The sequence below is a fragment of the Coregonus clupeaformis genome, unplaced genomic scaffold (assembly GCF_020615455.1).
Source record: "Coregonus clupeaformis isolate EN_2021a unplaced genomic scaffold, ASM2061545v1 scaf0031, whole genome shotgun sequence".
Classification (NCBI taxonomy): Eukaryota; Metazoa; Chordata; class Actinopteri; order Salmoniformes; family Salmonidae; genus Coregonus; species Coregonus clupeaformis.
This window is the reverse complement of record NW_025533486.1, coordinates 532,501-665,962: the sequence shown is the minus strand read 5'-3', so window position 1 is coordinate 665,962 and position 133,462 is coordinate 532,501. Positions and strand designations below refer to the sequence as shown.

Below are 133,462 nucleotides of genomic sequence, written 5' to 3'. Positions count from 1 at the left end.
TGTACTGCGTTTCCTCCAGCATCTTCACAAAGTCCTTTGCTGTTGTTCTGGGATTGATTTTCACTTTTCGCACCAAAGTACGTTCATCTCTAGGAGACAGGACGCGTCTCCCTTCCTGAGCGGTATGACAGCTGCATGGTCCCATGGTGTTTATACTTGCGTACGATTGTTTGTACAGATGAACGTGGTACCTTCAGGCGTTTGGAAATTGCTCAAGATTGTGCAAAGCTGTCATCAAGGCAAAGGGTGGCTATTTGAAGAATCTCAAATATAAAATATTTTTTGATTTGTTTAATACTTTTTTGGTTACTACATGATTCCATGTGTGTTATTTCATAGTTTTGATGTCATCACTATTATTCTACAATGTAGAAAATAGTAAAAATTAAGAAAAACCCTTAAATGAGTAGCTGTGTCCAAACCTTTGACTGGTACTGTATATATGTATTTATTTTTACACATACACTATATATACAAAAGTATGTGGACACCCCATCAAATTAGTGGATTCGGCTATTTCAGTCGCACCCGTTGCTGACAGGTGTATAAAATCGAGCACACCGCCATGCAATCTCCATAGACAAACATTAGTAGTAGAATAGCTTTACTGAAGAGCTCAGTGACTTTCAACGTGGCACGGTCATAGGATGCAACATTTCCAACAAGCTCGCCGCCATTGGACTCTGGAGCAGTGGAAACACGATCACACTTGATCACGCTTCACCATCTGGCAGTCCGACGGACCAATCTGGGTTTGGCGGATGCCAGGAGAACGCTACCTGCCCTAATGCATAGTGACAACTGTAAAGTTTGGTGGAGGAGGAATAATGGTCTGGGGCTGTTTTTCGTGGTTCGGGCTAGGCCCCTTAGTTCCAGTGAAGGAAAATCTTAACGCTACCCCATACAATGACATTCTAGACGATTCTGTGCACAAAGCAAGGTCCATACAGAAATGGTTTGAACTGGAAGAACTTGACTGGCCTGCACAGAGCCCTGACCTCAACCCCATCGAACACCTTTGGAATGCCTACTGCGAGCCAGGCCTAATCGCCCAACATCAGTGCCCGACCTCACTAATTATCTTATAATAATAATAATATGCCATTTAGCAGACGCTTTTATCCAAAGCGACTTACAGTCATGCGTGCATACATTTTTGTGTATGGGTGGTCCCGGGGATCGAACCCACTACCTTGGCGTTACAAGCGCCGTGCTCTACCAGTTGAGCTACAGAGGACCACGGAATGGAAGCAAGTCCCCGCACAATGTTCCAACATCTAGTGGAAATCCTTCCCAGAAGAGTGGAGGCTGGTATAGCAGCAAAGGGGGAACCAACTCCATATTAATGGCCATGATTTTGGAATGAGATGTTGGACCAGGAGGTGTAATGAGAAGTTGGACCAGCAGGTGTAATGAGATGTTGGACCAGCAGGTGTAATGAGATGTTGGACCAGTAGGTGTAATGAGATGTTGGACCAGGAGGTGTAATGAGATGTTGGACCAGCAGGTGTAATGAGATGTTGGACCAGCAGGTGTAATGAGATGTTGGACCAGGAGGTGTAATGAGATGTTGGACCAGCAGGTGTAATGAGATGTTGGAGCAGCAGGTGTAATGAGATGTTGGAGCATCAAGTGTAATGAGATGTTGGACCAGCAGGTGTAATGAGATGTTGGCCAGCAGGTTTAATGAGATGTTGGACCAGCAGGTGTAATGAGATGTTGGACCAGTAGGTGTAATGAGATGTTGGACCAGCAGGTGTAATGAGATGTTGGACCAGCAGGTGTAATGAAATGTTGGCCAGCAGGTGTAATGAGATGTTGGAGCAGCAGGTGTAATGAGATGTTGGACCAGCAGGTGTAATGAGATGTTGGACCAGCAGGTGTAATGAGATGTTGGAGTAGCAGGTGTAATGAGATGTTGGCCAGCAGGTGTAATGAGATGTTGGAGCAGCAGGTGTAATGAGATGTTGGCCAGCAGGTGTAATGAGATGTTGGACCAGCAGGTGTAATGAGATGTTGGACCAGCAGGTGTAATGAGATGTTGGAGCAGCAGGTGTAATGAGATGTTGGCCAGCAGGTGTAATGAGATGTTGGACCAGCAGGTGTAATGAGATGTTGGACCAGCAGGTGTAATGAGATGTTGGAGCAGCAGGTGTAATGAGATGTTGGAGCAGCAGGTGTAATGAGATGTTGGCCAGCAGGTGTAATGAGATGTTGGACCAGCAGGTGTAATGAGATGTTGGCCAGCAGGTGTAATGAGATGTTGGACCAGCAGGTGTAATGAGATGTTGGACCAGCAGGTGTAATGAGATGTTGGAGCAGCAGGTGTAATGAGATGTTGGAGCAGCAGGTGTAATGAGATGTTGGACCAGCAGGTGTAATGAGATGTTGGACCAGCAGGTGTAATGAGATGTTTCATCAGGAGGTGTAATGAGATGTTGGACCAGCAGGTGTAATGAGATGTTGGCCAGCAGGTGTAATGAGATGTTGGAGCAGCAGGTGTAATGAGATGTTGGACCAGCAGGTGTAATGAGATGTTGGAGCAGCAGGTGTAATGAGATGTTGGACCAGCAGGTGTAATGAGATGTTGGAGCAGCAGGTGTAATGAGATGTTGGACCAGCAGGTGTAATGAGATGTTGGCCAGCAGGTGTAATGAGATGTTGGAGCATCAGGTGTAATGAGATGTTGGACCAGCAGGTGTAATGAGATGTTGGACCAGCAGGTGTAATGAGATGTTGGACCATCAGGTGTAATGAGATGTTGGACCAGCAGGTGTAATGAGATGTTGGCCAGCAGGTGTAATGAGATGTTGGAGCATCAGGTGTAATGAGATGTTGGACCAGCAGGTGTAATGAGATGTTGGACCAGCAGGTGTAATGAGATGTTGGACCATCAGGTGTAATGAGATGTTGGACCATCAGGTGTAATGAGATGTTGGACCAGCAGGTGTAATGAGATGTTGGCCAGCAGTTGTAATGAGATGTTGGACCAGCAGGTGTAATGAGATGTTGGACCAGCAGGTGTAATGAGATGTTGGACCATCAGGTGTAATGAGATGTTGGACCATCAGGTGTAATGAGATGTTGGACCAGCAGCAACGCTGCTGGGTTTTTCACTCTCAACAGTTTCCCGTGTGTATCAAGAATGGTCCACCACCTAAAGGATATCCAGCCAACTTGACACAACTGTGGGAAGCATTGGAGTCAACATGGGCCAGCAAGGACAGTGTAGAGAATAATTTAATAATCTAAACCGATGTGAAATATCTTTTCCATAACCAAAAATATTGTATTCATTAAAAAAGGGCTTTGTAATTTAACAGAATGCAATGTTTCGACCTACACGAAACACAATATATAAAACATATAGTAACATTTTATGACAACAGCGTTGATATTTGCAGTTTGTTTGTAACACCAAATCATTTTCCTTTAATGCATTTAGTGGTTACACACTAAAAACTAAAGGTTCTACATAGTGCCAAAAAAGGGTTCGCTATGGTTACAGCCCTTTTTTTGGCTATAAAGAACCCTTTGTTATGGTTCTTTATAGAACCTTTATAGAGAATGGTTCTATAAAGAACCTTCCTCAATATCAAAGGTTCTTCGTAGATCCTTTTGAAGAACATTACATTTCTTTGGTATTCTGGTTAGCCATATACTATATTGTTAAAATTCCATAGGTGTTATATTTAACAGTTTAGTCATTTAGCAGACGCTCTCATCCAGAGCAACATACAAGCACAATTAGGGCTAAGTGCCTTGCTCAAGGGCACATCGGCATATTTTTCAGCTAGTCGGCTTTGGGATTCAAACCAGCGACCTTTCAGTTACTGACTCTTAATGCTAGGCTACCTGCCGTGACAAGTTGCTCTCAACTAGCTCTCAAACTGCTGCGGGTCACTGTAGTGATGGAAAAACAAAGCTTCCTGATGCAATGAGGCTTTCCAACCAATTGTGTCAAATAGGTTAATTGCTCTGAGCTTCTTTATTCATTCACAATGCACATTAGTGAAATCTGCTGGTCAGCAATAAATAGCAATGTGTGATTATCAGATAAAGGTCTTTTTTTCTCCACTGATTTTATCAAAACTCTGTGGTGGTAAGTCATTGGCTTTAATAGCCTCCAGTCAGATCACATCTTACATCATGCTTCGTTTTCTGCCTTCAAGTGGACTATTTTTCTAAAATGGAATCTATGGCATTATTGAGGATGTTTAAGAGAGAAGCTTATACTATACTAAATAAAACAAATTATTTGAACAACAGTGCAGAAAGTGTGGTTTCACAAAACTATTTTCAAAATAGTGTCCATTCAACGGGATTCAAACTCATACTCCCACGTCCTGGAATGTTCCATAGTTCCCTACTCTACCAGCTAAGACACCAGTCAGGTGAAATTACTTGTAAAAAATCCTAACTAAATGTATAAGTATGGTATCCAGTAGCGGTCGGTGTTTGAAAGCAGCTTAATCGAAGAAAGCACCGGAACCACGGTGAAATCAGTGGGATCTCGCATTTTGCAACACATGGTTTGAAAAAGCATGTGATCAAACTATGCTTCGGACATCATTGATGACGTACTTCTGATAAAGTGATACACGCATCGGCACATTGATTCGAAGTTAGCTGATTAGCGATTTCAACACATGTCTTGGAGCTTCAGTATGAAACATAACATCACTGGGTCACTGAGGAGAGAATTGAGAACCACTGACTTAGTCAACCGTTCTCAATTGACACAAGGCCATACGTGAGTCGTTCACAAGACACCGCCACTGGCCATAGTCCTACATAACTGTGTGTATTAACAGTCATTGCATAACACAACACATTAGATAAACGTCAATGGCACTCACTCACTGTTACACAAAAAGAGCTTTGAACAAACCACTCCGCAAAATATTCGAATGAGAAACTGCTCCTACATTTTAATTATCACTAAAACGCAAATAACCTTTTTTTGTGAACTGCAAAGAACCATTGAATGGCTTGAAGGGTTCTTTGAGTCATTATGGTTCCACATAGAACCATCACCCTTCCGAAAGAACCCTTGCGGAACCCTCTTTTCTTAGTGTGTACATTCTATACTTTTGAAGATTTCTACAACCTGAGTTCATATAGTTTAGTAATACCACTGTGGACATGTTTCTACAACCTTCAGAGTTCATATAGTTTAGTAATACCACTGTGGACATGTTTCTACAACCTTCTGAGTTCATATTGTTTAGTAATACCACTGTGGACATGTTTCTACAACCTTCTGAGTTCATATAGTTTAGTAATACCACTGTGGACATGTTTCTACAACCTGAGTTCATATAGTTTAGTAATACCACTGTGGAAATGTTTCTACAACCTTCTGAGTTCATATAGTTTAGTAATACCACTGTGGACATGTTTCTACAACCTTCTGAGTTCATATAGTTTAGTAATACCACTGTGGACATGTTTCTACAACCTTCTGAGTTCATATAGTTTAGTAATACCACTGTGGACATGTTTCTACAACCTTCTGAGTTCATATTGTTTAGTAATACCACTGTGGACATGTTTCTACAACCTTCTGAGTTCATATAGTTTAGTAATACCACTGTGGACATGTTTCTACAACCTGAGTTCATATAGTTTAGTACTACCACTGTGGACATGTTTCTACAACCTTCTGAGTTCATATAGTTTAGTAATACCACTGTGGACATGTTTCTACAACCTTCTGAGTTCATATAGTTTAGTAATACCACTGTGGACATGTTTCTACAACCTGAGTTCATATAGTTTAGTAATACCACTGTGGACATGTTTCTACAACCTTCTGAGTTCATATAGTTTAGTAATACCACTGTGGACATGTTTCTACAACCTTCTGAGTTCATATAGTTTAGTAATACCACTGTGGACATGTTTCTACAACCTTCTGAGTTCATATAGTTTAGTAATACCACTGTGGACATGTTTCTACAACCTTCTGAGTTCATATAGTTTAGTAATACCACTGTGGACATGTTTCTACAACCTTCTGAGTTCATATAGTTTAGTAATACCACTGTGGACATGTTTCTACAACCTTCTGAGTTCATATAGTTTAGTAATACCACTGTGGACATGTTTCTACAACCTGAGTTCATATAGTTTAGTAATACCACTGTGGACATGTTTCTACAACCTTCTGAGTTCATATAGTTTAGTAATACCACTGTGGACATGTTTCTACAACCTTCTGAGTTCATATAGTTTAGTAATACCACTGTGGACATGTTTCTACAACCTTCTGAGTTCATATAGTTTAGTAATACCACTGTGGACATGTTTCTACAACCTTCTGAGTTCATATAGTTTAGTAATACCACTGTGGACATGTTTCTACAACCTTCTGAGTTCATATAGTTTAGTAATACCACTGTGGACATGTTTTTACAACCGAGTTCATATAGTTTAGTAATACCACTGTGGACATGTTTCTACAACCTTCTGAGTTCATATAGTTTAGTAATACCACTGTGGACATGTTTCTACAACCTGAGTTCATATAGTTTAGTAATACCACTGTGGACATGTTTCTACAACCTGAGTTCATATAGTTTAGTAATACCACTGTGGACATGTTACTACAACCTTCTGAGTTCATATAGTTTAGTAATACCACTGTGGACATGTTTCTACAACCTTCTGAGTTCATATTGTTTAGTAATACCACTGTGGACATGTTTTTACAACCTGAGTTCATATAGTTTAGTAATACCACTGTGGACATGTTTCTACAACCTTCTGAGTTCATATTGTTTAGTAATACCACTGTGGACATGTTTCTACAACCTGAGTTCATATAGTTTAGTAATACCACTGTGGACATGTTTCTACCAACCTTCTGAGTTCATATTGTTTAGTAATACCACTGTGGACATGTTTCTACAACCTTCTGAGTTCATATAGTTTAGTAATACCACTGTGGACATGTTTCTACAACCTGAGTTCATATAGTTTAGTAATACCACTGTGGACATGTTTCTACAACCTTCAGAGTTCATATAGTTTAGTAATACCACTGTGGACATGTTTCTACAACCTTCTGAGTTCATATAGTTTAGTAATACCACTGTGGACATGTTTCTACAACCTTCTGAGTTCATATTGTTTAGTAATACCACTGTGGACATGTTTCTACAACCTGAGTTCATATAGTTTAGTAACACCACTGTGGACATGTTTCTACAACCTTCTGAGTTCATATAGTTTAGTAATACCACTGTGGACATGTTTCTACAACCTGAGTTCATATAGTTTAGTAATACCACTGTGGACATGTTTCTACAACCTTCTGAGTTCATATTGTTTAGTAATACCACTGTGGACATGTTTCTACAACCTGAGTTCATATAGTTTAGTAATACCACTGTGGACATGTTTCTACAACCTTCTGAGTTCATATTGTTTAGTAATACCACTGTGGACATGTTTCTACAACCTGAGTTCATATAGTTTAGTAATACCACTGTGGACATGTTTCTACAACCTTCTGAGTTCATATTGTTTAGTAATACCACTGTGGACATGTTTCTACAACCTTCTGAGTTCATATAGTTTAGTAATACCACTGTGGACATGTTTCTACAACCTGAGTTCATATAGTTTAGTAATACCACTGTGGACATGTTTCTACAACCTGAGTTCATATAGTTTAGTAATACCACTGTGGACATGTTACTACAACCTTCTGAGTTCATATAGTTTAGTAATACCACTGTGGACATGTTTCTACAACCTTCTGAGTTCATATTGTTTAGTAATACCACTGTGGACATGTTTCTACAACCTGAGTTCATATAGTTTAGTAATACCACTGTGGACATGTTTCTACAACCTTCTGAGTTCATATTGTTTAGTAATACCACTGTGGACATGTTTCTACAACCTGAGTTCATATAGTTTAGTAATACCACTGTGGACATGTTTCTACAACCTTCTGAGTTCATATTGTTTAGTAATACCACTGTGGACATGTTTCTACAACCTTCTGAGTTCATATAGTTTAGTAATACCACTGTGGACATGTTTCTACAACCTGAGTTCATATAGTTTAGTAATACCACTGTGGACATGTTTCTACAACCTTCAGAGTTCATATAGTTTAGTAATACCACTGTGGACATGTTTCTACAACCTTCTGAGTTCATATAGTTTAGTAATACCACTGTGGACATGTTTCTACAACCTTCTGAGTTCATATTGTTTAGTAATACCACTGTGGACATGTTTCTACAACCTGAGTTCATATAGTTTAGTAACACCACTGTGGACATGTTTCTACAACCTTCTGAGTTCATATAGTTTAGTAATACCACTGTGGACATGTTTCTACAACCTGAGTTCATATAGTTTAGTAATACCACTGTGGACATGTTTCTACAACCTTCTGAGTTCATATTGTTTAGTAATACCACTGTGGACATGTTTCTACAACCTGAGTTCATATAGTTTAGTAATACCACTGTGGACATGTTTCTACAACCTTCTGAGTTCATATTGTTTAGTAATACCACTGTGGACATGTTTCTACAACCTGAGTTCATATAGTTTAGTAATACCACTGTGGACATGTTTCTACAACCTTCTGAGTTCATATTGTTTAGTAATACCACTGTGGACATGTTTCTACAACCTTCTGAGTTCATATAGTTTAGTAATACCACTGTGGACATGTTTCTACAACCTGAGTTCATATAGTTTAGTAATACCACTGTGGACATGTTTCTACAACCTTCAGAGTTCATATAGTTTAGTAATACCACTGTGGACATGTTTCTACAACCTTCTGAGCTCATATAGTTTAGTAATGGCACTGTGGACATGTTTCTACAACCTTCTGAGTTCATATAGTTTAGTAATACCACTGTGGACATGTTTCTACAACCTTCTGAGTTCATATTGTTTAGTAATACCACTGTGGACATGTTTCTACAACCTTCTGAGTTCATATAGTTTAGTAATACCACTGGGGGCATGTTTCTACAACCTGAGTTCATATAGTTTAGTAATACCACTGTGGACATGTTTCTACAACCTTCTGAGTTCATATAGTTTAGTAATACCACTGTGGACATGTTTCTACAACCTTCTGAGTTCATATAGTTTAGTAATACCACTGTGGACATGTTTCTACAACCTTCTGAGTTCATATAGTTTAGTAATACCACTGTGGACATGTTTCTACAACCTGAGTTCATATAGTTTAGTAATACCACTGTGGACATGTTTCTACAAACTTCTGAGTTCATATAGTTTAGTAATACCACTGTGGACATGTTTCTACAACCTGAGTTCATATAGTTTAGTAAAACCACTGTGGACATGTTTCTACAACCTTCTGAGTTCATATAGTTTAGTAATACCACTGTGGACATGTTTCTACAACCTTCTGAGTTCATATAGTTTAGTAATGAGACTGTGGACATTTTTCTACAACCTGAGTTCATATAGTTTAGTAATACCACTGTGGACATGTTTCTACAACCTGAGATCATATAGTTTAGTAATACCACTGTGGACATGTTTCTACAACCTTCTGAGTTCATATAGTTTAGTAATACCACTGTGGACATGTTTCTACAACCTTCTGAGTTTACATAGTTTAGTAATACCACTGTGGACATGTTTCACAACCTTCTGAGTTCATATAGTTTAGTAATACCACTGTGGACATGTTTCTACAACCTTCTGAGTTCATATAGTTTAGTAATACCACTGTGGACATGTTTCTACAACCTTCTTAGTTCATATTGTTTAGTAATACCACTGTGGACATGTTTCTACAACCTTCTGAGTTCATATAGTTTAGTAATACCACTGGGGACATGTTTCTACAACCTTCTGAGTTCATATAGTTTAGTAATACCACTGTGGACATGTTTCTACAACCTTCTAAGTTCATATAGTTTAGTAATACCACTGTGGACATGTTTCTACAACCTTCTGAGTTCATATAGCGGGTAGCTACTGGTAACGATTAGCGGTTTCCAATGTTAATGTGCTGCTAGCCAACGTTTAATTTTTGCTGCGTTATGCGTTATGAAAGGAACTAGACACGGACATGAATTATCTGTTTAGTGTGCTAACACACTCTTGGCAGTTTGTTGTAACCAAGTATTGGTGCTAATTGTGTGTTAATGGATGCTAGCTTGCTAGTTAGCTACGGCGTCATAGCTAGGTATCGTGGGTAGTTACTGTGTCTTGGCAGTGTCTTCCCGCCGTGCCGGCTGTAGCACGCTGAGCTAACTAGCCGTTTTTCGAACAGAGTCAGCGTCAACACAGTAGCCATTGTGTGCCGGTGTAGCACGGAAGCTAGCTAGCTAGCCGTTCTTCAAACAAAGTCAACACAGTGGCCATTGCTAGCTACCCAACACGACCAGCTGAACTGTACGGTAGTAGCTAATTACAATATACTTGTCCTAGCTAGCCAACGTTGAATCATTGCTGCGTCATGAAAGGAACTTGACACAGACACGAATGATCTGTTTAGTGTGTTATCACACTATTGGTGGTTTGCTGTGACCAAGTGTTTGTGCTAAACTGTGTGTTACTGGATGCTAGCATGCTAGTTAGCTAGTTAACACACTATTGGTGGTTTGTTGTGACCAAGTATTGGTGCTTAACTGTGTGTTAAACTGTGTGTTATTGGATGCTAGCATGCTAGTCAGCTATGGTGTCATAGTTAGCTAGCTGAATAAAGTGGGTTGAGTCTATTCCTTTAAACATTGAACAACTGTGGTTCACAACAATTCTGATTTCTAAAGGTGGAAGTTGGGAGAGTTTTTGTTCGGGTGGTTCAGTGAAACAATTTTAGTTTCTGAGGTAGAAGTTTTTTGGTGAGGGAGGCCCCCCTCTCTCCTCTCCCAGATGCTTAGCTCATTTCATTCCGATCTCCTCTGCATTTTTGTAGCCATTTGCTACAGCCTGTCAACTATGCCTCTGCCTATCCCTGTTCTCTCCTCTCTGCACAGGCTACACAAACAACGCACCACACCGCGCGGCTGCTGCCTCTCTAACCTGGTGGTCCCTGCACGCACCCCTCACCTGGAGTTCCAGGTCGCAGGCAGCCTCTGGAACTGCCGTTCTGCTGCCAACAAAGCTGACTTCATCCCAGCCTATGCCAACCTCCAGTCCCTCGACTTCCTGGGCGCTGACGGAAACATGGATCACCACTGAAAACACGGCTACTCCTACTGCTCTCTCCTCGTCTGACCATGTGTTCTCGCATACCCGAGAGCATCTGGTCAGAGGGGTGGTGGTACAGGAATCCTCATCTCTCCCAAGTGGACATTCTCAATTTTTCCCCTAACCCATCTGTCTATCTCCTCATTTGAATTCCATGCTGTCACAGTCACTAGCCCATTTAAGCTTAATATCCTTGTCATCTATCGCCCTCAGGTTCCCTTTGGAGAGATCATCAACGAGCTTGACGCCTTGATAAGTTCCTTTCCTGAGGATGGCTCACCCCTCACAGTTTTGGGGGATTTCAACCTCCCTATGTCCACGTTTGACTCATTTCTCTCTGCCTCCTTCTTTCCACTCCTCTCCTCTTTTGACCTCACCCTCTCACCGTCCCCCCTACTCACAAGGCAGGCAATACGCTTGACCTCATCTTCACTAGATGCTGCTCCTCTACTAATCTCACTGCAACTCCCCTCCAAGTCTCCGACCACTACTTTGTTTCCTTTTCTCTCTCGGCTCTCCTCCCACACTACTCACTCTGCCCCCTACACAGATGGTAATGCGCCGCCGCAACCTTCGCTCTCTCTCTCCCACTACTCTCTCCTCTTCCATCCTATCATCTCTTCCCTCTGCTCAATCCTTCTCCCTCCAATCTCCTGATTCTGCCTCCTCAACCCTCCTCTCCTCCCTTTCTGCATCCTTTGACTCTCTGTGTCCCCTATCCTCCCGGCCGGCTCGGTCCTCCCCTCCAGCTCCGTGGCTTGATGACTCACTGCGAGCTCACAGAACAGAGCTCCGGGCAGCGGAGCGGAAATGGAAGAAAACTAAACTCCCTACCGACCTGGCATCTTTTCACTCCCTCCTCTCTACATTTTCTTCATCTGTTTCTGCTGCTAAGGCCACCTTCTACCACTCTAAATTCCAAGCATCTGCCTCTAACCCTAGGAAGCTCTTTGCCACATTTTCCTCCCTCCTGAATCCCCCCTCCCCTCCCTCTCTCTCTGTGGATGACTCGTCAACCACTTTGAAAAGAAGGTTGACGACATCCGATCCTCGTTTTGTTAAGTCTAATGACACTGCTGGTCCTGCTCACACTGCCCTACCCTATGCTTTGACTTCTTTCTCCCTCTCTCTCCAGATAAAACCCTGCAACTTGTGACTGCGGGCCGCCCCAACAACCTGCCCGCTTGACCCCATCCCCTCCTCCCTTCTCCAGACCATCTCCGGTGACCTTCTCCCCTACCTCACCTCGCTGATCAACTCATCCTTGACCGCCGGCCATGTCCCTTCCGTCTTCAAGAGAGCGAGAGTTGCTCCCCTTCTCAAAAAAACCAACACTCGACCCCACTGATGTCAACAACTACAGACCAGTATCCCTTCTCTCTTTTCTTTCCAAAACTATTGAGCGTGCCGTCTTTAGCCAACTCTCTTGCTATCTCTCTCAGAATGACCTTCTTGATCCAAACCAATCAGGTTTCCAGGACTGGTCATTCAACTGAGACTCTCTCCTCTGTGTCACGGAGACTCTCCGCACTGCTAAAGCTAACTCTCTCTCCTCTGCTCTTATCCTTCTAGACCTGTCTGCTGCCTTTGATACTGTGAACCATCAGATCCTCCCTCTCTACCCTCTCCGAGCTGGGCATCTCCGGCGCGGCTCACTCCTGGATTGCGTCCTACCTGACCGGTCGCTCCCTACCAAGTGGCGTGGCGAGAAGCTGTCTCCGACCACGTGCTCTACCACTGGTGTCCCCCAAGGCTCAGTTCTAGGCCCTCTCCTTTTCTCCCTATACACCAAGTCACTTGGCTCTGTCATATCCTCACATGGTCTCTCCTATCATTGCTACGCTGACGATACACAACTAATCTTCTCCTTTCCCCCTTCTGATAACCAGGTGGCGAATCGCATCTCTGCATGTCTGGCAGACATATCAGTATGGATGACGGATCACCACCTCAAGCTGAACCCTGGCAAGACGGAGCTGCTCTTCCTCCCGGGGAAGGACTGCCCGTTCCATGATCTCGCCATCACGGTTGACAACTCCGCTGTGTCCTCCTCCCAGAGTGCGAAGAGCCTAGGCGTGACCCTGGACAACACCCTGTCGTTCTCCGCCAACATCAAGGCGGTGACCCGCTCCTGCAGGTTCATGCTCTACAACATTCGAGAGTAACGACCCTGCCTTACACAGGAAGCGGCACAGGTCCTAATCCAGGCACTTGTCATCTCCCCGTCTGGACTACTGCAACCTCGCTGTTGGCTGGCCTCCCTGCCTGTGCCATTAAACCCCTACAACTCATCCAGAATGCCGCAGCCCGTCTGGTGTTCAACCTTCCCAAGTTCTCTCACGTCACCCCCCTCCCTCCGCACACTCCACTGGCTTCCAGTTGAAGCTCGCATCCGCTACAAGACCATGGTGCTTGCCTATGGAGCAGTGAGGGGAACGGCACCTCTGTACCTTCAGGCTCTGATCAGTCCCTTACACCCAAACGAGGGCATTGCGCTCATCCACCTCTGGGCCTGCTGGCTCCCTTCCTCTGCGGAAGCATAGTTCCCGCTCAGCCCAGTCAAAACTGTTCGCTGCTCTGGCACCCCAATGGTGGAACAAGCTCCCTCACGACGCCAGGACAGCGGAGTCACTCACCACCTTCCGGAGACATTTGAAATCCCACCTCTTTAAGGGAATACCTGGGATAGGATAAAGGAATCCTTCTACCTCCCCCAATTGTAAAGTGGTTATCCCACTGGCTATAGGGTGAACGCACCAATTTGTGAGTCGCTCTGGCTAAGAGCGTCTGCTAAATGACGTTAATGTGCCCTTGAGCAAGGCACTTAACCCTAATTGCTCCTGTAAGTCGCTCTGGATAAGAGCGTCTGCTAAATGACTAAAATGTAAATGTAAATGTAAATGTAATATAGTTTAGTAATACCACTGTGGACATGTTTCTACAACCTGAGTTCATATAGTTTAGTAACACCACTGTGGACATGTTTCTACAACCTTCTGAGTTCATATAGTTTAGTAATACCACTGTGGACATGTTTCTACAACCTGAGTTCATATAGTTTAGTAACACCACTGTGGACATGTTTCTACAACCTTCTGAGTTCATATAGTTTAGTAATACCACTGTGGACATGTTTCTCACAACCTGAGTTCATATAGTTTAGTAATACCACTGTGGACATGTTTCTACAACCTGAGTTCATATAGTTTAGTAATACCACTGTGGACATGTTTCTACAACCTTCTGAGTTCATATAGTTTAGTAATACCACTGTGGACATGTTTCTACAACCTGAGTTCATATAGTTTAGTAACACCACTGTGGACATGTTTCTACCAACCTTCTGAGTTCATATAGTTTAGTAATACCACTGTGGACATGTTTCTACAACCTGAGTTCATATAGTTTAGTAATACCACTGTGGACATGTTTCTACAACCTGAGTTCATATAGTTTAGTAATACCACTGTGGACATGTTACTACAACCTTCTGAGTTCATATAGTTTAGTAATACCACTGTGGACATGTTTCTACAACCTGAGTTCATATAGTTTAGTAATACCACTGTGGACATGTTTCTACAACCTTCTGAGTTCATATTGTTTAGTAATACCACTGTGGACATGTTTCTACAACCTGAGTTCATATAGTTTAGTAATACCACTGGGGGCATGTTTCTACAACCTGAGTTCATATAGTTTAGTAATACCACTGTGGACATGTTTCTACAACCTTCTGAGTTCATATAGTTTAGTAATACCACTGTGGACATGTTTCTACAACCTTCTGAGTTCATATAGTTTAGTAATACCACTGTGGACATGTTTCTACAACCTTCTGAGTTCATATAGTTTAGTAATACCACTGTGGACATGTTTCTACAACCTGAGTTCATATAGTTTAGTAATACCACTGTGGACATGTTTCTACAAACTTCTGAGTTCATATAGTTTAGTAATACCACTGTGGACATGTTTCTACAACCTGAGTTCATATAGTTTAGTAAAACCACTGTGGACATGTTTCTACAACCTTCTGAGTTCATATAGTTTAGTCAATACCACTGTGGACATGTTTCTGCCCAACCTTCTGAGTTCATATAGTTTAGTAATGAGACTGTGGACATTTTTCTACAACCTGAGTTCATATAGTTTAGTAATACCACTGTGGACATGTTTCTACAACCTGAGATCATATAGTTTAGTAATACCACTGTGACATGTTTCTACAACCTTCTGAGTTCATATAGTTTAGTAATACCACTGTGGACATGTTTCTACAACCTTCTGAGTTTATATAGTTTAGTAATACCACTGTGGACATGTTTCTACAACCTTCTGAGTTCATATAGTTTAGTAATACCACTGTGGACATGTTTCTACAACCTTCTGAGTTCATATAGTTTAGTAATACCACTGTGGACATGTTTCTACAACCTTCTGAGTTCATATTGTTTAGTAATACCACTGTGGACATGTTTCTACAACCTTCTGAGTTCATATAGTTTAGTAATACCACTGGGGACATGTTTCTACAACCTTCTGAGTTCATATAGTTTAGTAATACCACTGTGGACATGTTTCTACAACCTTCTAAGTTCATATAGTTTAGTAATACCACTGTGGACATGTTTCTACAACCTTCTGAGTTCATATAGCGGGTAGCTACTGGTAACGATTAGCGGTTTCCAATGTTAATGTGCTGCTAGCCAACGTTTAATTTTTTTGCTGCGTTATGCGTTATGAAAGGAACTAGACACGGACATGAATTATCTGTTTAGTGTGCTAACACACTCTTGGCAGTTTGTTGTAACCAAGTATTGGTGCTAATTGTGTGTTAATGGATGCTAGCTTGCTAGTTAGCTACGGCGTCATAGCTAGGTATCGTGGGTAGTTACTGTGTCTTGGCAGTGTCTTCCGCCGTGCCGGCTGTAGCACGGCGAGCTAACCAGCCGCTTTTTTTCGAACAGAGTCAGCAGTCAACACAGTAGCCATTGTGTGCCGGGTGTAGCACGAAGCTAGCTAGCTAGCCGTTCTTCAAACAAAGTCAACACAGTGGCCATTGCTAGCTACCCAACACGACCAGCGAACTGTACGGTAGTAGCTAATTACAATATACTTGTCCTAGCTAGCCAACGTTGAATCATTGCTGCGTCATGAAAGGAACTTGACACAGACACGAATGATCTGTTTAGTGTGTTATCACACTATTGGTGGTTTGCTGTGACCAAGTGTTTGTGCTAAACTGTGTGTTACTGGATGCTAGCATGCTAGTTAGCTAGTTAACACACTATTGGTGGTTTGTTGTGACCAAGTATTGGTGCTTAACTGTGTGTTAAACTGTGTGTTATTGGATGCTAGCATGCTAGTCAGCTATGGTGTCATAGTTAGCTAGCTGAATAAAGTGGGTTGAGTCTATTCCTTTAAACATTGAACAACTGTGGTTCACAACAATTCTGATTTCTAAAGGTGGAAGTTGGGAGAGTTTTTGTTCGGTGGTTCAGTGAAACAATTTTAGTTTCTGAGGTAGAAGTTTTTGGTGAGGGAGGCCCCCTCTCTCCTCTCCCAGATGCTTAGCTCATTTCATTCCGATCTCCTCTGCATTTTTGTAGCCATTTGCTACAGCCTGTCAACTATGCCTCTGCCTATCCCTGTTCTCTCCTCTCTGCACAGGCTACACAAACAACGCACCACACCGCGCGGCTGCTGCCTCTCTAACCTGGTGGTCCCTGCAACGCACCCCTCACCTGGAGTTCCAGGTCGAGGCAGCCTCTGGAACTGCCGTTCTGCTGCCAACAAAGCTGACTTCATCCCAGCCTATGCCAACCTCCAGTCCTCGACTTCCTGGCGCTGACGGAAACATGGATCACCACTGAAAACACGGCTACTCCTACTGCTCTCTCCTCGTCTGACCATGTGTTCTCGCATACCCCGAGAGCATCTGGTCAGAGGGGTGGTGGTACAGGAATCCTCATCTCTCCCAAGTGGACATTCTCAATTTTTCCCCTAACCCATCTGTCTATCTCCTCATTTGAATTCCATGCTGTCACAGTCACTAGCCCATTTAAGCTTAATATCCTTGTCATCTATCGCCCTCCAGGTTCCCTTTGGAGAGATCATCAACGAGCTTGACGCCTTGATAAGTTCCTTTCCTGAGGATGGCTCACCCTCACAGTTTTGGGGGATTTCAACCTCCCCTATGTCCACGTTTGACTCATTTCTCTCTGCCTCCTTCTTTCCACTCCTCCTCTTTTGACCTCACCCTCTCACCGTCCCCCCTACTCACAAGGCAGGCAATACGCTTGACCTCATCTTCACTAGATGCTGCTCTCTACTAATCTCACTGCAACTCCCCTCCAAGTCTCCGACCACTACTTTGTTTCCTTTTCTCTCTGGCTCTCCTCCCACACTACTCACTCTGCCCCCTACACAGATGGTAATGCGCCGCCGCAACCTCGCTCCTCTCTCTCCCACTACTCTCTCCTCTTCCATCCTATCATCTCTTCCCTCTGCTCAATCCTTCTCCCTCCAATCTCCTGATTCTGCCTCCTCAACCCTCCTCTCCTCCCTTTCTGCATCCTTTGACTCTCTGTGTCCCCTATCCTCCCGGCCGGCCTCGGTCCTCCCCTCCAGCTCCGTGGCTTGATGACTCACTGCGAGCTCACAGAACAGAGCTCCGGCAGCGGAGCGGAAATGGAAGAAAACTAAACTCCCTACCGACCTGGCATCTTTTCACTCCCTCCTCTCTACATTTTCTTCATCTGTTTCTGCTGCTAAGGCCACCTTCTACCACTCTAAATTCCAAGCATCTGCCTCTAACCCTAGGAAGCTCTTTGCCACATTTTCCTCCCTCCTGAATCCCCCCCCCCCTCCTCTCTCTCTGTGGATGACTTCGTCAACCACTTTGAAAAGAAGGTTTACGACATCCGATCCTCGTTTGTTAAGTCTAATGACACTGCTGGTCCTGCTCACACTGCCCTACCCTATGCTTTGACTTCTTTCTCCCTCTCTCTCTCTCCAGATAAAATCCTGCACTTGTGACTGCGGGCCGCCCAACAACCTGCCCGCTTGACCCCATCCCCTCCTCCCTTCTCCAGACCATCTCCGGTGACCTTCTCCCCCTACCTCACCTCGCTGATCAACTCATCCCTTGACCGCCGGCCATGTCCCTTCCGTCTTCAAGAGAGCGAGAGTTGCTCCCCTTCTCAAAAAACCAACACTCGACCCCACTGATGTCAACAACTACAGACCAGTATCCCTTCTCTCTTTTTCTTTCCAAAACTATTGAGCGTGCCGTCTTAGCCAACTCTCTTGCTATCTCTCTCAGAATGACCTTCTTGATCCAAACCAATCAGGTTTCAGGACTGGTCATTCAACTGAGACTGCTCTCCTCTGTGTCACGGAGACTCTCCGCACTGCTAAAGCTAACTCTCTCTCCTCTGCTCTTATCCTTCTAGACCTGTCTGCTGCCTTTGATACTGTGAACCATCAGATCCTCCTCTCTACCCTCTCCGAGCTGGGCATCTCCGGCGCGGCTCACTCCTGGATTGCGTCCTACCTGACCGGTCGCTCCTACCAAGTGGCGTGGCGAGAAGCTGTCTCCGCACCACGTGCTCTCACCACTGGTGTCCCCCAAGGCTCAGTTCTAGGCCCTCTCCTTTTCTCCCTATACACCAAGTCACTTGGCTCTGTCATATCCCTCACATGGTCTCTCCTATCATTGCTACGCTGACGATACACAACTAATCTTCTCCTTTCCCCCTTCTGATAACCAGGTGGCGAATCGCATCTCTGCATGTCTGGCAGACATATCAGTATGGATGACGGATCACCACCTCAAGCTGAACCCTGGCAAGACGGAGCTGCTCTTCCTCCCGGGAAGGACTGCCCGTTCCATGATCTCGCCATCACGGTTGACAACTCCGCTGTGTCCTCCTCCCAGAGTGCGAAGAGCCTAGGCGTGACCCTGGACAACACCCTGTCGTTCTCCGCCAACATCAAGGCGGTGACCCGCTCCTGCAGGTTCATGCTCTACAACATTCGGAGAGGTACGACCCTGCCTTACAGGAAGCGGCACAGGTCCTAATCCAGGCACTTGTCATCTCCCCGTCTGGACTACTGCAACTCGCTGTTGGCTGGCCTCCCTGCCTGTGCCATTGGAAACCCTTACAACTCATCCAGAATGCCGCAGCCCGTCTGGTGTTCAACCTTCCCAAGTTCTCTCACGTCACCCCCCTCCTCCGCACACTCCACTGGCTTCCAGTTGAAGCTGGCATCCGCTACAAGACCATGGTGCTTGCCTATGGAGCAGTGAGGGGAACGGCACCTCTGTACCTTCAGGCTCTGATCAGTCCCTACACCCAAACGAGGGCATTGCGCTCATCCACCTCTGGCCTGCTGGCTCCCCCTTCCTCTACGGAAGCATAGTTCCCGCTCAGCCCAGTCAAAACTGTTCGCTGCTCTGGCACCCCAATGGTGGAACAAGCTCCCTCCGACGCCAGGACAGCGGAGTCACTCACCACCTCCGGAGACATTTGAAATCCCACCTCTTTAAGGAATACCTGGGATAGGATAAAGGAATCCTTCTACCTCCCCCAATTGTAAAGTGGTTATCCCACTGGCTATAGGGTGAACGCACCAATTTGTGAGTCGCTCTGGCTAAGAGCGTCTGCTAAATGACGTTAATGTGCCCTTGAGCAAGGCACTTAACCCTAATTGCTCCTGTAAGTCGCTCTGGATAAGAGCGTCTGCTAAATGACTAAAATGTAAATGTAAATGTAAATGTAATATAGTTTAGTAATACCACTGTGGACATGTTTCACAACCTGAGTTCATATAGTTTAGTAACACCACTGTGGACATGTTTCTACAACCTTCTGAGTTCATATAGTTTAGTAATACCACTGTGGACATGTTTCTACAACCTGAGTTCATATAGTTTAGTAACACCACTGTGGACATGTTTCTACAACCTTCTGAGTTCATATAGTTTAGTAATACCACTGTGGACATGTTTCTACAACCTGAGTTCATATAGTTTAGTAATACCACTGTGGACATGTTTCTACAACCTGAGTTCATATACTTTAGTAATACCACTGTGGACATGTTTCTACAACCTTCTGAGTTCATATAGTTTAGTAATACCACTGTGGACATGTTTCTACAACCTGAGTTCATATAGTTTAGTAACACCACTGTGGACATGTTTCTACAACCTTCTGAGTTCATATAGTTTAGTAATACCACTGTGGACATGTTTCTACAACCTGAGTTCATATAGTTTAGTAATACCACTGTGGACATGTTTCTACAACCTGAGTTCATATAGTTTAGTAATACCACTGTGGACATGTTACTACAACCTTCTGAGTTCATATAGTTTAGTAATACCACTGTGGACATGTTTCTACAACCTGAGTTCATATAGTTTAGTAATACCACTGTGGACATGTTTCTACAACCTTCTGAGTTCATATTGTTTAGTAATACCACTGTGGACATGTTTCTACAACCTGAGTTCATATAGTTTAGTAATACCACTGTGGACATGTTTCTACAACCTTCTGAGTTCATATTGTTTAGTAATACCACTGTGGACATGTTTCTACAACCTGAGTTCATATAGTTTAGTAATACCACTGTGGACATGTTTCTACAACCTTATGAGTTCATATTGTTTAGTAATACCACTGTGGACATGTTTCTACAACCTTCAGAGTTCATATAGTTTAGTAATACCACTGTGGACATGTTTCTACAACCTTCTGAGCTCATATAGTTTAGTAATGGCACTCTGGACATGTTTCTACAACCTTCTGAGTTCATATAGTTTAGTAATACCACTGTGGACATGTTTCTACAACCTTCTGAGTTCATATTGTTTAGTAATACCACTGTGGACATGTTTCTACAACCTTCTGAGTTCATATAGTTTAGTAATACCACTGGGGACATGTTTCTACAACCTGAGTTCATATAGTTTAGTAATACCACTGTGGACATGTTTCTACAACCTTCTGAGTTCATATAGTTTAGTAATACCACTGTGGACATGTTTCTACAACCTTCTGAGTTCATATAGTTTAGTAATACCACTGTGGACATGTTTCTACAACCTTCTGAGTTCATATAGTTTAGTAATACCACTGTGGACATGTTTCTACAACCTGAGTTCATATAGTTTAGTAATACCACTGTGGACATGTTTCTACAAACTTCTGAGTTCATATAGTTTAGTAATACCACTGTGGACATGTTTCTACAACCTGAGTTCATATAGTTTAGTAATACCACTGTGGACATGTTTCTACAACCTTCTGAGTTCATATAGTTTAGTAATACCACTGTGGACATGTTTCTACAACCTTCTGAGTTCATATAGTTTAGTAATGAGACTGTGGACATTTTTCTACAACCTGAGTTCATATAGTTTAGTAATACCACTGTGGACATGTTTCTACAACCTGAGATCATATAGTTTAGTAATACCACTGTGGACATGTTTCTACAACCTTCTGAGTTCATATAGTTTAGTAATACCACTGTGGACATGTTTCTACAACCTTCTGAGTTTATATAGTTTAGTAATACCACTGTGGACATGTTTCTACAACCTTCTGAGTTCATATAGTTTAGTAATACCACTGTGGACATGTTTCCACAACCTTCTGAGTTCATATAGTTTAGTAATACCACTGTGGACATGTTTCTACAACCTTCTGAGTTCATATTGTTTAGTAATACCACTGTGGACATGTTTCTACAACCTTCTGAGTTCATATAGTTTACGTAATACCACTGTGGACATGTTTCTACAACCTTCTGAGTTCATATAGTTTAGTAATACCACTGTGGACATGTTTCTACAACCTTCTGAGTTCATATAGTTTAGTAATACCACTGTGGACATGTTTCTACAACCTTCTGAGTTCATATAGTTTAGTAATACCACTGTGGACATGTTTTCTACAACCTGAGATCATATAGTTTAGTAATACCAGTGTGGACATGTTTCTACAACCTTCTGAGTTCATATAGTTTAGTAATACCACTGTGGACATGTTTCTACAACCTTCTGAGTTCATATTGTTTAGTAATACCACTGTGGACATGTTTCTACAACCTTCTGAGTTCATATAGTTTAGTAATACCACTGTGGACATGTTTCTACAACCTTCCGAGTTCATATAGTTTAGTAATACCACTGTGGACATGTTTCTACAACCTTCTGAGTTCATATAGTTTAGTAATACCACTGTGGACATGTTTCTACAGCCTTCTGAGTTCATATAGTTTAGTAATACCACTGTGGACATGTTTTTACAACCTTCTGAGTTCAGTTTGTTTAGTAATACCACTGTGGACATGGTTCTACAACCTTCTGAGTTCATATAGTTTAGTAATACCACTGTGGACATGTTTCTACAACCTGAGTTCATATAGTTTAGTAACACCACTGTGGACATGTTTCTACAACCTTCTGAGTTCATATAGTTTAGTAATACCACTGTGGACATGTTTCTACAACCTGAGTTCATATAGTTTAGTAATACCACTGTGGACATGTTTCTACAACCTGAGTTCATATAGTTTAGTAATACCACTGTGGACATGTTACTACAACCTTCTGAGTTCATATAGTTTAGTAATACCACTGTGGACATGTTTCTACAACCTGAGTTCATATAGTTTAGTAATACCACTGTGGACATGTTTCTACAACCTTCTGAGTTCATATTGTTTAGTAATACCACTGTGGACATGTTTCTGCAACCTGAGTTCATATAGTTTAGTAATACCACTGTGGACATGTTTCTACAACCTTCTGAGTTCATATTGTTTAGTAATACCACTGTGGACATGTTTCACAACCTGGAGTTCATATAGTTTAGTAATACCACTGTGGACATGTTTCTACAACCTTATGAGTTCATATTGTTTAGTAATACCACTGTGGACATGTTTCTACCAACCTTCAGAGTTCATATAGTTTAGTAATACCACTGTGGACATGTTTCTACAACCTTCTGAGCTCATATAGTTTAGTAATGGCACTCTGGACATGTTTCTACAACCTTCTGAGTTCATATAGTTTAGTAATACCACTGTGGACATGTTTCTACAACCTTCTGAGTTCATATTGTTTAGTAATACCACTGTGGACATGTTTCCACAACCTTCTGAGTTCATATAGTTTAGTAATACCACTGGGGACATGTTTCCTACAACCTGAGTTCATATAGTTTAGTAATACCACTGTGGACATGTTTCTACAACCTTCTGAGTTCATATAGTTTAGTAATACCACTGTGGACATGTTTCTACAACCTTCTGAGTTCATATAGTTTAGTAATACCACTGTGGACATGTTTCTACAACCTTCTGAGTTCATATAGTTTAGTAATACCACTGTGGACATGTTTCTACAACCTGAGTTCATATAGTTTAGTAATACCACTGTGGACATGTTTCTACAAACTTCTGAGTTCATATAGTTTAGTAATACCACTGTGGACATGTTTCTACAACCTGAGTTCATATAGTTTAGTAATACCACTGTGGACATGTTTCTACAACCTTCTGAGTTCATATAGTTTAGTAATACCACTGTGGACATGTTTCTACAACCTTCTGAGTTCATAGTTTAGTAATGAGACTGTGGACATTTTTCTACAACCTGAGTTCATATAGTTTAGTAATACCACTGTGGACATGTTTCTACAACCTGAGATCATATAGTTTAGTAATACCACTGTGGACATGTTTCTACAACCTTCTGAGTTCATATAGTTTAGTAATACCACTGTGGACATGTTTCTACAACCTTCTGAGTTTATATAGTTTAGTAATACCACTGTGGACATGTTTCTACAACCTTCTGAGTTCATATAGTTTAGTAATACCACTGTGGACATGTTTCTACAACCTTCTGAGTTCATATAGTTTAGTAATACCACTGTGGACATGTTTCTACAACCTTCTGAGTTCATATTGTTTAGTAATACCACTGTGGACATGTTTCTACAACCTTCTGAGTTCATATAGTTTAGTAATACCACTGTGGACATGTTTCTACAACCTTCTGAGTTCATATAGTTTAGTAATACCACTGTGGACATGTTTCTACAACCTTCTGAGTTCATATAGTTTAGTAATACCACTGTGGACATGTTTCTACAACCTTCTGAGTTCATATAGTTTAGTAATACCACTGTGGACATGTTTCTACAACCTGAGATCATATAGTTTAGTAATACCAGTGTGGACATGTTTCTACAACCTTCTGAGTTCATATAGTTTAGTAATACCACTGTGGACATGTTTCTACAACCTTCTGAGTTCATATTGTTTAGTAATACCACTGTGGACATGTTTCTACAACCTTCTGAGTTCATATAGTTTAGTAATACCACTGTGGACATGTTTCTACAACCTTCAGAGTTCATATAGTTTAGTAATACCACTGTGGACATGTTTCTACAACCTTCTGAGTTCATATAGTTTAGTAATACCACTGTGGACATGTTTCTACAACCTTCTGAGTTCATATAGTTTAGTAATACCACTGTGGACATGTTTTTACAACCTTCTGAGTTCAGTTTGTTTAGTAATACCACTGTGGACATGGTTCTACAACCTTCTGAGTTCATATAGTTTAGTAATACCACTGTGGACATGTTTCTACAACCTGAGTTCATATAGTTTAGTAATACCACTGTGGACATGTTTCTACAACCTGAGTTCATATAGTTTAGTAATACCACTGTGGACATGTTACTACAACCTTCTGAGTTCATATAGTTTAGTAATACCACTGTGGACATGTTTCTACAACCTTCTGAGTTTATATAGTTGAGTAATACCACTGTGGACATGTTTCTACAACCTTCTGAGTTCATATAGTTTAGTAATACCACTGTGGACATGTTTCTACAACCTTCTGAGTTCATATAGTTTAGTAATACCACTGTGGACATGTTTCTACAACCTTCTGAGTTCATATTGTTTAGTAATACCACTGTGGACATGTTTCTACAACCTTCTGAGTTCACATAGTTTAGTAATACCACTGTGGATATGTTTCTACAACCTTCTGAGTTCATATAGTTTAGTAATACCACTGTGGACATGTTTCTACAACCTTCTGAGTTCATATTGTTTAGTAATACCACTGTGGACATGTTTCTACAACCTGAGTTCATATAGTTTAGTAATACCACTGTGGACATGTTTCTACAACCTTCTGAGTTCATATAGTTTAGTAATACCACTGTGGACATGTTTCTACAACCTTCTGAGTTCATATAGTTTAGTAATACCACTGTGGACATGTTTCTACAACCTTCTGAGTTCATATAGTTTAGTAATACCACTGTGGACATGTTTCTACAACCTCAGATCATATAGTTTAGTAATACCACTGTGGACATGTTTCTACAACCTGAGTTCATATAGTTTAGTAATACCACTGTGGACATGTTACTACAACCTTCTGAGTTCTTATAGTTTAGTAATACCACTGTGGACATGTTTCTACAACCTTCTGAGTTCATATTGTTTAGTAATACCACTGTGGACATGTTTCTACAACTCTGAGTTCATATAGTTTAGGAATACCACTGTGACATGTTTCTACAACCTTCTGAGTTCATATTGTTTAGTAATACCACTGTGGACATGTTTCTACAACCTGAGTTCATATAGTTTAGTAATACCACTGTGGACATGTTTCTACAACCTTCTGAGTTCATATTGTTTAGTAATACCACTGTGGACATGTTTCTACAACCTTCTGAGTTCATATAGTTTAGTAATACCACTGTGGACATGTTTCTACAACCTGAGTTCATATAGTTTAGTAATACCACTGTGGACATGTTTCTACAACCTTCAGAGTTCATATAGTTTAGTAATACCACTGTGGACATGTTTCTACAACCTTCTGAGTTCATATAGTTTAGTAATGGCACTGTGGACATGTTTCTACAACCTTCTGAGTTCATATAGTTTAGTAATACCACTGTGGACATGTTTCTACAACCTTCTGAGTTCATATTGTTTAGTAATACCACTGTGGACATGTTTCTACAACCTGAGTTCATATAGTTTAGTAATACCACTGTGGACATGTTTCTACAACCTGAGATCATATAGTTTAGTAATACCACTGTGGACATGTTTCTACAACCTTCTGAGTTCATATAGTTCAGTAATACCACTGTGGACATGTTTCTTCAACCTTCTGAGTTCATATAGTTTAGTAATACCACTGTGGACATGTTTCTACAACCTGAGTTCATATAGTTTAGTAATACAACTGTGGACATGTTTCTACAACCTGAGTTCATATAGTTTAGTAATACCATTGTGGACATGTTTCTACAACCTTCTGAGTTCATATAGTTTAGTAATACCACTGTGGACATGTTTCTACAACCTTCTGAGTTCATATTGTTTAGTAATACCACTGTGGACATGTTTCTACATCCTGAGTTCATATAGTTTAGTAATACCACTGTGGACATGTTTCTACAACCTGAGATCATATTGTTTAGTAATACCACTGTGGACATGTTTCTACAACCTTCTGAGTTCATATAGTTCAGTAATACCACTGTGGACATGTTTCTTCAACCTTCTGAGTTCATATAGTTTAGTAATACCACTGTGGACATGTTTCTACAACCTGAGTTCATATAGTTTAGTAATACAACTGTGGACATGTTTCTACAACCTGAGTTCATATAGTTTAGTAATACCACTGTGGACATGTTTCTACAACCTTCTGAGTTCATATAGTTTAGTAATACCACTGTGGACATGTTATTCATTCCAGAGGCTACTACCACACTCAGAGAGCAGAGTATTCTGTTCCCAGCTGTCTGTCTATGAACAGTATTAACATCTACAATCTCTCTCTCTCCTTTATCTCTGTAGTGGAAGGTCTACTCTGTTAGAGGATCAGTATTAACATCTACAATCTCTCTCTCCTTTATCTCTGTAGTGGAAGGTCTACTCTGTTAAAGGATCAGTATTAACATCTACAATCTCTCTCTCCTTTATCTCTGTAGTGGATGGTCTACTCTGTTAAAGGATCAGTATTAACATCTACAATCTCTCTCTCTCCTTTATCTCTGTAGTGGAAGGTCTACTCTGTTAAAGGACCAGTATTAACATCTACAATATCTCTCTCTCCTTTATCTCTGTAGTGGATGGTCTACTCTGTTAAAGGATCAGTATTAACATCTACAATCTCACTCTCTCCTTTATCTCTGTAGTGGAAGGTCTACTCTGTTAAATGATCAGTATTAACATCTACAATCTCTCTCTCCTTTATCTCTGTAGTGGATGGTCTACTCTGTTAGAGGATCAGTATTAACATCTACAATCAATCTCTCCTTTATCTCTGTAGTGGAAGGTCTACTCTGCCAGAGGATCAGTCCAGGTGTGCAGTGTGTCAGCAGGTGCTGAGGGATCCAGTCTCTATCACCTGTGGACACGGGTTCTGCAGACAGTGCATCACAAGATACTGGGAGAAACCTGCTCCTTCAGGAGACTATGACTGTCCTCAGTGTAGAAAGAGATCCAGAACACGGCCTGTACTACAGCAGCTGAGTCAACCCAATAAAACAAGAGGCTCTGAAAACAGTAAGACCACTTGCACACGTGGGCCAAGTCAATACCTTAATATGATTTACAGTAGTTAACTACAATATTATGAGATAATAGAAGTTACTGTAGTTGTGGAAGGCCCACTTTTCATCCTGTCAATGAATGTTTCTGATACACATCATTTTCCCTCTTCCCTTGTAGTGGATGACAGCCTGCAGAGAGCTACAGTAAACCATAAAGACAGTCTGAAAAGGAGGTATGAATGTGTGATAGAAGGCATGGAAAAAGCAGGGAACCAAACTCCCCCTCAACAGGATTTACACAGAGCTCTACATCACAGAAGGAGAGAGTGAAGGGGTTAACAATGAACATGAGGTGTGGCAGCTAGAGACAGCATCCAGGACACCAACCTCACATGACACAGCAATCCACTGCAATGACATCTTTAAACCCTTACCAGGCCAAGAGAGAAGCATCAGAACTGTGCTGACGAAGGGCATCGCTGGCATCGGAAAAACAGTCTCTGTGCAGAAGTTCATCCTAGACTGGGCTGAAGAGAAGGCGAACCAAGATGTGGAGATCATATTTGTGCTTCCTTTCCGGGAGCTGAACTTGATTAAAGATCTCAAGTACAGTCTTCTTGGACTTTTAAATGGCTTCCACACAGAACTAGACATAGGCAATGCAAAGAAACTCACTGCCTGTAAAGCTATGTTCATCTTTGATGGTTTGGATGAAAGCAGACTTCCATTGGATTTCCAGCACAATTTAAAGGTGTCTGATGTCACCCAGACATCGTCTGTCGATGTTCTGCTGACAAACCTCATCAAGGGGAATCTGCTTCCCTCTGCTCTCCTATGGATAACCTCCCCGACCAGCAGCAACCAATCAGATCCCCCTAAGTGTGTTGACCAGGTGACAGAGGTACGAGGGTTCAATGACCCACAGAAGGAGGAGTACTTCAGGAAGAGATTCAGTGATGAGGACCTGGCCAGCAGAATCATCTCACACATAAAGACATCAAGGAGCCTCCACATCATGTGCCACATGCCAGTCTTCTGTTGGATTTCTGCAACAGTCCTTGAACACATTTTGAGTACAGACAAGAGGAGAGAGATGCCCACGACTCTGACTGAGATGTCAATACACTTCCTGCTCATTCAGACCAGCCTGAAGAGCCAGAAATATCATGGAAGAGATGAGATGGATCAACAGGAGCTCATGGAGTCAGATAAGGAAATTATTCTGAAGCTGGGGAAGCTGGCGTTTGAAAATCTGGAGAAGGGTAATCTCATGTTCTATGAAGAAGACCTGAAAGAGTGTGGCATTGATGTCAAAGAAGCCTCAGTGTACTCAGGAGTGTGCACACAAATCTTTAAAGAAGAGTCTGTGTTATTTCAGAGAGTGGTGTACTGCTTTGTTCATCTGAGCATTCAGGAGTTTCTCTCAGCTGTCTACATGTACCATTGTTACACAACCAAGAACATGGATGCACTGAAGCCCTTCCTCAAGAGAAAGTCTAGAGCTGCATCTGAAGAGCTAACCTTGCATGAGCTGCTGAAGAGTACCGTGGATAAAGCCTTGGAGAGCAAGAACGGACACCTGGACCTCTTTGTCCGCTTCCTTCATGGCATGTCACTGGAGTCCAATCAGAAACTCCTACGAGGTCTGGTGACACTGACAGAAAGCAGTCCAGAGAGCGTCCAGAAAACAATCCGATCCCTTAAGGTGATGCAGAGGAAGAACATCTCCCCTGAGAGGTGCATCAATCTCTTCCACTGTCTGATAGAGATGAAAGACCATTCAGTACAGGAGGAAATCCAAGCGTACTTGAGGTCAGAGAAGAGATCCAAAAATCTCACACTTTCTCAGTGTTCAGCGCTGGCCTACATGCTACAGATATCAGAGGAGGTTCTGGATGTGTTTGACCTGAAGGTATACAAGACATCAGAGGAGGGTCGTAGGAGACTGCTCCCAGCTGTGAGAGGCTGCAGGAAAGCTCTGTAAGTATTCATGGAAATATCCCACACCAAAATACATTGTAGTTACAGCAGCATTTTTATTGGCTGACTGGCTCTGTAAGTACTCATGTGACTATCCCTCAGACCAAACTTTACTGTATGTAAGAACAACAATATTTTCATTGGCTGACTAAACTTTCTATCAGCTGAAAAGTCTTAAACAAACGGATCAGAAAAGTTGTAGCATTGAGACATCTATACACAGTGTTCACATTATTAGTGCAGAGTTAACTGTAAGCAGGGAAGCTAAATGTAACATTTTAATACAACCTGTCCCTCATGGTATTTACTCTGTTGACAGACTCACTGGCTGTAAACTCACAGACACATCCTGTGAAGTGTTGGCCTCAGCTCTCAGTTCAAACCCCTCACACCTGAGAGAGCTGGATCTGAGTAACAATGACCTGAAGGATTCAGGAGTGAAGCTGCTCTCTGCTGGACTGGGGAATCCCCACTGTAAACTGGAGACTCTGAGGTCAGTATTCCTGTAGTTGGTCAACAAGTGATAACTGTTCACCAGATCCACATGTATTTACCAGGCACACATAGTCCACACCATATGTGTTTGGACAGTGAAGCTTACAGTTTTACATTTGGCGCTATGCTCCATCATTTTGGATTTGAAATTGTTTCATATTAGGCGACCGTACAGAATGTCACTTTTTATTTGAGGGTATTCATACATACCTGTTTTACCGTTTGGATATGAAAGCACTTAATGTATGTAGTTCTCTAGTTCTACCATTTGAAAAAGTCATAAGTATTTGGACAATTTAATTTAGTCCAAAGTTTAGTGTTTGGTCTTTGAATATTCTTTGCCTGCATTGATTACATCAATCTTGTAATTCTACAAACTTGTTGAATAGATTTGCAGTTTGTCTTGGTTGTGTTTTGGATTATGTTTTTCCCAATAGAAACTGAATGGTGAATAATGTCCTGTCATTTTGGAGTCACTTCACTTGTATTGTCAGTAAGAATAGAAGATGTTTCTGAACACTTCTACATTCATGTGGATGCTACCATGATTATGAATAATCATGAATGAATCGTGAATGATGATGAATGAGAAAGTTACAGAGGAACAAGGATCATACCCCCTCTGTTATTGGTAATGGTGAGAGGTTAGCATGTTTTGTTGTAGCCTCTGTAACTTTCTCATTCATAATTGTTCATGATTCATTCATAATTTGTATTAATCATGGCATTATCAGGATTAATTTAGTAGTGTTTAGAAACATGTTATCTACTCACTTAAACAGAATATTAATCCAGTCGTCATCCACCATTCAGTTACTATTGGGCAAAACATAACCCAAAACACAACCAAAACAAAACTGCAAATGCAACCAACGAGTTTGGGACCAAATACTAAACCTTTGACTACTTTAATACACTTGAAGTGAATTGGTCAGAATACTTTTGACTTCTTCAAATGGGGGGACTAGATACATAAAGTGCTTTCATTTGAAATGTTAGCTTCTCTGTCAAAATAGATATGGTGTGGACTGTATACTCAATACAATCTAAATCTGATACCTCACCGTCTGTCTTTTGACTGATACTGCTTTTTAAACTGCTCTGGTCAGTCTACTCAAATATTTGTACTATACAGTGAGGGAAAAAAGTATTTGATCCCCTGCTGATTTTGTACGTTTGCCCACTGACAAAGACATGATCAGTCCATAATTTTAATGATAGGTTTATTTGAACAGTGAGAGACAGAATAACAATAAAGAAATCCAGAAAAACGCATGTCAAAAATGTTATACATTGGCTAGGCCACTCCAGGACCTTAATATGCTTCTTCTTGAGCCACTCCTTTGTTGCCTTGGCCGTGTGTTTTGGGTCATTGTCATGCTGGAATACCCATCCACGACCCATTTTCAATGCCCTGACTGAGGGAAGGAGGTTCTCATCCAAGATTTGACGGTACATGGCCCCGTCCATCGTCCCTTTGATGCGGTGAAGTTGTCCTGTCCCCTTAGCAGAAAAACACCCCCAAAGCATAATGTTTCCACCTCCATGTTTGACGGTGGGGATGGTGTTCTTGGGGTCATAGGCAGCATTCCTCCTCCAAACACGGCGAGTTGAGTTGATGCCAAAGACCTAGTTTTTGGTCTCATCTGACCACAATACTTTCACCCAGTTCTCCTCTGAATCATTCAGATGTTCATTGGCAAACTTCAGACGGGCCTGTATAAGTGCTTTCTTGAGCAGGGGGACCTTGCGGGCGCTGCAGGATTTCAGTCCTTTCACGGCATAGTGCAGGGGTTCTTCAATTCCGGTCCTGGAGTGCCGAAACACTTGTGTTTTTTTTCATTTCTACCTGGTAGTTAATTGCACTCACCTGGTGTCCCAGGTCTGAATTAGCCCCTGATTATAAGGAGAGGATGAAAAACAGAGGTGTTTCGGCCCTCCAGGACCGGAATTGAAGAACCCTGGCATAGTGTGTTACCAATTGTTTTCTTGGTGACTATGGTCCCAGCTGCCTTGGGATCATTGACAAGATCCTCCCGTGTAGTTCTGGGCTGATTCCTCACTGTTCTCATAATTCCTGTAGTTCCTGTAGATCCTGTAATTCCTGTAATTCTCCTGAGTGGCGCAGTGGTCTGTGCCACTAGAGATCCTGGTTCAAATCCAGGCTCTGTCGTAGCCGGCCGCGACCGGGAGACCCATGGGGCGGCGCATAATTGGCCCAGCGTCGTCCAGGGTAGGGGAGGGAATGGCCGGCAGGGATCTAGCTCAGTTGGTAGAGCATGGCATTTGCAATGCCAGGGTTGTGGGTTCGATTCCCACAGGGGGCCAGTATGAAAAAAATAAAAATAAGTATTGCATGCACTAAATGTAAGTTGCTCTGGATAAGAGCGTCTGTTAAAATGTAAATAATCATTGCAACTCCACAAGGTGATATCTTGCATGGAGCCCCAGGCCGAGGGAGATTGACAGTTATTTTGTGTTTCTTCCATTTGCGAATAATCGCACCAACTGTTGTCACCTTCTCACCAATTGTTTGGCGATGGTCTTGTATCCCATTCCAGCCTTGTGTAGGTCTACAATCTTGTCCCTGACATCCTTGGAGAGCTCTTTGGTCTTGGCCATGGTGGAGAGTTTGGAATCTGATTGATTGATTGCTTCTGTGGACAGGTGTCTTTTATACAGGTAACAAACTGAGATTAGGAGCACTCCCTTTAAGAGTGTGCTCCTAATCTCAGCTCGTTACCTGTATAAAAGACACCTGGGAGCCAGAAACCTTTCTGATTGAGAGGGGGTCAAATAATTATTTCCCTCATTAAAATGCAAATCAATTTATAACATTTTTGACATGCGTTTTTCTGGATTTTGTTGTTGTTATTCTGTCTCTCACTGTTCAAATAAACCTACCATTAAAATGATAGACTGATAATTTCTTTGTCAGTGGGCAAACGTACAAAATCAGCAGGGGATCAAATATTTTTTTCCCTCACTGTACATGTTCTATCTAGAAGCAATAATCTGATCATTTCTAATAATGATACATTAATTTATGAATAGATATGGCAGGTTTCAGGACACTGATGTATCTGAATATGTTGAAAAAATATACTGCCACTATTTTCACCGCCAAAGAATAGCAGTGTGGTTTTAATATGATTTGACTCTTTGCAGGCTGTCACACTGTTTAGTCACAGAGGAAGGCTGTGATTCTCTGGTCTCAGCTCTGAGGTCAAACCCCTCACACCTGAGAGAGCTGGACCTGAGCTACAATGACCTGAAGGATTCAGGAGTGAATCTGCTCTCTGCTGGACTGGGGAATCCCCACTGTAAACTGGAGACTCTGAGGTCAGTAATCCTGTAGTTGGTCAACAAGTGATAACTGTTCACCAGATCCACGTGTGTTTACCAGGCACACATTGTCCATACCATATGTGTTTGGACAGTGAAGCTAACAGTTTTTAATTTGGCGCTATGCTCCAGCATTTTGGATTTGAGATAAAATGTTTCATATTAGGTGGAATTACAGAATGTCACCTTTTATTTTATGTTAATGGTGAGAGGTTAGTATGTTTTGTTGTAGCCTCTGGAACTCTCTCACTCATTATTATTAATGATTAATTCATAATTTTTCTTAATCATAGCATCATCAGGATTCATTTAGTAATGTTTAGAAACATGTTATCTACTCACTTAGACAGAAAATTAATCCAGTCATCATCCACCATTCAGTTACTATTGGGGAAAATCATAACCCAAAAACACAACCAAAACAAACTGCAAATGCAACCAACGAGTTTGGGACCAAATACTAAACCTTTGACTACTTTAATACACTTGAAGTGAATTGGTCAGAATACTTTTGACTTCTTCAAATGGGGGGACTAGATACATAAAGTGCTTTCATTTGAAATGTTAGCTTCTCTGTCAAAATAGATATGGTGTGGACTGTATACTCAATACAATCTAAATCTGATACCTCACCGTCTGTCTTTTGACTGATACTGCTTTTTAAACTGCTCTGGTCAGTCTACTCAAATATTTGTACTATACAGTGAGGGAAAAAAGTATTTGATCCCCTGCTAATTTTGTACGTTTGCCCACTGACAAAGACATGATCAGTCCATAATTTTAATGATAGGTTTATTTGAACAGTGAGAGACAGAATAACAATAAAGAAATCCAGAAAAACGCATGTCAAAAATGTTATAAATTGATTTGCATTTTTAATGAGGGAAATAAGTATTTGACCCCTCTGCAAAACATGACTTAGTACTTGGTGGCAAAACCCTTGTTGGCAATCAGAGGTCAGACGTTTCTTGTAGTTGGCCACCAGGTTTTGCACACATCTCAGGAGGGATTTTGTCCCACTCCTCTTTGCAGATCTTCTCCAAGTCATTAAGGTTTTGAGGCTGACGTTTGGCAACTCGAACCTTCAGCTCCCTCCACAGATTTTCTATGGGATTAAGGTCTGGAGACTGGCTAGGCCACTCCAGGACCTTAATGTGCTTCTTCTTGAGCCACTCCTTTGTTGCCTTGGCCGTGTGTTTTGGGTCATTGTCATGCTGGAATACCCATCCACGACCCATTTTCAATGCCCTGACTGAGGGAAGGAGGTTCTCATCCAAGATTTGACGGTACATGGCCCGTCCATCGTCCCTTTGATGCGGTGAAGTTGTCCTGTCCCCTTAGCAGAAAAACACCCCCCAAAGCATAATGTTTCCAACTCCATGTTTGACGGTGGGGATGGTGTTCTTGGGGTCATAGGCAGCATTCCTCCTCCTCCAAACACGGCGAGTTGAGTTGATGCCAAAGACCTAGTTTTTGGTCTCATCTGACCACAATACTTTCACCCAGTTCTCCTCTGAATCATTCAGATGTTCATTGGCAAACTTCAGACGGGCCTGTATAAGTGCTTTCTTGAGCAGGGGGACCTTGCGGGCGCTGCAGGATTTCAGTCCTTTCACGGCATAGTGCAGGGTTCTTCAATTCCGGTCCTGGAGTGCCGAAACACTTGTGTTTTTTTATTTCTACCTGGTAGTTAATTGCACTCACCTGGTGTCCCAGGTCTGAATTAGCCCCTGATTATAAGGAGAGGATGAAAAACAGAGGTGTTTCGGCACTCCAGGACCGGAATGTGAAGAACCCTGGCATAGTGTGTTACCAATTGTTTTCTTGGTGACTATGGTCCCAGCTGCCTTGGGATCATTGACAAGATCCTCCCGTGTAGTTCTGGGCTGATTCCTCACTGTTCTCATAATTCCTGTAGTTCCTGTAGTTCCTGTAATTCCTGTAATTCTCCTGAGTGGCGCAGTGGTCTAAGGCACTGCATCGCAGTGCTAGCTGTGCCACAAGAGATCCTGGTTCAAATCCAGGCTCTGTCGTAGCTGGCCGCGACCGGGAGACCCATGGGGCGGCGCACAATTGGTCCAGGTAGGGGAGGGAATGGCTGGCAGTGATGTAGCTCAGTTGGTAGAGCATGGCATTTGCAATGCCAGAGTTGTGGGTTCGATTCCCACAGGGGGCCAGTATGAAAAAAATAAAAAATATATTGCATGCACTAAATGTAAGTCGCTCTGGATAAGAGCGTCTGCTAAAATGTAAATAATCATTGCAACTCCACGAGGTGATATCTTGCATGGAGCCCCAGGCCGAGGGAGATTGACCGTTATTTAGTGTTTCTTCCATTTGCGAATAATCGCACCAACTGTTGTCACCTTCTCACCAATTGTTTGGCGATGGTCTTGTAGCCCATTCCAGCCTTGTGTAGGTCTACAATCTTGTCCCTGACATCCTTGGAGAGCTCTTTGGTCTTGGCCATGGTGGAGAGTTTGGAATCTGATTGATTGATTGCTTCTGTGGACAGGTGTCTTTTATACAGGTAACAAGCTGAGATTAGGAGCACTCCCCTTTAAGAGTGTGCTCCTAATCTCAGCTCGTTACCTGTATAAAAAATCGACACCTGGGAGCCAGAAACCTTTCTGATTGAGAGGGGGTCAAATAATTATTTCCCTCATTAAAATGCAAATCAATTTATAACATTTTTGACATGCGTTTTTCTGGATTTTGTTGTTGTTATTCTGTCTCTCACTGTTCAAATAAACCTACCATTAAAATGATAGACTGATCATTTCTTTGTCAGTGGGCAAACGTACAAAATCAGCAGGGGATCAAATACTTTTTTCCCTCACTGTACATGTTCTATCTAGAAGCAATAATCTGATCATTTCTAATAATGATACATTAATTTATGAATAGATATGGCAGGTTTCAGGACACTGATGTATCTGAATATGTTGAAAAAATATACTGCCACTATTTTCACCGCCAAAGAATAGCAGTGTGGTTTTAATATGATTTGACTCTTTGCAGGCTGTCACACTGTCTAGTCACAGAGGAAGGCTGTGCTTCTCTGGTCTCAGCTCTGAAGTCAAACCCCTCACACCTGAGAGAGCTGGACCTGAGCTACAATGACCTAAAGGATTCAGGAGTGAAGCTGCTCTCTGCTGGACTGGGGAATCCCCACTGTAAACTGGAGACTCTGAGGTCAGTATTCCTGTAGTTGGTCAACAAGTGATAACTGTTCACCAGATCCACATGTGTTTACCAGGCACACATAGTCCACACCATATGTGTTTGGACAGTGAAGCTTACAGTTTTTAATTTGGCGCTATGCTCCAGCATTTTGGATTTGAGATAAAATGTTTCATTTTAGGTGGAATTACAGAATGTCACCCTTTATTTTATGTTAATGGTGAGAGGTTAGTATGTTTTGTTGTAGCCTCTGGAACTCTCTCACTCATTATTATTAATGATTAATTCATAATTTTTCTTAATCATGGCATCATCAGGATTCATTTAGTAATGTTTAGAAACATGTTATGTACTCACTTAGATAGAAAATGTATGCAGTCATCATCCACCATTCAGTTACTATTGGGCAAAACATAACCCAAAACACAACCAAAACAAACTGCAAATGCAACCAACGAGTTTGGGACCAAATACTAAACCTTTGACTACTTTACAGTTTTTTTCAATTGTTTACACGCGATTTTGAAAACAGAGTTATTTTTGTCAAAATATAATCACAATTATCCAAACACCACAATCAATTAGCAAAATTCCTAGATTGTTTTGCAAAATGACACACTTCAGTCAAAACATACACACTTCAGTCAAAACATATACACATATTTGTGAAAATGCTATTTGTTTTCATTTAACCAACACAGTCATCAATGATCATACACTATTGCAGCCAGTTTCACACTGCTGTGATAAATAAAAAACACATTTGTAAAAAATATATATATATATTTTTGGCCAGACATTCTTACTGTATGTGAGAGATAATTTAGGTGACAAAAAATAGTGAGAAACTCACAACATTATTCATGATTTGTTTTGAGATATAAGGAGAATGTAGACAAATACTGTAGGCCTACTATAACCTTACCAAGCACTGCACAACACTTGATGCTGCAGACTGAATATTTCAAGTATTTATTTCAATACTTACAGTATTTCTTACCATAATCAGTTACAGTAATCAACCAACAATGATATCAATGACTGTAAACAAATAAAATCCGCAGACAAATAAAAATTACTGCATGAATTACAGTACATACACTTTGACTCTGAAGAAAAGTTAAGTAAAAGTAAACAGAAATGAAAGAAAACTACTGTAAAAGCAACAAGAATACTGTAACTATCCGTCTCTCCGTCTGGCTGGATCAGGCCATAACATTTCATCCACATCACAGGCTATGTCTTCATTGGCAAGGCACCGTTGGAAGTATCGCCTTGTGTGACGAATCCACCCCTGCACTGAAGCTGCTTCAATAAGATCACATGCCTGTTCCATGGCCTGAATGAGGGGGCAAACGGTCATAAGGCCGCAGGTCATATACCTTCCACCGCCACGCTGAAAAAAATTATTCTATAGGATTCAGGAAGGGGGAGTATGGGGGGAAGGTATAAAACTTCAAAATCAGGGTGATCATGGAACCAGTTCTGGACTAGAGCAGCCCGATGAAATGAGACATTGTCCCAAACGACAATGTACCGCATCTGGTCCACTTGGTGTAATGCTGTGACAATCTCATGCAATCGGTCAAGAAATGCAAGTATCAGATTTGCATTATAGGGTCCCAGATTTACATGGTGGTGGAGGACCCCATTTTGTGTGATAGCAGCGCAAAGGGTGATGTTACCCCTCGCTGCCCTGGCACATTGGTGATTGCCCTGTGCCCAATTACATTTCTCCCTCTTCTTCTTGTTTTTGCAAGGTTAAATCCAGCCTCATCCACATATATAAATTCATGTTGAATTTCAGCAGCATCCATTTGCAAGACTCTCTGAAACACATTAAAGAAAATAGGATGCTATTCAATATCTATAGCACAGTATTTTTTTGTGACAGAACATTATGAGCAGTGCATGATACCACACCATAGTCAGATGAACAATGCATACCTCCACATACTCATTGCGCAGATGTTTCACTCTCTCTGAATTTCTGTCAAATGGTACCCGATACAGTTGCTTCATGTATATTTGATTTTTCTTTAGGATTCGACCTAATGTTGACAGAGAGACTCGTTGGATGTTATTGAAAATATTGTCATCATTGATGATATTGGCTTGGATTTCTCGTAGCCTGATACAATTATTGGCCAAAACCATGTTCACAATGGCGGCCTCTTGTGCACGACTAAACATAGGGCCCCTTCCACCTTGGTGTCCTCGACCCTCAATCCTATGTAAAAACAAAATAAGATAAAAATAAATAAATATATATATATATATATGCAGCCTACTGTCAAATGTCACAGTAAACAATATTGATTATACAAGCTTCAGTTTCAATGTATACTGTGTGGTTAGCTTACCTGTTTTCTCGATGAAATGTCCGAATTACTGACGCAACAGTATTTCTGCTGAGATTTGGTTGAACTCTTTGTCCAGCTTCCATCAGTGTCAGTCCATGGTTGATAACATGGTCAATAAGTGTTGCACGGATTTCTCGAGTCAAATTTGGTCCTCGTCTTCTTTGTTCAGGTTCTATCAACTCTTCAAGTCCTTCTCTACCTCTTCCTCTACCTAGGTGTCTTCCTCTACCTCCTTCTCTTCCTCTACCTTCTCCTCTACCTATGCCTCTTCTTCTACCTCCTTCTCCTCTTCCTCTACCGCCTTCATCTCCTCTTTGAGCTCCCCCTCTCATTCTCACTCTTCTTCTTCTTCTTCTAACTCCTTCGATTTTTGTTGAAGACAAGTGAACTCACCTGCTGCCTTTTATAGCACACCTGAGTGCTGCGTTTTCAAATTAGCACATGTGTGCTTCCACACCTGGTAGATGTGTTTATCCAATTCGTTCATTAGTGTGGTAATTGGCAATCCGGTGCTTTGTAATTACAAGAAAGTAACCTCACGATCCTTATCTGTGTCTAAGGTGTGAAAATGTGTGTAGAGTTTTACAAATCACTGTGTGTAATGTTTTTCAAAAAGGGTGAGGCGGACATTGTGTGTAATGTTGTGTAAATCTGTGGAGGTGTTTTGCTCATTGGAGTCCAATTTTGCTAATTGTGTGGAAATTTTAATTTTAGTGTGTAAACAATCGTAAAAAACTGTAATACACTTGAAGTGAATTGGTCAGAATACTTTTGACTTCTTCAAATGGGGGGACTAGATACATAAAGTGCTTTCATTTGAAATGTTAGCTTCTCTGTCAAAATAGATATGGTGTGGACTGTATACTCATACAATCTAAATCTGATACCTCACCGTCTGTCTTTTGACTGATACTGCTTTTTAAACTGCTCTGGTCAGTCTACTCAAATATTTGTACTATACAGTGAGGGAAAAAAGTATTTCATCCCCTGCTGATTTTGTACGTTTGCCCACTGACAAAGAGATGATCAGTCCATAATTTTAATGATAGGTTTATTTGAACAGTGAGAGACAGAATAACAATAAAGAAATCCAGAAAAACGCATGTCAAAAATGTTATAAATTGATTTGCATTTTAATGAGGGAAATAAGTATTTGACCCCTCTGCAAAACATGACTTAGTACTTGGTGGCAAAACCCTTGTTGGCAATCAGAGGTCAGACGTTTCTTGTAGTTGGCCACCAGGTTTGCACACATCTCAGGAGGGATTTTGTCCCACTCCTCTTTGCAGATCTTCTCCAAGTCATTAGGTTTTGAGGCTGACGTTTGGCAACTCGAACCTTCAGCTCCCTCCACAGATTTTCTATGGGATTAAGGTCTGGAGACTGGCTAGGCCACTCCAGGACCTTAATGTGCTTCTTCTTGAGCCACTCCTTTGTTGCCTTGGCCGTGTGTTTTGAGTCATTGTCATGCTGGAATACCCATCCACGACCCATTTTCAATGCCCTGACTGAGGGAAGGAGGTTCTCATCCAAGATTTGACGGTACATGGCCCCGTCCATCATCCCTTTGATGCGGTGAAGTTGTCCTGTCCCCTTAGCAGAAAAACACCCCCAAAGCATAATGTTTCCAACTCCATGTTTGACGGTGGGGATGGTGTTCTTGGGGTCATAGGCAGCATTCCTCCTCCTCCAAACACGGTGAGTTGAGTTGATGCCAAAGACCTAGTTGTTGGTCTCATCTGACCACAATACTTTCACCCAGTTCTCCTCTGAATCATTCAGATGTTCATTGGCAAACTTCAGACGGGCCTGTATAAGTGCTTTCTTGAGCAGGGGGACCTTGCGGGCGCTGCAGGATTTCAGTCCTTTCACGGCATAGTGCAGGGTTCTTCAATTCCGGTCCTGGAGGGCCGAAACACTTGTGTTTTTTTTTATTTCTACCTGGTAGTTAATTGCACTCACCTGGTGTCCCAGGTCTGAATTAGCCCCTGATTAGAAGGAGAGGATGAAAAACAGAGGTGTTTCGGCCCTCCAGGACCGGAATTGAAGAACCCTGGCATAGTGTGTTACCAATTGTTTTCTTGGTGACTATGGTCCCAGCTGCCTTGGGATCATTGACAAGATCCTCCCGTGTAGTTCTGGGCTGATTCCTCACTGTTCTCATAATTCCTGTAGTTCCTGTAGTTCCTGTAATTCCTGTAATTCTCCTGAGTGGCGCAGTGGTCTAAGGCACTGCATCGCAGTGCTAGCTGTGCCACTAGAGATCCTGGTTCAAATCCAGATTCTGTCGTAGCCGGCCGCGACCGGGAGACCCATGGGGCGGCGCTCAATTGGCCTAGGGTAGGGGAGGGAATGGCCGGCAGGGATGTAGTTTGGTTGGTATGGCATTTGCAATGCCAGGGTTGTGGGTTCGATTCCCACAGGGGGCCAGTATGAAAAAATATTATGTATGCACTAAATGTAAGTCGCTCTGGATAAGAGCGTCTGCTAAAATGTAAATAATCATTGCAACTCCACGAGGTGATATCTTGCATGGAGCCCCAGGCCGAGGGAGATTGACAGTTATTTAGTGTTTCTTCCATTTGCGAATAATCGCACCAACTGTTGTCACCTTCTCACCAATTGTTTGGCGATGGTCTTGTAGCCCATTCCAGCCTTGTGTAGGTCTACAATCTTGTCCCTGACATCCTTGGAGAGCTCTTTGGTCTTGGCCATGGTGGAGAGTTTGGAATCTGATTGATTGATTGCTTCTGTGGACAGGTGTCTTTTATACAGGTAACAAACTGAGATTAGGAGCACTCCCTTTAAGAGTGTGCTCCTAATCTCAGCTCGTTACCTGTATAAAAGACACCTGGGAGCCAGAAACCTTTCTGATTGAGAGGGGGTCAAATAATTATTTCCCTCATTAAAATGCAAATCAATTTATAACATTTTTGACATGCGTTTTCTGGATTTTGTTGTTGTTATTCTGTCTCTCACTGTTCAAATAAACCTACCATTAAAATGATAGACTGATAATTTCTTTGTCATTGGGCAAACGTACAAAATCAGCAGGGGATCAAATACTTTTTTCCCTCACTGTACATGTTCTATCTAGAAGCAATAATCTGATCATTTCTAATAATGATACATTAATTTATGAATGGATATGGTGGGTTTCAGGACACTGATGTATCTGAATAGGTTGTAAAAATATACTGCCACTATTTTCACCACCAAAGAATAGCAGTGTGGTTTTAATATGATTTGACTCTTTGCAGGCTGTCACGCTGTCTAGTCACAGAGGAAGGCTGTGCTTCTCTGGTCTCAGCTCTGAAGTCAAACCCCTCACACCTGAGAGAGCTGGACCTGAGCTACAATCACCCAGGAGACTCAGGAGTCAGACTGCTCTCTGCTGGACTGGAGGATCCACACTGCAGACTGGAGAAACTCAAGTATGTAGAGGGTTTATGTCAATGTTCATATCAGACATGTTGGAGTTATCAGGCTAGTTAAGACAAACATTCTGACCACCACTTGGACTAAGTTATATAAAGACTGTGTGTGTGTGTGTGTGTGTGTGTGTGTGTGTGTGTGTGTCCGGTGTGTGTGTGTGTTTGTCCTGTGTGTGTTTGTCCTGTGTGTGTGTGTGTCTGTGTGTGTCCAGTATGTGTGTGTGTGTGTGTGAGTGTCCAGTATGTGTGTGTGTGTGTGTGAGTGTCCAGTGTGTGTGTGTGTTACGTGTATCAGTACACACACTGGACACACCCACACTGTAAACACACACACTGGACACATACACACAAAGGACGCGCACACACACACACACACACACTGGACAAACACACACACTGGACAAACACACACTCACACTGGACACACACACACACTAGACACACACACACACACACACTAGACATACACACACACATTGGACACACACACACAATGGACACACACACACACTGGACACACACACACACACACACACACACACACATGGCCACACATGCACACACACACACACTGGACACACACGCACACACACACACTGGACGCACACACACACACACTGGACACACACACACACACACACACACTGGACCCACACACACACAAACACAAAAACATACTGGACACACACACAAACACACACACACTGGACACACACACACACACTTGGACAAATGTATATACTTACTGTTTGTGTGTGTGTGTGTGTGTGAGTGTGTGTGTGTGTGTGTGTAGAGTTCAGGTGTATCCCACAATGACTGTCTGTTCTTCTGCTTACCGCTACAGTGTGGAACATGGTGGAGAGAACAGAATGAAACCTGGACTTAGAAAATGTGAGTGTTGACTGCTGTGAAGAATATGACTAAGAATAAGTCTTAATTCAAGTGAAGTCAAAGTCAAAGACCACCATCATTACTTACTTGGTCATATTAAATATCAGCTGTAGTTCTACAGAAGCACAAATCAGGGACACCAAAGTTTACAAAGAGTTGCTTTGACAATGTGTGTGTCTGTGTGTGTGGCGTGTTCCTGTTACATTAGAAATGTGTTTGTGTGTGTTTATCCAGTGTGTGTTCAGGATGTGTGTGTGTGTGTGTGTGTGTTCAGGATGTTTGTGTGTTTGTTCAGGTTGTGTGTGTGTGTGTGTGTGTGTGTGTGTATGTGTGTAATTAATGGGAATAAGTGTGTTTTATATTACCATACAGTATAACATATGATCATTCAACAAGTCTAAAGTTACCTTAACTTCTCCTTTTGATACCTAGAAACATCTACATGAAATGAATTAGTGAAAAGTGAGTTAACATTCTAATGTGAATGATGATGATTTCTAATATTGTGTCTGGTTTCATCCATCAGATGTCTGTGATCTCACACTGGACCTAAACACAGTAAACAGATTCCTCTCTCTGTCTGAGGAGAACAGAAAGGTGACATGGAGGAGAGAGGAGCAGCCGTATCCTGATCACCCAGAGAGATTTGAGGACTGTGAACAGGTGCTGTGTAGAGAGGGTCTGACTGGGCGCTGTTACTGGGAGGTAGAGTGGAGTGGGAGAGGGGCTGATATAGGAGTGGCATATAAAGGAATCAGCAGGAGAGGATGGGGTGATGACTGTGGGATTGGATACAATGACAAGTCCTGGAGTCTGATCTGCTCTGACAACAGTTACTCTGCCTGTCACAATAATAAGTCCACTACCATAGACGTCCCCTCCTCCAGCTCCCACAGAGTAGGAGTGTATCTGGACTGGCCAGCCGGCACTCTGTCCTTCTACAGAGTCTCCTCTGACACACTGACCCACCTGTACACATTCCACTCCACATTCACTGAGCCCCTCTATCCAGGGTTTAGGGTTTGGGATGATGGCGCCTCAGTGACCCTGTGTCAAACACAACACACACACAAACACACTGTGAACACACACACACAAACACACTAAACACACACACACACACTGGACACAAACACTGGATACACACACACTGGAGACACACACACACACACACACACACACACTGGAAACACACACATACACACACAAACACACACACACACACACACACACACTGGAAATACACACACACACACACACACACACACTGGACAAACGCAAACAATGGACAAACTCACACTGGACATACACACACACACACACACACACTGGACACACACACACTGTACACACACACACACTGAACACACACACACACTGGACACACACACACACACACTGAACACACACACACACTGGACACACACACACACTGGACACACACACACACACACTGAACACACACACACACTGGACACACACACACACTGGACACACACACACACACACACACACACACACACACACACTGGACAAACACACACACACACACATACACACACTAGACACACACACACACACACACACACATGAACACACACACTGGACACACACACACACTGGACACACACACACACTGGACACACACACACACACACACACACACACACACACTGGACACACACACAAACACACACACACACAATGGACACACACAAACACACACACTGGACACACACACACTGGACACACACACACACACTGTACAAATACACACACACACACACACACTGGACACACACACACACACTGTACAAATACACACACACACACTGGACACACTCACACTGGACACACACTCTGGACACACACACACACACACACACAAACACACACACACATACATACACTGGACACACACACACACTAGAAACACACACAAACACACTGGACAAACACACACACTGGACACACTCACACTGGACATACACACACACACACACACTGGATACACTCACACTGTACACACACACACACTGGACACACACACATTGGACACACACACACACTGGACACACAAACACTGGACACACACACACACTGGACACACTCACACACTGGACACACACACACCGGGGACACACACACACACCTGGACACACTGGACACACACACACACACACACTGGACAAACACACACACACACACACACTGGACAAACACACACACTGGACACACACACACTGGACACACTCACACTGGACACACACACACACACACCAGACACATACACACACACACACACTGGACACACACAAACACACACACACACACACACACACACACACACACACACACACACACACTGGACACACACACACTGGACACACACACTGGATACACACACACACTAGACACACACACACACACTGGACACACACACACACACTGGACACACACACCGGACACACACACACACACATATACACTGGACACACACACACACACTGGACACAAACACACACTGGACACACACAAACACACACACACTGGACAAACACACACACACACACACACACACACACACTGGACACACGCACGCAGGACAAACACACACACACACACACACACTCACACCGGACACACACACACACACACACATACACTGGACACACACACACACACACACAAACACACTTGGGACACACATACACACTAGACACACACACACACACCTGGACACACACACACACACACACACTGGACACACACACACACTGGACACACCCACACACTGAACACACACACACACACACACACACACACACACACACACACACACACACACTGGACACACACACACTGCACACACACTGGACACACACACACTGGACACACACTGGACACACACACACACTGGACATACACACACACACACACTGGACACACACACACACACTGGACACACACACACTGAACACACACACACTGGACACACACACACACTAGACACACACACACACACACACTGGACACACACACAAAAATACAATTGATACACACACTGGACAAACACACACACACTGGACACACACACACTGGACACACACACACACACACACTGGACACATTTCCATGTGTTGTATTTTGATGAAAGGAAATCCCATATAGCCTACTGGACAGGACTTTGCTATGGCATCTTCTGTTTGGGTGTCTCAGGTCAGGTCTGAGCCATGATCAGAATGTGTCTCTGTGTCTATTTCCAGCCCTGCCATTTCTACCTGTCCTGATCTAGTGTTTCACCCCTGACCTCCTCACACCGTCTCACTGTCCATATCTGCTTTTAGCTCCCACCTCTACTTCACTGTGTTATAATGGACCTTATGCTTGTTATGTCACCTCTGGAACCAGTTATCAAACATACTGACCTTTCTGACCCTATCCCATGGCCCTACTTTCTACAACTGAACATTTAAATTCCTCTATGAGTTTTGTTTAGTGTCCATTTACTTATCTATGTATTTGTTGTATATTGGGGTTGTGCTGCAGAGCATCATGGGGGTTTGTATGTGTTGAGATGTTCACATTCCAGATAAATGGTTGAACTGTCTCCTGTCTCATCATTATTGAATTGTTATACAGACGTGGTTATGAAACCCACGAGACATAACAAAAGATTGGTGATGAGTAAGTCTGAATCTACAGGAACTATTCTGTCTGGAAGAAGTGGGTTTTTTACAACTGTTTAAAACTGTTATTTTCTGTGGTCCAGTCTAGGCTAATGTTAGCACAGTGTATTGCTAGCAGAGGCAAGTGCATAGTCTAGCTAGCTAAGAAAGAGCGTTAAGCAGTGGTTTAAAGTACTTAAGTAAAAATACTTTAAAGTACTATTTAAGTAGTTTTTTGGGGGTATCTGTACTTGACTTTAATATTTATATTTTTGACTACTTTTACTTTTACTTCACTACATTCCTAAAGAAAATAATGTACTTTTTACTCCATACATTTTCCCTGACACCCAAAAGTACGTGTTACATTTTGAATGCTTAGCAGGACAGAAAATGGTCCAATTCACACACTTATCAAGAGAACATCCCTACTGCCTCTGATCTGGCAGACTCACTAAACACAAATGCTTTGTTTGTAAATTGTCTGAGTGTTGGAGTTTGCCTCTGGCTGAATGTAAATTTAAAAAACAAGAAAATCGTCTGGTTTGCTTTATGTAAGGAATTTGAAATGATTTATACTTGTACTTTTACTTTTGATACTTAAGTATATTTGAGCAATTACATTTACTTTTGATACTTAAGTATATAAGTATACCTCTGGCTGAATATAAGTATGCCTCTGGCTGAATGTACATTTAAAAAAGTTCGTCAGGAACTTAGTGGGTTCATCTAACAATCCTAATCATCAGCTGATACATTTTAATCTCATACACAGGGTAAACCGTCCACCTAGAAAACATCATTTAATAGAAATCACAACCGCTCCTCTGTGTGATCTATGTAATCAAGGTGCCTTGGACTCCTTTAATCATATGTACTGGGAGTGACCAGGGGACATGTTTTGGAAAGAGGTATCCTCATACCTTGTTCCCCCAAACTATTATTACTGAATGATAATTCACCACTGTCATTACAGCAAAGACGTATAATGTTGTCAGGTTGGACAGCAACTAAAAAGATGTTGGAACTAAGATGGCAACCACCACACCTCATTGGATCAGCACTTTTATAGATATCATTTATTTAGAACTATCCACTGCTAGGATCCATGGGGCTAGCCAAACAACAAATGCAGCTGAATCCATAAAATAACTCCTGTAGTGGGTTTTACCCAACAGATTGACCGTTAATTATCATTTTTGTGCAAATGTGTACCTTGATTTAGTATTTCATTTAATGGAGATCAGGTTGGGTGTGTTGGGGTGGTCCCAGGAGGGGTTGGAGGGTGGGTTGGGGTGGTCCCAGGAGGGGTTGGAGGGTGGGTTGGGGTGGTCCCAGGAGGGTTGGAGGGTGTGTTGGGGTGGTCCCAGGAGGGGTTGGAGGGTGGGTTGGGGTGGTCCCAGGAGGGGTTGGAGGGTGGGTTGGGGGTGGTCCCAGGAGGGGTTGGAGGGTGGGTTGGGGGTGGTCCCAGGAGGGTTGGAGGGTGGGTTGGGGTGGTCCCAGGAGGTTGGAGGGTGGGTTGGGGGTGGTCCCAGGAGGGGTTGGAGGGTGGGTTGGGTTGGTCCCAGGAGGGGTTGGAGGGTGGGTTGGGGTGGTCCCAGGAGGGGTTGGAGGGTGGGTTGGGGTGGTCCCAGGAGGGGTTGGAGGGTGGGTTGGGGTGGTCCCAGGAGGGGTTGGAGGGTGGGTTGGGGGTGGTCCCAGGAGCGTTGGAGGGTGGGTTGGGGTGGTCCCAGGAGGGGTTGGAGGGTGGGTTGATGCAGCTGAGGTGGGTGATTGTATATGTGGTTTATTATAATTGTATTTATCTGCAATAACTAGTTTCCATAATATACTGATATATATTTTAACAGTATTGTGTCTCTAGCTGTATAACCATTCCTGCTGCTATTTGTTCTTGTCTGTGTTCCTTTAAAATAAATAAAACGTTTCAACAGAGTTTCAACTGAAAATCAGAGACTGGGAATTCAAGTCACATGCTTCCACTGTGGCAAGGTGGGACATCAGGCTTCTACATGCTGGTGTAAGGACATGGATTGTCCAGCCTGTGGTAAAAAGGGCAACATCGGACAAGTCTCCAGAAACAAAAAAGAGAACAGAGAAATCACAAAAATGGGAAACAAGAAACAGGCATTCCAACAAAAGACACATAGACATGTTCACACTGTTGAGTAAGAGAACACTGAGGTGAGTGACTCATCAGACCAGGAAGTCACACTGAAAATCCTGACTTTTTCCTGGCGGGTCGCACGGCTACTATGTCTCCCCCTTGCTAGAGGAACAGCCAGTGGGTATGGAGATTGACACAGGGGCAGCTGTATCTCTTGTGTCCGAAAAAGACACTGAAACACCTTCCACTTCAACCAGCGCACCTCGTGTTAAAGACTTACACAGGTGAATCTGTCGCTGTGAGAGACATCACTGATGTCACAGTTCAGGTAAACAGACAAACTGGAAAAGCTGCCACTCTATGTTGTGAAAGGAGACTATGCATCACTACTGGGATGTTCATAGATGGAGAAAATCACACTGGACTGGCCATCAGGGCATACAATGACACATGGAGACACAGACCTACCTGCCATCTTAAAGAAACATGGAGAAGTCTTTAATGGACAGCTGGGTAGTATGAACGACATTACAGGGAAGCTTAGCATTAAGCCAGACAGCAAACCAAAGTTTCTGAAAGCAGGACCTGTACATTATGCTATCAGACCATAAGTCAAGGCTGACTTGGATGCTTTAGTCAAGAACAAAGTACTGGAGCCGGTCAGCATGAGTGAATGCATGAGCAACACCCATCTACCAGTCCTTAACACTAGAACCGCCTGTTCTTTCAGCATATAAGAACCCGCTAGAGAAAGTTACCAGGCGTCCACTTTAGCATATGCATCAGATGCATATCAACCAGCAAGGTGCAAGGTGTGCAAACATGGTTGATAAATAAACGCTTGATAAATAGTGCATAAACTGTTGTAAATTATTAATTGCATGAAGAAATATTAGTGGAAATATATCAATAAAATAACAACAATAGTTAATTCTACAAAGTAAAAATAAAATAGGCCTAAAGCCTATTTCTGTTTCCCTTACAATAAAAACATTACAGTGTAAACCATTTAATCAACTGTATTTGTAGATTCAATTAGTAATAGAGTTAATAAAGTCAATTTACAGTTTATTTTGACAAAGTACAAATGAAAAAGTATTATAATAATAATATAACCAGCCAGGTGTTCAGGTGAAATGATTTGCTGTGTTCCTAAACAAAAGCACCAGTGCATGAACAATTGTAAAGGATGAATTGCATAAATACATTTTTGTGGAAATATATTCATGACAAGTTGTAAAAACAATAATGTGTTGATTGTATCAGACACTGTACTCGAGCCTTTACACATGAACCAATCATGTCTTCTCTTTATGCTTCAGGTCCACAAGCAAATCAAATCGGTTGCCCTGCACACAGTTTCCATGGGCCTTGTTCGGTGTGCACCTGCCGACTTGACATTGTGTATTTTTCCCCAGTGGGAGCTGTGGTGCTTGGGGGAAGAGGGAGAACAGGACCTGCTGTCTTGGCATTGTGTATTTTTCCCCAGTGGGAGCTGTGGTGCTTGGGGAAGAGGGAGAGCAGGACCTGCTGTCTTGACATTGTGTATTTTTCCCCAGTGGGAGCTGTGGTGCTTGGGGAAGGGGGAGAACAGGACCTGCTGTCTTGACATTGTGTATTTTTCCCCAGTGGGAGCTGTGGTGCTTGGGGAAGAGGGAGAGCAGGACCTGCTGTCTTGACATTGTGTATTTTTCCCCAGTGGGAGCTGTGGTGCTTGGGAAGAGGAAGAGCAGGACCTGCTGTCTTGGCGGCCTGCTTGGTGACTGTAGCTTCTTTCTCTGCATTCATGTGGTTCTCACCAAGCTCACATGCCAGATCCATGATGAAATGTCTCCTGCTGACTGTCTTGTCAAGGCATTGCTTGTACAACACGTGTTGATAGCAGTCATGTCGAGCACATTGTAGAACACCTCAACAGGCCAGCGGAGAGTACCCCCTTTTTACAGAGTACAGCCTGGACATCTGTTCTAGCATCCACAAAATAAAATAGAATAGAAAAGGTTATAATTATATAGAATGATAATACTAATAGTAATAATATGAATGTAATATAATAAAAGGTGATCCTATTTGGTGTTTGGCAGATGGGAAGGCTATCTGTATATGGTAGAGATACTGTATATACCTTTGTGTGATTGTAGTCTGTCACTGTCTCCGGTTTCTTCTTCTGGTCACTGCCGGTGGCAACAGTGGGGTGCATGGTGCTGAGGAAGCTAACACTTATTTATTTTACATCTGTACACCGTTGCTTTACCACTCTCCATCACACCGTGAGTGTTGCTTTACCACTCTCCATCACACCGTGAGTGTTGCTTTCACCACTCTCCATCACACCGTGAGTGTTGCTTTACCACTCTCCATCACACCGTGAGTGTTGCTTTACCACTCTCCATCACACTGTGAGTGTTGCTTTACCACTCTCCATCACACCGTGAGTGTTGCTTTACCACTCTCCATCACACCGTGAGTGTTGCTTTACCACTCTCCATCACACCGTGAGTGTTGCTTTACCACTCTCCATCACACTGTGAGTGTTGCTTCACCACTCTCCATCACACCGTGAGTGTTGCTTTACCACTCTCCATCACACCATGAGTGTTGCTTACCACTCTCCATCACACTGTGAGTGTTGCTTTACCACACTCCATCACACCGTGAGTGTTGCTTTACCACTCTCCATCACACCGTGAGTGTTGCTTTACCACTCTCCATCACACCGTGAGTGTTGCTTACCAGCAGCTTCTGCCTTTGTGTGTTCACTGTTCTGAGCAGGATAGTCTTCTTTACAATCAACTAAATAGAATAGCATATTTTAACTGGATTATGTTACTAGTTTCTGCTTAGTTGCCAGAGCAATGCTACTGCTGGAGTGGTCATGTGCTAAATACATTGACAGCACAGATATTGTTAAGAAAAGTTAACTTTGGAAATAGAGCTTCACCTCTTGAATTTTGAGAGTTATTTGATAAAGGTAAGTGTCATAGAAACTGCAGAATATGCTCTTTCAGATACAGCACTATATAGAAATCACAATGTTTTACCTGCATGTGACTCTGAAGGAGGATTTGATAAAGAGATGCTCCTTTCCCTGCGTCTTTTCGTTCAGCTCAGTCGTCTCCCCACCCTGATAATAAAGTGGTTTATTGGTATCTTCCACTAGATGGCAGTAAACACCTGCTGTAGCTAGACTTTACAACTGTATGTGTCCGGTTTCTTGGTCCTGGTGACTCCTGGGACCTTATTCATAAAGGCAGTGTCTCAGAGGAGGAGTGCTGATCTAGGATCAGGTCCCCCCTGTCCATCTAATCTGTTTCATTATGATCTAAAAGGAAAAACTGATCCCAGATCAGTACTCCTACTCTTTATGAATACTGTCACAGGTGACTCCTCAAGATGAGGCTCATGATTTTTAAGTTATATTCTTTAAGAATCAATTAATATCATTAACTGAACTGCTTTGCCATGAACAGATCTTTGAGGTCTTAACTTAAAGGTGCTATATATACTTTATGGTCATTTAAATGGGGTTGAACATTCATCCCATCAGATTGTATAAAGGATTTTATGAGTTCAGAAAAATACTGACTTGGAAGCATCTCTCTGACCTCACCCTGCTGAAACACACTCAAGTAAAGACCACATAGCTACAGTTATATGCTTTTCTGTTTTTACCCACTTTTACAGCCAATGAATGGACTGGTATCAATATGAATCAGTGGAATAAACAGACTAGTTAACCATGAATAATGTTTCCATATCTTGCACTACTCATCTCATATGTACTGTATATACTGCATTCTATTCTATAATATTCTACTGTATCTTAGTCCATGCCGCTCTGTCATTGCTTGTCCATATATGTATATATTCTTAAATCCCATTCCTTACTAGTTTTGTGTGTATTGGGTATATGTTGTGAAATTGTTAGATATTACTGCACTGTCGGAGCTAGAAGCACAAGCATTTCGCTACACCCGCTATAACATCTGCTAAACACGTGTATGTGACAAATAAAATTTGATTTGATTTGATGAGGGCTGTTATTTATTTAATCAATTGTAGAATGCTGTAACGTAACAAAATGTGGAAAAAGGTCAAGGGGTCAGAATCCTTTCTGAATGCCCTGTATCCTCCTCTTTCTACCTGGTTTCCTTTTCCTCTGTCAACCACCATCCTCTCATCTCCAAGACAAATGAATGAGGTGAGAAAAGGAAGAGGTGGATGTACTGAGGCGGCAGGTATTTAAGGGGGGTGAGCCGCAGCACTACCCGGGACTCGGACTAATCACTAATTCTTACTCTGAATGTATCCTGCAGCGTGCAAGGATACCATATTTGAGTGATCTAATGTAGTGCCACATAACTACCTTCATTAGCAGCCAAGCATCGATCAACATGTCACCAGAATAAGACCCTCGATATTTATTGGAAAGGAGCATCAATCTCATCACCTTGCACATTCACCATAATTTATTTCACCTGTAACCCAGGCCCGGCGGTAGGATTAACTCAGCAAGGGGGCATAAAAAATTACTAAGGGGGCACAACTATTTTCGCTTGCTGATAACACAGGGTGGATAATAATCGATAGTACAATTACACACAATGTATTTGCAGCCACGCACGGCTGTCTTGCCGCAAGAATACAGGCTACTGCACCGCTTTACAAACGTGGACAATTCATAACCGCATCCAGAAATTGCAAGTTATGACAACGCTACACAGCTACATGCAAAATACCCATCAATCCAATGCAAAACAGTTGCTAATTACCATAATAACACTTCCTCATGCCAATACAATGCAAAACAGTTGTTAATTACCATAATAACACTTTCTCATGCCAATACAATGCAAAACAGTTGCTAATTACCGTAATAACACTTCCTCATGCTAATACAATGCAAAACAGTTGCTAAATACCGTAATAACACTTCCTCATGCCAATACAATGCAAAACAGTTGCTAATTACCGTAATAACACTTCCTCATGCCAATACAATGCAAAACAGTTGCTAATTACCGTAATAACAATTCCTCATGCCAATACAATGCAAAACAGTTGTTAATTACCGTAATATCCCTTCCTCATGCCAATACAATGTAAAACAGTTGCTAATTACCGTAATAACACTTCCTCATGCCAATACAAAGCATTTCCAATGGCGGAAAACAAACAATAATGTAGAATGCACTACCACGACTTATCGGTACAATGCAGCTTGGACGCAGCTACCAAGCTGTCTTCCCACAAGAGTGCCGTCCTACGCTGCGTATGATAACAGAGACATTAGTATTCCATAGCAACGAGTTGTTTATGGCAACACTATAGCTACATCATTACTCAACCATTGGTCAAGGTCTGCCCACCCTCATCAATGTAATGCAAAGCACCTCTTCTACATTATAAAACAACATTAAAAACAATCCGATTATATTATAAACTAAACATTTCCAATCCAATCACAGAAATCAAGCAGTAGACTTGGCAGCAACGCCAATAAAGAAAATCACGTCTACGCCTATTTCTGACATTTGCCACGCATTTCCAAAAGCTAGCAAATAACTAAATACTACAAGCCCAGCCAGGCTGCCTGTTCTTACCCAGATTCAAAAGAGTTGCGTCCGCCTTGATGCTGTGTTGAACCTCCTCAGCAGTCTCTCGTTCCACTCCCCACGGAATTTGCTTGTAAGATCCCTCTCAAATGTCAGTTGAATCAGCTGCTCTTTCCTCCTGTGCAACATGCTCCGTCTGTGCTCACTGAATATGTTTGTATCTCTCCCATAACTCATCAAACTGCATCTGGCTTGCAGCAGTCACTCTCTGCCTTTGAACCACGTGCTACAAAATGTCAGATTTCTCCCACAGTACAGGCAGGTTGGGTATTTCCCCAGACAAACCTGCGCTGGCTCCTCATCACCGAGGTCGTCAGGCACTAACGGAGGCGTCGGTGCTTGTAATATACTGGCGGTACTGCTGCTAGGGTCGGTCTTGGCGGCTGAAGGCCCCCTCCTCGGGTTGGTTACCTCCTATGTCACCAGGCTGCAAGACAGTTGTGCAGCTGCCTTTGCTGCTGGGCTCGGCGGCCTTGGCCTCGGTGATTAGCGTCGGCACAGCAGCCTTGGCCTCGGTGATTAGCGTCGGCCCAGCGGCCTTGGCCTCGGTGATTAGCGTCGGCTCAGCGGCCTTGGCCTCGGTGATTAGCATCGGCCCAGTGGCCTTGGCTTCGGTGATTAGCGTCGGCTCAGCGGCCTTGGCCTCGGTGATTAGCGTCGACCAGCAGCCTTGCCTTTGGCCTCTATGTGGCAGGCTTCTCCTCCTTCCCGCCGCTTTGATCCGATGCTGCCGTTGTGCCCTGGCGAAGCCACTTTCTAATATCCATCATACTATCAGCTACCTACCAAACTGTTAACATTAGCTAAATTCCATCCAGCTGCGCGGTGAATGTTTTTCTTTTACACCTTTATTGAGACCATGAGAGCAACATTGCCATGTTCAATATTTCATTTGGTAGAAATAATAATACATATTTAAAAAAATATATTGTATTATTTTCCCTCCACTAAATGGTCTTTCTCAACCAAACAACATCTAGGCAAAACTAAACACCTGAACGTTTGTGGTGTGTGTGTGCGTGTGTGTGTCTGTGTGTGTGTGTCTTTGTGTATGTGTGTGTGTCTGTATGTGTGTGTCTGGGTGTATGTGTCTGTATGTGTGTGTGTGTCTGTGACTGAATGTTGGACATGTTCATTTAATCAGAGTCACAGTTGTGACAGTGGTATGGCTGTCCTGGGGTTCAGGCTTGGTGACAGTGGTATGGCTGTCCTGGGGGTTCAGGCTTGGTGACAGTGGTATGGCTGTCCTGGGGTTCAGGCTTGGTGACAGTGGTATGGCTGTCCTGGGGTTCGGGCTTGGTGACAGTGGTATGGCTGTCCTGGGGTTCAGGCTTGGTGACAGTGGTATGGCTGTCCTGGGGTTCAGGCTTGGTGACAGTGGTATGGCTGTCCTGGGGTTCAGGCTTGGTGACAGTGGTATGGCTGTCCTGGGGTTCAGGCTTGGTGACAGTGGTATGGCTGTCCTGGGGTTCAGGCTTGGTGACAGTGGTATGGCTGTCCTGGGGTTCAGGCTTGGTGACAGTGGTATGGCTGTCCTGGGGTTCAGGCTTGGTGACAGTGGTATGGCTGTCCTGGGGGTTCAGGCTTGGTGACAGTGGTATGGCTGTCCTGGTGTTCAGGCTTGGTGACAGTGGTATGGCTGTCCTGGGGTTCAGGCTTGGTGACAGTGGTATGGCTGTCCTGGGGTTCAGGCTTGGTGACAGTGGTATGGCTGTCCTGGGGTTCAGGCTTGGTGACAGTGGTATGGCTGTCCTGGGGTTCAGACTTGGTGACAGTGGTATGGCTGTCCAGGGGTTCAGGCTTGGTGACAGTGGTATGGCTGTCCTGGGGTTCGGGCTTGGTGACAGTGGTATGGCTGTCCTGGTGTTCAGGCTTGGTGACAGTGGTATGGCTGTCCTGGGGTTCAGGCTTGGTGACAGTGGTATGGCTGTCCTGGGGTTCAGGCTTGGTGACAGTGGTATGGCTGTCCTGGGGTTCAGGCTTGGTGACAGTGGTATGGCTGTCCTGGGGTTCAGGCTTGGTGACAGTGGTATGGCTGTCTTGGGGTTCAGGCTTGGTGACAGTGGTATGGCTGTCCTGGGGTTCAGGCTTGGTGACAGTGGTATGGCTGTCCTGGGGTTCAGGCTTGGTGGGCCCATCATTCCCAACACTGCACCCAGACCTCCTTGGATATGTAATTGTTAAAGTGCTCCATGCACACAATGCCATTTCCCCTTTTGCACCCTCGTGGCGCAGGGACTGCATGGGGAACACAGTGAGGGAGAAACTCTCTTCAGCTGGTGGTGCTGATGAGAGAGGGTGTGGTGGACTATACGGGTTGGTCCTGAGGGTGAGCGGTACTGTGGTCAATGTCTCCACCTAGTGGTCAAATACACAAATGGAACCACTAAAACAATTTGGGAGACAGGGCAATCATATTTCAACTGCAGTAGATATCATTGATGTAAAACTATTGCTATATAACACATGTTCAATATGTTAGGTATTGGGGGGACTGGACTACCAAGGGAATGGACTCTTCACAAAAAATATGATTGCCCTGTCTCCCAAATTGTTTTAGTGGTTCCAGGTTAAGACCTCTGGGGACTAAAGTCTCTAAAACATACTATAGTCATTTTCCAGGTTAAGACCTCTGGGGACTAAAGTCTCTAAAACATACTATAGTCCTTTTCCAGGTTAAGACCTCTGGGGACTAAAGTCTCTAAAACATACTATAGTCATTTTCCAGGTTAAGACCTCTGGGGACTAAAGTCTCTAAAACATACTATAGTCCTTTTCCAGGTTAAGACCTCTGGGGACTAAAGTCTCTAAAACATACTATAGTCCTTTTCCAGGTTAAGACCTCTGGGGTATAAAAGTCTCTAAAACATACTATAGTCCTTTTCCAGGTTAAGACCTCTGGGGACTAAAGTATCTAAAACATACTATAGTCCTTTTCCAGGTTAAGACCTCTGGGGACTAAAGTCTCTAAAACATACTATAGTCCTTTTCCAGGTTAAGACCTCTGGGGACTAAAGTATCTAAAACATACGATAGTCCTTTTCCAGGTTAAGACCTCTGGGGACTAAAGTCTCTAAAACATACTATAGTCCTTTTCCAGGTTAAGACCTCTGGGGACTAAAGTATCTAAAACATACTATAGTCCTTTTCCAGGTTAAGACCTCTGGGGACTTAAGTCTCTAAAACATACTATAGTCCTTTTCCAGGTTAAGACCTCTGGGGACTAAAGTCTCTAAAACATACTATAGTCATTTTCCAGGTTAAGACCTCTGGGGACTAAAGTCTCTAAAACATACTACAGTCCTTTTCCAGGTTAAGACCTATGGGGACTAAAGTCTCTAAAACATACTATAGTCCTTTTCCAGGTTAAGACCTCTGGGGACTAAAGTCTCTAAAACATACTATAGTCCTTTTCCAGGTTAAGACCTCTGGGGACTAAAGTCTCTAAAACATACTATAGTCCTTTTCCAGGTTAAGACCTCTGGGGACTAAAGTCTCTAAAACATACTATAGTCCTTTTCCAGGTTAAGACCTCTGGGGACTAAAGTCTCTAAAACATACTATAGTCCTTTTCCAGGTTAAGACCTCTGGGGACTAAAGTCTCTAAAACATACTATAGTCCTTTTCCAGGTTAAGACCTCTGGGGACTAAAGTCTCCTAAATCATACTATAGTCCTTTTCCAGGTTAAGACCTCTGGGGACTAAAGTCTCTAAAACATACTATAGTCCTTTTCCCAGGTTAAGACCTCTGGGTGACTAAAGTCTCTAAAACATACTATAGTCCTTTTCCAGGTTAAGACCTCTGGGGACTAAAGTCTCTAAAACATACTATAGTCCTTTTCCAGGTTTAGACCTCTGGGGACTAAAGTATCTAAAACATACTATAGTCCTTTTCCAGGTTAAGACCTCTGGGGACTAAAGTCTCTAAAACATACTATAGTCCTTTTCCAGGTTAAGACCTCTGGGGACTAAAGTCTCTAAAACATACTATAGTCCTTTTCCAGGTTAAGACCTCTGGGGACTAAAGTCTCTAAAACATACTATAGTCCTTTTCCAGGTTAATACCTCTGGGGAGTAAAGTCTCTAAAACATACTATAGTCCTTTTCCAGGTTAAGACCTCTGGGGACTAAAGTCTCTTAAACATACTATAGTCCTTTTCCAGGTTAAGACCTCTGGGGACTAAAGTCTCTAAAACATACTATGGTCCTTTTCCAGGTTAAGACCTCTGGGGACTAAAGTCTCTAAAACATACTATAGTCCTTTTCCAGGTTAAGACCTCTGGGGACTAAAGTCTCTAAAACATACTATAGTCCTTTTCCAGGTTAAGACCTCTGGGGACTAAAGTCTCTTAAACATACTATAGTCCTTTTCCAGGTTAAGACCTCTGGGGACTAAAGTCTCTAAAACATACTATAGTCCTTTTCCAGGTTAAGACCTCTGGGGACTAAAGTCTCTAAAACATACTATAGTCCTTTTCCAGGTTAAGACCTCTGGGGACTAAAGTCTCTAAAACATACTATAGTCCTTTTCCAGGTTAAGACCTCTGGGGACTAAAGTCTCTAAAACATACTATAGTCCTTTTCCAGGTTAAGACCTCTGGGGACTAAAGTCTCTAATAAAAAGCATGAGCTGGCGCACCCCCAGAGAACATTATTTAGTGTAGAGGTGCTGACTAACGGAGAATGAACTGGAAGATATAAAATATATATAGAGAGTCTCACACTCTGTATATCAACTGATGTCATGAATGATTGAACCAGGTTATGTAGACAAACAGTTCAATTAGTGCAACCATGAAAATAGAGAAGGGTGTGTCAACTGTGGGACCTTATATAGACAGGTGTGTGCCTTTCCAAATCATGTCCAATCAATTGAATTTACCACAGGTGGACTCCAATCAAGTTATAGAAACAGCTCAAGGATGATCAATGGAAACAGGATGCACCTGGGCTCAATTTAGTGTCTCATAACAAAGGGTCTGAATACTTATGTACATAAGTTTTTTTCATTTTGAATTTTTATACATTTGCAAACATTTCTATAAACCTATTTTTCGCTTTGTCATTATGGGGTATTGTGTGTAGATTGATGAGGACATTGTTTTATTTAATCAATTTTTAATAATAAGGCCGTAACGTAACAAAATGTGGAAAAAGTCAAGGGGTCACCTCTTTTCCATGTTAAATGTCAATAATAATATTAATAATAACATAATGTGTCACTGTTTGTTAAGGTAGTTAGACAGTGCAGCAACACAAGGCCATGTCCCATGTCTCTAACATATTTAGACAGTGCAGCAACACAAGGCCATGTCCCATGTCTCTAACATATTTAGACAGTGCAGCAACACAAGGCCATGTCCCATGTCTCTAACATATTTAGACAGTGCAGCAACACAAGGCCATGTCCCATGTCTCTAACATATTTAGACAGTGCAGCAACACAAGGCCATGTCCCATGTCTCTAACATATTTAGACAGTGCAGCAACACAAGGCCATGTCCCATGTCTCTAACATATTTAGACAGTGCAGCAACACAAGGCCATGTCCCATGTCTCTAACATATTTAGACAGTGCAGCAACACAAGGCCATGTCCCATGTCTCTAACATATTTAGACAGTGCAGCAACACAAGGCCATGTCCCATGTCTCTAACATATTTAGACAGTGCAGCAACACAAGGCCATGTCCCATGTCTCTAACATATTTAGACAGTGCAGCAACACAAGGCCATGTCCCATGTCTATAACATATTTAGACCACCCATGCACAAAAGTTGATATACAGAGTGTGAGACTCTCTATATATTTTTATATCTTCCAGCTCATTCTCCGTTAGTCAGCACCTCTACACTAAATAATGTTCTCTGGGGTGCGCCAGCTCATGCTTTTATTAGAGACTTTAGTCCCCAGAGGTCTTAACCTGGAAAAGGACTATAGTATGTTTTAGAGACTTTAGTCCCCAGAGGTCTTAACCTAGAAAAGGACTATAGTATGTTTTAGAGACTTTAGCCCCCAGAGGTCTTAACCTGGAAAAGGACTATAGTATGTTTTAGAAACTTTAGTCCCCAGAGGTCTTAACCTGGAAAAGGACTATAGTATGTTTTAGAGACTTTAGTCCCCAGAGGTCTTAACCTGGAAAAGGACTATAGTATGTTTTAGAGACTTTAGTCCCCAGAGGTCTTAACCTGGAAAAGGACTATAGTATGTTTTAGAGACTTTAGTCCCCAGAGGTCTTAACCTGGAAAAGGACTATAGTATGTTTTAGAGACTTTAGTCCCCAGAGGTCTTAACCTGGAAAAGGACTATAGTATGTTTTAGAGACTTTAGTCCCCAGAGGTCTTAACCTGGAAAAGGACTATAGTATGTTTTAGTGACTTTAGTCCCCAGAGGTCTTAACCTGGAAAAGGACTATAGTATGTTTTAGAGACTTTAGTCCCCAGAGGTCTTAACCTGGAAAAGGACTATAGTATGTTTTAGAGACTTTAGTCCCCAGAGGTCTTAACCTGGAAAAGGACTATAGTATGTTTTAGAGACTTTAGTCCCCAGAGGTCTTAACCTGGAAAAGGAATATAGTATGTTTTAGAGACTTTAGTCCCCAGAGGTCTTAACCTGGAAAAGGACTATAGTATGTTTTAGATACTTTAGTCCCCAGAGGTCTTAACCTGGAAAAGGACTATAGTATGTTTTAGAGACTATAGTCCCCAGAGGTCTTAACCTGGAAAAGGACTATAGTATGTTTTTAGAGACTTTAGTCCCCAGAGGTCTTAACCTGGAAAAGGACTATAGTATGTTTTAGATACGTTAGTCCCCAGAGGTCTTAACCTGGAAAAGGACTATAGTATGTTTTAGAGACTTAGTCCCAGAGGTCTTAACCTGGAAAAGGACTATCGTATGTTTTAGAGACTTTAGTCCCCAGAGGTCTTAACCTGAAAAGGACTATAGTATGTTTTAGAGACTTTAGTCTCCAGAGGTCTTAACCTGGAAAAGGACTATAGTATGTTTTAGAGACTTTAGTCACCCAGAGGTCTTAACCTGGAAAAGGACTATAGTATGTTTTAGAGACTTTAGTCCCCAGAGGTCTTAACCTGGAAAAGGACTATAGTATGATTTAGAGACTTTAGTCCCCAGAGGTCTTAACCTGGAAAAGGACTATAGTATGTTTTAGAGACTTTAGTCCCCAGAGGTCTAAACCTGGAAAAGGACTATAGTATGTTTTAGAGACTTTAGTCCCCAGAGGTCTTAACCTGGAAAGGACTATAGTATGTTTTAGAGACTTTAGTCCCCAGAGGTCTTAACCTGGAAAATGACTATAGTATGTTTTAGAGACTTTAGTCCCCAGAGGTCTTAACCTGAAAAGGACTATAGTATGTTTTAGAGACTTTAGTCCCCAGAGGTCTTAACCTGGAAAAGGACTATAGTATGTTTTAGAGACTTTAGTCCCCAGAGGTCTTAACCTGGAAAAGGACTATCGTATGTTTTAGAGACTTTAGGTCCCCAGAGGTCTTAACCTGGAAAAGGACTATAGTATGTTTTAGATACTTTAGTCCCCAGAGGTCTTAACCTGGAAAAGGACTATAGTATGTTTTAGAGACTTTAGTCCCCAGAGGTCTTAACCTGGAAAATGACTATAGTATGTTTTAGAGACTTTAGTCCCCAGAGGTCTTAACCTGGAAAAGGACTATAGTATGTTTTAGAGACTTTAGTCCCCAGAGGTCTTAACCTGGAAAAGGACTATCGTATGTTTTAGAGACTTTAGTCCCCAGAGGTCTTAACCTGGAAAAGGACTATAGTATGTTTTAGAGACTTTAGTCCCCAGTGGTCTTAACCTGGAACCACTAAAACAATTTGGGAGACAGGGCAATCATATTTTTTGTGAAGAGTCCATTCCCTTGGTAGTCCAGTCCCCCCCACCCCACAACTTGTTGTTGTTTATTTTCCAATACCTAACATATTGAACATGTGTTATATAGCAATGGTTTTACATCAATTATATCTACTGCAGTTGAAATATGATTGCCCTGTCTCCCAAATTGTTTTAGTGGTTCCATTTGTGTAATTGACCACTAGGTGGAGACATTGACCACAGTACCGCTCACCCTGAGGACCAACCTGTATAGTCCACCACACCCTCTCTCATCAGCACCACCAGCTGAAGACAGTTTCTCCCTCACTGTGTTCCCCATGCAGGCCCTGCGCCACGAGGGTGCAAAAGGGGGCAATGGCATTGTGTCCATGGAGCACTTTAACAATTCCATGTCCAAGGAGGTCTGGGTGCAGTGTTGGGAATGATGGGCTCACCAAGCCTGAACCCCCAGGACAGCCATACCACTGTCACCAAGCCTGAACCCCAGGACAGCCATACCACTGTCACCAAGCCTGAACCCCAGGACAGGCATACCACTGTCACCAAGCCTGAACCCCAGGACAGCCATACCACTGTCACAACTGTGACTCTGATTAAATGAACATGTCCAACATTCAGTCACAGACACACACACACATACAGACACACACACACAGACACACACACATACAGACACACACACACACAGACACACACCACAAACGTTCAGGTGTTTAGTTTTGCCTAGATGTTGTTTGGTTGAGAAAGACCATTTAGTGGAGGGGAAAATAATACAATATTTATTTTTTATATTTATTATTATTTCTGCCAAATGAAATGTTGAACATGGCAATGTTGCTCTCATGGTCTCAATAAAGATCTACAATATTTAGTTGCATCTCATGATCTATGCCCTTTTTCATTCTGTTCCAATTCAGCCCAAGCACTGTTCCAATTAAGCCAGACCATGGGGTAAACTGGAACACTTCACTCCTTGTAGTTAAGACAACACCATTCATTTGCAGTTTGATTTACATATATAATAACCACACCCTTTTGTAAAGGACAGACGTAGGTTGTTTGTATCAAGTTTTGGACACACCACCATAAAGGATCTCTGAGAAACTGACAAAAAGGTGAAAAGTGTTACAACCATCTCCGGTCTCCCCTACATGTTCAACTTAATAGACATGTTTTCCATCTCAAGAGGTCAAATAAAACAAATGTCTATAGTGCCTATTAAGTGCAGGGCCGGCGCCACCAGGGGGCAGAAGAGGGCAATGCCCCCTTAGTTGGAATATTGTGCCTCCTCAGTTCTGTATCCATATTCTGTCCCACAATCTGCCCCCTCCGTCATGCCCAACCCATTTGTTGTATGCTTCATTCATGCAACTCCCTTGCACGCATCATACCTACGTCATACACATTTTACCGGTTAGAAGGGCAGGGTCAATTTGACCGATTAGGTTTACTTTCAAAGTTACGTACTACAAAAAAAAAAAAACATTCACCGCGCAGCTGGATGGAATTTAGCTAATGTTAACAGTTGGGTAGGTAGCTGATAGTATGATGGATATTAGAAAGTGGCTTCTCCAGGGCACAACGGCAGCATCGGATCAAAGCGGCGGGGAGGTGGAGAAGCCTGCCACATAGAGGCCAAAGGCAAGGCCGCTGAGCCGACCCTAATCACCGAAGCCAAGGCCGCTGGTCCGACGCTAATCACCGAGGTCAAGGCCGCTGAGCCTACGCTAATCACCGAGGCCAAGGCCGCTGAGCCGACGCTAATCACCGGGCCAAGGCCGCTGAGCCGACGCTAATCACCGAGGCCAAGGCCGCTGAGCCGACGCTAATCACCGAAGCCAAGGCCGCTGAGCCAACGCTAATCACCGAGGCCAAGGCCGCTGAGCCGACGCTAATCACCGAGGCCAAGGCCGCTGGGCCGACGCTAATCACCGAGGCCAAGGCCGCTGGGCCGACGCTAATCACAGAGGCCAAGGCCGCTGAGCCCAGCAGCAAAGGCACCTGCTCAACCGTCTTGCAGCCTGGTGACATAGGAGGTAACCAACCCGGCCTGCAGCCGCCAAGACCGACCCTAGCAGCAGCACCTCCAGTATATTACAAGCACCGACGCCTCCGTTAGTGCCTGATGACCTCGGTGATGAGGAGCCAGCGCAGGTTTGTCTGGGGAAATACCCAACCCGCCTGTACTGTGGGAGAAAACTGACATTTTATAGCATGTGGTTCAAAGGCAGAGAGTGACTGCTGCAAGACAGATGCAGTTTGATGAGTTATGGGAGAAATACAAGCACACAGACACCCCCGCTCCAAGCAAACGGCAAAGAGTAGTGAGTAGTAATCTGAAACAACATGTGGTGGAAACAAAACAATGGGCCAGCTAGAAGAGGACAATGAGAGGGAGTGTAACAGACTGTTTTTCAGCACTCTGGATGCTGTACTGGGAGAAATGTCAGCAAGATTTAACCAACGAAACAGCCAACTTGCCTTGCACCCAGAGAATGAAACCTTTATGGATGTGGAAAAAGTGGAACCACTGCTGGACTTAATCTCAGGAGATTTTGTGGAAACTGAGTTTACTGTCGCACGCCAGTTTCTACAGACTGAAATCGCCCGATCTGGAGAAGAAAAATGGACAACGCAGAGCATTTTGGAGAGATTCTCCGGGCCTCTAACAGCAATGTCTACTGTGATGATGGCATTGAAGCTGGGATTAACATTTGGAACATCCAAGGGCAACTTGCGAGAACTCTTTTTCAACATAGAAAAACGAATTCAGTGAGCACAGACGGAGCATGTTGCACAGGAGGAAAGAGCAGCTGATTCAACTGACATTTGAGAGGGATCTTACAAGCAAATTCCGTGGGGAGTGGAAGGAGAGACTGCTGAGGAGGTTCAACACAGCATCAAGGCGGCTGCAACTCTTTTGAATCTGGGTAAGAACAGGCAGCCTGGCTGGGCTTGGAGTATTTAGTTATTTGCTAGCTTTTGGAAATGCGTGGCAAACGTCAGAAATAGGCGTAGACGTGATTTTCTTTATTGGCATTGCTGCCAAGTCTACTGCTTGATTTCTGTGATTGGATTGGAAAAGTTTGGTTTATAATATATTCGGATTGTTTTTAATGTTGTTTTATAATGTAGAAGAGGTGCTTTGCATTACATTGATGAGGGTGGGCAGACCTTGACCAATGGTTGAGTAACGATGTAGCTATTGTGTTGCCATTAACAACTCGTTGCTATGGAATACTAATGTCTCTGTTATCATACGCAGCGTAGGACGGCACTCTGGTGGGAAGACAGCTTGGTAGCTGAGTTCAAGCTGCATTGGACCGATAAGTCCTGGTAGTGCATTGTACATTATTGTTTGCTTTCCGCGATTGGAAATGCTTTGTATTGGCATGAGGAAGTGTTATTACGGTAATTAGCAACTGTTTTGCATTGGATTGGCATGAGGAAGTGTTATTATGGTAATTAGCAACTGTTTTGCATTGGATTGATGGGTATTGTGCATGTAGCTGTGTAGCGTTGTCATAACTTGCAATTTCTGGAGGCGGTTATGAATTGTCCACGTTTGTAAAGCCGGTGCAGTAGCCTGTATTCTTGCGGCAAGACAGCCGTGCGTGGCTGCAAACACATTGTGTGTAATTGTACTATCGATTATTATCCACCCTGTGTTATCAGCAAGCGAAAATAGTTGTGCCCCCTTAGTAATTTCTGATGCCCCCTTGCCGAGTTAATCCTACCGCCGGGCCTGGGTTACAGGTGAAATAAATTATGGTGAATGTGCAAGGTGATGAGATTGATGCTCCTTTCCAATAAATATCGAGGGTCTTATTCTGGTGACATGTTGATCGATGCTTGGCTGCTAATGAAGGTAGTTATGTGGCACTACATTAGATCACTCAAATATGGTATCCATGCGCGCTGCAGGATACATTCAGAGTAAGAATTTGTGATTAGTCCGGAGTCCCGGCTAGTGCTGCGGCTGACCCCCTTAAATACCTGCTGCCTCAGTACATTCACCTCTTCCTTTTCTCACCTCATTCATTTGTCTTGGAGATGAGAGGCTGGTGGTAGACAGAGGAAAAGGAAACCAGGTAGAAAGAGGAGGATACAGGGCATTCAGAAAGTATTCTGACCCCTTGACTTTTTCCACATTTTGTTACGTTACAGCAATCTACAATTGATTAAATAAATAACAGTCCTCATCAAATCAAATCAAATGTTATTTGTCACATACTGTCACGCCCTGGCTCTGGGGACTCTTTCATGTTGAGCCAGGGTGGTTCCCAATCAGAGGCAGCTGTAGCTTGTTGTCTCTGATTGGGGACCATACTTAGGCAGCCTGTTAGGCACTGTTATTTGGTGGGATCTTGTTCCGAAAGGTTTGTGTTATTTAACCTAGGACTTCACGTATCGTTTGTTGTTTTTTGTTCGTGAGTGTACTTAATAAAGTATGTACGCCTATCACGCTGCGCCTTGGTCCGCTTCATCTTATAACGATCGTGACACATACACGTGTTTAGCAGATGTTATAGCGGGTGTAGCGAAATGCTTGTGCTTCTAGCTCCGACAGTGCAGTAATATCTAACAAGTAATATCTAACAATTTCACAACATATACCCACTACACACGAAACTAGTAAGGAATGGGATTTAAGAATATATACATATATGGACAAGCAATGACAGAGCAGCATGGACTAAGATACAGTAGAATATTATAGAATAGAATGCAGTATATACATATGAGATGAGTAGTGCAAGATATGTAAACATTATTCATGGTTAACTAGTCTGTATATTCCACTGATTCATATTGATACCAGTCCATTCATTGTCTGTAAAAGTGGGTAAAAACAGAAAAACATATAACTGTAGCTATGTGGTCTTTACTTGGGTGTGTTTCAGCAGGGTGAGGTCAGAGAGATGCTTCCAAGTCAGTATTTTTCTGAACTCATAAAATCCTTCACACAATCTAATGGGATGAATGTTCAACCCCATTAAAATAACCATAAGGTCTATATAGTACCTTTAAGTTAAGACCTCACAGATCTGTTCATGGCAAAGCAGTTCATTTAATGATATTAATTGATTCTTAAAGAATATAACTTTTTTAATCATGAGCCTCATCTTGAGGAGTCACCTGTGACAGTATTCATAAAGAGTAGGAGTACTGATCTAGGATCAATTTGGCCTTTTAGATCATATTGAAACAGATTAGATGGACAGGGGGGACCTGATCCTAGATCAGCACTCCTACTCTGAGACACACTGTCTTTATGAATAAGGGCCCAGGAGTCACCAGGACCAAGAAACCGAACACATACTGTTGCAAAGTCTAGTTACAGCAGGTGTTTACAGCCATCTAGTGGAGGATACCAATAAAACACTTGATTATCAGGGTCGGGAGATCGCTGAGCTGAAACAGAACGTGAAATAGCCTTCATTTCTCAGAACAAGAATAGACTGACGAGTTTTAGAAGAAAATTCTTTGTTTCTGGACATTTTGAGGCTGTAATCGAACCCACAATTGCTGATGCTCCAGATACCCAACTAGTCTCAAGAAGGCCAGTTTTATTGTTTCTTTAATCATCACAACAGTTTTCAGCTGTGCTAACATAATTACAAATGGGTTTTCTAATGATCAATTAGCCTTTTAAAATGATACACTTGTCTTAGCAAACACAACGTGCCATTAGAACACAGGACTGATGGTTGCTGATAATGGGCCTCTGTACGCCTATGTAGATATTCCATTAAAAATCAGCCGTTTCCAGCTACAATAGCCATTTACAACATTAGCAATGTCTACACTGTATTTCTGATCAATTTGATGTTATTTTAATGGACAAAAAAATTGTTTCGAAAACAAGGACATTTCAAAGTGACCCCAAACTTTTTTAACAGTAGTGTATATCAGAACAAATAGCAGCAGGATTGGTTATACAGCTAGAGACTCAATACTGTTAAAATATATATCAGAACAAATAGCAGCAGGAATGGTTATACAGCTAGAGACACAATACTGTTAAAATATATATCAGAACAAATAGCAGCAGGAATGGTTATACAGCTAGAGACACAATACTGTTAAAATATACATCAGTATATTATGGAAACTAGTTATTGCAGTTAAATACAATTATATAAAACCACACATACAATCACCCTCCTGAGTTGCATCAGCCCACCCCTCCAACCCCTCCTGGGACCACCCCAACCCACCCTCCAACCCCTCCCGGGACCACCCCCAACCCACCCTCCAACCCCTCCTGGGACCACCCCAACCCACCCTCCAACCCCCTCCTGGGACCACCCCAACCCACCCTCCAACCCCCCTCCTGGGACCACCCCCATCCCACCCTCCAACCCCTCCTGGGACCACCCCAACCCACCCTCCAACCCCTCCTGGGACCACCCCAACCCACCCTCCAAACCCTCCTGGGACCACCCCAACCCACCCTCCAACCCCTCCTGGGACCACCCCAACCCACCCTCCAACCCCTCCTGGGACCACCCAAACCCACCCTCCAACCCCTCCTGGGACCAACCCAACCCACCCTCCAACCCCTCCTGTGACCACCCCAACACACCCTCCAACCCCTCCTGGGACCACCCCAACCCACCCTCCAACCCTCCTGGGACCACCCCCAACACACCCAACCTGATCTCCATTAAATGAAATACTAAATCAAGGTACACATTTGCACAAAAATGATAATTAACGGTCAATCTGTTGGGTAAAACCCACTACAGGAGTTATTTTATGGTTTCAGCTGCATTTGTTGTTTGGCTAGCCCCATGAATCCTAGCAGTGGATAGTTCTAAATAAATGATATCTATAAAAGTGCTGATCCAATGAGGTGTGGTGGTTGCCATCTTAGTTCCAACATCTTTTTAGCTGCTGTCCAACCTGACAACATTTTACGCTCTTTGCTGTAATGACAGTGGTGAATTATCATTCAGTAATCAGTTTGGGGGAACAAGGTATGAGGATACCTCTTTCCAAAACATGTCCCCTGGTCACTCCCAGTACATATGATTAAAGGAGTCCAAGGCACCTTGATTACATAGATCACACAGAGGAGCGGTTGTGATTTCTATTAAACAATGTTTTCTAGGTGGAAGGTTTATCCTGTGTATGAGATTAAAATGTATCAGCTGATAATTAGGATTGTTAGATGAACCCACTAAGTTCCTGATGAACTCAACTGGTGAGCCTCTTTGGCAGCTAGTTCCATGGACACACTGATTCCAATGTCCTTTGCCAAGGTCAGATGACTTTCAGTCAACAGTCTCTTTTGTGTAGCTTCACTCCGTAGCCCACAGAGCTCACACCCAGTGGCTCTCCAGGACCAGGTTCAGAGAACACCTGACTCACTGATAATAGTCTAACACCTGGAAGGACAAGGGATTCACTAAAATTATATTTAGTGGGTTTTAATGAAGGGTTTTAATTGAAGATATTGTTTAAAGATATTGTCCATCATGTTGTGTGCAGAAGAGGCTTTGGCCTTCTGGGCTTGTTCAATGACAAGGCCATTATGGAAAGAGTTTTTCAGCTGTAGAGACACAAAAACACAGTAATTCAGTATATCTGGTCCTCCATTATGGAAAGAGTTGTTCAGCTGTAGAAACACAACAACACAGTAATTCAGTATATCTGGTCCTCCATTATGGAAAGAGTTGTTCAGCTATAGAGACACATCAACACAGTAATTCAGTATATCTGGTCCTCCATTATGGAAAGAGTTGTTCAGCTGTAGAAACACATCAACACAGTAATTCAGTATATCTGGTCCTCCATTATGGAAAGAGTTGTTCAGCTGTAGAAACACATCAACACAGTAATTCAGTATATCTGGTCCTCCACCATGGAAAGAGTTGTTCAGCTATAGAGACACAACAACACAGTAATTCAGTATATCTTGTCCTCCATCATGGAAAGAGTTGTTCAGCTGTAGAGACACAACAACACAGTAATTCAGTATATCTGGTCCTGGTTGCCATAGTTACAGTAGGAACCCATGTTGATGAGCTACAGGCATTTAGAATTTTAACACAAAAGCTTAAATGAAGAGAAAAGTATCCTGTTTCAGGTCAGGGGCCGTATCCACAAACCATCTCAGAGTAGGAGTACTGATCCAGGATCAGTTTAGCCTTTTAGATCATATAATGAATAAGATTATATGGGCAGATCCTAGATCAGCACTCCTACTATGAGGCCCAGTATCCTGTTTCAGGTCAGTTCTACCTTTCTGTCTGAAAATGGAATGTTCTGAACATCCTGAAATCATAGCTTCATACTAGACTTGGGTAAATGATTCATAATGTTAGGTACTGTATTTTAGATGCACTTAATTTCCACTGATCTTTGCACCTTTGGGACTATTCCATTCCATTTAAACAATAACTCGTAGTTGTGGTAAGAATAAATTGTGGTGTGACAGTGGCACTCTGACTCCACCTAGTGGTGTCCCCACAGAGTTACATATGGGGATCCCTCTCCACCTGCCATGTCATATCAACAAATATGGTTGAGGGTTTGCATCACTGGGTTCACTCAGGTGCTGTAGTACAGGACGTGTTCTGGATCTCTTTCACACTGAGGACAGTCATAGTCTCCTGAAGGAGCAGGTTTCTGCCAGTATCTGGTGATGCACTGTCTGCAGAACCCGTGTCCACAGGTGATAGAGACTGGATCCCTCAGCACCTGCTGACACACTGCACACCTGGACTGATCCTCTGGCAGAGAGCTGAAAGAACAATGTGATCGTTCACTGCTATTTCTCAATGAATGTGATGTCATAATGAACTTTTAACAGAGCAGAGTAAGCAACAGGTACTGATATAACAGAGTGAGTTCTGTCCCTTTCTCCCCGACCCAGGAAGTGAACTCAAAACCCTCTGAACAATAAAAGTACTGTTGAAAGTATTGTCTCACTCATACTAACCTTTAATCAAAGGGCGTTGTTCTGCTGATAAAATGTGGAGACTGACAATGGACCAGTTACTCTTCATAGAGACAGCTGGGTACTGGAGACTCTACTCTCTGGGTCTTGTTGGAGTCTCTGACAGCTGGGTACTGGAGACTCTACTCTCTGGGTCTGGTTGGAGTCTCTGACAGCTGGGTACTGGAGACTCTACTCTCTGGGTCTGGTTGGAGTCTCTGACAGCTGGGTACTGGAGACTCTACTCTCTGGGTCTGGTTGGAGTCTCTGACAGCTGGGTACTGGAGACTCTACTCTCTGGGTCTGGTTGGAGTCTCTGACAGCTGGGTACTGGAGACTCTACTCTCTGGGTCTGGTTGGAGTCTCTGACAGCTGGGTACTGGAGACTCTACTCTCTGGGTCTGGTTGGAGTCTCTGACAGCTGGGTACTGGAGACTATATTCTCTGGGTCTGGTTGGAGTCTCTGACAGCTGGGTACTGGAGACTCTACTCTCTGGGTCTGGTTGGAGTCTCTGACAGCTGGGTACTGGAGACTCTACTCTCTGGGTCTGGTTGGAGTCTCTGACAGCTGGGTACTGAGACTCTACTCTCTGGGTCTGGTTGGAGTCTCTGACAGCTGGGTACTAGAGACTCTACTCTCTGGGTCTGGTTGGAGTCTCTGACAGCTGGGTACTGGAGACTATATTCTCTGGGTCTGTACAATATTTCCACAATGTATTTTTTGTTTGTTCACCCACACCGCTTCTCACAAAGACACAGCGGTTTGAACCAAAAATCTCTCATTTGGACTCCAGACCAAAGGACACATTTCCACCAGTCCAATGTACATTTCTCGTGTTTTTTGGCCCAAGCAGGTCTCTTCTTCTTATTGGTGTCCTTTAGTAGTGATTTCTTTGCAGAAATTTGACCATGAAGGCCTCGATTCGCACAGTCCCCTCTTAACAGTTGATGTTGAGATGTGTCTGTTACTTGAACTCTGTGAAGCATTTATTTGGTCTGCAACTTCTGAGGCTGGTAACTCTAATGAACTTATCCTCTGCAGCAGAGGTAACTTTGGGTCTTCCGTTCCTGTGGCGGTCCTCATGAGAGCCAGTTTCATCATAGCGCTTGATGGTTTTTGCGACTGCACTTGAAGAAACTTTCAAAGTTCTTGAAATGTTCCGTATTGACTGACCTTCATGTCTTAAAGTAATGATGGACTGTCGTTTCTCTTTGCTTATTTGAGCTGTTCATACCATAATATGGACTTGGTCTTTTACCAAATAGGGATATCTTCTGTATACCCCCCCTACCTTGGCACAACACAACTGATTGGCTCAACCACATTAAGAAGGAAATAAATTAACTTTTAAGAAGGCACACCTGTTATTTGAAATGCATTCCAGGTGACTTCCTCATGAAGCTGGTTGGAGAGAATGCCAAGAGTGTGCAAAGCTGTCATCAAGGCAAAGGGTGGCTATTTGAAGAATCTCAAATGTGTTATTTCATTGTTTTGATGTCTTCACTATTATTCTACAATGTAAAAAATTGTAAAAATAAAGAAAAACCCTTGAATGAGTAGGTGTGTTCAAACTTTTGACTGGCAGTACTAGTCAAATGTTGGCATTCTCTCAACCAGCTTCATGAGGTAGTCACCTGGAATACACTTCAATTAACAGGTTCTGGTTGGATGACGTCCTCCGGACGTTGTCATAATTACTGTGTTAGTCTATGGAAGGGGGTAAGAACCATTAGCCTCCTAGGTTTTGTATAGATGTCAATGTACCCAGAGGAGGACGGAAGCTAGCTGTCCTCCGGCTACACCCTGGTGCTACCCTACAGAGTGCTGTTGAGGCTACTGTAGACCTTCATTGTGATTTAATCAATTATTTGGTGACATTAATATATTTAGTATAGTTTGATCTAAAAAAGGCTAACTTTTAAAAATATTTTACCATTTTTATGAAGTTCACTGAGGAGGATGGTCCTCCCTTCCTCCTCTGAGGAGCCTCCACTGATTTAAATGTCATATTCTTATAAAAAATTAAACATTTAGAACTGCTCTTCTTTCATCTGTTTTATTAACCATCATTAGTCAAATCTGTGACATGTAAATTCCATTCAGTGTAATTGTGTTTATACAGAAGCAGGATTGTTTGGTCAACAATTTGACAAATAAACATTTTACAGACAGGAATATTTACAAACACAAATGAAAAACCAATAACAACAAGATCAATGAATTCTAAATGAGAACCTTTAACAACAGTGGTGATTCATTCTATTAATTACTATTTTACAATGTCTATCAACTTCAGTGGTGTATAATCATGACTATTTCGATATAATAATCATCTGTTAACTAGTGACTAGAGAGTTCATATCAATTCTTCTTCCAGTGTGTCTTACTGAACATGACCATGATTACAGTGAAACATCATGTGTTTGGCACAGGGACCACATGACACAGAGACATTGAAGAGGAGTCATCCCAAAGCTGAAACCCTGGATAGAGGGGCTCAGTGAATGTGGTGTGGAATGTGTTCAGGTGGGTCAGTGTGTCAGAGGAAACTCTGTAGAAGGACAGAGTGCCGGCTGGCCAGTCCAGATACACTCCTACTCTGTGGGAGCTGGAGGAGGGGACGTCTATGATAGTGTGATTGTCATTGTGCCAGGCAGTGTAACGGTTGTTAAAGCAGCTCAGACACCAGGATTTGTCATTCTGTCCAAGTACACAGTCATCATCACCCCCTCCTCTCCTGCTGATTCCTTTATATGTCACTCCTATATCAGCCCCACTCCCACTCCACTCTACCTCCCAGTAACAGCGCCCAGTCAGACCCTCTCTACACAGCACCTGTTCACAGTCCTCAAATCTCTCTGGGTGATCAGGATACGGCTGCTCCTCATCCTCCATGTCACCTTTCTGTTCTCCTCAGACAGAGAGAAGAATCTGTTTACTGTGTTTGGGTCCAGTGTGAGATCACAGACAGCTGATGGGGAAGACCAGGTATATTACAAATCATCTTCACATCACATCAGAATGTTAATGTTTCTAGGTATTAAAGGGCCACATCAGAATGTTAATGTTTCTAGGTATTAAAGGGCCACATCAGAATGTTATTGTTTCTAGTTAGTAAAGGGCCACATCAGAATGTTAATGTTTCTAGGTATTAAAGGGCCACATCAGAATGTTAATGTTTCTAGGTATTAAAGGGCCACATCAGAATGTTAATGTTTCTAGGTATTAAAGGGCCACATCAGAATGTTTTGTTTCTAGGTATTAAAGGGCCACATCAGAATGTTAATGTTTCTAGGTATTAAAGGGCCACATCAGAATGTTAATGTTTCTAGGTATTAAAGGGCCACATCAGAATGTTAATGTTTCTAGGTATTAAAGGGCCACATCAGAATGTTAATGTTTCTAGTTATTAAAGGGCCACATCAGAATGTTATTGTTTCTAGGTATTAAAGGGCCACATCAGAATGTTATTGTTTCTAGGTATTAAAGGGCCACATCAGAATGTTAATGTTTCTAGGTATTAAAGGGCCACATCAGAATGTTAATGTTTCTAGGTATTAAAGGGCCACATCAGAATGTTAATGTTTCTAGTTATTAAAGGACCAAGGAAAGGTTATTTAAGACTTGCTGAATGATGATATGTTATACTGTATGGTCATTTAAAACACAAACACACAGCAAAACATAACCCCAGAGTGAAGTCATATTAGTGTAACCACACATACATAGCTCACTTATCAAGCAAGCTCTGAAAAATGATTTCATTATTTTCTAACCCCCTTACTATAAAAAAAGACTGAGTAATAACAAGCTAATTCTTCCCAGCAGTTAACACTCACATTTTCTAGGCCAAGGTTTGATTGTGTTCACTCCACCAGGTTTCACACTGTAGGGGGAGCAGAAGAACAGACAGTTAGTAAATGTAAATCTCTCTCACTAACCTGATAACTATCATTTATCATATGTAACTAACCTGATAACTATCAATTATCATAACTAACCCGATAACTATCAATTATCCTAACTAACCTGATAACTATCAATGATCATAACTAACCTGATTGTTATCAATTATCCTAACTAACCTGATAACTATCAATGATCATAACTTACCTGATTGTTATCAATAATCCTAACTAACCTGATAACTATCAATAACCATACATAACCTGATAACTAACCTGATAACTATCAATATCATAACTAACCTGATAACTATCAATTATCATAACTAACCTGATAACTATCAATTAGCATAACTAACCTGATAACTATCAATTATCATAACTAACCTGATAACTATCAATTATCATAACTAACCAGATAACTACAATTATCATAACTAACCTGATAACTATCAATTATCATAACTAACCTGATAACTATCAATTATCATAACTAACCAGATAACTATAAATTATCATACTTAACCTGATAACTATCAATTATCATAACTAACCTGATAATTATCAATGTTCATAGCTAACTTGATAACTATCAATTATCATAACTAACCAGATAACTATCAATTATCATAACTAATCTGATAACCATCAATTATCATAACTAACCAGATAACTATCAATTATCATAACTAACCTGATAACTATAAATTATCATAACTAACCAGATAATTATAAATTATCATACCTAACCTGATAACTATCAATTATCAGAACTAACCTGATAATTATCAATGTTCATAACTAACCTGATAACTATCAATGATCATAACTAACCTGCTAGCTATCAATTATCATAACTAACCTGATAATTATCAAAACTAACCCAAACTCAGAAACATTTCTTACAGTATTGTGTTGACGCTGTGATTACAGCTTGCAAGGAAATGACTTCACCAAATCATGAACAAACTGCTCTATGCCGGTGCCTCCTTGCCAACTCTGCCTGGGTCTCTGAGAAACTGTCATAAGGCCGATCCGAGAGTTCAGGCAGGTGATTGAGGAGAGCTGGTGCTTTGATGAACGTTGGGTTCCATAGCCTACAAGTATCTGTATTGCACTCGCTCTAACGGGGGCAGGTTGTCGTCATTGTTGGGTAGGGCTGCCGCGACAAAGACAGGTAGTGAGGGGGGAATTTGGGGAACCAGATGAGATGGTTGTGTTTCAAGGGGTGCTCATCCTGTCCCCTACACCTTTGGAATAGAACAGGCTGCTTGTTGTAGTACGTTCTTAGCCTCCAACTGAAATAACTAGCCTGAACTAGAGCACAGCTGTTGCTGCATTATTAGTGTGGTCTTATCGTGTTCTTCTGGATTCTAAGTAATGAACCTGAATCTGTGACCCCTTCAGGCCACTGTAGTTTATTCACCTGCAACTTGCCATGCCAGCCGGCTCAGCAATGGGGCACATGCTCAGACTGCTCAGGAGGTTCTCGTCAGCTGGGCAAGTTTAGTGTTTTTAAATGTTCTGTCCCATTTTGTTGCAGACTGTATCTTAAAGTGGGCTGGGTCCTATATGACTGTATCACTATATGATGTGCGTCTTTGACCATGTGTATTGGGCTAATGTTCCCTGTTAGCAGGAATTCACGTTTGCAGAGTATCACTTTTGTGCAGTGTGTCACCTTCTAGTGCGTAATGACGGTCAAAGCCTTTCATTATAACACAGAGCTTGTTTATTCCTACTGAAGCTCAGGTTGAATCACATAGCCTACTGATGCTCAGGTTGAATCACATAGCCTACTCATGCTCAGGTTGAATCACATAGCCTACTCATGCTCAGGTTGAATCACATAGCCTACTCATGCTCAGGTTGAATCACATAGCCTACTGATGCTCAGGTTGAATCACATAGCCTACTGATGCTCAGGTTGAATCACATAGCCTACTGATGCTCAGGTTGAATCACATAGCCTACTCATGCTCAGGTTGAATCACACAGCCTACTCATGCTCAGGTTGAATCACATAGCCTACTCATGCTCAGGTTGAATCACATAGCCTACTGATGCTCAGGTTGAATCACATAGCCTACTGATGCTCAGGTTGAATCACATAGCCTACTGATGCTCAGGTTGAATCACATAGCCTACTCATGCTCAGGTTGAATCACATAGCCTACTCATGCTCAGGTTGAATCACATAGCCTACTGATGCTCAGGTTGAATCACATAGCCTACTGATGCTCAGGTTGAATCACATAGCCTACTGATGCTCAGGTTGAATCACATAGCCTACTGATGCTCAGGTTGAATCACATAGCCTACTGATGCTCAGGTTGAATCACACATAGCCTACTGATGCTCAGGTTGAGTCATAGACTACATCCATTTTGTAGGCCACCTCACATCTTATCCACATTATCCTATGAACTTGATTGTAATAAAGTATTACAATGTTTTCCTCAGGTGGTTGTGTGTTGGTGTGTTCAGACCTCTGATGCCGGCCCATACTGGTTAATGCAAAGATGGTGTTAGCACTATGCTACTGTGATCAATCCAGTCCTTGTCCCTCCACTCAGGTGGTCTACTCTGATCAATCCAGTCCTTGTCCCTCCACTCAGGTGGTCTACTGTGATCAATCCAGTCCTTGTCCCTCCACTCAGGTGGTCTACTGTGATCAATCCAGTCCTTGTCCCTCCACTCAGGTGGTCTACTCTGATCAATCCAGTCCTTGTCCCTCCACTCAGGTGGTCTCAAGCTCTATTACAGTAAATCAATCATCAACACACATTGACATAAACCCTCTACATACTTGAGTTTCTCCAGTCTGCAGTGTGGATCCTCCAGTCCAGCAGAGAGCAGTCTGACTCCTGAGTCTCCTGGGTGATTGTAGCTCAGGTCCAGCTCTCTCAGGTGTGAGGGGTTTGACCTCAGAGCTGAGACCAGAGAAACACAGCCTTCCTCTTCGACTGCACAGAGCGACAACCTGCAGAGAGTTAAACATTATTTCAAAATCACACTGCTCAGAGGCGACCCTTCATTCAGGGCAGGTGTTTTGAGCTGTTTTGAGCCCCACCAGTTTAGCTTTAAAAAAGAGCCTGTTTTGCTTGTTATTTTGGCATTAACACGTGTCAGATATCAGTTTGCAAACAATGTAAAAAAATATTATAATAATTGAGTTAATAAAGCCGCATACAAACATTGTCTCTTTTTTGCTTTCTTGAGTAAGGCAGCTCCAAAATGCAGGTGTTTTAGCCTAGCTCAGTGCTTTCTGTGGTGGTGGGGCAAGCCAGAAGAAAATACAGAGCGTTGCTTCGTGATTGGCTCAGTGTTCTGTCACTCATGGAGACTCTACGTCACCGTAACATCTAAGGGGAGAGCTCGAAAATTCAAGCTCCTTGGGTGCTCCCATAGAATTACATTAGAAGTGCCCATCCCAGAAGGCTCAAGGTCATTGGCCACAGATAAAATGACGTCAAATCACGTTATATCTACAGTAGCTTTGATTGGACTGATCCTATCAACATCATACTAGGAAGCTAGCAGTCATCATCATGAATCAAGTCGACAATCTACTGGCAAATCCTTTTCAAACCTTTTCACATGAAGATAAATTATGGAGGGAAATTATAGATAAAACGTATCAGTGCTCATCGGCCATTGGACATAAACATTACACAACAAGTTGGAAATTGCAAATTCAACAATGAGTGGTTTAGAAGGAATCAGTGGCTAACTGCAAGCATTGCAAAGCGATCACTAGCCTGCTATACCGTGGAGTGGATGTGTGGTCCAAGTCTGGGTTTAAGGGTCTCTTTTCCAAGCTTAAAAGGATAAACATTCACATGTAACATCATGGGCCAGAAAAGGTTGAATACATTGGCCATGCTGTTAATCCAGCATGACTTCTGTCGCTTTCAAAACAACTGGAAACTCGGAACTTGGAAATCTCAGACTTCAGTGAGTTCGAGACAACTGGGAACTCTGAAAAAAACGAGCTCCGACTGGGAAAATACGTTTTGAACGGTCATCCAACTTGTAATTCTAAGTCGGGAACTTGGGCCTCTTTCTAGAGCTCCGACCTGAAAGTCACTAACGTCATGATTCGACCTTGTTTTTTTCTGAGTTCCCAGTTGTCTTGAAAGCACCATAAATCCAGAGAATGCCAGACTTTGATGATAAAGTTTGATGACAAAATTTGCCCACGAAGGACCGCCGCGCCACCTTCCTGTTCAATTGAGCACAGAACAACAAGGTGAGTCCAAAAATGCATTGTACGCTACTGCATAAATTATGTAATATGCCTGGGAGATATGTATACTGCAGCTAAGAAAATAATACTAAGTGTATGTTGTGTAGTAAGCTGTTAGTAGCCCATGTGCCTCACCCTAATAATTTGGTCAATTTTCCCCTCATAGTTTAGCTTACTGTTCTGACTTGGTGGTGCACATGTAGCCTATAGCCTGTTTTAGAGAAATGTAATCATTGAATATTGTAAGAGCTTTCATTGTCTGCTTATATGCCCCTTTATTTATCCTACGGTTCTGACTTGGTGTACAGGGAGAACACTGTAAGAACGGCCCATGTTCTGAATTCTGTCGCTGTACATTTCAAAAGTGCTGAACACATAGTTATATTGACTACGTCCGTCTTAGCTCGCTCATTAATGTCTTCATCTAAATTATGGATTGCCTCTTATCCGCTCGTCGTCCCCTTATGCCATAGTTTGGACATCTCAATTGTCAGTAGTAACCACATTTGTTTAAGCAAGTCAGCCATATCAGCTATGTGTTTTTAAAAGGCAGTAAATGAGGCTGAATGAACTGTTTTGCTGCCAGACAAGGCTCTGCTGATAGCCAGGTGTAGCAGTGGTAAGGTGTTGGGACTGCTGTTGGGACAGCTTTATGTAGGCCCTAACAGTTTGTGGGCACCGTTTGTCACCATTATAGTGCAATGAATGTATTGTTTAGTGTTGTGTTGTGTAGTGACTTTGCCCCACCAAGATTTACGTGCTAAAATCGCCACTGACACTGCTATTCTTTGGTACTGAAAAGAAAAAGTGGCAGCTTCATTAAATTAAAATAAAATAAAAAATGTCTCTATATATTGTCAGTCAAAGGTCAGATGATGAGGTGTCAGATTTACATTGAATTATGTATTTTGGTCCTTTATAAACACGTGGATCTGGTGAACAGTTATCACTTGTTGACCAACTACACTCGGAACTCCAGAACTAGTGTTTAATATTTTCCCTGGATTTTACAAATGTTCCATACCAAAAATAAACACATTTTCTCCCGGGTAACCTGGTCTTTCCCAAAACTGGAAGTTCATCAAGGATCTCTCTGTACTTTGCTCTGTTCACCTTTCCCTCGATCCTGACTAGTCTCCCATCCTTGCCACTTAACAAAAACATCCCCACAGCATGATGCTGCCACCACCACGCTTCACAGTAGGGATGGTGCCAGGTTTCCTCCAGACGTGACGCTTGGCATTGTGGTGTCCAAAACAACGTTGCTGATAATGCCGTGATGATAAGAAGATCCGCTGACACTGTACTTTGATTATAAAGGTTTATTATAACAAAGAGTTTCAGCGTCAGATTTACAGATACCTGCAGATATCTGAAGAACAGCCGGACCCAATTCTGTTATTTGCTATTCTTATCCCCTTTGTTCAAGACATGGTATTTATATCCTATGTGACATAGTATGGCGTGATTTTAATACACCAATCCCTGGCTTTTAACATTTCATACCATATCCTCTTTTCCAGGAACTTAGTAATGCTTTCCAGATGTTTCCGAAAGCAGAGCCAAGTTTCCTCTAACACACTTTTGCAAACGTCAGCACAATCATAGACCCTCAGACACTACAGCATTAAGGCCAAAGAGTTCAATCTTGGTTTCATCAGATCAGAGAATCTTGTTTCTCATGGTCTGAGAGCCCCAAGCGGGCTGTCATGTGCCTTTTACTGAGGAGTGGCTTCCGTCTGGCCACTCTACCATAAAGTCCTGATTGGTGGAGTGCTGCAGAGATGGTTGTCCTTCTGGAAGATTCTCCCATCTCCACAGAGGTACTCTGGAGCTCTGTCAGAGTGACCATCGGTTTTTGGTTTGGATAGGTTTTAATCGTCATAGTGGGAACAATATCCCCTATACACTTCCTGATTAACTCAGTCACGGTGTCAGTGTACACATCAATGTTATTCTCAGAAGCAACGCAGAACATCCCAGTCCACGTGATCAAAACAGTCTTGAAGCATGGATCCCGATCGGTCAGACCAGCGTTGAATAGACCTTAGCAGGGGTACTTCCTGTTTGAGTTTCTGTCTATAGGAAGGGAGGAGCAAAATGGAGTCATGATCTGATTCGCCAAAGGGGGGCGGGGGAGGGCCTTGTAGCAATCCAGGAAGGGAGAGTAAAAATGGTCGAAATCTTTAGAAGCACGAGTACTGCAGGCGAAGTGTTGATAAAACTTCGTAAGCATTTTTCTCAGATTTGCTTTATTAAAGTCCCAAGCTACAATAAATGCGGCATCAGGATATGTGATCTTTCTAGAGCTCCGACTTTCCGACCTGAAGATCACTGACGTCATGATTTGACCTCATTTTTTTCTGAGTTCCCAGTTGTCTTGAAAGCACCAACACAAGTATTTACAGAGCCTTTCTGCGGCACTCCACAACTGGACCTCCAACGTCCCTCCACTGATTTTGATTTAAAGCTCATAACAGGAGCAGTCAAGCTATTGTAAGGCCGGGGTTAAACAGTTATCTATGGACACTCCAACTTCAGATGTAGACTCAAGGTTTAATTAAAGCGAGCTACACAACTTCAGGGTACAAGTAAAATAAAGGATGAAATACTATGAGCAGAGATCAGGCACCTGCAATGGCACCAAACTATAAACTGAACAGCTATCCCAGCAACCTCTGCCGATTAAACCCAGAGTCTAAGCACCCGCCATCAAATTAAAATTCACAAAATTAAGGCCCCATATTATATTAGAAACACATGGATTGACTGAACAATTATCACTTGCTGATCAAGTAAAGGAACACTGACCTCAGAGTCTCCAATTTGCATTGGGGATTCCCCAGTCCAGAAGAGAGCAGCTTCCCTCCTGAATCCGTCAGGCCATAACTTTCCTTTAGATCCAGCTCTATCAGATGTGAGGAGTTTGAGCTGAGAACTGAAGCCAACACTTCACATAATGCGTCTGAGAGGTGACAGTCAGTGAGTCTGTCAACACAGAGTAAATACCATGACAGACATGTTATTATAATGTTACGCTTAGCTTTCCCTGCTTACCCTGTTAGCCCTGCATGACTAATATGTACGCCGTGCATACATGGCTCAACTTTTTCTGATCAGTTATAGGTTGTTGAAGAGTTTTCAGCTGATAGAAAGTTTAGTCAGCTAATTAAAATACTGCTATAACTACAATTTATTTTGGTGTGGGATATTACTTACAGAGCTTTCCTGCAGCGCCTCACAGCTGGGAGCAGTCTCCTACGACCCTCCTGTGATGTCTTGTATTGCTTCAGGTCAAACACATCCAGAACCTCCTCTGATATCTGTAGCATGTAGGCCAGCGCTGAACACTGAGAAAGTGTGAGGTTTTTGGATATGTTCTCTGACCTCCAGTACGCTTGGATTTCCTCCTGTACTGAATGGTCTTTCATCTCTATCAGACAGTGGAAGAGATTGATGCACCTCTCAGGGGAGATGTTCTTCCTCTGCATCACCTTAAGGGATCGGATTGTTTTCTGGATGCTCTCTGGACTGCTTTCTGTCTGTGTCACCAGACCTCGTAGGAGTTTCTGATTGGACTCCAGTGACATGCCATGAAGGAAGCGGACAAAGAGGTCCAGGTGTCCGTTCTTGCTCTCCAAGGCTTTATCCACGGTACTCTTCAGCAGCTCATGCAAGGTTAGCTCTTCAGATGCAGCTCTAGACTTTCTCTTGAGGAAGGGCTTCAGTGCATCCATGTTCTTGGTTGTGTAACAATGGTACATGTAGACAGCTGAGAGAAACTCCTGAAGGCTCAGATGAACAAAGCAGTACACCACTCTCTGAAATAACACAGACTCTTCTTTAAAGATTTGTGTGCACACTCCTGAGTACACTGAGGCTTCTTTGACATCAATGCCACACTCTTTCAGGTCTTCTTCATAGAACATGAGATTACCCTTCTCCAGATTTTCAAACGCCAGCTTCCCCAGCTTCAGAAGAACTTCCTTATCTGACTCCATGAGCTCCTGTTGATCCATCTCATCTCTTCCATGATATTTCTGGTTCTTCAGGCTGGTCTGAATGAGCAGGAAGTGTATTGACATCTCAGTCAGAGTCGTGGGCATCTCTCTCCTCTTGTCTGTACTCAACATGTGTTCAAGGACTATTGAGGAAATCCAACAGAAGACTGGAATGTGGCACATGATGTGGAGGCTCCTTGATGTCTTTATGTGTGAGATGATTCTGCTGGCCAGGTCCTCATCACTGAATCTCTTCCTGAAATACTCCTCCTTCTGTGGGTCATTGAACCCTCGTACCTCTGTCACCTGGTCAACACACTTAGGGGGGATCTGATTGGTTGCTGCTGGTCGGGAGGTTATCCATAGGAGAGCAGAGTGAAGCAGATTCCCCTTGATGAGGTTTGTCAGCAGAACATCGACAGACGATGTCTGGGTGACATCAGACACCTTTTCGTTGTGCTGGAAATCCAATGGAAGTCTGCTTTCATCCAAACCATCAAAGATGAACATAGCTTTACAGGCAGTGAGTTTCTTTGCATTGCCTATGTCTAGTTCTGTGTGGAAGCCATTTAAAAGTCTGAGAAGACTGTACTGGAGATCTTTAATCAAGTTCAGCTCCCGGAAAGGAAGCACAAATATGATATCCACATCTTGGTTCGCCTTCTCTTCAGCCCAGTCTAGGATGAACTTCTGCACAGAGACTGTTTTTCCGATGCCAGCGATGCCCTTCGTCAGCACAGTTCTGATGCTTCTCTCTTGGCCTGGTAAGGGTTTAAAGATGTCATTGCAGTTGATTGCTGTGTCATGTGAGGTTGGCATCCTGGATGCTGTCTCTAGCTGCCACACCTCATGTTCATTGTTAACCCCTTCACTCTCTCCCTCTGTGATGTAGAGCTCTGTGTAAATCCTGTTGAGGGGAGTTTGGTTCCCTTCTATTTCCATACCTTCTATCACACATTCATACCTCCTTTTCAGGCTGTCTTTATGGTTTACTATAACTCTCTGCAGGTTGTCATCCACTACAAGGGAAGAGGGAAAATGATGTGTATCAGAAACATTCATTGACAGGATGAAAAGTGGGCCTTCCACAACTACAGTAACTTATATTATCTCATAATATTGTAGTTAACTACTGTAAATCATATTAAGGTATTGACTTGGCCCACGTGTACAAGTGGTCTTACTGTTTTCAGAGCCTCTTGTTTTATTGGGTTGACTCAGGTGCTGTAGTACAGGATGTGTTCTGGATCTCTTTCTACACTGAGGACAGTCATAGTCTCCTGAAGGAGCAGGTTTCTCCCAGTATCTGGTGATGCACTGTCTACAGAACCTGTGTCCACAGGTGATAGAGACTGGATCCCTCAGCACCTGCTAACACACTGCACACCTGGACTGATCCTCTGGCAGAGTAGACCTTCCACTATAGAGATAAAGGAGAGAGAGAGAGATTGTAGATGTTAATACTGATCCTTTAACAGATTATACCTTCCACTACAGAGATAAAGGAGAGAGAGATTGTAGATGTTAATACTGATCCTTTAACAGAGTAGACCTTCCACTACAGAGATAAAGGAGAGAGAGATTGTAGATGTTAATACTGATCCTTTAACAGAGTAGACCTTCCACTACATAGATAAAGGAGAGAGAGAGAGATTGTAGATGTTAATACTGATCCTTTAACAGAGTAGACCTTCCACTACAGAGATAAAGGAGAGAGAGATTGTAGATGTTAATACTGATCCTTTAACAGAGTAGACCTTCCACTACAGAGATAAAGGAGAGAGAGATTGTAGATGTTAATACTGATCCTTTAACAGAGTAGACCTTCCACTACATAGATAAAGGAGAGAGAGAGAGAGATTGTAGATGTTAATACTGATCCTTTAACAGAGTAGACCTTCCACTACAGAGATAAAGGAGAGAGAGAGAGAGATTGTAGATGTTAATACTGATCCTTTAACAGAGTAGACCTTCCACTATAGAGATAAAGGAGAGAGATTGTAGATGTTAATACTGATCCTTTAACAGAGTAGACCTTCCACTACAGAGATAAAGGAGAGAGAGATTGCAGATGTTAATACTGATCCTTTAACAGAGTAGACCTTCCACTACAGAGATAAAGGAGAGAGAGATTGTAGATGTTAATACTGATCCTTTAACAGAGTAGACCTTCCACTACAGAGATAAAGGAGAGAGAGAGAGATTGTAGATGTCAATACTGATCCTTTAACAGAGTAGACCTTCCACTACAGAGATAAAGGAGAGAGAGATTGTAGATGTTAATACTGATCATTTAACAGAGTAGACCTTCCACTATAGAGATAAAGGAGAGAGAGATTGTAGATGTTAATACTGATCCTTTAACAGAGTAGACCTTCCACTACAGAGATAAAGGAGAGAGAGATTGCAGATGTTAATACTGATCCTTTAACAGAGTAGACCTTCCACTACAGAGATAAAGGAGAGAGAGATTGTAGATGTTAATACTGATCCTTTAACAGAGTAGACCTTCCACTACAGAGATAAAGGATAGAGAGAGATTGTAGATGTTAATACTGATCCTTTAACAGAGTAGACCTTCCACTACAGAGATAAAGGAGAGAGAGATTGTAGATGTTAATACTGATCATTTAACAGAGTAGACCTTCCACTACAGAGATAAAGGAGAGAGAGAGAGAGATTGTAGATGTTAATACTGATCCTTTAACAGAGTAGACCTTCCACTACAGAGGTAAAGGAGAGAGAGAGAGAGATTGTAGATGTTAATACTGATCCTTTAACAGAGTAGACCTTCCACTACAGAGATAAAGGAGAGAGAGAGAGTTTGTAGATGTTAATACTGATCCTTTAACAGAGTAGACCTTCCACTACAGAGATAACGGATAGAGAGAGATTGTAGATGTTAATACTGATCCTTTAACAGAGTAGACCTTCCACTACAGAGATAAAGGAGAGAGAGATTGTAGATGTTAAAACTGATCCTTTAACAGAGTAGATCATCCACTACAGAGATAAAGGAGAGAGAGAGGGATTGTAGATGTTAATACTGATCCTTTAACAGAGTAGACCTTCCACTATAGAGATAAAGGAGAGAGAGATTGTAGATGTTAATACTGATCCTTTAACAGAGTAGACCTTCCACTATAGAGATAAAGGAGAGAGAGAGAGATTGTAGATGTTAATACTGATCCTTTAACAGAGTAGATCATCCACTACAGAGATAAAGGAGAGAGAGAGAGATTGTAGATGTTAATACTGATCCTCTAACAGAGTAGACCTTCCACTACAGAGATAAAGGAGAGAGAGAGAGATTGTAGATGTTAATACTGATCATTTAACAGAGTAGACCATCCACTACAGAGATAAAGGAGAGAGAGATTGTAGATGTTAATACTGATCCTTTAACAGAGTAGATCATCCACCAATGTTCCTTCTAAATGTTTTGGGGCACTGAGCAAATTTCTGCTCTTGTGTTTACAGTAAACACTGACGCTGTACCCTTACAGTTGTAGGCAGTAGCCAATAGGCTGTACCCTTACAGTTATAGACAGTAGACAATAGGCTGTACCCTTACAGTTGTAGGCAGTAGCCAATAGGCTGTACCCTTACAGTTTTAGACAGTAGCCAATAGGCTGTACCCTGACAGTTGTAGACAGTAGCCAATAGGCTGTACCCTGACAGTTGTAGACAGTAGCCAATAGGCTGTACCCTGACAGTTGTAGACAGTAGCCAATAGGCTGTTTTGGCTATTGGAGTATAATGTAGGCCTACCAACCAAACCAATGGAGCAAATCCTATATGTGGTGTTCAATGCAGGCCTATATTGCATGAGACTTAAAAAAAAGTTTTTACCTTATTCAGGGCTTGCCATTAACCCTTAAAAGTATATTGACGCACCAGTGCGTCAACCTAAGTAACATAAAAAAGTCCCCAACAAAATCAGTCCGTTTAAGCTGGAGATATCGTCTCAATCCACCGCATCCGCCTATGTTGGCCTTCCACATCTGCGGTGGAAGGTGGCGGATCTACAGCTGAGTTTGTCAGACCATGAGACATCCCGAAAATTGGTCTTCTCACGAAAATGTCTGTAGCATCTGTATGATCCGACTATGAAAAGGAGAGACTCTCATGAACATGGTAGTGTTCTCCGTTTTGCTCTACGACCCACACAAGTGCTACGGGACTCGTCTGAAGCTATCCCATACAAACAAATAGAAGTATGGAGGTAGTTTTGTGCCCCATAAATATGGGGTTATATGGGTAAAAAAAAATAAAGAATCCTGATCTGTCTTATGTCTCCTAGATACAGGACAGACACTTCAAAACTTTATTCCTTATGATGTATTTTTTTGACTGTCTTTTTTTGCCATTTATGAATGTGTTATTCAATGAGTTTATATGGGCTTTAGTAGTAAAGGCCAAATTCAATATTTTATCAAATAATTGTTATATATATATATATATATATATTACTAAAATATTACTATTTTTTACATCTAATGCTAGCTAGCTACCCAACCAGCCCATAGAGAGAGCATTGCGGATGTTGTAGTCAACTTTAACTGCAACAGATTTCCACAACAATTTTCACGTTGCTACCAACCTTACTATAACACGAAAATGTAATATTTGTTCACAAAAAACATTGTTCTCACATATTAGTGTTATGTAACGCTGTAAGTTATAGGAATTTGTGGTTTTGGGTGGATTTTTCCTTTAATTTAGGCACGACAGAAAAACATAAAAGCCCATTGATGTAGCTATGCTCTTTTAGGTAAATCAATGAAACAAGCTCCAGTAGGCTAATCTTTTTGAGTGTGGACTGTACTGTATGGTATTATACTGTATTATATGGACTGGAATTACACACATTGTTCAAACCATGAAGCTGGGAGAGAACATGCATGCTTTGCAGGACATGTAACCTACAAAGTTACAATCATAAGCTAGCGAATTAGATTTTAATAATAGGGCCTACTTTACATGTATAATGTATATATACACCTTTCATAATATTCCCCCTAATATTATTAGCCTACCTCCTCCTTCTCTCTCTCTATTGGTGCTTCATTCCTTCCTCGCTTTAAAACAGTTAAATGAAATAGGTTTCATTGTCCTGATCTTCATCATTCTAATGACATGCTGAATAATACAGGACTATAATAAGATGCAGACGTCTTTCACTTCTTTTCACGAAGATTGAACAGTTATAGGTCTGAATAAATAACTGCTATAGCCCAGAGTTTCCCAAACTTGGTCCTGGGCCCCCGGGTGCACGTTGTGGTTTTTGCCCTAGAACTACACAGCTGATTGAAATCATCAAAGCTTGATGTCAACCACACCAATGTGTCGGAGGAAACCACTTTCGACTGACAACTGAAGTCAGCTTGCAGGCGCCCGGGCTAGAGCGTGGCGAGCCAAGGGAAGCCCCTTGGCCAAACCCTCCCCTGGACGGCACTGGGCCAATTGTGCGCCGCCCTATGGGCCCGGTCATGGCCGGCTGTAGTGGCGCCTCAGCACTGGGATGCATTGCCTTATGAAAGGAGAAATCCACCCATTCCTATAATTTACATTGTTAAATAACACTACTAATAATATTACTAATATGTGAGAACAATATTTTTTTGTGATCAAATGTTTAATTTAGCCGTTATAATAAGGTTGGTAGAAACATGTAAAAATCGTTTTGGGTATCTGTCGCAGCTCAGGTCGACTACAAAATCCACAATACAACGCTCTCTCTATGGGCTGGCTGGCTAGCAAGCAAGCAAACGTAGCTACACACATTAATACCAGAGACAATATCAGCATGTGAAGTAGCTAGTTAGCTGTAAAATAGCCTAAACAAACTGCACTATCAATTTAGGGGTCTACAATCTCACCGTGTTCAACCTGCAGATCGATGTGCCTCACAGAGTGGAGTCTGACGTTCACAACGGCAGAGATACTTTTGAGGAGATGGGGAAACTCCATTGGACTCCTGGTAACGCCCATTGGTGTACATTGCCCATGCTACGTCCATGGGCCGCGCGGTGCATTCTGGGCGATTCTGGGACAAGGAGAGCTCTCCTTCAAGGAGTGAATGGGAGGCAATTGAGTGCTAGCTAATAAAAAAAAACATTAGCACGAATTTCGTCAACAAGGTACAACATTAGGAATCTTTTCCGAGTTATGATATAATTGATCTCTTTATATCTGTAATATTGTATAGCTTTGGAATCGTCACAATGTGTACTTTCGAGGAAAATAGGCACGTTTCTCGACTCATACCCTGACTTTGAGAAGGGATTGCGCGACGATTAGTTTAGCAACCGCGTGACGCTGCATGACAACTTCAACGGGATTGGTCGACAGTCTGCTGGGGGTGGAGCGTTATACTCTCTGACGTGCATTGCCCAATGTGATTCCTATCTGTTTTCTCTAATATCTCTGGCAACGGCACCATGCAATGCACCCTGGACTGAAGAGGCAGACAAATAGGAGAAATGTGCTAGACAGATGGTTTTATTTGGTTTTATTTCCTGCAGTGTCTATTCATTGTCCAAACGCACGGCCGCTTTCTGGCTTGCTCCTGACTGCTATAGAGTTAGTACACATCATTCCCAAACATTCAAAATAATTTATTAAAACGTGAAAATGAACATTTCTAAGTGGTCACTTGTCAGAAAATGTTTTTAAAGTATCATATTATTCCCGGGGGTGTATAATGCATTTAATTCAGTTGACTGATTTCCTTTTATGAACTGTAACTCAGTAAAATCTTGTTTGCTGTTGCATTTATATTTTTGAGAGAAAGACTGCGAGAGAGTGCTGGCATGTGCATTGATTTAAAGCAACGATATTCAAGTGATAGGCTGTTTTAAAACTCTGCCGCTGCAATAAATAAAAATATATGTATCTTTACAATAAAAAATTTGCCCCCCGAAACCAGATGTAGATGTGTAAATTAGACTCGCATTCTGTCCTTATGTTACTGTAGCAACAGTTACCATGATGAGATGGTAGGTCTACATGCATTGTCCTGCGCTCCATCCTGAGAGGTGCTCTGTCCCCACCTGCAGGGTTGATGATTGATCATGCAGATAGCAGAGACAAGGCCGTCGATAAGACAGATTTAGACATTGCATATAATTTAACAGTTCCATTTTACATTTTGCTGTTAATATAAACAATGTATTATAATCGACCCGGTTTGTGCGTTTGAACGGTAGTGGGTTTGAACGGTAGATCTCGGTAACCCGGTTCCCGCTATTCAACCCTAATCACCATGCACTCCTTAAATATCTCAGTGTCAGTGAAGAACTTGGTGTGTTAAGTTAAAACCAGGGCTCTAATTGATGGGGTATGTGAGGGTATTGTGGCTTTTGTTAAAGAAAATGGCTGATTATATAAAGCGATCTATATGCCAGAAACAAGCTGTAAAATGCAGGCGAAAGACGTGACCGATGCATATTGGACATCTTTGATTTGTCTATGATATTCAGAAGCTGCACAACATTTTATAGGATAAACAAAATTGACTTTGCTTAAGCAATGTGTGATTCTGTCACCATCAATTGATGTTCGACATTTCAACCGGCTGTTAAACAACATACTAACTCTAAATGAGTCAGGAGCAAGCCAGGTAGCCTAAGGAACGAACATGAATTATTTAGGCTGTATTATTATTATTATTCCAAGGCTATAGCCTGCAATTTAAGAAATCAATTGTGAAGCATTTCAAATCAAAATCAAATCAAATTGTATTGGTCACATGCACATATTTAGCAGATGTTATTGCGGGTGCAGCGAAATGCTTGTGTTTCTAGCTCCAACAGTGGAGTAGTATTTAACAATTCACCACAGTACACACTAATCTAAAAGTAGAAGAATGGAATTAAGAAATATATAAATATTAGGACGAGCAATGTCGGAGTGGCATAGACTAAGATACAGTAGAATAGATGACAGTATATACATATGAGATGAGTAAAGCAGTATGTAAACCATTATTAAAGTGGTTAGTGTTCCATTATTAATGTCGCCAGTGATTCCATGTCTGTGTATATCGGGCGGCAGCCTCTAAGGTGCAGGGTTGAGGAACCGGCTGGTAGTGTTCCATTATTAATGTGGCCAGTGATTCCATGTCTGTGTATATCGGGCGGCAGCCTCTAAGGTGCAGGGTTGAGGAACCGGCTGGTAGTGTTCCATTATTAATGTGGCCAGTGATTCCATGTCTGTGTATATCGGGCGGCAGCCTCTAAGGTGCAGGGTTGAGGAACCGGCTGGTAGTGTTCCATTATTAATGTGGCCAGTGATTCCATGTCTGTGTATATCGGGCGGCAGCCTCTAAGGTGCAGGGTTGAGGAACCGGGTGGTAGTGTTCCATTATTAATGTGGCCAGTGATTCCATGTCTGTGTATATCGGGCGGCAGCCTCTAAGGTGCAGGGTTGAGGAACCGGCTGGTAGTGTTCCATTATTAATGTGGCCAGTGATTCCATGTCTGTGTATATCGGGCGGCAGCCTCTAAGGTGCAGGGTTGAGGAACCGGGTGGTAGTGTTCCATTATTAATGTGGCCAGTGATTCCATGTCTGTGTATATCGGGCGGCAGCCTCTAAGGTGCAGGGTTGAGGAACCGGGTGGTAGTGTTCCATTATTAATGTGGCCAGTGATTCCATGTCTGTGTATATCGGGCGGCAGCCTCTAAGGTGCAGGGTTGAGGAACCGGCTGGTAGTGTTCCATTATTAATGTGACCAGTGATTCCATGTCTGTGTATATCGGGCGGCAGCCTCTAAGGTGCAGGGTTGAGGAACCGGCTGGTAGTGTTCCATTATTAATGTGGCCAGTGATTCCATGTCTGTGTATATCGGGCGGCAGCCTCTAAGGTGCAGGGTTGAGGAACCGGCTGGTAGTGTTCCATTATTAATGTGGCCAGTGATTCCATGTCTGTGTATATCGGGCGGCAGCCTCTAAGGTGCAGGGTTGAGGAACCGGCTGGTAGTGTTCCATTATTAATGTGGCCAGTGATTCCATGTCTGTGTATATCGGGCGGCAGCCTCTAAGGTGCAGGGTTGAGGAACCGGCTGGTAGTGTTCCATTATTAATGTGGCCAGTGATTCCATGTCTGTGTATATCGGGCGGCAGCCTCTAAGGTGCAGGGTTGAGGAACCGGCTGGTAGTGTTCCATTATTAATGTGGCCAGTGATTCCATGTCTGTGTATATCGGGCGGCAGCCTCTAAGGTGCAGGGTTGAGGAACCGGCTGGTAGTGTTCCATTATTAATGTGGCCAGTGATTCCATGTCTGTGTATATCGGGCGGCAGCCTCTAAGGTGCAGGGTTGAGGAACCGGCTGGTAGTGTTCCATTATTAATGTGGCCAGTGATTCCATGTCTGTGTATATCGGGCGGCAGCCTCTAAGGTGCAGGGTTGAGGAACCGGCTGGTAGTGTTCCATTATTAATGTGGCCAGTGATTCCATGTCTGTGTATATCGGGCGGCAGCCTCTAAGGTGCAGGGTTGAGGAACCGGCTGGTAGTGTTCCATTATTAATGTGGCCAGTGATTCCATGTCTGTGTATATCGGGCGGCAGCCTCTAAGGTGCAGGGTTGAGGAACCGGGTGGTAGTGTTCCATTATTAATGTGGCCAGTGATTCCATGTCTGTGTATATCGGGCGGCAGCCTCTAAGGTGCAGGGTTGAGGAACCGGGTGGTAGTGTTCCATTATTAATGTGGCCAGTGATTCCATGTCTGTGTATATCGGGCGGCAGCCTCTAAGGTGCAGGGTTGAGGAACCGGCTGGTAGTGTTCCATTATTAATGTGGCCAGTGATTCCATGTCTGTGTATATCGGGCGGCAGCCTCTAAGGTGCAGGGTTGAGGAACCGGGTGGTAGTGTTCCATTATTAATGTGGCCAGTGATTCCATGTCTGTGTATATCGGGCGGCAGCCTCTAAGGTGCAGGGTTGAGGAACCGGCTGGTAGTGTTCCATTATTAATGTGGCCAGTGATTCCATGTCTGTGTATATCGGGCGGCAGCCTCTAAGGTGCAGGGTTGAGGAACCGGCTGGTAGTGTTCCATTATTAATGTGGCCAGTGATTCCATGTCTGTGTATATCGGGCGGCAGCCTCTAAGGTGCAGGGGTTGAGGAACCGGCTGGTAGTGTTCCATTATTAATGTGGCCAGTGATTCCATGTCTGTGTATATCGGGCGGCAGCCTCTAAGGTGCAGGGTTGAGGAACCGGCTGGTAGCCTCCTAGTCATGGCATGTAGCATTGGTCACATGCTGCATGCTGGCAGGAGCATTCAGCATTTCAACAACACATGAACAACAGCACTTCAACAACATGCCTATACATTGAGCATTTAGGCTGTATAAAACGTATGCCTTATTAAGCTATACAGTGCCTTTGAATTTACTTTTTAGAAACACGAGTTTGGCCAGTCTTTGGTTTGAGGATCATGTGGTGAGTTACAAATGCCTGGTTTGTTAATTTAGCCTAGCAGAGGCTAGTGTATTACCATGCCCTAATCACAGTCAACACAAATCTATTTTGTAACAACAATATCATGGAATGAAATAGAATACATTAGAAAATGATAGTTTCCCCAAAAATAATTTACAAGTGCACATTTGCCCACCTGATGATTTGCGGCTGCTGTGTTGAAAAATGAATAACTTTCTCTGGAATTCATTGATGATCAGATACTTCAGTTGTAACTGATTCTGTTGATGATCAGATACTTCAGTTGTAACTGGTTCTGTTGATGATCAGATACTTCAGTTGTAACTGGTTCTGTTGATGATCAGATACTTCAGTTGTAACTGGTTCTGTTTACATTCCATGTTTACAGTTGATGGACATAATGTAGAATAATAGTGAAGACATCAAAACTATGAAATAACACATATGGAATCATGTAGTAACGAAAAAAGTGTTTTTAGCAACCCTTTGCCTTCATAACAGCTTTACACACTCTTGGCATTCTCTCAACCAGCTTCACCTGGAATGCTTTTCCAACAGTCTTGAAGCAGTTCTCACATATGCTGAGCACTTGTTGGCTGCTTTTCCTTCACTCTGCGGTCCAACTCATCCCAAACAATCTCAAACGGGTTGAGGTCGGGTGATTGTGGAGGCCAGGTCATCTGATGCAGCACTCCATCACTCTCCTTCTTGGTCAAATAGCCCTTACACAGCCTGGGGGTGTGTTGGGTCAGTGTCCTGTTGTAAAACAAATGGTAGTCCCACTAAGCGCAAACCAGATGGGATGGCGTATCGCTGCAGAATGCTGTGGTAGCCATGCTGGTTAAGTGTGCCTTGAATTCTAAATAAATCACAGACAGTGTCACTAGCAAAGCACCCCCACACCATCACACCATCACACCTCCTCCTCCATGCTTCACGGTGGGAACCACACATGCGGAGATCATCTGTTCACCTACCCTGCATCTCACAAAGACACGGCGGTTGGAACCAATCCAAAGAAAAGGATAGGCGGGAGCTTTGTGGACAACAACACCCATTGTGAGGGCAGAGAGACGGATCTTGTCAGTGTATCCATAATCTTTGATTGCACTGAATTAAATTCGACTTTCTGTTACTCAAATTCAAATTCCTGTGGGATGTGGCCAATTAGAATTTCAACTCATGAGCAATGTTCTCTCCAACTTGATCGTTTTCCCGATTAGTTAACACTATTAACATTTGCCTCTACTGTGGGAATTCTTGTCACGCCCTGGCTCTGGGGACTCTAGTATGTTGAGCCAGGGTGTGAGTTTTCATGTGTGTTGGTTCTAGTGTTTGTATATCTATGTTGGCCAGGGTGGCTCCCAATCAGAGACGGCTGTAGCTCGTTGTCTCTGATTGGGAGTCATACTTAGGTAGCCGTTAGGCATTCATTCATTGTGGTTTCTTGTTCGTGGTTGGTTTGTGTTTGACCATTGACTGTCACGTCATCGTTTTGTTGTTTTGATCGTGTGATCATTATATAAATAAATATGTTCGCATTCAACGCTGCGCCTTGGTCCTCATCTCTTACCGACGATTGTGACAGAAGAAACCACCAAAACTGGACCAAGCAGCGTGTCCAGGAGCCATCGCCAGGGGAATCGCTAACAGATCTCCGTGGCAACCTCGACTGGGTCAAGCCTAGTGAGGAGCAGAGAGGGTGGACTTGGGAACAGTGGAGGAAGAGCTTCGACTGGGTCAAGCCAAATGAGGAGCTGAATGGAGGGAGTTGGAAGCAGAAGAGCGAGAGTTGGGCGAGAACTATAGAGGCCTGGCCCACGGGGAAGAGAGACCCCCAGAACATTTTTAGGGGGGGGCTCACGACGTCGGGGCAGCAGGAGGCCGCGATAGAGCGGTCCAGCGGGTTGGCAGAGGAGGCCGCCAGGTTACGGGGGCCACTGGTCGAAGAGGGGATCGAAGGTGTAGAGGCATGGCGAGAGGTACTGGGGTGTGTTACCAGTCCGGTCCGGCCCGTTCCAGATCCCAGTGTAGAGCCAGTGGTGTGTGTCCCCAGTACGGTCTGTTCCTGCTCCCCGCACCAAGCCTACGGTGCGCGTCGCCAGCTCGGCCCGGCCTGTTCCTGCTCCTCGCACCAAGCCTATGGTGCGCTTCGCCAGCCCGGCCCGGCCTGTTCCTGCCCCTCGCACCAAGTCAGTGGTGCGCTTCGTCAGCCCGGCTCGGCCCGTTCCTGCTCCCCGCACCAAGTCAGTGGTGCGCTTCGTCAGCCCGGCTCGGCCCGTTCCTGCTCCCCGCACCAAGTCAGTGGTGCGCTTCGTCAGCCCGGCTCGGCCCGTTCCTGCTCCCCGCACCAAGTGAGTGGTGCGCTTCGTCAGCCCGGCTCGGCCCGTTCCTGCTCTCCGCACCAAGTCAGTGGTGCGCCCGTCAGCCCGGCTCGGCCCGTTCCTGCTCCCCGCACCAAGTCAGTGAAGCGTTTCGTCAGCCCGGTTCGGCCCGCTCCTGCTCCCCGCACCAAGTCAGGGGTGCGTTTCGTCAGCCCGGCTCGGGCCGTTCCTGCTCCCCACACCAAGCCAGTGTGGGGAGCAGGAGGAACAGGCACAGCCCGTGCCTGTTCCTCTGGTGCCTGGTTCAGCACGGGTCAGCTGCTTCACGCCGGAGCTAGAGCAATCCGCTCCACCAGTGTGCAGTCCAGCTCCGGTCAGCAGGGCCAGACCGGACCAGGGGTACTTTGGGGGTTAGAGAGCGAGTGGGGATCATGCCCGAGCCGGATCCGCCGCCAAGGCGGAGTGCCCAACCGGTCCCTCCCCTGTGGTATTTGGTTGGCGCGGTCGGAGTCCGCGCCTTTAGGGGGGGGTACTGTCACGCCCTGGCTCTGGGGACTCTAGTATGTTGAGCCAGGGTGTGAGTTTTCATGTGTGTTGGTTCTAGTGTTTGTATATCTATGTTGGCCAGGGTGGCTCCCAATCAGAGACGGCTGTAGCTCGTTGTCTCTGATTGGGAGTCATACTTAGGTAGCCGTTAGGCATTCATTCATTGTGGTTTCTTGTTCGTGTTGGTTTGTGTTTGACCATTAACTGTCACGTCATCGTTTTGTTGTTTTGATCGTGTGATCATTATATAAATAAATATGTTCGCATTCAACGCTGCGCCTTGGTCTTCATCTCTTACCGACGATCGTGACAATTCTGATGGAATCAACACAATATTAGCCACTTTCAGTCCAACATACTGAAATAAAGCAAACTATGCAAGACTTAGTATTCAAAATTAACTATGCAGTAGATTGTGTAGGCAGAGCGCATCAGAGAAGGATTCTGTAGCATTGCCAGGCACGACTCAGGCCTGTACTCTGAGCCATAGTACTAATGTATAAGAAAACAACAAAGGAAAGAAAAGCATTGCAAGTTTACATTTTGCAAAGTTAGTGTGGGAGAGGTAGAATTGTTTTTGTTATCGATCAATAATGAAAAACCTCCTGGCATTGACAACTTAGATGGGAAGCTACTGAGGATGGTAGCTGACTCTATAGCCACTCCTATCTGTCATATCTTTAATCTGGAGCCTAGAGGAAAGTCTTTGTCTTCAGGCCTGGAGGGAAGCCAAAGTAATTCCGCTATCCAAGCGTGGTAAAGCGACCTTTACTGGTTCTAACAGCAGACCTAACAGCTTGCTACCAGCACTTAGCAAACTGTTGTTTGACCAAATACAATGCTATTTCTCTGTAAATAAATTAACAACAGACTTTCAGCATGCTTCTAGAGAAACTAATATACTTGGCCAGTGTTAAAACTGTAACTTCCAGCTGGTACAGCCTCAGTGTTCACAGTAAACGGGTGCCGAAAGTTGTACAGAATTTTCACAACATTCAGGTTTGCGCTCAGCAGACCTGAAATTTGCTCAATGACGATTAATCTTCCTCATGAGTTGAATGGGAGTCAATTCCAAAATTCTGAATTGAGCCCAACCCTGATTGCTACACATATTATGACCTATGTCTTTATCTAAACCAAAGCAGTTTGACTTCTTAGCAATGAAGTTGTAACTGTGAGCTGCTGTAAACCTATGTGATTGGGTACAAAGGTTGAGTATCTAGATTCCCTTGCTGCACTGGGGAAATAATGAAATGGTTGTCATGGTGATTTAAACTGGGACTGGTTATCTCCGAACTCTGAGGCCATGTCATTTGTTACATTTCAGCCAATTGATAAAAGCAGCTACAAGGCTGAACCTAAAAGACAACTCTAAATTGATACTTATTTATATGATCATAAAATCCTTTATCTCATTCTATTGAGTCTCTTTGTTCAACAAGTAGTCTATGATATTAATATTGTAGCAAACAGCGGGGGCAGGGAAGTGAACCCGGGTCGCTGGCGAGAAAGGCAAACACCCTACACATGGCAATAGGCTTAACCCACATGGTGGGAATTGTAATGTGGCTCACTACACAGCCCCCTCCAAAACAGGAAGGTATTGGGGATTTTTCAGTAGACTATAGTTCAATCCTTTTAGACTCAGTAGACTATAAGTTAAACAGTGAATCACAACATGACAAGCACGGAGCCAGGGTTAAACATAGTTACATCTCTGTTGCTAGGCATGAACTTCATTGGTTCCTCTCGCTGGTGTAGTCATGGCCCTGCCTGATGCTAAAACCTTCGTGGGCGTGGAAGTTTCTTCTCTCGTCATCTGATCTGACTTCGGGTCAAATTCCTCGCTCCTCCCTAATCCATGGCTGTCCTGCCTTATCAGTGACTGAAACCAGACTGTTGCCCTTTGCCTCCCTCCTTAGGCATATTCCTGGAACGGAGCCAGGGGTTAAACATAGTTCAGACTATAAGTTAAACATGGTTAATCACAGCATGACAGGTGTTGGGACTGAGTGGTACAGAAGGAAGAGGCTTGGAAGAATGCCTGCAATGTGTGAGAACTGCCTGCTATGTGTGGGAACTATATATGATTGAGAAATTGATTATGGAACTGCCATGTTTAAGCCATGTTTAAGTACCGATTGATAGGTATGGGAATCAAAGATCCAAGATGGCGTAGTAGTGCAGTTGTGTTTTTATCGTATGTCTGTAAACAGCCTGTAAATACCCTATTTTTCTGTATTTTTCGTACATATTTCCCTATCAGACTTTTCATCCTTCTACAAAATATACTTTCCTGCAACCCGCCTCACTCAATGTGGAACGGATTCTATTATTGACTTACCTTTATCTAGAATCTAGAATCTCCAGTTGAAACTAGCTAGCCAGCTAACTAGCTACTTGCTATTAGCCACAGCTAGCGGTATTTCACCCAGAACATTGGATTTTTTTTCTGCGGGATTAATTTTAATCACTGGACATTAATCACCGGACATTCGGCCAGTCTGCACAGTGCGTTATCGACCCAGAACATATCAGTTTTTCCGCCGGAATCACTGAATCACTGGACCTTTAACTCCGGATTCATCGCTACCAGCTAGCTACAACAAAACTCCTGAGCTAGGCCCATCTCCCGGCTATCTACCTCTCTGTCAACCGGACGGGACCACCTAGTGTTGACACGGAGTCCCGCCGATCCTACACGACTGGTCTGCCGGCCGAAATCGTCTGATGTGGTTACGACGTTAACCACGAAGATTCCATCCATCTGCTAGCCCCGGCCTGCTAGCACACGCTAGCCGTGGCCTCTTACTCACTAGTGCTTTACCACCGGACCTTATGGTAACTCAGCTATACAGCTGATGTCTGCTGGACTGTTCCTTTTTACGGTACTACATCCTGTTTATGTTTAGCCTCAGCCCAAACATGGTTAGTTTATTGTTGTTTCGGTTATTTCTAATTGTACTATATCACTGTAGACCCCCAGCCTAGCTAAACCTGCCTTAGATAGCTCCTTTGCCCCTCCCCTATACACGCGGAGACCGACTCAATTGATGCCTCCAGCGATGCTATCTCTTTCATTGTTACCCAACGCTTAGGTTTACCTCCACTTTACTCATATCCTTCCATATCCTTGTCTGTACATAATGCCCTGAATCTTTTCTATAACACCCGGAAATCTGCCCCCTTTATTCTATGTACCCAACGCACTAGAAGACCAGTTCTTAAAGCCTTTAGCCGTATCCTTATTCTAGTCCTCCTCTGTTCCTCTGGTGATGTAGAGGCTAACCCAGGCCCTGCAGCCCTCAGTATCACTCCTACTCCCCAGGCGCTATCATTTGATGACTTCTGTAATCGCAAAAGTCTTGGTTTCTTGCACATAAATATCAGAAGTCTACTTCCTAAGTTTGAGTTATTCACTGCGTTAGCACACTCTGCCAACCCTGATGTTCTAGCAGTGTCTGAATCCTGGCTCAGGAAGGCCACCAAAAATTCTGACATTTCCATCCCCAACTATAACATTTTCCGTCTAGATAGAACTGCCAAAGGGGGTGGAGTTGCAATCTACTGTAGAGATAGCCTGCAGAGCTCTATCATACTATCCAGGTCTGTGCCCAAACAGTTTGAGCTTCTACTTCTAAAAAATCCACCTTTCCAGAAATAAGTCTCTCACTGTTGCCGCTTGCTACAGACCCCCCTCAGCCCCCAGCTGTGCCCTGGAAACCATATGTGAATTGATTGCCCCCATTTATCCTCAGAGTTTGTACTGCTTGGTGACCTAAATTGGGATATGCTTAATACCCCAGCCATCCTACAATCCAAGCTAGATGCTCTCAACCTCACGCAAATTATCAACGAACCTACCAGGTACAACCCTAAATCCGTAAACATGGGTACCCTCATAGATATCATCCTGACTAACATACCCTCTAAATACACCTCAGCTGTCTTCAACCAGGATCTCAGCGATCACTGCCTTATTGCCTGCGTCCGTAACGGGTCCGCGGTCAAACGACCACCCCTCATCACTGTCAAACGCTCCCTAAAACACTTTAGCGAGCAGGCCTTCCTAATTGACCTGGCCCAGGTATCCTGGATGGATATAGATCTCATTCCGTCAGTAGAGGATGCCTGGTTGTTCCTTAAAAAGTAATTTCCTCTCAATCTTAAATAAACATGCCCCATTCAAAAATACAGAACTAAGAACCGATATAGCCCCTGGTTCTCCTCAGACTTGACTGCCCTTGACCAGCACAAAAACATCCTGTGGCGTACAGCATTAGCATCAAATAGCCCCGCGATATGCAACTTTTCAGGGAAGTTAGGAACCAATATACACAAGCAGTCAGGAAAGCAAAGGCTAACTTTTTCAAACAGAAATTTGCATCCTGTAGCACTAACTCCAAAAAGTTCTGGGACACTGTAAAGTCCATGGAGAATAAGAGCACTTCCTCCCAGCTGCCCACTGCACTGAGGCTAGGAAACACTATCACCACCGATAAATCTACAATAATCGAGAATTTCAACAAGCATTTTGCTACAGCTGGCCATGCTTTCCATCTGGCTACCACTAACCCCGGCCACCAACTCTGCACCCTCTGCTGCAACTTGCCCATGCCCCCCCCGCTTCTCCTTCACACAAATTCAGACAGCTGATGTTTTGAAAGCGCTGCAAAATCTGGACCCCTACAAATCAGCTGGGCTAGACAATCTGGACCCTTTCTTTCTAAAACTAGCCGCCAAATTGTCGCAACCCCCTATTACTAGTCTGTTCAACCTCTCTTTCATAACATCTGAGATCCCCAGAGATTGGAAAGCTGCCGGGTCATCCCCCTCTTCAAAGGGGGTGACACTCTAGATCCAAACTGCTACAGACCTATATCCATCCTGCCCTGCCTTTCGAAAGTATTTGAAAGCCAAGTTGACAAACAGGTCACCGACCATTTCGAATACCACCGTACCTTCTCCGCTATGCAATCCGGTTTCCGAGCTGGTCACGGGTGCACTTCAGCCACGCTCAAGGTCCTAAACGATATTATAACGGCGATTGATAATAGACAGTACTGTGCAGCCGTCTTCATCGACCTGGCCAAGGCTTTCGACTCTGTCAACCACCGCATTCTTATTGGCAGACTAAATAGCCTTGGTTTCTCAAATGACTGCCTCGCCTGGTTCACCAACTACTTCTCAGATAGAGTTCAGTGTGTCAAATCGGAGGGCCTGTTGTCTGGACCTATGGCAGTCTCTATGGGGGTGCCACAGGGTTCAATTCTTGGGCCGACACTTTTCTCCGTGTATATCAATGATGTCGCTCTTGCTGCTGGTGACTCTCAGATCCACCTCTACGCAGACGACACCATTTTGTATACATCTGGCCCTTCATTGGACACTGTGTTAACAAACCTCCAAACGAGCTTCAATGCCATACAACAATCCTTCAGTAGCCTCCAACTGCTCTTAAAAACTAGTAAAACTAAATGCATGCTTTTCAATCGAACGCTGCTGGCACCCGCCCACCCGACTAGAATCACCACTCTCGACGGGTCTGACCTGGAGTATGTGGACAACTACAAATACCTAGGTGTCTGGTTAGACTGTAAACTCAACTTCCAGACTCACATAAAGAATCTCCAATCCAAAGTTAAATCTAGAATCGGCTTCCTATTTCGCAACAAAGCCTCCTTCACTCATGCTGCCAAACATGCCCCTCGTAAAACTGACTATCCTACCGATCCTTGACTTCGGCGATGTCATTTACAAAATAGCCTCCAACACTCTACTCAGCAAATTGGATGTAGTCTATCACAGTGCCATCCGTTTTGTCTCCAAAGCCCCATACACTACCCACCACTGTGACCTGTACGCTCTTGTTGGCTGGTCCTCACTACATGTTCGTCGTCAAACCCACTGGCTCCAGGCCATCTATAAATCACTGCTAGGCAAATCCCCGCCTTATCTTAGCTCATTGGTCACCATAGCAGCACCCACCCGTAGTCTGCGCTCCAGCAGGTATATCTCACTGGTCATTCCCAAAGCCAACACCTCCTTTGGCCGCCATTCCTTCCAGTTCTCTGCTGCCAATGACTGGAACGAATTGCAAAAATCTCTGAAGCTGGAGACTCTTATCTCCCTCAATAACTTTAAGCATCAGTTGTCAGAGCACCTTACCGATCACTGCACCTGTACACAGCCCATCTGAAATTAGCCCACCCAACTACCTCATCCCTATATTGTTATTTATTTTTGCTCTTTTGCACCCCAGTATCTCTATTTGCACATAATCTCTTGCACATCTAGCATTCCAGTGTTAATACTATTGTAATTATTCTGCACTATAGTCTATTTATTGCCTTACCTCCATAACTTGCTACATTTGCACACACTGTATATATATTTTCTGTTGTATTTTTGACTTTATGTTTTTTACCCCATATGTAACTCTGTGTTGTTTTTATTGCACTGCTTTGCTTTATCTTGGCCAGGTCGCAGTTGTAAATGAGAACCTGTTCTCAACTGGCTTACCTGGTTAAATAAAGGTGAAATAATTTTTTTTTTAAAAATTAGGGGATCAGAATGGAGCCAGGAAATGGCTCTGCTATTTTTACAGGACAGGGCTGTTATTTTTACAGGACAGGGCTGTTATTTCTACAGGACAGGGCTGTTATTTTTTACATGACAGGGCTGTTATTTTTTACAGGACAGGGCTGTTATTTCTACAGGACAGGCCTTGGTCCCGCCACTAATGTTTCCAGACACTGAATTAGAAGGGAGAGAAGTCAGATACCGCCATTATTATAAAACAAGGAAGTGGGCGGAGCGGTCAAGAGGTGAAAACTGGAGACAATGGTGAAGGAACCAAACGGGGAGGGATTAAGCTAAAATGGATGTAAAATGAGTAAGGATGAAACTGTATATAAACTGAGAGCTGAGAGGTGGAAAGTTAGATGCTCTGCAGACCACCTCGGCTATATTATTTGTGTAATAAAGTATATCTTAATTCTACAAAAACTCTGAAAGTACAATTTTGTTTTACTGATGACAAATACAATTTTCGACATCAAAGGCACTACTCAGCCCCCTCACACGTCCAGGCTTTCTGATGGCCTCATGGCCACCATCCCACTTCTGTAGCAAACGGCGGGGCAGGGAAGCAAACCCAGGTTGTTGGCGTGAAAGGCAAACACCCTACACATCATGCCATTGGTACTAAGAGGGTTAACCCACTTGGTGGGAATTGTAACGTGGCTCATATACTGAGGATCGTTGCACTATAGTTGAACAAATATGATACACTTACATATTTCATACGAAATGTGAAATGTAGAACTATGATATATTCATATGCTATATGTTTTAGAATTTGACTTACCCAATCCCAGTTAGCGCCTGTCCCAGGATTCACGTTGTTGGGGGAGGAGAGAACAGGACACTAAGCCACTCCATATGACTCGTTGTTGGGGGGAGGAGAGAACAGGACACTAAGCCACTCCATATGGCTCGTTGTTGGGGGGAGAGAACAGGACACTAAGCCACTCCATATGGCTCGTTGTTGGGGGGAGGAGAGAACAGGACACTAAGCCACTCTAGCTATGGCTCGTTGTTGGGGGGAGGAGAGAACAGGACACTAAGCCACTCCACATGGCATCTGGATGGACAATACAAGGTTTATTAGAATTATATTTAGTGGGGTATATTTGTAGGATTTCCAGGCTATTGTCATGGCTATTGTATTGTCAACATTATGATCTAACGGCTATATTCTCACCTTGATCTTCTGGGATGTTTCAATGACAAGGCCATCATGGAAAGAGTTGTTCAGCTGTATAGACACATCAACACAGTAATTCAGTATATCTGGTCCATCATGGAAAGAGTTGTTCAGCTGTAGAGACACATCAACACAGTAATTCAGTATATCTGGTCCTCCATTATGGAAAGAGTTGTTCAGCTGTAGAGACACATCAACACAGTAATTCAGTATGCCTGGTCCTCGCTGCCATAGTTATAGTAGGGATTTAGCATTTTACACAAAAGGGGAAAAACACAATGCCCATTTCAATGAGGATAAAAGTATCCTGTTTCAGATCGGTTCAGGAAGTGAACTCAAAACCCTCTGAACAATAAAAGTAATATTACCTTTGATCAAATGGCGTCGTTCTGCTGATAAAATGTGGAGATTGTCCATGGACCAGTCACTCTTCATAGAGACAGCTGGGTACTGGAGACTCTACTCTCTGGGTCTGGTTGGAGTCTCTGACAGCTGGGTACTGGAGACTCTACTCTCTGGGTCTGGTTGGAGTCTATGACAGCTGGGTACTGGAGACTCTACTCTCTGGGTCTGGTTGGAGTCTCTGACAGCTGGGTACTGGAGACTCTACTCTCTGGGTCTGGTTGGAGTCTCTGACAGCTGGGTACTGGAGACTCTACTCTCTGGGTCTGGTTGGAGTCTCTGACAGCTGGGTACTGGAGACTCTACTCTCTGGGTCTGGTTGGAGTCTCTGACAGCTGGGTACTGGAGACTCTACTCTCTGGGTCTGGTTGGAGTCTCTGACAGCTGGGTACTGGAGACTCTACTCTCTGGGTCTGGTTGGAGTCTCTGACAGCTGGGTACTGGAGACTCTACTCTCTGGGTCTGGTTGGAGTCTCTGACAGCTGGGTACTGGAGACTCTACTCTCTGGGTCTGGTTGGAGTCTATGACAGCTGGGTACTGGAGACTCTACTCTCTGGGTCTGGTTGGAGTCTCTGACAGCTGGGTACTGGAGACTCTACTCTCTGGGTCTGGTTGGAGTCTCTGACAGCTGGGTACAGGAGACTCTACTCTCTGGGTCTGGTTGGAGTCTATGACAGCTGGGTACTGGAGACTCTACTCTCTGGGTCTGGTTGGAGTCTCTGACAGCTGGGTACTGGAGACTCTACTCTCTGGGTCTGGTTGGAGTCTCTGACAGCTGGGTACTGGAGACTCTACTCTCTGGGTCTGGTTGGAGTCTCTGACAGCTGGGTATTTCCCCCATAATATTTTCAAATCAAATCAAATTTTATTTGCCACATGCGCTGAATACAACAGGTGTAGACATTACAGTGAAATGCTTACTTACAAGCCCTTAACCAACAATGCAGTTTTTTAAAGAAAAAAATAATATTTCATACAGTAATGATGATCAGTAGTATTAGAAATCACCCTGGATCATTATTAAACCCCATAGTATTTCATACAGTAATGATGATCAGTAGTATCAGAAATCACCCTGGATCATTATTAAACCCCATAGTATTTCAAACAGTAATGATGATCAGTAGTATGAGAAATCACCCTGGATCATTATTAAACCCCATAGTATTTTATACAGTAATGATGATCAGTAGTATCAGAAATCACCCTGGATCATTATTAAACCCCATAGTATTTCATACAGTAATGATGATCAGTAGTATCAGAAATCACCCTGGATCATTATTAAACCCCATAGTATTTCATACAGTAATGATGATCAGTAGTATCAGAAATCACCCTGGATCATTATTAAACCCCATAGTATTTTATACAGTAATGATGATCAGTAGTATGAGAAATCACCCTGGATCATTATTAAACCCCATAGTATTTTATACAGTAATGATGATCAGTAGTATCAGAAATCACCCTGGATCATTATTAAACCCCATAGTATTTCATACAGTAATGATGATCAGTAGTATCAGAAATCACCCTGGATCATTATTAAACCCCATAGTATTTTATACAGTAATGATGATCAGTAGTATCAGAAATCACCCTGGATCATTATTAAACCCCATAGTATTTCATACAGTAATGATGATCAGTAGTATGAGAAATCACCCTGGATCATTATTAAACCCCCATAGTATTTTATACAGTAATGTTGATCAGTAGTATGAGAAATCACCCTGGATCATTATTAAACCCCATAGTATTTCATACAGTAATGATGATCAGTAGTATCAGAAATCACCCTGGATCATTATTAAACCCCATAGTATTTCATACAGTAATGATGATCAGTAGTATCAGAAATCACCCTGGATCATTATTAAACCCCATAGTATTTCATACAGTAATGATGATCAGTAGTATCAGAAATCACCCTGGATCATTATTAAACCCCATAGTATTTCATACAGTAATGATGATCAGTAGTATCAGAAATCACCCTGGATCATTATTAAACCCCATAGTATTTCATACAGTAATGATGATCAGTAGTATCAGAAATCACCCTGGATCATTATTAAACCCCATAGTATTTCATACAGTAATGATGATCAGTAGTATCAGAAATCACCCTGGATCATTATTAAACCCCATAGTATTTCATACAGTAATGATGATCAGTAGTATCAGAAATCACCCTGGATCATTATTAAACCCCATAGTATTTTATACAGTAATGATGATCAGTAGTATCAGAAATCACCCTGGATCATTATTAAACCCCCATAGTATTTCATACAGTAATGATGATCAGTAGTATCAGAAATCACCCTGGATCATTATTAAACCCCATAGTATTTCATACAGTAATGATGATCAGTAGTATCAGAAATCACCCTGGATCATTATTAAACCCCATAGTATTTCATACAGTAATGATGATCAGTAGTATGAGAAATCACCCTGGATCATTATTAAACCCCATAGTATTTCATACAGTAATGATGATCAGTAGTATCAGAAATCACCCTGGATCATTATTAAACCCCATAGTATTTCATACAGTAATGATGATCAGTAGTATCAGAAATCACCCTGGATCATTATTAAACCCCATAGTATTTCATACAGTAATGATGATCAGTAGTATCAGAAATCACCCTGGATCATTATTAAACCCCATAGTATTTCATACAGTAATGATGATCAGTAGTATCAGAAATCACCCTGGATCATTCATCATGTCAGACATTTCCCTCTATTTCTCCCCACATGGAACTGCTGATGTAAAAGGGCTTCATAAATAAATGATTGATATAACGTTGAACTCCCAACCTCCCAACCAGACTACAGTCTGTTACATTCTCACATTCTCCACAGATCTTTGAGGAATTCCCCTTTTATAATCCATAATGTATGGCAGTAATCTTACTTTGGGTCAAAGGGCATTGGTCCACTGATAACATTGAGAGGATTGTACATGGACCAGTCATAGACAGACAGCTGGGTACTGGAGACTGCTCTCTGGGTCTGGGGGTTGGCAGTGCCCCCCTCCTCTCTCTCCTCAGAGACACTCATCTTAGGAGTGTGTTCCAACTTCCAGAATTACAGTGTGATAAAAAGACTCACACACCATTTAGGAGACACACACTTCCTTGATTAAACATATACTTACTAGAGTTTACAGGATATCCTGCTCTGTCCTCTCTCCAGTTTAGAGTTTATAGGATATCCTGCTCTGTCCTCTCTCCAGTTTAGAGTTTATAGGATATTCTGCTCTGTCCTCTCTCCCAGTTTAGAGTTTATAGGATATCCTGCTCTGTCCTCTCTCCAGTTTAGAGTTTATAGGATATTCTGCTCTGTCCTCTCTCCAGTTTAGAGTTTACAGGATATCCTGCTCTGTCCTCTCTCCAGTTTAGAGTTTATAGGATATCCTGCTCTGTCCTTTCTCCAGTTTAGAGTGTATAGGATATCCTGCTCTGTCCTCTCCAGTTTAGAGTTTATAGGATATCCTGCTCTGTTCTCTCTCCAGTTTAGAGTTTATAGGATATCCTGCTCTGTTCTCTCTCCAGTTTAGAGTTTATATGATATCCTGCTCTGTCCTCTCTCCAGTTTAGAGTTATAGGATATCCTGCTCTGTCCTCTCTCCAGTTTAGAGTTTATAGGATATTCTGCTCTGTCCTCTCTCCAGTTTAGAGTTTATAGGATATCCTGCTCTGTCCTCTCTCCAGTTTAGAGTTTATAGGATATTCTGCTCTGTCCTCTCTCCAGTTTAGAGTTTACAGGATATCCTGCTCTGTCCTCTCTCCAGTTTAGAGTTTATAGGATATCCTGCTCTGTCCTTTCTCCAGTTTAGAGTGTATAGGATATCCTGCTCTGTCCTCTCCAGTTTAGAGTTTATAGGATATCCTGCTCTGTTCTCTCTCCAGTTTAGAGTTTATAGGATATCCTGCTCTGTTCTCTCTCCAGTTTAGAGTTTATATGATATCCTGCTCTGTCCTCTCTCCAGTTTAGAGTTATAGGATATCCTGCTCTGTCCTCTCTCCAGTTTAGAGTTTATAGGATATCCTGCTCTGTCCTCTCTCCAGTTTAGAGTTTACAGGATATCCTGCTCTGTCCTCTCTCCAGTTTAGAGTTTATAGGATATCCTGCTCTGTCCTCTCTCCAGTTTAGAGTTATAGGATATCCTGCTCTGTCCTCTCTCCAGTTTAGAGTTTATAGAATATCCTGCTCTGTCCTCTCTCCAGTTTAGAGTTTATAGGATATCCTGCTCTGTCCTCTCTCCAGTTTAGAGTTATAGAATATCCTGCTCTGTCCTCTCTCCAGTTTAGAGTTCATAGAATATCCTGCTCTTTCATCTACAAATATGTAATGGCTGGACAAGAACAAATATACTTTTATATAGGTATGCTTTCTACACACCATGAGGATAAACCATTAACCATGAGGTGTAGCTAACAGTTTTCTTTACTGACAACTGGGGTTAGAGACAGACAGAGACTGAGAGAGACACAGACATCAAATACTCATGATCTTTGACCTTCCACCATTTCAGGCTTTTTTCACAGAAATTGCATGGTAACACTTTACATGGCAGATGATAGGCATTAAAATACATTCATAAAGCCCTTGACCATTTTAAATAATAGTATTTATATTTTCATCATTTAATATACACTCTTATCCAAAGATACTCAAGGGCACATCTACAGTTTTTTTACCTAGTCAGCTCAGGGTTTCGAACCAGCAACCTTTCGGTTACTGGTCCAACACCCTTATCCGCTAGGCTACCTGCCACCAGTGTATGATGGGCATTTTACAACAACTACAGCTGACATTATTGTGGTCATGTTAAATATTTAGTTTTTTATTGGGATCCCCAAATAGACGTTGCCAAGGCAATCATTTTTTATTTTTTTAATTTTGTAATTCAGGCTGCAAAGTAAGGATCCTACCAGGGATTATTCATGTACGATGTTAGTAGAATGTATACATTGGGATAGTAGTAAGGATCCTACCAGGGATTATTCATGTATGATGTTGGTAGAATGTATACATTTGGATAGTAGTAAGGATCCTACCAGGGATTATTTATGTATGATGTTGGTAGAATGTATACATTGGGATAGTAGTAAGGATCCTACCAGGGATTATTTATGTATGATGTTGGTAGAATGTATACATTGGGATAGTAGTAAGGATCCTACCAGGGATTATTTATGTATGATGTTGGTAGAATGTATACATTGGGATAGTAGTAAGGATCCTACCAGGGATTATTTATGTATGATGTTGGTAGAATGTATACATTGGGATAGTAGTAAGGATCCTACCAGGGATTATTTTGTATGATGTTGGTAGAATCTATAAATTGGGATAGTTAATAGTAAGGATCCTACCAGGGATTATTCATGTATGGTGGTAGAATGTATACATTGGGATAGTAGTAAGAGGCCGGTGGGTAAATGACTAAGATTCAAGCCTCCTGTCAATTAGGGAGAATTTTTTCTTTATTGTGTGTTTAGTTGTACCTTTACCTTCCTGTAGTTGGCCATTTGGAAGGATTCTGTATGGAGAAAGGTCTAAAATCACTCCCAAAGTGTTCTCCAACTGATAAAACATTTTAGATAAAGGCTCAGTGCCGTTATCCTCACAAGGGAGGTATTGAAAGGGAGTGTCAAATTTGACCCCTACCTTTTTGAGAATGTTTTTATTTTTTGTTAAACAAAATCTCTTTCTCTGAGCAATTTCTCTTAGCAATTGTATAAAATCATTTAATTTCCATTTTTTTTGGCATACAATATAGCTCAGTATTTGAATTATTTATTTTATACAGTCATTTTTACTCATCTTTATCAAGGGAGTCAATAATTTGGGACCCCATTTTATGGTTCAAAGTTAGAGATATGTTGAAACTGGATCCCTCATAATGATTCTACATTTTATAGTATGCCATGGCCATTACTGGCCAAAGGTTAAACTACTGTTATGTTAATGCTATACTATGGTGTTGTGCCACTAGACTTTGACCAGATATTATTGCATCCAAAGATCAACTGTACCTAGAACACAGATACAGAGCCACTTGTCATCAGGAAGGTGCTCTCTCAGCACAACGGAAAATATCTCAATGACTTGACATGTTCTGGTTGTGAATACAGGCTACAAGGTAAGAATCTTCCAAGGGATTATTGTAAAGTGTGTAGGGAAATTAAATATATGGTGTTATTATAGTATAGAGAATGACAGTAAAACACTCAGATCTAACAGTCCATTTCACCTGGGACAGGTACGTGACAGTTCAATCATACAAAATGGCGCTAACTGGGCGTAGGCAAGTCAAATTCAAAAACATATTGTTGTTCATATCTCCTTTTATAGGATTCGTATATCGTGGTTATTTTACAATTTGTAAAAATGTTAATGTATCATAGTTCTAAATCATCTTTCAGAATATCAGAACATTTGTTGTTTTCTAAATTACAATGAGCTCCTGCTTCCTGTGTAATTTGGTATGAAACCTGAACGTACTTTTCTTAACATTGATATTATGAATTAAATTCAATAATATCATAATTATAGCAGACCTGTTGAACAAAGCAACACACTAGAATGAGTGGAATTATTACAAGAGAAAGTGAGACATTATTATCATTTTTATTTTATTTTATTTTAGTTTTAGATCAGCTTTAATATTTCAGATAGATTGTAACTTCCATCAATCCCCCATTATTATTATTATTACTATTATTATTATTAGTTCCACTACATGGAGAAAAGGTTAACAATATCAGTCATGACATTTACATTTTAGTCATTTAGCAGACGCTCTTATCCAGAGCGACTTACATGAGCAATTAGGGTTAAGTGCCTTGCTTAAGGGCACATCGACAGATTTTTCACCTAGTCGGCTCGGGGATTAGAACCAGCGACCTTTCGGTTACTGGCACAACGCTCTTACCCACTAAGCTACCTGCTCACTAAACTACGTGTTGATGTGATTGCATTAAATCACCTGACTGTTTGGACGTGTCTGTTAGTAAATGTTTTATTTCTAAGAGATAATGAATCAAATAGAATAATTGACCTTCAATAATTAGTTGTCACTGTGTTACCCACAACCTAACTGTTGGATCTCTGTTTAGGGGTCAGTGCTCTAAAATGAGTCTCTCTGGGGAGAGAGAGGAGGGGGGCTCTGCCTCTAAAATGAGTCTCTCTGGGGAGAGAGAGGAGGGGGGCCCTGCCTCTAAAATGAGTCTCTCTGGGGAGAGAGAGGAGGGGGTCCCTGCCTCTAAAACAAGTCTCTCTGGGGGACATGACACCAAAGCTAAGAGGTGAGATGACAATGTTGTTTAAGAATTTATAAGGAGTTTATTTCTAAAACGTTATATCCACCATTTTTAGCACACACACACACACACACACACACACACACACACACACACACACACACACACACACACACACACACACACACACACACACACACACACACACACACACACACACACACACACACACACACACACACACACACACACACCCACATCTTTACCATCATACACACACACATCTCCAGACGTTTTGCATGACACAATCATTTATCCTACTCTTAGTTATTGTCTAATATGTTGTCATGCAGAACCTTATTGTTTTAACTAATTCTGATCGTTGTTCCAAGCGGAATCTTGACAATACTACCGTAAAATCAACACACTCTTCACTCCTGTTTAAACCAAAAAGGGTTCTATCGCTTGCTTAATATATGGAACCACTAAAAGTTCTATATAGAAACCTTTTATAGGGTTCTTTAATCAGAACTCTAGAGGTTCTTCTTCCCTGAACCAAAATGGCTCCATATAGAACCCTGCATGGTGTCATTTATGAATTATGGCTACTACTATTAAATAGGAATATTTTTAGCTAAGAATATAATTTATAGGAAAATAGGAATGGTTGAAAAATCCCAATATTCATTAAAAATTATCCTTAGAAATAGCAGTGCTGGGGGATTTGGAAAGCCATAGTCAGTCAATCAACAATAGAACAATACTCTTATGAAAAATATTGATCTTTAACTTACAGTCTGTGGATACTATGCGACTAGAAAGGTTAAAAATGCATGTAAGAAATCACAGTGCAGCTGAAAAAATATGGCAGGTGGAAATCAAAAGAGGATGTTCTACGGAGATAGGTGGGCGGGGCTGAGAGTAGCAGAGGGTGGGATTAAAAAAGATCATGATCTGTAATAGTCAATACTGTAAACACTATAGATGTCTGAGTACTATCTATCCAAAATGTAATGTGTATAATTAATTATTATTATTATATATATAAAAAAGGAATTACTGTGTATAAAAGTATTGTATGGGTGGTAGAATTTATCTTCGTTATATTCAAACACACTGGTGGCCAGGGAGGCATCTCTTTGTTCGAACGATGGCCCAACTCTGGCTGACTTCTTTACAATACAATACATTACAATACAGTACAACTTTGTCCATTAGTTCCAGCAAACAACAAAAATGTATTTTCTGCTCCGTTCATAACCCCCCAAACAGCAGACCTCACACATACAGTTGAGACCAGCACAGGTTCAAGCTGCAGTGCAGCGCCCCTGGATGGAGAGCATGTTGTGGGGTTAAGGACCTTGCTCAAGGGCCCAACGAAAGGTGATTGTTTTGAGGACGTGGACCCAGCAGCCCTCCAGGGGTCAGATCAATTCCGTCCGTTCTTTCCAGCGCCCGGCCCGGGATTCAAACTGGACACTTTTCGGCCACAGGTCCAACGCCTGCCACAGCTCCAACTCATTTGCCGCTGGGCGAAAACCTGAGTTAATATTCAGAAATAAGCATGAGTTAATCTGCCAAAATGAAGACAAAATGTTATGCAGACATCATTATTATGATAACATACATGCAGTTGTCATCAGCAGCAGCCACAAGAGAGAGCCTCTGATAGTTCTGGGTAACTGCCAGACTGAGCCAAACATAGATGGTGTGTTAAAAGACATGTAATGATTAACTAGGCTATTGAATCACCAACATTTATTATACATAATTATTATACAGAAATCATTGTCAAAAGCTGAAGAGAAACTGTTGGTCTATATTATTTATGGATTGATCATATAGAAATATAGAAACATTATTTTAACTACTCCAAAGCAATTACATGTGGCGCAGGAACCACTGACTCACTGCATTATTATATAGTATTATCAAGATACCTGCTGTTAATTCTTAACTGGTTAGGACAGCTCATGAGGTGTCCTAAATATCTGCCGACTAGGTGGGACTAGAGGCTTCATGCATAGCTTTAATTTATACCCATAAGTGTAAAATGTCTTTCTTCTCAGCACTTATACGACCAATGTTCTACTCTGAGACACTTTGTTATTAAAAAACTTTGAATGTTTGTTTTACATATAAAAATAAATAAATGAATATTACTAATGTAAGCCAGTATAAAGACTGGGTTATGTATGCACTCACTAACTGTAAGTCGCTCTGGATAAGAGCGTCTGCTAAGTGAATAATATGTAAATGTAATGTGTGGCTCTGCTCATGTCCGCGTTCTGGAACTGCCCGCGTCCCTGTACAGAACTGCCCGCGTCCACGTACGGTTTGGCGCCAAACATATTGTTCAGTTACGCGCTGAGTGGACTGAGGTGATGTTGGGGAATAACGACGGAGTTCGATACAGTGTTGAGACGCCGAAGTTGATTGTTCAATTAGCTTTTTTTGCGTAATGGTCAGTGACAGTATGAGTGTAGCCAGATCCTTTTCACTCGCTATCATTGTTTCATCTTGTGGTTCACCGGATTCGTCATCATCCTCGAGGGACAGACGAACGACCTGCTAGCTATCCAAGCTAGTCGGTACAGCTAGCTAAGCTAGCTACTCTACCAGCAGCATCCTAGTTATCCTAGCTACCACTACATCATCACCGGCTGCCTGCATTTCTTGTGGACCGATGGAGCTCCCTGGTTGTTTCTTCCACCTGTTAAATACCGTGAAGGGCTTCTCCCTCTGTCGTTGACGGATGCTGGCTTCCTACACTCCCTCTGTCCGGTTCTCCTCTCTTCACTAGATGGACGGTAACTTTAGTGTTTATTAACCCCTCTGTGTCCAAGGACTGAACTTTTGAATATTATTTTCGGGGCGCCTCAAGTTACATTTTTTACAATGTTTATTTCTGATAAAATTAGTTCATTGCATCCGCCATGGAGCCCAGTTTCATAATATTACCTTCTGTCCCTGGTTATGAAGTAATCGCGAAAAAACAAGCCTTATGTTTGTGCATTTTTCACCCTACCAGCTCCTATTATTGGGGGCGGCAGGGTGCTTAGTGGGTAAGAGCGTTGTGCCAGTAACCGAAAGGTCGCTGGTTCTAATCCCCGAGCCGACTAGGTGAAAAATCTGTCGATGTGCCCTTGAGCAAGGCACTTAACCCTACTTGCTCCTGTAAGTCGCTCTGGATAAGAGCGTCTGCTAAATGACTGTAAATGTAAATGTATTAGTTCTATTGAGCTCCGTGGCACCGACTCGCCTTGAGAACATTCTATTCCCAGCCCATTGTTCTGCGTCACAATGCCAGCTTCACTATTGTTATCAATGAGACCTGCCTGCGTTAACCCTGTAGGTTTGCCTCAGGTAACTTATTATTAACAAGGTTACGGCTACTTGGTGAGCGCGCACGCTGTTCACCACACCAGTGTACATGCAGGTCTCCTGAGTGGCGCAGTGGTCTAAGGCACTGCATCGCAGTGCTGACTGTGCCACTAGAGATCCTGGTTCGAATCCAGGCTCTGTCGCAGCCGGCCGCGACCGGGAGACTCATGGGCGGCACACAATTGGCCCAGGGTAGGGGAGGGAATGGCCGGCAGGGATGTAGCTCAGTTGATAGAGCATGGCGTTTGCAACGCCAGAGTTGTGGGTTCGATTCCCACGGGGGGCCAGTATAAAAATATATATATATGTATTCACTAACTGTAAGTCGCTCTGGATAAGAGCGTCTGCTAAATGACTAAAATGTAATGTAAATGTGGTCACCTATAGTGAGGTGAGACACGGTTAAGGAGGTGATGGCTGGCGGATAGCCATCAAACATTCAACATTTTCTGGTCATGGTTAGCCATATTTGTTGTTGTTTTTAAAGTGTACAATCTAAACAAAACGCATGTCCCTGTCCTCTTTTTTCAAGATGTGGCCGATTTTAAACAGCCAGAAGACATTTTTAAATTAAGAAATAACCATTTTTTTGACGACTTGTGGTTTCTAAATGGCTGCTGGGTAATTTGATATGCATCGAAATCTTCGTTCATAGGCATCAAATTGAGCGAATACTGCGCAAGTTCACTGAGTTGCCAACCAAATGGGTATAATGGGGTGATTGTTGTCTAATCGGGTGGTCTAGCTAATGTATTTGTAGATAAGACGCAGTTGCTACCTCAGATTATGAGCCTAAGCCAAGCAAGTGTCATGAAGTGTCAGGTCTCTTGCAGTGGTCTAAGGCCACTAGAGATCCTGGTTCGAATCCAGACTGTTGTAGCCGGCCGCGACCGGGAGACCCGTGACAAAAAAAAATGTAAATGTGATGAATGAGTTATGTAGTACCCACATTCGGCCACAAGGAGGAGCAAGAGTGCCATAAACCCATATTGTTTTTTGCCATATAAACCCTAAACCTAACAATCAATCAAATGTATTTATAAAGCTCTTTTTACACCAGCAGATGTCACAAAGTGCTATACAGAAACTCTAACCCTAGGTATAACCTATTTTAGCATTAACCGTAACCCTAATTCTAGGGTAGGGTAGCCTAGAACACTTTTATAAACTATTTTACTAATAATATTAACTTAGTAAATACAATTATAGTATTATTTTGTTACTCAAAACCTGTCTAAGCGTTTTGCTGTTGTTTTTTTTTTTATTAGTTATTTTATGATATTTATAATTGCAAGGCTGAACACTTAGACACATTTGTGTTATTTTTCTAATATGGTTTGAATTGGGTGACCTAGTAACCTCTGTGTGAAAGTCCAGCAATTGCCATGGGATAGGTGGGGCAGGTTTGAGACTGATCAAAGGAATTAACAAGAAAAATACACTTTATTTTTCAGCTGTCTCACAAAATGTCCGTACGTAAATTAATAACTTGTAATGCTAAATATTTCCAATAGATGGCAGCATAAGACCATGAAGCATCAGTTATAGGCTACAAGCAGCAATATGATTGACATAAAATAGCATGCAACCAAATACTATATGTCCCATGTCTAAAATGGTCACTCATTACTTTAGTTAGCTATATATTTCGTATTAGGCCTGTGATGCTTTTGGAAGAGCAATTACATATTGACTATAGCAGGTGTTGAACCCCTGGTAAATAATCACTAGTCAGATGCTTTAACCTCAACCCTAGTTTACATGCATTATAGAAAATAATCGTAATATCTGATATTGGGAGTAAATAACCTCGGAATAGAAAAGACAAGAGTGCGTCTTCATGCAACCCTCCCGGTAAGCAAATGTACCTCAACATGCCCCTGGCTTGTGCTAGAAGGCAGAGTGACGGCACAAGCTTTTAGGAGTAAATAACAAGAGTAATAATAAACATCACAGTAATCTGTTAAATGCTTTTTCAGTCGTTCCTCTTGCGTTAGCAGTGCTTCATATGCCTTCCCAGAAGACATTTTTTACATCAGCAGTTGTCACAAAGTGCTTATATAGAAACCCAGTCTAAAATCTCAAAGAGCAAGCAATGCAGATGTAGAAGCACGGTGGCTAGGAAAAACTCCCTAGAAAGGCAGGAACCTAGGAAGAAACCTAGAGCGGAACCAGGGGGTTTAAACCAGCATCACAGAGAGATGGATAAACCATGTGATTCTATGCTTAGGGGAGATCTTCTGTGTTTAAAGTCACGCATGAAAAAAAATGAAGTTTCTAACGATTCCCAACTTTCTACATCTAACGACGCTGTTCTACAGAGTTCTATAGAGTTCTACAGAGTTCTATAGAGTTCTACCGAGTTCTATAGAGTTCTACAGAGTTCTATAGAGTTCTACAGAGTTCTATAGAGTTCTACCGAGTTCTATAGAGTTCTACAGAGTTCTATAGAGTTCTACAGAGTTCTATAGAGTTCTACCGAGTTCTATAGAGTTCTACAGAGTTCTATAGAGTTCTACAGAGTTCTACAGAGTTCTACAGAGTTCTATAGAGTTCTACAGAGTTCTATAGAGTTCTACAGAGTTCTACAGAGTTCTATAGAGTTCTACAGAGTTCTACAGAGTTCTACAGAGTTCTACAGAGTTCTATAGAGTTCTACAGAGTTCTACAGAGTTCTACAGAGTTCTATAGAGTTCTACAGAGTTCTACAGAGTTCTATAGATATGAGCGTTTTCAAGTGCAACGTTAATAACAACGGTTTTTTGAACCAGCTCGGAGATTTAACAATGTTCCTACGAATGTTCTATCAATAAACTTAGCCTTAAGATGCTTTTGTATAAGAACATCTGCTAAATGACTAAAATGTAATGTTTCACGTACAGATCTCATATTACTGTATTGAATTTTGTACATTTGTACAGATTTTTGTTAAAAATGTAGTTATTTGTTACATTTGACTGTGTAAAACCTAGCAGTACTACTTATTTCTCTGAGAGTGAGGCAGATATATATATTAATACTGTGTAAACCCTAGCATTACTACTTATTTCTCTGAGAGTGAGGCAGATATATATTATTACTGCGTAAAACCTAGTAGTAGTACTTATTTCTCTGATAGTGAGGCAGATATATAGCATTTTGCAAAAAACATGATTATCTGGGTTGGCGCCCCCCTTGGTTTGTGCTGTGGTGGAGACCTCTGTGGGCTATACTCGGCCTTGTCTCAGGATTGTAAGTTGGTGGTTGGGGATATCCCTCTAGTGGTGCGGGGGCTGTGCTTTGGCGGAGTGGGTGGGGTTATATCCTTCCTGTTTGGCCCTGTCCGGGGTTTCTTCGGATGGGGGCCACAGTGTCTCCCGGACCGCTCCTGTCTCAGCCTCCAGTATTTATGCTGCAGTAGTTTATGTGTCGGGGGCTGGGGTTAGTTGGTTATACCTGGAGTACTTCTCCTGTCTTATCCAGTGTCCTGTGTGAATTTAAGTATGCTCTCTCTAATTCTCTCGTTCTCTCTTTCTCTCTGAGAACCTGAGCCCCAGGACCATACGTCAGGACTACCGGGCATGATGACACCTTGCTGTCCCCAGTCCGCCTGGCCTTGCTGCTATTCCAGTTTCAACTGTTCTGCCTGCGGCTACGAAACCCCTACCTGTCCCAGACCTGCTGTTTTCAACTCTAAATGATCGGCTATGAAAAGCCAACTGAGAGACCTGAGCCCTAGGACCATACGTCGGGACTACCGGCCGTGGTGACTCCTTGCTGTCCCCAGTCCGCCTGGCCTTGCTGCTATTCCAGTTTAAACTGTTCTGCCTGCGGTTATGGAACCCCTACCTGTCCCAGACCTGCTGTTTTAAACTCTAATGATCGGCTATGAAAAGCCAACTGAGATTTATTCCTGATTATTATTTGACCATGCTTGTCACTTATGAACATTTTTGAACATCTTGGCATGGTTCTGTTATAATCTCCACCCGGCACAGCCAGAAGAGGACTGGCCACCCCTCATAGCCTGGTTCCTCTCTAGGTTTCTTCCTAGGTTTTGCCTTTCTAGGGAGTTTTCCTAGCCACCGTGCTTCTACACCTGCATTACTAGCTGTTTGGGGTTTTAGGCTGGGTTTCTGTACAGCACTTCGAGATATTAGCTGATGTAAGAAGGGCTATATAAAATAAAATTGATTGAAAAATTGATTGATTATTTGTCTGTCTGAAATGAAACCATCAAGTGATAGATTTTAAACAAATACATGTCTGTCGTTGAACAATCCCATGCCATGATTAGATAGTGAAAAAACACACCAATCTCTTTCATAATTTCTTTAAACAATAAAATATAATTTACCAACATTTCTGAAAATTGATATATAGCGTTTTGGAATGAAACTCTTCTTATGTTTCCCCATCTGAGCTCAGAGTATATGAGAGATGTAATGTTTGTCTCTGTTGTGTTGAAGTCCAATCAAGCAGGAGAGACCAGCCTCCCCTGTCCCCAGCTGTGTGTCCATGAAGAGTGACCGGTCTATGGATCAACCTCTAAACTTCAGAGAGGGAGACTTTTCTACTGAACAAAGGTAAGAAGAACTCATGGGTCATGGTCAGTGAGTTAAACAACACTGTCTCTAGTCATTTCTCCTCTCCCATTTTCCCATTTATTTTTGTTGTTTTCATAATCCATAGGCTAATCCTTTTTTTCATTTTCATAGTCCTGAAACAATATTAAACTAACACAACATTCCCTTTGAGTGTGTGTGTGTGTGTGTGTGTGTGTGTGTGTGTGTGTGTGTGTGTGTGTGTGTCTGTCTGTCTGTCTGTCTGTCTGTCTGTCTGTCTGTCTGTCTGTCTGTCTGTCTGTCTGTCTGTCTGTCTGTCTGTCTGTCTGTCTGTCTGTCTGTCTGTGTGTGTGTGTGTGTGTGTGTGTGTGTGTGTGTGTGTGTGTGTGTGTGCACTCCTGGATGAGGAGAAGTAATCTCTATCCTGATTGCCTAGTCACTTTTACCGTTACCTACATGTACATATTACCTCAACTACCTGGTACCCCTGCACATTGACTCAGTACTGGTACTCCTTGTATATAGTCTAGTTATTACCTCAACTACCTGGTACCCCTGCACATTGACTCAGTACTGGTACTCCATATAGGCTCATTACTACCTCAACTACCTGGTACCCTGCACTCCTTCGATATAAGGTGTTTTTTGACTAACATGAAAATTTGTCAGTTTGTTAAACTACTTAAGACATAACATTTTCCAAATTAACAACTAAGGAAGTGATTTTTACCTCTCATTGACTTCTCAAACCCCAAACCCTGGTCTGGTCTGCTTCAAATATATTCCCAGAATACATTTTTTACATCAGCAGTTGTCACAAAGTGCTTATATAGAAACCCAGTCTAACACCCCAAAGAGCAAGCAATGCAGATGTAGAAGCACGGTGGCTAGGAAAAACTCCATAGAAAGGCAGGGACCTAGGAAGAAACCTAGAGAGGAACCAGGCTCTGAGGGGTGGCCAGTCCTCTTCTGGCTGTGCTGGGGGGAGATTATAAGAGTACATGGCCATTAAGGCCAAATCGTTCTTCAAGATTTTTAAATGTTCATGACCAGCAGCGTCAAATAATAATCACTGTGGTTATAGAGGGTGCAACACGTCAGCACCTCAGGAGTAAATGTCATTTGGCTGTTCAAAGCCAAGCATTCAGAGGTCAAGACAGCAGGTGTTGTAGAGAGAGAAGGAGAGGGAGAGAGAGAGAGAGAGAGAGAGGGGGTCGAAACAGCAGGTTCGGGACAAGGTCGCACGTCCGGTGAACAGGTCAGAGTTCCATATCCGCAGGCAGACCAGTAGAAACTGGATCAGCAGCATGACAAGGTATCACGTCCGGTGGAGCATGTATCGATACTGATAGGATCGAAAGAAGGGGAGCGCTGCTCTCTGATCAGTTTTCTCCATTAAAATCTTTCCTTAACATTATAATTATTTCACAATACTGACCACGGATCAGCTTCTAGAAAGATATTACTACCTACGGCTGCAAATATTGAGGTAGTTTATTCTAATGCTTACACAATAAAAATGCACTAAATCACAGATTCGGCACATCATTGGGCACATGTTAGGCTACACATCATGAAATATATTGAGACAAATTACAGACAGTAGCCTACAAGTAGCAAAATAAAACTAAATATATTGAACATTGAATATATTCCAATATGATTGAAATAGGTCTATAGCCTACTGTTTATATTTTAATGCAGTCATCTCGGTTTTCATTTTAAGCACATTTTATACGTCCCTTGTTTGAATCAATTGCAAAGACATTGGCAACTTTGTATTTGAACCAAACTTTGTTCTGAATTTATCGGTGGTCACAGAGAGACGGATAAACCATGTGATTCTATGTTTAGCGGAGATCTTCTGTGTATAAAGTGACGCGGGAGGGCAAAAAAGCATCTAACGACACACTTGGCTGTTCTACAAGTGGTCTGAGGCAGGTGTTAGAATATGAGCGTTTTCAAGTGCAACGTTAATAACGATGGTTTTGGGAAACAGCTCAGAGATTTAACAATGCTCCTACGAAGGTTCTCACGATTAACTTAGCCTTAAAATGCTTTTGGGATACCAGGCCCTGGACAAAAACATCTGCTAAATTCAAAGATAAATGTTTTACATACAGATCTCATATTACTGGATACATTTTTTTAAACCATTTTTTTATATTGATGTTACAAATGTATCATGTGTACAGTTCTTTATAAAAAATGTAGTTATTTGTTACATTTGACTGTGTAAAACCTAGCAGTACTACTTATATCTCTGAGAGTGCGGCAGATGTACATTCAATAATTAGTTTTCACTGTGTTAACCACAACCAACATGCTGTATCTCTGTTTAGGGGTTAGTGGTCTAAAATGAGTCTGTCTGGGGAGAGAGAGGACCAATTTTCTACTCTGAGACGCTTTTTGGATACGTGCCCAGATCTCAAAATCTTGTTTTAAAAAACGAATAATTTTTGTTTGACATAATAAAAAAAGAATATTACTAATGTACCCGACTTTAAAGACTTGGTTTAGTTTATTGTGTGGCAGTGCTCATGTCCGCGTTCTGGAACTGTCCGCGTCCCCGTACGGTTTGGCGCCAAGCATATTGTCCAGTTACGCGCAGAGTGGTCTGAGGTGATGTTGGGGAACAACGACAGAGTTCGTTACAGTGTTGAGACGCCGAAGTTTATTGTTCAATTTGCTTTTTGCGTAATGGTCAGTGACAGTATGAGTGTAGCCAGATCCTTTTCACTCGCTAGTCTTGTTTAATTGTGTGGTTCACCGGATTCGTCATCATCCTCGAGGGACAGATGAACGACCTGCTAGCTAGCCAAGCTAGTCGGTACAGCTAGCTAAGCTAGCTACTCTACCAGAAGCATCCTAGTTATCCTAGCTACCACTACATCATCACCGGCTGCCTGCATTTCTTGTGGACCGATGGAGCTCCCTGGTTGTTTCTTCCACCTGTTAAATACCGTGGATGGCTTCTCCCTCTCTCTTGATGGATGCTGGCCTACGCTCCCTCTGTCCGGTTCTCCCCTCTTCACTAGATGGACGGTAACTTTAGTTTTTAACCCCTCTGTGTCCAAGGACTTAACTTTTGAATATTATTTTCGGGGCGCCTCAAGTAAAATTTTTTACAACGTTTATTTCTGATAAAATTAGTTCATTGCATCCGCCATGGAGCCCAGTTACATAATATTACCTTCTGTCCCTGGTTATGAAGTAATCGCGAAAAAACAGGCCTTATGTTTGGGCATTTTTCACCCTGCCAGCTCCTATTAGTTCTATTGAGCTCCATGACACCGACTCGCCTTCAGAACGTTCTATTCCCAGCCCATTTTTCTGCGTCACAATGCCAGCTTCACTGTTGTTATCAATGAGACCTGCCTGCATTAACCCTGTAGGTTTACCTCAGGTAACTGATCATTAACAAGGTTACATCTACTTGGTGAGCGTGCACACTGTTCACCCGAGTACATGTTGTGGTCATCAATAGTGAGGTGAGACACAGTTTAAGAACGATGGCTGGCGGATAGCCATTAAACATTAAACATTTTCTTGTCATGGTTAACCATATTTGTTTTAAGAAAAAAGTGTACAATCTAAATAAAACGCATGACCCTGTCCTCTTTTTCAAGATGTGGGCGATTTAAACAGCCAGAATATTTTTTTTAATTAAGAAATAACCTTTTCTTTGAGGACTTGTTGTTTCGAAATGGCTGCTGAGTAATTTGATATGCATCGAAATCTTCGTTCGTAGGCATCAAATTGAGCGAATACTGCGCAGGTTCACTGAGTTGCAAACCAAATGGATATAATGGGGTGATTGTTGTCTAATCGGGTGGTCTAGCTAATGGATTTGTAGATCTGACGCAGTTGCTACCTCAGATTATGAGCCTAGCAAGTGCCATTAATGAATTATATAGTAACCACATTCGGCCACAAGGAGGAGCAAGAGTGCCATAAACCCATACTGTTTTTTGCCATATAAACCATAAACCTAACAATCAATAAAATGTATTTATAAACAGGGGTGCACATACCTTTTTCAGTGAGTTACTCAGGGTCAACAGCAGGCTTAGGGTCAAATGTCTCTGTGGTCTGCTTTGACAGGTGAATGTGCATCAGGGCTGAGAGACGAGCATGTGACAGACGAGATCTGTACTTGTTTTTATTATGTTGAGATGTGAGAATCCCCTCTCACAAGCTGCACTGCTTAAAGGCAGTGTAAGAGACAGCTTAACTACCTTGTTGATGTTGGAGTAAGCATCTGGTTTACTTGTATTTACTATTTGGACCAAGTCATACACAGAAGAGGCTCCCAGGTGTTTTCCTGCCTGCTTTAAGCGCATCCATTCTGTCACAGTGGTATCTTTGTCAAGTTGCAAGGTGGCCTCATATTTCTTGAGAATGTTGCAAACTGTTGTGTTTCCAAAACTGTGTAGGTCTTGCATTTCCTGAGGCCATGTTGAAGGATCAAATACTAAGAAATGATCACATGACTTGAGGGAGTCATATCTGATTTCAAACTCTTCAATTAACCCCCTGAACAAGTGTGTCTTGTCTCTGTCAGCATCAGCATTGGAAACAGTGTGTGCCCTGTGGCTTTCACCATCAAGCAGAAGTGTGAACTGTCCAATGGCCACCATGAGTTCATCCTTACATTCTCCAATGGTCAGCTTTTCCTTCTGAAACCTAATGGATGTGGTCTTCAAAATGTTGCAAATGTCAAGCATGTTTGACAGAAAGCACTGAAAACGCTCTGTGCAGAAATGCTGCAAGTCACTGTTATCGCTCGTAACCAGTTGCATTTTAATGGCTGGCAATAGTCTTGATATTTTTAAGTGTTTCATGCCTCCATGCAGACCATCTGATATTATGAAACTAACCCAGTTTCACAAAGGAGATCCCATTTTCTTCACATAGCTTATTCAGTGCAGCAGTTTTTTTTGCTCCACCTTTTTGTAAATAGAACTGCAGCAGCTTGACCACAGAGCGATTTAAATGTCTCACAGTAAGGAACGTTGCGATCAGCTGATTTCGCGCAATTCTCCAGTGTGTGTGCGGTGCACAGAATGTGCACAAGGGAGTCTCCAACCGCAGCATGTTGCCGGAGTTTTGGCACAACGCCGTTGTAGATACCTACGTTAACAGCAGCCCCGTCTGTGCACACAGCGACCAACTTTGTTGTCCAGTCATCCAAGCCTGTGTCCTGGAAAAGTCTCACAAGTCCGTCTGTTATGGCCTGTGCGGTTCGGTCAGCACCCAATTCAATCAGTCCAATAAAGTCCGAAGTAAACTCTCCGTTGCTGGACACAGACACTATGTAAACGATTTCCTGCTCAGTTTTTGTGATGTCCTCAGATCCATCAAAAAGCAGCAACTTGGCTCGTAACTCCCCGCTGATGGTGTGAGCGATGCTCTGCATTATCCGTGTGCCCCCTTCACGTGAATGATATGCACCTCCGACATTTACTCCTAGCCGCTTCAGTAAAGGAACATCCTCAGAATAGGAAGACATGGCACGTGCGTGTTTAGCTTTATGGAAGGCGAGGATATAAATATTAAACAGAGCTTGCCGCTGTTCTTCATTCAGCTTGTCTCGCCATCTGGCAAGTGGGCGACTGGACATTTCTTCTCGGCTAGCATAGCAATGGCTTGCGCCATATTCGTGTGCTCCTTGCTCTTTTCATGTTTGTCAAATAAAGGATGGTTGAAATTCTTTGAGCCTTTATAAAATGCACCCGTTTTGTCTGCTAGATGTGGATTTGAGCGGCAAATCTTGAACCACATTTCAGTGCGCTCATCGTTAGCTTCAAGTCACTGCACATCTTGGAGCCACTTTTCCGGAAAAAGTATTTTCTTCGGCTCTTGCTCCAGTTGGCGTTTCTTTGTAGGTGGCGAAACGCCAAAGAAGCTGCTTAATGTCTGTTGCTTTTTGGACATCCCTGAAAGTAGTTGACAAGCAACATGTCATGTGTAAGGATAGATGAGAAGATCGGTCAAGTACGCAAAGGCGCGTAGTAACACAAGTGGCATTACGCATTCCTGAATTTTGTCGCGCTTGCGTACCTGCGTACCAGTTATGTGCACCCCTGTTTATAAAGCCCTTTTTACACCAGCAGATGTCACAAAGTGCTATACAGAAACTCTTACCCTACTATAACCTATTTTAGCCGTAACCCTAACCCCTAAATTTAGGGTAGGGTAGCCTAGAACACTTTTAGAACCTATTTTAGTAATAATATTATCTTAGTAAATACAATTATAGTATTAAATAGCATTTTGATTATTTTGTTGTTATTTTATTATATGTATAATTGCAAGACAGAACACTTGATAAATAAGACACATTTGTTTTATTTTTCAAATGTGGTTTGAATTGGGTGACCTAGTAACCTCTGTGTGAAAGTCCAGCAATTGGCGTGGGGCAGGTTTGAGACTGATCTAATACACTTTATTTCTCAGCTGCCTCACCAATGTATGTATGTGAATTAATAACTTTTAATTGCTAAATATTTCCAATAGATGGCAGCATAAGACAACGAAGCATCAGTTATAGGCTAAAAGCAGCAATATGATTGACATAAAATATTATGCAACCAAATACTATATGTCCCATGATTTTCTAAAATGGTCACTCATTACTTTAGTTAGCTATATATCTCGTATTAGGCCTGTGATGCTTTTGGAAGAGCAACAAAATAGTGACTATAGCAGGTGTTGAACCCCAGGTAAATAATCACTAGTCAGATGCACTAACCTCAACCCTAGTTTACATGCATTATAGAAAATAATCTTAATATCTGATATTGGGAGTAAATAACCTCGAATAGAAAAAGACAAGAGTGCATCTTCCAGCCCACCAATAAATTACATCAAATCAAATCAAATGTTATTTGTCACATACACGTGTTTAGCAGATGTTATAGCGGGTGTAGCGAAATGCTTCTGCTTCTAGCTCCGACAGTGCAGTAATATCTAACAAGTAATATCTAACAATTTCACAACATATACCTAATACACACAAATCTAAGTAAGGAATGGAATTTAAGAATATATATATATATGGACAAGCAATGACAGAGCGTCATGGACTAAGATACAGTAGTATATTATAGAATACAGTATATACATATGAGATGAGTAGTGCAAGATATGTAAACATTATTAAAGTGACTAGTGTTCCATTTCTTAAAGTGGCCAGTGATTTCAATAGGCAGCAGCAGCCTCTAATGTGCTAGTGATGGCTATTTAACAGTCTGATGGCCTTGAGATAGAAGCTGTTTTTCAGTCTCTCGGTCCCTGCTTTGATGCACCTGTACTGACCTCGCTATTGGATGATAGCGGGGTGAACAGGCAGTGGCTCGGGTGGTTGATGAATCTGACAATGAATGTACTAGGAAAATACGTTTTTCTCGACCAGAGGTGACTAAATTAATGTTCAGGCTTATTGCGTTAGCAGTGTGGAAAGGGACAGTAAAAAGCGTGTGCAGGAGTTTTCCTGTGAGAGGGAGTGGTGGTGTATCCAGGGAGAAAACTAAACGAACCTTCTGAAATGTCATTCATGGTCTTATGCTGCCATCTATTGGAATTATTTAGTAACTGCAGTAGTACTGACTAAAGTATATCCTAACTAAAGTAGTAATTACTCAGAATTGCAAAATATGACATTTTCTAGTTCATTTTACCACTTACAACAATTTTCTCAAAATTGACGTTACAAGTTTACCATCTTTCAAGCAGAATTACTTTCCCATTGTTCCTCAACTGTAGTGTATGATATACCTTTTCCTAGCTGAGTCTCTACTTTTATCCAATGTAAAAAACACAATTTCAAATTTTGCTACATAAGTTTGAGCCGGTCGGTCACATTTGACTGTTTAAAACCTAGCAGTACTACTTATTTCTCTGAGAGTGAGGCAGATATGTAGCATTTTGCAAAAAAAACATGATTATTTGTCTATCTGAAATGAAACCATCAAGTGATAGATTTTAAACAAATACATGGCTGTCGTTGAACAATCCCATACCATGATTAGATAGTGAAAAAACACACCAATCTCTTTCATAATTTCTTGAAACAATAAAAGCTAATTGACGAACATTTCTGAAAATGGATTTATAGCGTTTTTGAATGAAACTCTGTTTATGTTTCCATATCTGAGCTCAGAGTAGATGAGAGATGTAATGTTTGTCTCTGTTGTGTTGAAGCCCAATCAAGCAGGAGAGACCAGCCTCCCCTGTACCCAGCTGTGTGTCCATGAAGAGTGACTGGTCAATGGATCCACTTATAAACTTCAGAGAGGGAGACTTTTCAACTGAACAAAGGTAAGAAGAACTCATGGGTCATGGTCAGTGAGTTAAACAACACTGTCTCTAGTCATTTCTCCTCTCCCATTTTCCCATTTATTTTTGTTGTTTTCATAATCCATAGGCTAATCCTTTTTTCATTTTCATAGTCCTGAAACAATATTAAACTAACACAACATTCCCTTTGAGTGTGTGTGTGTGTGTGTGTGTGTGTGTGTGTGTGTGTGTGTGTGTCTGTCTGTCTGTCTGTCTGTCTGTCTGTCTGTCTGTCTGTCTGTCTGTCTGTCTGTCTGTCTGTCTGTCTGTCTGTCTGTCTGTCTGTCTGTCTGTCATCAAACAGACCTGGCCTCCATATTCAGTGTATGTGGTCCTGTTATGTACATTTGTTTTTGTTTACCTCAAGTAAAGTTGATCTGTCAATCATTCATTCATGTGTTAATGAGAAAGCATTTACTATCTTGCTTAACTTATTTACTTGATTTATTTCAGTTGCTTGAAGAGAATATTATGACATTTGTGAAGAACGAGCTGAAGAGGTTCAAGAGGATTCTTAGTCCGAACTCCCAGAAGGCTTTGAGAGTCAGAAGCAGGATAAGGAAGTGGTGGATGCTGAAGATGAGAAGCAGGAGAGCAGTGCCAGAGAGGGTGCTCTGAAGATCACACTGCACGTCCTGAGGAAAATGAACCAGAAGGAGCTTGCTGACACACTGGAGAAAAGTAAGAGCTGTCTGCCTCATGTTGAATGCTGTTTTAGAACATTTAAAAGCTGTAGCTAAAGTACAGCTAAAGTAGCTGTGTAACTAAATGATATTGTAGCAGCCTTAACACAACACCTAGTGACCTCATCAAGTAGCAGCAGGGATGTGTTTGTGTTGATTAATTGAGAGAGAGAGAGAGAGAGAGAGAGAGAGAGAGAGAGAGAGAGAGAGAGAGAGAGAGAGAGAGAGAGAGAGAGATACCCAATAATAATATAATCAGTCACACTAGTCTGTAATGCATTATGAAAACATTTACACATTTATACAGTCAGTTAAGCGAAGAAATGATTATAATTTAAAATTGTATAACAGTCCTAGAATACTGTAGGCATTAAAACAGACGTAATATTAATATCCTCTGTGTTATTTCTTAATTCAGATGAGCTTGCTGTGATTTGCCAACGTGAACTCAAATCTAATCTAAAGAAGAAGTTTCAATGTGTATTTGAGGGGATCGCTAAACAAGGAAACCCAACACTTCTCAATAAGATCTACACAGAGCTCACATCACAGAGGGTGGAAAAGGAGAGGTCAATAATGAACATGAGCTGAGACAGATTGAGACAACAACCAGGAAACAAGCAAGACCAGAGACTGCAATCAAATGTAACGACATCTTCAAACCCTTAACTGGACAAGACAAACTTATCAGAACTGTGCTGACAAAGGGAGTCGCTGGCATTGGAAAAACAGTCTCTGTGCAGAAGTTCATTCTGGACTGGGCTGAAGGAAAAGCAAATCAGGATGTCCAATTTGTATTTTCATTCCCTTTTCGGGAGCTGAATTTGATGAAAAAGGGAAAAACACACATTCATTGAACTTCTCAATCACTTCTCAATGGAAACCAAAGAATCAAGAATCTCCAACTACGACAAGTACAAAGTTCTGTTCATCTTTGATGGTCTGGATGAGTGCCGACTGCCCCTAGACTTCCAGAAGAACAAGATTTGTTTTGACGTCACAGACTCAACCTCAGTGGATGTTCTGCTGACAAATCTCATCAATGGAAATCTGCTTCCCTCTGCTCTCCTCTGGATAACTACCCGACCTGCAGCAGCCAATAAGATCCCTTCAGTGTGTGTTGACCAGGTGACAGAGGTACGAGGGTTCGATGACCCACAGAAGGAGGAGTACTTCAGGAAGAGATTCAGTGATGAGGACCTGGCCAGCAGAATCATCTCACACATAAAGACATCAAGGAGCCTCCACATTATGTGCCACATTCCAGTCTTCTGTTGGGTTTCTGCAACAGTCCTTGAACACATGTTGAGTACAGACAAGAGAGAAGAGATGCCCAAGACTCTGACTGAGATGTACTCACACCTTGTGGAGTTTCATACCGAACAGAAGAATGAAAAGTATCTTGGGAAAGAAGAGACAGGTCCACACTGGAATAAAGAGAGCATTCTGTCACTGGGAAAACTGGCTTTTCAACAGCTTGTGAATGGCAATCTGATTTTCTATGAAGAAGAGCTGAAAGAGGCTGGCATTGATGTCAATGAAGCCTCGGTGTACTCAGGATTGTGCACACAGATCTTTAAAGAGGAATGTGTGCTGTACCAGGACAAGGTGTACTGCTTCGTGCATCTGAGCATTCAGGAGTTTCTGGCTGCTGTATATGTGTTCCTCTCATTCATCAACAACAATGAGAATCTAATGGACAATCTGCAAACAAATTCCAGTAACTTTTCTTCGCTGTTCAGACGCAAGCCTGAAGTTACTTTCTACAAGAGTGCTGTGGATAAAGCCTTACAAAGTGAGACAGGAAACCTGGACCTGTTCCTCCGCTTCCTTCTGGGCCTCTCACTGGAGTCCAATCAGAAGCACTTACGAGGTCTACTGACAAAGACAAGAAGCAGCTCACAGAGCCATGAAGAAACAGTCAAGTACATCAAGGAGAAGATCAGGAGAATCCCCTCTCCAGAGAGGTGCATCAATCTGTTCCACTGTCTGAATGAACTGAATGACCATTCTCTAGTGGAGGAGATCCAAAGCTACCTGAGATCAGGAAGTCTCTCAAAAGCCAAACTGTCACCTGCACAGTGGTCAGCTCTGGTCTTTGTGTTGCTGACTTCTGAAAAGGAGCTGGATGTGTTTGACCTGAAGAAATACTCCAGATCAGAGGAAGGTCTTCTGAAGCTGCTGCCAGTGGTCAAAGCCTCCAGAGCTGCTCTGTGAGTACATAAAATGACATTTAAGTACTAATCATCAGGAAGAAATATTCAGTTTAGAGAAAAATATGTATAATCGAAAAACATATTGAATCAATGCATTGATGTTCACATTAGTATAACAATATGACCATACAATTCTAGGAGACGGAAGATGAATCTATATGTTGTTTAAGAGAAAAAACCAAATGCATCTGCCATTGTCCTTCTACACTACTGGTGTTAAATTAACAGTGTGTTTGTGAAATCATGATGATCTCTTTGTCAGGCTGTCAGGCTGTGGAGTCCCAGAGGAAGGCTGTGCTTCTCTGATCTCAGCTCTGAAGTCAAACCCTTCACACCTGAGAGAGCTGGATCTGAGTAACAATGACCTGAAGGATTCAGGAGTGAAGCTGCTCTCTGCTCTCCTGGGGGAATCCCCACTGTAAACTGGAGACTCTGAGGTCAGTATTCATGTAGTTGGTCAACAAGTGATAACTGTTCACCAGATCCACATGTGTTTACCAGGCACACATAGTCCACACCATATGTGTTTGGACAGTGAAGCTTACAGTTTTACATTTGGTGCTATGCTCCAGCATTTTGGATTTGGGATAAAATGTTTCATATTAGGCAACAGTATATAATGTCACCTTTTATTTGAGGTTTTTCATACATATCTGTGTTACTGTTTAGAAATGAAAGCACTTCATGTATCTAGTTCTCCCATTTGAAAAAGGCTTAATAATTTGGACAAATTCACTTATATTGTATTAAAGTAGTCATAAGTTTAGTATTTGGTCCCATATTCCTTACCCACAGTGATTACATCAAGCTTGTGATTCTATAAACATGTTGAATGCATTTGCAGTTTGTTTTTGGTTCACACACACTGGACACACTCACACACTGGACACACACTGGACACACACACACTGGACACACACACACACACTTGACACACACTGGACACACACGCACACAGACTGGACACTCACACAACCTGGACACACACACACACACACTGGACACACACATACACATTGGACACAATCACACACACACGCTGGACACACAAACACACACACTAGGATTAATTTAGTCATAAGTTTAGTATTTGGTACCATATTCCTTGCCTGTAGTGATTACATCAAGCTTGTGATTCTGCAAACTGGTTGAATGCATTTGCAGTTTGTCTTGGTTGTGTTTTGGATGATGTTTTTCCCAATAGAAACTGAATGGTGAATAATGTCCTGTCATTTTGGAGTCACTTCACTTGTATTGTCAGTAAGAATAGAAGATGTTTCTGAACACTTCTACATTCATGTGGACGCTACCATGATTATGAATAATCATGAATGAATCGTGAATGATGATGAATGAGAAAGTTACAGAGGAACAAGTATCATACCCCTCTGTTATTGGTAATGGTGAGAGGTTAGCATGTTTTGTTGTGGCCTCTGTAACATTCTCACTCATTATTACTCATGATTCATTCATGATCTTTCTCAATCATGGCAGTCACAGGCTTGATGTAGGCATTCCATTCAACGAATATGGGACCAAATACTAAACTTTTGACTACTTTAATACACTATAAGTGAATTGGTCAGAATACTTTCGACTTCTTCAAATAGGGGGACTAGAT

General features: G+C 42.4%; 2 protein-coding genes, 1 long non-coding RNA gene and 1 pseudogene across 3 annotated transcripts; 1 reads left to right on the top strand and 3 right to left on the bottom strand.

The window, feature by feature from the left end:
• The first annotated feature begins 28,933 nt into the window (after positions 1-28,933).
• LOC123483118 (NACHT, LRR and PYD domains-containing protein 14-like) lies at positions 28,934-63,221 on the top strand. The gene is made up of 6 exons (XM_045212608.1): positions 28,934-29,828; positions 30,148-30,321; positions 33,492-33,665; positions 36,690-36,863; positions 42,475-42,646; positions 63,000-63,221. Exons 1-6 carry the CDS (start codon positions 28,942-28,944, stop codon positions 63,219-63,221), a joined length of 1,803 nt encoding a protein of 600 aa, XP_045068543.1. The 5' UTR covers positions 28,934-28,941.
• On the bottom strand, positions 38,544-39,460 carry LOC123483114. The gene is made up of 3 exons (XR_006658078.1): positions 39,215-39,460; positions 38,799-39,081; positions 38,544-38,680 (listed from the first exon to the last, which is right to left on the bottom strand). It is a non-coding gene; the product is annotated as an uncharacterized LOC123483114 (long non-coding RNA).
• A 10,908-nt stretch (positions 63,222-74,129) lies between the features above and the next one.
• Positions 74,130-77,364, bottom strand: LOC123483117 (annotated as a pseudogene).
• Positions 77,365-78,399: 1,035 nt separating this feature from the next.
• Positions 78,400-89,903, bottom strand: LOC121559158 (NLR family CARD domain-containing protein 3-like). Its single transcript, XM_045212607.1, has 5 exons — positions 89,828-89,903; positions 83,118-84,918; positions 82,710-82,886; positions 78,558-78,632; positions 78,400-78,406 (listed from the first exon to the last, which is right to left on the bottom strand). Exons 1-5 carry the CDS (start codon positions 89,901-89,903, stop codon positions 78,400-78,402), a joined length of 2,136 nt encoding a protein of 711 aa, XP_045068542.1.
• Positions 89,904-133,462: the final 43,559 nt, after the last annotated feature.

Bases quoted from the DNA above. Each gene is read 5' to 3' on its own strand.
- LOC123483118 (XM_045212608.1), top strand. From the start codon at position 28,942: ATGCCCACGACTCTGACTGAGATGTCAATACACTTCCTGCTCATTCAG. The intron at 29,829-30,147 runs GTAAGTATTCAT...CTCTGTTGACAG, and splicing joins AGAGGCTGCAGGAAAGCTCT to ACTCACTGGCTGTAAACTCA. The intron at 42,647-62,999 runs AAGTATGTAGAG...ATTGACCACTAG, and splicing joins ACTGCAGACTGGAGAAACTC to GTGGAGACATTGACCACAGT.
- LOC121559158 (XM_045212607.1), bottom strand. From the start codon at position 89,903: ATGTACACCAATGGGCGTTACCAGGAGTCCAATGGAGTTTCCCCATCT. The intron at 84,919-89,827 runs GTCAGACTCCAC...CTTCCCTTGTAG, and splicing joins GTATCTCTGCCGTTGTGAAC to TGGATGACAACCTGCAGAGA. The intron at 78,633-82,709 runs GTCAGTGTTCCT...AACTCTCTGCAG, and splicing joins TGCAAATTGGAGACTCTGAG to GTTGTCGCTCTGTGCAGTCG.